At 47.7% G+C, this 144,179-nt stretch overlaps 4 protein-coding genes, 1 long non-coding RNA gene and 1 pseudogene across 8 annotated transcripts; 3 read left to right on the top strand and 3 right to left on the bottom strand.

The window, feature by feature from the left end:
* Positions 1–59,903: 59,903 nt before the first annotated feature.
* Positions 59,904–61,094, bottom strand: LOC109944079 (uncharacterized). The gene is made up of 2 exons (XM_020548585.3): positions 60,680–61,094; positions 59,904–60,534 (listed from the first exon to the last, which is right to left on the bottom strand). Exons 1-2 carry the CDS (start codon positions 60,753–60,755, stop codon positions 60,401–60,403), a joined length of 210 nt encoding a protein of 69 aa, XP_020404174.1. The 5' UTR covers positions 60,756–61,094; the 3' UTR covers positions 59,904–60,400.
* Positions 61,095–71,266: 10,172 nt separating this feature from the next.
* On the bottom strand, positions 71,267–75,001 carry LOC100279491 (primary amine oxidase). Its single transcript, NM_001152492.1, is given in 4 exon segments — positions 71,267–72,250; positions 72,357–72,470; positions 72,560–72,950; positions 74,154–75,001. Coding segments are annotated over 4 exon segments (2,127 nt in total). The 3' UTR covers positions 71,267–71,476.
* A 7,465-nt stretch (positions 75,002–82,466) lies between these two features.
* LOC103647763 (uncharacterized) lies at positions 82,467–92,528 on the top strand. The gene is made up of 3 exons (XR_563017.2): positions 82,467–82,583; positions 92,099–92,330; positions 92,434–92,528. It is a non-coding gene; the product is annotated as an uncharacterized lncRNA (long non-coding RNA).
* Positions 92,529–100,165: 7,637 nt separating this feature from the next.
* LOC103647762 (GDSL esterase/lipase) lies at positions 100,166–101,673 on the bottom strand. 2 transcript variants are annotated; one of them, XM_023301699.2, is made up of 3 exons: positions 101,520–101,673; positions 101,219–101,446; positions 100,166–101,125 (listed from the first exon to the last, which is right to left on the bottom strand). In XM_023301699.2, exons 1-3 carry the CDS (start codon positions 101,569–101,571, stop codon positions 100,359–100,361), a joined length of 1,047 nt encoding a protein of 348 aa, XP_023157467.1. In that variant the 5' UTR covers positions 101,572–101,673; the 3' UTR covers positions 100,166–100,358. The 2 variants fall into 2 exon arrangements, with proteins under 2 accessions (XP_023157467.1, XP_008670498.1); XM_008672276.4 differs by having other exon boundaries at positions 101,219–101,443.
* Positions 101,674–102,100: 427 nt separating this feature from the next.
* On the top strand, positions 102,101–104,928 carry LOC100285741 (LOC103626342-like pseudogene; annotated as a pseudogene). The gene is made up of 8 exons (NR_148420.1): positions 102,101–102,323; positions 102,460–102,590; positions 103,010–103,457; positions 103,543–103,755; positions 103,849–104,430; positions 104,534–104,626; positions 104,710–104,795; positions 104,890–104,928. The product of NR_148420.1 is annotated as a protein-like pseudogene (transcript).
* A 5,234-nt stretch (positions 104,929–110,162) lies between these two features.
* LOC100381982 (Organic cation/carnitine transporter 7) lies at positions 110,163–114,152 on the top strand. Of its 2 annotated transcripts, none has more exons than XM_008670081.1 (5): positions 110,163–110,559; positions 111,154–111,412; positions 111,573–112,098; positions 113,056–113,258; positions 113,789–114,152. In XM_008670081.1, exons 1-5 carry the CDS (start codon positions 110,282–110,284, stop codon positions 113,996–113,998), a joined length of 1,476 nt encoding a protein of 491 aa, XP_008668303.1. In that variant the 5' UTR covers positions 110,163–110,281; the 3' UTR covers positions 113,999–114,152. The 2 variants fall into 2 exon arrangements, with proteins under 2 accessions (XP_008668303.1, NP_001168223.1); NM_001174752.1 differs by having other exon boundaries at positions 110,213–110,559; positions 111,154–111,391; positions 113,789–114,150.
* The last annotated feature ends 30,027 nt before the right edge of the window (positions 114,153–144,179 follow it).

The raw sequence follows: 144,179 nt of genomic DNA, 5'->3' as shown, positions 1-144,179 counted from the left end.
TTTTGGAACCACCTTGGCACAGAAGTAGCAAAAGTCTGCTACTTCCTCACCTAAAAACAACAAAGGGATAAACCCTGAGTATGGAATACTCAGCAAGTCTTACCCGACTAAAGAAAAGACTCTCAAGGGTATGCTGGTTATGTGGGAGTCAAGGTAAGGCTTTTCAATATTCAAAGACTCTGTTTTGCAGAAATGCTTACTAAAGTGGATCCTTAAAAATCCAGTTTTAATTTGTCAAGTTAAGTAAAATTACCTGTACTAGAGTTCTTTCTACCCTAGTTCAATCACTGGTCCTGCACTAGCCAATTTCTTAACAAAAACCCATCATCTTTAGTGGAATGCTACGTGTAAGTCAGTGGCCAAGTCTCCATAACCGTGGAGGTACGGCGATCCGAATCGATTATACTCAGCTGAGGATCTCCAATCACACGACATATGTAGCACTTAACCCTTGCATATGTCAACCCGCCACCGGGGTTCTTAAGACCGGATCAGGTTCACGCAGACCGAGAGCACAGATACACCACCGTCCAGCCTCTTGCCACGGAGGGTACACGCTACTCTCGCCACCGCTCCACGCCCATCTCGTGTTGTCTTATTCCGGCCTTAGTCTGCCCGAGGCAAGGCTTACCCATGACGAGGCATGTGACCAGTTAAAGGGTCCTCGGTCAGCAGGCCTACATCGAGACGGTCCTTAATCGACTCAGACGGAGACACTACACCGAGACTCTCTTTCTCGTGCAAGTCACCCGCCCGGTCTCAGCTTAATCTTTTTAACCCAAAAACTTGGTACCTGGCAGAGGTACATCTTTTCCGATGTTGAATCCATCATGGCCATGATGGATTCACCATCAAGTTTTATTTTCGAAAAACAACCCTCCCACTTTGCCAATCATCTTTTGTAAAACAAATCCTTTTGTTTTTCTAAAGCAAAGCTAAGCAAAGTAAAATCTTTTGTAAAAACAGGATTTCAAGGGGGGTAATCCAAATCAAGGAAGGTAATGCAGGAATTGTTTAACAATCAACTCCTATAACTTAATGCAGCAAGCAAGTGAGAAAAATTTTAAAACATCAAGGGAGGTGGCAAATGCACCGGGGCTTGCCTTCGTTTGCAGGTGATTCAGGCTCGGATCCACAAATGTCGAAGTAGAAACTATTCCCGGCCTGAGTGTCCAAAGGTGGTTGCACTTGCTCTTCGGGGACTTCTACCTCTTCTTCACGTTCTACTCATAACCATACATAAGTATAAGAATGGATGCCATGGGATGCTCATGAGGATGCAAAGACAACATAAACTTATGTCTTGAATACAACTTGCCTTCACGGAGTTCCGGGAACTTAGGGTTTCCGGAGTCGGTAAAGGAGTTCAAAGGGCAGGGGGGGTGTTTTGGGGTTTGGTGATCAAACAATGTTCAAATCAAACCAAACTCTACCCATGGCTTCTAAATAATGTGAAAAGCTCACATAAAAAGTTTGGGCAATTTTGGGATTATAATCTATTTTCTAAAAATCCAGAACCACTTCTTTAAGCTATTTTAAATACCTCAAAATTCCTTATTTAACCTAAAAATCATGAAATTATTTTTATTAATTACTACAGGAAATTAGGGTTCTAAGAAAATTGGTCTCATATTTTTAGGATTTTCCTACCATTTTCTACACTTTTTCAAAGTTCTGCTGAAAAAGAAAAAGAAAAACTCTAAACAGTACTGGGCCACTTTAGCCCAGGCGGCCCAGCAACACAGGGAATAAGGAAGCGCCCGCGCCCGCGGGGGAAATTTCTCAGAAAGGCCCTTGGGGTTTTAACTAACTGGAGATGTGTTTGGTTACTGTTGTACCGTGTCGCTGACAACTTGCAGATAAGGCCCTCGATTTCTATCTCTTCTCCAAGGAGCTCCCCGACCGTGGCACGCTCAAGAACGGTGATCCTGCTGCTCGGTCCGGCTAAGATCAGTAGTGGCTGCCCGATTAAGCTACTGGGTGAGTGTTACGGGAGTGAGAAAACCCTAGAACGAGTTTCAATTACGTAGTTACGGCCCTGGGTTTAGCCTGACCACGGTGGCGGAATAATACCGACGTGAATTCCTGTGTTCCGGGGGATTGATTGTGACTAAGCAAAAAGGGTCGGGCCGATAAGCATCACTAGCGCATCCAGATACTGGAACATGAATTAAACGAGCAGGAGCAGACCTGGGACGAGCTGTCCACGGAGCGCGGAGGATCCAAGCTCGCGGGTAACAGAAAAGGGGAAAATTGAAGCCGCAACGGTCTCGGTTGGAATTGGGAGGCAAGATTAAGACTACACGTCCGTAAAGAAGTGTAGCATCACTATGCACTGTCAATTTTGGGAACGGTGGAGGGAATTTCACGAATTTGGGACTTCTACTGAGCTTTACTGGTGTAGACGAAAACATCTTGCCGAGGACCTAACGGCTATTTATAGCCGCGGAGGTACGGGATCGGTCCGCGGCCACAAGGTGGATTATTAACGCATGTCTACCACGTAAGGACGAAGCACAGTAATGGAGATTGAAGTATGGCGACAGCATGGCGAACTGCGCTGAGTCACGGCGGCCGTCGGTGAGTAACTCCGGCAGGGCTCGGGCGGTGGCGCCACGTAAGGGTTGTCCTGCCCCGACGTTATCCACCCCAATACTGTGCACGAATTCGGGCGGCGATCAACGTCGGCGAGGTGAGCTGGCATTCTAATCTGCTCAGCTACTGTTCCATGGCGATTGTTCTTCAGTCGCCAAAACCGACCATCTTCACCCATCTTGATCTCCGGATTTTTATTAAAAACAGAGCAATATCCTTTACTAAGATTTGTTCACCATGTATCAGCCTACAAACTAGCTGTAGGATTCATGGGCTAAAACCGAATGGATTCAAAAATATGGCGCCTCAAACTTGGCCTCACCACACTGAGACCATTTCTAACCTAAGGTTCAGTTTCAGTTTTCTAATCCGGTTCTGACAGAGCAACTTCGCATCACTGGTTCTTTAATTTCTGTTCAATAACCTAGAAAGATGACTGTACCAAATTTATAGCTTGATAAACCGGCTACAGGTTTGTCACAGCCGCCATGGGCAGATTCGTACTGTATCATAGTTGAATCCATGCTCAAAGTCTCAGTGGTTGCACTGTTTGTCTGAAAATTCAGAACTTAAACAGCCTGACAGTCAAGTTTAGAGCTTAATTATCTTTGGATTTTTCTTAACAAATGAGCTCACAACCTTAAGCAAAGTTGTTCTCCTATGATTGAGCTACACACTTGATGTGGTAGCCTAGGGCAAAATCTCCTTTGTTTAGAAGTTACAAGGTCACAAAGATGAGCACCATACACTGAAATTAGACTTAGTCAAAAGGGTATAAATGAGACTCTTTTGCAAATAAGTCCAAAACCTTGGGTTTTGCTTTCAAGTCCACATATTTGCGAACCAAAGGACTTAAGAAACCTATTTGGCTTGGTTTTTGCACTTTAGCCCAAAAGTGGACTAATTTTGCACATAAGCCCCTAGGGTTTGGTTTTAGGGTTTTCCAGGGTTCCAATTAGGGTTTCTGGTATCCCAGGGGTATAAAAGTGATTCAAGTTTATTCTTGGGGTCATTTTATGACTTTTACCCTAAAGCTTTTAGGTTTTCTTAACTTGGGTTAAGCTTTACCCCTTTAACCACTATTTAGGGTTAAGTCCTTAAACCAGGGTCCTATTTGTAAAACTTTAAAACAATACAACTTGTTTGAAATTTTTACCAAGTGAATGCACTCTAGGTGTGTCAAACATATGCAATGCCAATGCTATGATGCCATGCTCAAGTTTTAGTTATAGTAACACCAGGGGTGTTACAAGGCCGACCGAGCCGAGGGATTCCTACGCCTCCGGGATACGGATACCTCACTCATCACCTTCCGTGAGAAGTAACTCTAGCTCGGATAAACGATTCTGCTACCGATGAGCAAGCCCTGATACTCGAAACTGATATATCACGGCTGGGTCACCTTGGTAGTGATCAATGGAGAGTCATGATCTCCGGGCAGAAAGGAAATCACGGCTTGTGGGTAAAGTGCACAACCTCTGCAGAGTGTTTGAAAACTGATATATCAGCCGTGCTCGCGGTTATGAGCGGCCAAGGGAGCTCCAGTGATTAGTGGTACTTGATCAGAGACATTTTGGTTTACAGGTGGCAATGAGACTGATGGTTTTGGTTGTGACTATGGTGCTGGTAAGTGGTATTCTTTCCGTTTGGAAAGGGTACATCGGGCTAATAACTTGGGTTAATACTAAAACCTGGCTTTCTACTAGTAAATAATAATCTGACCAACTAAAAGCAACTGCTTGACTTATCCCCACATAAAGCTAGTCCACTACAGCCAAACAGGATACTTGCTGAGTATGTTGATGTGTACTCACCCTTGCTCTACACACCAAACCCCCCCCATCCCCAGGTTGTCAGCATTGCAACCACTGCTCAGGAGAAGATGAAGCCGTGGAAGGAGACTTCCAGAAGTTCCAAGACTACGACGAGTTCTAGGCGTGGGTTAGCGGCAACCCCCAGTCGGCTGCCTGTGAAGCCCGCGTTTATCTACGTTTCGTTTTCGCACTTTGATTTATTGTAAAGACTATGTGGATGTCTCAGACATATGATGTAATCGACTATTATTTCCCTTTTAATACTATTTGAGCACTGTGTGATGATGTCCATGTTATGTAACTGCTGTGTACGTGAATTGCTGATCCTGGCACGTACATGGTTCGCATTCGGTTTGCCTTCTAAAACCGGGTGTGACATAGGTGGTATCAAAGCCATGCTGACTGTAGGACCGCTAACCTAGAGTAGAATGGTCGTTCTAAGGATTATAGACCTCTGTCCCTGCCTTGACTTTGATATCCCTTCAAAAGTTGGTCATACCGACCAAACCTATGTTCTACTATATATTATACCTTGCTGAAAATTATGTTTTATTCTAATCCTTCATTTTATTTATGATTCATTACTTGCTGGTCATATTAATTCTGTTCTCACTCTTTTGCTTGCGGTGTCTTTTATAGATGGCTCGTCTTAGGCACACTGCACGAAAGTCCGTCATCCCCTTCTTACCCTCCCGCCTTGCTGAGCGTCCGCTTCGCCGTCCCGTGGCCGGATAGTCCAGTCACTTGGAGAGGCTGCACCACCGCCTGCATGAGGAGCAGGAGCATCAACGATAGGAGCAGTAGGGCTCTTCTTTCTCGCTCCAATAGGAGATAGAGTCCGTGAGGAGCTGCTCCCCTGTGCTTCCCCTGGAGGCGCCCCCTGCACCACCACTGGGCGCCCCAGCCTCTGGAGTAGCTGCTGGAGGAGACCCAGACGACGGAGGTGGCGACGACAGCTCGAGCCACGACACCGACTTTTCTGCTGACCAGGAGCCGGAAGGATGGGTTGCTCGACCCATCACTCGCGACGCTGCTCGCGGGTGTCACTTCCATGATGCGCTCGACACCCTGCTACGTCAGGCACTTAACCGGCGTACTTGGTCCATCGAGTATCGCTGTGTGGTCTACCAGCACAGTCGCGGGGTCTACCCGGACCGCTGGGAGGCGACCTGCTTGGTGCGTCGTCTGGAGAACAGTCTCTAGGGTGCGAAGGCCTGCTCAGAGCACTACTCTATCTCTGAGCGGGACTCAGCTGAGGCGGCCATGCAAGATGCTGCACGGCGTGCGCTTTCGCACTACTGCTCAGTGCTCGGTGAGGTAGCTGACGATCTCAACCTGAAGTATTACCCCCGCCGTCCATCTGGCAGCACAGGAGGCGTGATTGTCTCACCTGTTGGTGAGGACAATCCTAGGTTGAGCAGCACATTCAACCTAGCCACCGTGCTAAACACGGAGCTGGACCATGCACTGGACGAGCTAAGTAGGGCTCGTGCTGAGATCGCCCTGCTGCGGGCTGAGCGCGTGGAACGTCGTCACCTGGATGATGGTTCCCCCGCTCCCGTCGGGACTCAGCACCCGTACCGCTCACCTCGGCGTGGACACCAGTCTTATGGCAATCCCGACTGCAAGACCAAGATAAATCTAGAACCATAGATCGTTAGAATCGGATCTTGTAATTAATACAAAATATATACGTAGAAGCTACAGTCTTAGCGTTAGTCTCGCTCTTAGTTAGTCTTAGTTAGACAGGATAGTTTGCTATATCCTGTGCATTTATGTTTGTCATGATGAACTATGTTTGGTTTGGATCTTTGTAATGACTGTCACCAGAGTGCGGGTATCCCCTGCATTTTGATTTACCTGTTATATGTTAAAGGAGTTAGCTATTTAGTTGGGAAGCCTTTTATTCCACTTTCCTCTTTATCTGAGAAGCTGTGTTGGTCTGTGTTGGAGATCAGTGAGGATGCTCATCTGTTCAGTGTGGTGGAGAATTCTATACTCTTTTCTTATGCTGCAAGATTTGCAAGATCAGTTCTGATGTGTGGTTGCATTCTGCAGATGTCAGAGAACAAGCGCAAAGGAGGAAGGCGTGCTCAGCAGGAGCAAGCCGCTCAGCAGGAAGAGGTACCCCAGCAACAGCAACTGCTACCCCCGCCCCCGATGTCCATCGAGCAGATGTTTCTGATGCAGACTCAGGCAGTCCAAGCCATCGGTCAGACTCTGGCCGCCATCCAGCAGTAGGCCCCACCTCAGCCTCAGATGCCTCAGATGCCCAGGGACAAGCGTGCTGAATTCATGAGAGGTCATCCACCAACGTTTGCTCATTCTTCTGACCCCATGGATGCTGAAGACTGGCTGCGCACTGTGGAGCGGGAGTTGCATACCGCTCAGTGCGATGACAGGGAGAAAGTCCTGTATGGTCCCTGTCTGTTGAGAGGAGCAGCTCAGCCATGGTGGGAGTCTTATCTCGTCACCCATGCCAACCCTGACACCATCACTTGGGAAGAGTTCAGAGGTAACTTTCGTCAGTACCATGTGCCCGCAGGTCTGATGACAGTGAAGAAGGAGGAGTTCCTGGCCCTCAAGCAAGGGTCATCGTCTGTCGGCGAGTACCGAGACAGGTTTCTGCAGTTGTCTCGCTATGCTCTTGAAGATGTCAACACCGACGCCAAGCGACAATACCGTTTCTTGAGAGGCTTGGTCGACCCTCTTCAGTACCAACTGATGAATCACACCTTCCCGACATTCCAGCACCTGATTGACAGAGCAATCATGACAGAGAGGAAGCGTAAGGAGATGGAGGATCGCAAGCGCAAGATCAGTGGACCCCAGCCTGGAAGCAACAATCGTCCTCGTTTCTCAGGCAATCAACCTCAGCAGTTCAGGCAGAACCAGCGTCCACCTCAGCAGCATCAGCAGTTCCAAAGGCAGTATCCTTAGCATCAGTATTAGAATCGCCAGAACAATCAGTCAGGAGGAGGCCAGTTTCAGAGGCAGAATCAGCAGGCACCTCGTCTTCCTGCCCCAGCAGCCCAGCAGAACAGTCAGGCAGCACCAGCTCAGGTTGGAAACAGAGCATGTTTCCACTGTGGAGAGCAGGGCCATTGGGTGATGCAATGCCCGAAGAAGGCAGCCCAGCAGCAATCGGGCCCCAATGCCCCAGCGAAGCAGAACGTGTCTCAGCCTGGAGCAGGCAACCGCTCTCAGCCACGCTATAATCATGGGAGACTGAACCACTTGGAGGCTAAAGTAGTTCAGGAGACCCCGACATGATAGTAGGTATGTTCCCAGTCGACTCCCATATTGCAGAAGTGTTATTTGATACTAGAGCAATGCATTATTTCATTACTGCATCATGGGAAGAAGCACATAATCTTCCAATTACTACCATGTCAACCCCCATTCAAATTGAATCAGCCGGTGGTAGAATTCGAGCCGATAGCATTTGTTTGAATGTATGTGTGGAAATAAGGGGGATAGTGTTTCCCGCCAACCTCATAGTAATGGGTACTCAGGGAATAGATGTCATCCTAGGGATGAATTGGCTAGATAAGTATCAGGCAGTTATCAGTTGTGATAAGAGGACAATCAAGTTGGTGTCCCCACTAGGAGAGGAAGTGGTGACCAAGTTAGTCCCACCTGAGCCGAAGAAAGGAAGTTGTTATCAGATGGCTGTCGAAAACAGTGAAGCATACCCAATTGAGAGGATCAAGATTGTGTCTGAGTTTCCAGATGTGTTTCCAAAGGATTTACCAGGTATGCCACCAGAGCGGAAAGTTGAGTTTGCCATAGAGCTTCTTCCTGGAACCGCCCCCATCTTTAAGAGAGCTTACAGAATATCCGGACCAGAGTTGGTTGAACTTAAGAAGCAGATTGATGAGCTGTCAGAGAAAGGTTACATCCGGCCAAGCACCTCACCTTGGGCCGCCCCTGTCCTATTTGTGGAGAAGAAAGATGGCACCAAAAGGATCTGTATCGATTATCGAGCTCTGAATGAAGTCACAATCAAGAACAAGTACCCTTTGCCCAGAATAGAAGATCTGTTCGACCAGTTGAGAGGAGCCAGTGTGTTCTCCAAGATTGATCTAAGGTCAGGTTATCATCAGCTCAGAATCTGACCTTCAGACATTCCGAAGACAGCATTCATTACCAAGTATGGGTTGTATGAGTTCACAGTGATGTCTTTCGGTCTAACAAATGCATCGGACTTCTTCATGAACTTGATGAACAGTGTATTCATGGATTATCTTGATAAGTTTGTGGTGGTATTCATTGATGACATTCTGATTTATTCTCAAAGCGAAGAAGAGCATGCAGATCATTTGAGGATGGTATTGCAGAGATTGCGAGAGCACCAATTGTATGCAAAGTTGAGCAAGTGTGAATTCTGGATCAGTGAAGTCCTGTTCTTGGGTCACATAATCAACAAAGAAGGATTAGCTGTGGATCCGAAGAAAGTGGCAGACATTCTGAACTGGAAAGCGCCAACAGATGCTCAAGGAATCAAGAGTTTCATTGGAATGGCCGGATATTATCGGCGATTCATTGAAGGGTTTTCGAAGATTGCGAAACCAATGACAGCGTTGCTAGGCAACAAAGTTGAGTTCAAGTGGACCCAGAAATGTCAAGAGGCCTTCGAAGCGCTGAAAGAGAAGTTGACTACTGTCACACCTGGTTTTGGAAGGCAAACCGAATGCGAACTATGTACGTGCCAGGATCAGAACTCACGTACACAGCGATTACATAAATGAACATCATCACACAATGCTCGAATAATAACATAAAAGAGTACTTATTACATCATAGATTCATAGACATCCACATAGTCATTGTCTTAACAAGTAAATCAAAGTACTAGCGAAACGCAGTAAAGATAAGGCCTTCACAGGCAGCTGACTGGGGGTTTGCCGCCAACCCACACCTAGAATTCATCGTAGTCTTGGAACTCCTGGAAGTCTCCTTCCACGGCTTCGCCTTCTCCTGAGTAGTGGTTACAATGCGGACAACCTGGTGTTTGGTGGTAAAGCAAGGATGAGTACACATCAACGTACTCAGCAAATGTCCCGTTTGGCTGAAGTGGACTAGCTTTATGTGGGGTTAGGCTCAAGCAGTTGCTTTTAGTTGGTCAGGTATTTATCATTAGTAGAAGCCAGATTTTAGCATTAACCAACCCGTAAACCATTTCCTCATCGAGGAACAACATCATCATAGTCGAACCAAAACCATAACATAATCCTTGTATCTCGAACCATCTATAACTCTAATCAAAGAGGATCCCAAGGCTGCTCTTAACCGTGAGCACGGCTGATATACCAGTTTCACTACCCTCTGCAGAGGTCGCACACTTTACCCATGAGCCGTGATTCCCGTTCTGCCCGGGGAGAGCTAATCCCCATTGACCACTACCTAGGTGGTCCGGCAGGGCATCACTACGTAGCTTTTACAAAGATTCCCTAGAGATCATAGCTGCCCGTTAGGTTTCTCCAGTTTGATAAACACAGTACCCCTCCCCGCAGGAGAGTGACTAACAAAGAGCAAAACGAAAGAACCTCGGCACTCAGCCTCGGCAGAGCAAGCACTGTGCCTGGACCCCATTGACGGCACGACGGCTAAGCAACTACACCTCTAGTTCATCTAATTAATCAGCTAAGGGCATCCCATTTCACCCTCATGGTTGCACTGTTATCCCGGGTGGTCTCTCAACGAACCAGTCCTTACGGAGAGGTACTCAGGAAACAGCCTGAGCCCCCTAGAGTATCACAAGATCATCAACATCATCAGGATAACAGTATCATAAATAGTCACATCATGTTCATTGATTATGTTAAAGCAATAGCAAAGTGCTAACCATAATAGCCCATAAGGTCATCAAGGATAAAGTAAAATGTAAAGCTAGTCAATCCTTAGGTTTCAAGTAAGTAGTGCGGGGTAGTAAGTTATAAATGAATAGGACATAATGGGACAGAGGACACTTGCCTTCACCAAACTGCTGATCAGGGACTTCCTCTGCAACTTCCTTGGGACACACAGACTGCTCGTTGTCTACGTAAAGTAATCATTCACACTATGCACTTGGGAAGATAACAAACAAAAGCAACATACCAAACATATGCAGCAGAGAGATCACAAGTTCATAGTAGAAAAGGGATAGGCACTCTGGTGTTCCCTAGGTCTGGGGTAGAGGACTATACAAAGTGATTCATTATCCACTAGTCAAGTTTAAGTCAGTGGTGGGATTAAATCATTACCTGGTTTTAAGTTCCTAAACTTAGGTGTTTAAGTCCCTAATCTTAAGTACTCCAACTTTTATTAAAGTCTACCAATTTCTAATTGTCTCAAATGGGGTTCCAATAGCCTTAATCCTATCCTGGTGATTAACTATTAATTGGTACAGGGAAACAGCAGGGAAACATTGTTTGAATAGATAGACAAAAATACTATGAGCATTTTGCAATTTGAAGCACCTAATTTGGAGTTCATATGACAAAGTTATGAATTTTACAAGTTTGGGGATTAAAAATATACCCTAAATACCTATTTTGAATTAATTAAAAGGTCCAGGGACCTAACTGCGAGAAACCAGGGACGGCGGGTTCAAATTCCAGAAAACCGGGGGTCTCTTTAAGAAAATGCGCGGGCGAAGGGGTATCGGGCTACTACGGCCGCCAGATCTAAAGCGAACGGCCTGGATTAGATCCTGCGGGCGGGCGCGCGAGCGCGCGGCGGCCTGGGCGACTGACAGGCGGGACCAGGCGGGCAACGCGGGCGCGGGCGGGCTGACAGGCGGGGCCCAAACGGCAGGGAGACGGGGTGAGGGGGAAATGGGCCTGGGCCGCTGGATCTCCGGCGGACGGCCAGGGTTGGGTCCGGGCGAGTTGAATCAGAGCCGCCCGATCTGGGACGGACGGCGGGGATCGGGTGGGCAGCCTGGGTCTTTCCTACGGCTAGCTGGGGCGGCGGCGCTCGTCCCCGCGGCGGAGGGCTCGCCGGAGATGAGGGGCGCGGGCGTTTGGCGGGCCTCTGGGGCAACCTGGGTGGCCGGGAAGGTTGGGGAGGGCACGGGGAGTCCTCTGGTGGGGTCTGGGTCGGGGCAGGGGCACCGGAGGGGGGCGGTTCACGGCGGGGCGGCTCGGCGGCGGGGTTACTCTACTCCGGCGAGGAATTAAGCGCAACAGAAGGCAATACACGGGTCGATAGGGGCGGGAGAGGTTCTTTACCTCAAGGCGGGCTCCGGGGACTCCTCGGCGGCGGCAATGGCGCGACGGTGGCTCGGGGCGACGATGGCGGACCTCCGCGGCTGCACGGGGAACGGCGGGTGAGCGCGGGCAGAGAGAAATAGGGAGGGGGAGAGGGAATTGAGGCGCGTCCCGGGTTGCGGACGCCGGGGCGAAGCTCACCGTGGCAACGGACACAGCGGGGCTCCAATGGCGGCCGAGAAACGAGCTCGGGACGGCGGGGTTTACGGCGGCGGCGCTCTGCGTGCGCGCAGCGAGGGGGGAAGAGGGTCTACTGGAGCGCAAATGGGGGAGGGGGAGAGGACGAGTGGGGCTCGGGGCTCAAGTGGCCAGGGACGGGTCAGTTGCGAGCTCCACGCGCGACGTGGGCGCGGAGAAGGCGGGCGCGCGCAGCTCGGCGGCGGTTACGCGGGGACGACGGGGCTGACAGCCCGGGCCCGCGAGCAGAGAGAGAGGGGAGAGCGGAGGCGGGCGCGCGAGAGGCGGCTGCGCTGACGGGCGGGCCCGCCAGGGCAGAGAGAGCGGGGGGGGGGAGAGCGCGCGCGCGGGATGGGCCTAGCTGGGCCGAAAGGTTGAGGGGGCGGCGGGGTTGGGCTTCTTTCCTTTTCTTTTTATTCTGAAATTTGTTTTCTCTTTTCTTTTTATTTTCTCTATTTGATTCAAATCCAAATAAGCCACAAATTCAAATCAAACTTTCCAAGAATTATGCACCAAGCAAAAGTGAAATCTAGGGTTCAACATGATGCAACAATTCATACTCCCTTAGGGTTTAACGTAATAAACTATAATTACAAATAAAATAAGCACTTTTCTCCTATAGAAATGAGAAAGAAAAGAATAAGGAAGGAGGAGAAAAGGGAAGTAACACCTGAATTTGTGAATATGAGCAAAGAAATTTTATACCCCCAAATTCAGGGTGTTACAACTACAACGCCTGTCTTAGTCTTACCTAATTTGCACAAGCCCTTCTCGGTGTATTGTGATGCTTGCTACACAGGTTTGGGATGTGTGTTGATGCAAGAGGGAAGAGTTGTGGCTTACTCGTCCCGACAACTGAAGGTTCATGAGAAGAATTACCCAATCCATGACCTAGAGTTGGCAGCAGTGGTTCACGCACTGAAGACATGGAGGCACTACCTGTATGGACAGAAATGCGATGTTTACACAGACCATAAGAGTCTGAAGTACATATTCACTCAGTCAGAGTTGAATATGAGGCATTGAAGATGGTTAGAGTTGATCAAAGACTATGAGTTGGAGATTCACTACCATCCAGGTAAAGCGAACGTAGTGGCAGATGCTTTGAGCAGAAAGAGTCAAGTTAATCTGATGGTCGCTCGTCCGATGCCTTATGAGTTGGCCAAAGAGTTTGACAGGTTGAGTCTCAGATTTCTGAACAACACGCGAGGAGTCACAGTTGAGTTGGAACCTACCCTGGAGCGGGAAATCAAAGAAGCACAGAAGAATGATGAGAAGATCAGTGAGATCCGGCCACTGATTCTAGATGGCAGAGGCAAAGATTTTCGAGAAGATGCAGAAGGTGTGGTATGGTTCAAAGACCGCTTGTGCGTTCCCAATGTCCAGTCTATTCGGGAGTTGATTCTCAAGGAAGCTCATGAGACAGCCTATTCGATTCACCCTGACAGTGAGAAGATGTACCAAGATCTGAAGAAGAAATTCTGGTGGTACGGAATGAAGAGGGAAATCACAGAGCATGTGGCTATGTGTGATAGTTGTCGACAATCAAAGCAGAGCACCAGAGACCAGCTGGATTGTTGCAACCGTTGCAAATTCCCCAGTGGAAATGGGATGAAATCGGTATGGATTTCATAGTCGGATTGTCTCGCACTTGAGCCGGCTACGATTCTATTTGGGTAGTGGTGGACCGCTTTACCAAGTCAGCCCACTTCATACCTGTCAAGACCAACTATAGCAGTGCAGTATTGGCAGAGTTGTACATGTCTCGGATCGTCTGTCTTCATGGTGTGCCAAAGAAGATAGTGTCAGACAGAGGAACGTAGTTCACCTCTCATTTCTAGCAGCAGTTGCATGAAGCCTTGGGCACACATCTGAATTTCAGTTCAACGTATCATCCGTAGACAGATGGCCAGACCGAAAGGACCAATCAAGTTCTTGAAGACATGTTGAGAGCCTGTGTGTTGCAGGATCAATCTAGATGGGACAAGCGATTGCCTTATGCAGAGTTCTCCTATAACAACAGTTACCAAGCCAGTTTGAAGATGTCACCTTCTCAGGCGCTTTATGGAAGGAGTTGTAGAACTCCGTTGCAATGGGATCAGCCTGGAGAAAAGCAAGTGTTCGGGCCAGACATTTTGCTTGAAGCTGAAGAGAACATCAAGATGGTCCAAGAGAATCTGAAGATAGCGCAATCAAGGCAGCGAAGCTATGCAGACACAAGAAGAAGAGAACTGAGTTTCGAAGTTGGAGATTTTGTCTATCTGAAGGTGTCACCGATCAGAGGAGTTAGAAGGTTCGGAGTCAAAGGCAAGCTAGCACCCCGCTACATTGGTCCGTATCAAATTCTCGCAAGGCGTGGAGAAGTGGCCTATCAGCTCAGTCTGCCAGAAAATTTGTCTGCTGTGCATGATGTCTTTCATGTGTCTCAGTTGAAGAAGTGCTTGCGTGTGCCGGAAGAGCAGTTGCCAGTGGAAGGTCTTGAAGTCCAAGAGGACTTGACCTACACAGAGAAACCAGCGCAAATCCTTGAGATTGCAGATAGAGTCACCCGAAGGAAGACCATCAGAATGTGCAAAGTCAGATGGAATCATCACTCTGAGGAAGAAGCAACCTGGGAGCGCGAAGATGATCTGATGGGTAAATACCCAGAGCTCTTTGCTAGCCAACCCTGAATCTCGAGGGCGAGATTCTTTTAAGGGGGATAGGTTTGTAACACCCTGAATTTGGGGGTAGATTTTTTTTCTTCTTTTCCCTCACCAAATTCAGGCGTTACCCTTTCCTTTTCCCTTTTCTCCTCGCTAAACCTTGATCTTTTCCAAAGTTATAGCGGGATTCGGCTTGAGATCCCATGTAAAGCAAAGCCCTAAAATATTTTATTTTGCTTGATGCACCATGCTGAACCATGCATTCTTTTTGATTGTTTGAAAATGTAAATGCATTCATCTAGGACATAGATAATAAAAAAGGGGAAAATCCTTTCCTCTCTCCCCTCCCCCCTCCTTCCCCATTTTTTGGCCCAGCCGCCCCGGCTCCAGCCGGCCCACCTCGCCCCCCCCCCCCCCCCCCCGCGCGCCCCCACTTTGGGCCCAAAGCGGCCCAGCCGCGCCCTCCTCCCCCTCCCCCCAAAATTTCTCTCCACTCCCCTGTGGGCCCCGCCCATCATTCTCTCCCCTGCCCTAACCGCGCCTCCCCTCCCCCTGCGCGCCGCCGCCGCCCTCCCCTGTGCGGTAAGCCCCCCTTATGTCACACCCGGTTTTGAAGGTAAACCGAATGCGAACCATGTACGTGCCAGGATCAGTAATTCACGTACACAGCGATTACATAAATGACTCATCATAGCACAATGCTTCGAATTACAATAAAGAGTAAGTAATAATATTACAAACTAGAGTTATTTACATAATATAAATCAAAGTACGCAGAATCGAAACGTAGCCAACGTAAACAACCCACCATAGCCAGCTGACTGGGGGAGGTCGCTAGCCTAATCCTCGAACTCGTCGATGTCCTGGAACTCCTGGAGATCCGCCTCGACGCCTTGTTTACCTGAGCATAGATTGCACCAAAGGCAACCTGGTGTTTTGTGAAAGCAAGGGTGAGTACACATCAACGTACTCAGCAAATGTCCCGTTTGGCTGAGGTGGACTAGCTTTATGTGGAGTTAAGCTCAAGCAGTTGCTTTTAGTTGGTCAGGTATTTATTATTAGTGGAAGCCAAGTTTTAGTAATAGCCAACCCGTGAACAGCTTCCTCCTCGAGGAACATCATGATCATCATCGAACCAAAAAACATTAATAGAACCATTGAGTCTCGAACCAGTTGTATCTCTAATCAAAGAGGATCCCAAGGCTGCTCTTAACCGTGAGCACGGCTGATATATCAGTTTCATTACCCTCTGCAGAGGTCGCACACTTTACCCATGAGCCGTGATTCCCGTTTTGCCCGGGGATCATGACTCCCCATTGATCACTTCCTAGGTGGTCCGGCAGGGTATCACTATGTAGCTTTTACAAAGATTCCCTAGAGGTCATAGCCGCCCGTTAGGTTTCTCCAGTTTGATAAACACAGTACCTCTCCCCGCAGGAGGGTGACTAACAAAAGCAAAACGAAAGAACCTCGGCACTCAGCCTCGGCAGAGCAAGCACTGTGCCTGGACCCCATTGACGGCACGACGGCGAAGCAACTACACCTCTAGTTCCTCTAATTAATTAGCTAAGGGCATCCCATTTCACCCTCATGGTTGCACTGTTATCCCGGGTGGTCACTCCACGAACAGGTCCTTACGGAGAGGTACTCAGGGAAAAGGCCCGAGCCCCCTAGAGTATCACAATATCATCATTAGGATAACATCATCGTATCATAATATTCACATCATGTTCATTGATTAAAGTAAAGCAATAGCATAAAGCTAACCATGATAACCCAAAAGGGTAAACAAGGATAAGTAAATAGAAAGCTAGTCAATCCTTAGGTTGATCATTGTATGCGGGACAGTGAATTATAAGTAGATAGGACATAATGGGTCAGAGGACACTTGCCTTCACCAAACAGGTGCTCAGGGTCTTCAACTTCGTGGAACTCGAATAGCTAGATTACTTGGTCGCCGCAGCTTGACCGTCGATTCCTCGAAGCTCAGAAATGGATCGCAATCTATTCGCGACGTACAGCGAATACAAACAGGCACAAACAAACATATACTTGCATAAGAACATTACACCATACGAGATAAAATATTATAAAAGCGAGCAATATAAAATAGAGAGCGCTTCTACAGTTATGCGAGGAAAAGAACCACGATAGTCGAAGCTACGGTCGAGGGGTTAGCGCGTTTACGTTAAACAAGTACTAATTAGAACATCTAATTCAACATAATTATATTAATCGATATTAATCAAATGTAAATTAATTCTACTACTTAGTTTTGACTAACTTACTATTTTAATAGTTGACAGTTAAGCAAGTAACTTAATGAATATGAGCGATTCTAAGCGAGACGAATTAACGACGCACGACGTGCAAACACGATGTGCGCAACGCGCGGACCAGCACGCGACCACGAGCACATCACGCGCGACTAGCGCACAGACAGTGCGACGACGCGTGATACTCGCTAACAGATAACGTGATTATACTAAACAAGTATTAAATGAAAAAGCGTTTAAATTGGTATTCATCAAGTTAACATTTATCTATAAAGACGCGAGTTAGAAACTATAAACTAGTTTAAATTCGAAGGTCATTTTTAATATTTATCAAATGAATAACTAATTAAACAATTAAAACTTGTGACATGGTAAAATACGTGACTAATATGAAATCGACATTGTTACGAAGTTTACACGACTGGAATGAGTCGAAATAGGTTTACGACGTATTATATATTGAATAACTAATAATTCGTCACTAATAAACGACGTGACATACAAATACTACTAAATTATGTCGTTTCTATATTAAATATAGCATTTAAGTCGGCACAATCACGTTAACAGTTATCTACAAATACATAATTAAAATTATAATTTAGATTCGATTGAATCATTATTTTAATAACTGAAAACTAAATAATTAATTAATTATTTAACATTAACAATATGGCGAATTGATTTTATTATAAGGCACGCAAATAGCGAATTACGCGAACGACGACGCGCGCGACAGCATGTGAACTAGTACGCGCAAAATATCACGCGCGACTCGAGAATCAATAGCTGATACCGCGTTTATACTAGGCGAGTATTGAATCTAAATATTTGCGTTGGTATTAATCAAATTAACATGTATTTATAAAAGTGCCACTAAAACAATAAATTAGTTTAAATAAATTGCTACGTTAATAACCGTCGGATCAATTAATTAACTAAAACGTGTATCACTGTAAAATAATGTTACTAACACGTAGGCGATGATGTTACAAAGTTAACGCCACTGGAACGTGTCGAAACAAATTTATAACGCAAAAGCTATCACATGTTTACTAAATTGCCTAATAAAATGTCGTGGCGCGTTGTGATCGGCCAGATCCAAGGCACACGAAGGACCACACGGCACACGGTCACAGAAGATCTTGGGCTCCCTAGCACAAAACAGGGAAATACATATCTCTGCCACTCGAGCATCTGCCAAGGCAGTTTGCATGCATGCATGCAACTGCAAAACGAGCGTGTGTGAAGGGAACACATGGAGCCATGGAAGAATTAGTGGTGCATGAGCGTGGGGCCAGGGCAGTTCCTTTTCTCCAGTCTAATCACTCGGCACAAGCACACATGGATCGCATGGGCATGAGCCATGAGGCCGCACGGCACAACACAAGGTCGCGTCGAGGCGAAGCTCGCGACTGCGCGTTGGCGGCCAGCAGGCGGAGACGTGGGGTGGCTAGCCGATGCGCGGGTGTGCATGGACGTGCGCAGGAGGGAGCACGAGCGGCTTGGGCTTGCCGGCCGAGAAGACGAGACGAGACTGTGCAGCACAGATCCTGTGGCTCGGCAACGCGAGCGCGCATGTGCGAGGACACGACTGGGAGGTTCATCGGGGCACAGCGGCATCGCGAGCGTGGCGCGAGAAAGGCGACACATGTGAGGCTCGCAGGGAGGGGGTAGACGGAGGGGTTACTCACCTCAACGCGAAGCTCGGACGGCGAGGACAAAATGTGAGCGGCGATAAAGAACTCCATCGCGATGGACGACGGCGACTTGGCAAGGCGACATCGCGGTGAGCTTAGCGACATCACGGAGATTAGACACGGCTACGAGGCCGAGGCACCACGTGACGGCAAGAGCGTGTTGCTGCGAGGCGAGAGGAGGAACGGCTGCGGTACAAAGAAGTGGGGGTAGACAAGTGCGTTTAATAGGGGTGGCCGGTGGAAGTTGTTGCCGATCCTCATGCGTCGTGGGCGACTTAGGCAGGGGAGACGATTCAGAGAAGATAAACAGGAGAGGGGCGGCTTGGCGGGTGGGTCCCACATGCAGGCGGCGGCGGCGCTCCCACGCGCGTGCGCTAGGGCACGGCGAGTGCCGTGCGGGCGGGGCAGGCTAGCTGCGCGGAGTGGGCCGCGACGAGGGAAACGCGGGATGGGCTGTCGAAGGGAGCGCGCTGGGCCGGCCCACGCGGAATGAGGGAAGGCGGCCGAGTTGGCTGGTGATGGCTCGGGCCCTTTTTTCCTTTCTTTTTTTAATTTCCTTTTCTCACGCATGACCCAATTTAAATGAATGCACACCAATTTCACTCATCAAACAAAAATAGGTATGCTCCAGCATGATGCAACAATCATAACTCTCAAAGGGTTCTATTCCACTAAACTTGATATTTATATAAATCAAAATAACTCTTTGTTATTTAGAGAAAGAAAAGGAGAAAATGAGAGAGTAACACCTGAATTTGGTGAATATTAGAAAAGAAATTTTATACCCCAAATTCAGGGTGTTACAAATCTAACCCCCTTAACAGAATCTCGCCCTCGAGATTCAAGAAGAGGCTAGCAAGAACGACAAGGTTGGTTCATAGGTTGTTCGAAGTTTCTTCACTTCAACTTTGACTCTGCGGGTCGATTTGTGGACTGGTTGCTTTGACCTTCAGATACTTGAAACCGATTGATGCAATTCTTGAGGATCTCTTGGACCTGTGGGTTAGGACCCACACATGCTTCCGTTGTGCCACTTTGATCTTGTTGGTTGATGTTGATCGCATTGTCTTCATTGAGGTTAGCAGCTAACCCCCTTAACAGGAGCATTGATACACGCTTGGTGAGGATGCTGCCGACTCTGATCTTGACTGATTTGGAGGAGTTGGAGGTTGCCAACTGGATAGGCGCGAGAGGAAAGAATAGCGAGAAAAGGTAAGTATATACGAATTAGAGAGAGCAGGGGGAGAACCCAACTACTTAACTCTATGGCACTCACCTAGTAAATTGATGTCATTGAGGACCAAGGGCCACAACACATCAACACTCATTCCAAAGAAGCAAATCAGTCATAGCAGAAGGACAGACATCATGAGAACACAACAACAAACATCTCGTTGCTATACGTTCCTTTTAATTAAATGGTGGTCTTTTCTTACAATGTGGAAACTACTTTAAGGCCATCGAAAGACAAGGGGAGCGATAAAACATGCAGGATAGGGGCATGAGCATAGTAAAGGATGGATCTAAAGCAATGATTGTAACCGACAAGGGAGAGAATGCAACCAAGGTCAGGATAGGTAAAACACCATTCTCAAATCGAGATGGAAAAGATGATATTTCAAAAGGTAGGCATAAGATAACATCATGGAAAGATCTAGAGATTACAAAGGTAAGGGAGGTGAAAGGCAAAAACACACCAAAAGATAGAGTTAGGACAAGACTTGCAACGTGATAGAGGAAAAAGGGAACGAACAAGAGCGGGATAGGCAAGATATCACTCTTGAAATGAAATGGGAGAAGAGGCTTTTAAAGGATAAGTTCAAGGTCAGCATTTAGGTAGAAGACATAAATATCAAGGGTCAAAGGTGATAACAGACAAGGGTATCAGAGAAAAGATGAAGGCATTGAAGAGCCAATGGTATAAGTACAACAAAGAATGGAGTTAAAAACTCACAAGCGACAAGGAAGAGGATATGACCGAGGGGAAATATGTAAAATACAACTATAAAATTGAGAAGGAAGAGAGAAGGTTTTAAAGGACATGTATAATATAAGCATCAAAGTAAGATGTAGAGGCGACAAGGGTAAAGATGACAGTCGTGAGAAGCATAACCAAGGATAGAGTTAAGGCAAGACTCACAAAGTGGCGAAGTGGAGAAAATAATCAAGGGTGAGATAGGTATGATTCCAACAGAAGGGTTGAAGTAAAAATTCATTACCAAAGGAAATTACAAAAAATTTACGAGATCACCAAGGATGTGCGAAATAAAATGAATGCTCATGGATCATCGAGAAACAAGGGTGGTCAAGGGCATGTAAACTAAAATGTTTTAAATTGGCATTGGATATAAAAGTAAGCATATAAAAATATGAGAGCATGTAAGGTTTCAAGGAGATGAGCATACCCAATACCAAAACACAAGATATTGCCGAAAGATAGCGACTTAACAACAGAAGAAGAAAGGGTCTCAAAAGATAGGAAGGACATATAAACTGAAATGTCTAAGTAGGCAGTAGAAATTCAGAGGCAAGTGTTTGAAACAAGAGCATTAAAGGGATACAAGCATGTCAATACCAAAGGACTAAAGCTCGCCAGATGGTAGCAATTTAATGACGAAGAGGAAAGAATCCCAAAAAAACAAGAAGGTTATGGTGAGGGGCACCTACAAAGATGTCGCAAGCACAGGAGTGAGATCCGAGCTAATAGATTGAGATAAGTATAGACCATACTAGAATAAAATACTTTTTGGCAAGGGGGTATATAGGAGCACAACATAGAATTGGTCGAGGTGACTAATATTTTGAAGCAGAATCAAGGATGAGGTGAAGTAACAACCAATAAGTCCTTAAAACGGCCACCGCTACTCTAGGTCAGCGGTCCTACAGTCAGCACGGCTTTGATACCACTTATGTCACACCCGGTTTTGAAGGTAAACCGAATGCGAACCATGTACGTGCCAGGATCAGTAATTCACGTACACAGCGATTACATAAATGACTCATCATAGCACAATGCTTCAAATTACAATAAAGAGTAAGTAATAATATTACAAACTAGAGTCATTTACATAATATAAATCAAAGTACGCAGAATCGAAACGTAGCCAACGTAAACAACCCACCACAGGCAGCTGACTGGGGGAGGTCGCTAGCCTAATCCTCGAACTCGTCGACGTCCTGGAACTCCTGGAGATCCGCCTCGACGCCTTGTTTACCTGAGCATAGATTGCACCAAAGGCAACCTGGTGTTTTGTGAAAGCAAGGGTGAGTACACATCAACGTACTCAGCAAATGTCCCGTTTGGCTGAGGTGGACTAGCTTTATGTGGAGTTAAGCTCAAGCAGTTGCTTTTAGTTGGTCAGGTATTTATTATTAGTGGAAGCCAAGTTTTAGTAATAGCCAACCCGTGAACAGCTTCCTCCTCGAGGAACATCATGATCATCATCGAACCAAAAAACATTAATAGAACCATTGAGTCTCGAACCAGTTGTATCTCTAATCAAAGAGGATCCCAAGGCTGCTCTTAACCGTGAGCACGGCTGATATATCAGTTTCATTACCCTCTGCAGAGGTCGCACACTTTACCCATGAGCCGTGATTCCCGTTTTGCCCGGGGATCATGACTCCCCATTGATCACTTCCTAGGTGGTCCGGCAGGGTATCACTACGTAGCTTTTACTAAGATTCCCTAGAGGTCATAGCCGCCCGTTAGGTTTCTCCAGTTTGATAAACACAGTACCTCTCCCCGCAGGAGGGTGACTAACAAAAGCAAAACGAAAGAACCTCGGCACTCAGCCTCGGCAGAGCAAGCACTGTGCCTGGACCCCATTGACGGCACGACGGCGAAGCAACTACACCTCTAGTTCCTCTAATTAATTAGCTAAGGGCATCCCATTTCACCCTCATGGTTGCACTGTTATCCCGGGTGGTCACTCCACGAACAGGTCCTTACGGAGAGGTACTCAGGGAAAAGGCCTGAGCCCCCTAGAGTATCACAATATCATCATTGGGATAACATCATCGTATCATAATATTCACATCATGTTCATTGATTAAAGTAAAGCAATAGCATAAAGCTAACCATGATAACCCAAAAGGGTAAACAAGGATAAGTAAATAGAAAGCTAGTCAATCCTTAGGTTGATCATTGTATGCGGGACAGTGAATTATAAGTAGATAGGACATAATGGGTCAGAGGACACTTGCCTTCACCAAACAGGTGCTCAGGGTCTTCAACTTCGTGGAACTCGAATAGCTAGATTACTTGGTCGCCGCAGCTTGACCGTCGATTCCTCGAAGCTCGGAAATGGATCGCAGTCTATTCGCGACGCACAGCGAATACAAACAGGCACAAACAAACATATACTTGCATAAGAACATTACACCATACGAGATAAAATATTATAAAAGCGAGCAATATAAAATAGAGAGCGCTTCTACAGTTATGCGAGGAAAAGAACCACGATAGTCGAAGCTACGGTCGAGGGGTTAGCGCGTTTACGTTAAACAAGTACTAATTAGAACATCTAATTCAACATAATTATATTAATCGATATTAATCAAATGTAAATTAATACTACTACTTAGTTTTGACTAACTTACTTGTCGGCGTTTCGAGACCGGGGGGTCCCTAAGCCGACGAGTGAGTGTGCTGCGTGCCCCAGCCCAGATGGGTCGAGCGCGTGGGCGAGCGCGAAGGGGGGAAAGGAGCGAGGAGGCCGGAGTCCGGCGAGAGAGAGGTGGGAATCCCGCGGCCTTCGTGTTCGTCCCGCGCCCAGGTCGGGTGCGCTTGCAGTAGGGGGTTACAAGCGTCCACGCGGGTGAGGGAAGCGAGCGGCCCCAAGAGAGCGCCTGTCCCCGTCCTCGTCCCCGCGTGGCCAACCTTCTTTAAGAAGGCCCTGGTCCTTCCTTTTATAGGCGTAAGGAGAGGATCCAGGCGTACAATGGGGTGTAGCGGAGTGCTACGTGTCTAGCGGGGGGAGAGCTAGTGCCCTAAGTACATGCCAATGTGGCAGCCGGAGAGATCTTGGCACCCTGCTGGCGTGATGTCGTGGCTGTCGGAGGAGCAACGGAGCCTGGCGGAGGGACAGCTGTTGGAACGGTTGTGTCCTTGCTGACGTCACCCTGCTTCCGTAAGAGAGCTGAGAGCCGCCGTCGTCACGGGGCTAGCGGGGCGCCATCATTGCCTATCTGGCGGAGCTAGCCAGATGGGACACAGGTCTTGTTCTCTGCGACCCGAGTCGGCTCGGGGTAGGGTGATGATGGCGCTTCCTGTCGACGTGGCTGGCCTGTGCCCTAGGTTGGGCGACGTGGAGGCTCCTCCGAAGCCGGGGTCGAGTCTATCTTCCATGGCCGAGGCCGAGTCCGAGCCCCTGGGTCGGGCGAGGCGGAGGTCGTCAGCAGAGGTCGAGTCCGAGCCCCTGGGTCGGGCGAGGCGGAGGTCGTCAGCAGAAGCCGAGTCCGAGCCCCTGGGTCGGGCGAGGCGGATGTCGTCAGCAGAGGCCGAGTCCGAGCCCCTGGGTCGGGCGAGGCGGAGTTCGTCGTCTTCCGGGGCTTAGCCCGAGTCCGAGCCCTTGGTCGGGCGGAGCGGAGTTCGCCGTCTTCCGGGGCTTAGCCCGAGTCCGAGCCCTCGGTCGGGCGGAGTGGAGTTCACCGTCTTCCGGGGCTTAGCCCGAGTCCGAGCCCTGGGTCGGGCGGAGCGGAGTTCGCCGTCTTCCGGGGCTTAACCCGAGTCCGAGCCCTGGGTCAGGCAGAGCGGAGTTCGCCGTCTTCCGGGGTTTAGCCCGAGTCCGAGCCCTGGGTCGGGCGGAGCGGAGTTCGCCGTCTTCCGGGGCTTTGCCCGAGTCCGAGCCCTGGGTCGGGCGGAGCGGAGTTTCCTATGGTGCCTTTGGCAGGGCCTGGTTTCCTTTGCGTTAAATGCTCCTGCGACTTGGCCGGTCGGTGCGGCGATTCAGTCAGGGTTGCTTCTCAGCGAAGGCAAGGCCTCGGGCAAGCCGGAGATGTGTCCGCCGTTGAAGGGGGGCCTCGGGCGAGACGGAAACCCCTTCGGGGTCGGCTGCCCTTGCCCGAGGCTAGGCTCGGGCGAGGCGTGATCGAGTCGCTCGTATGGACTGATCCCTGACTTAATCGCACCCATCAGGCCTCTGCAGCTTTATGCTGATGGGGGTTACCAGCTGAGAATTAGGCGTCTTGAGGGTACCCCTAATTATGGTCCCCGACAGTAGCCCCCGAGCCTCGAAGGGAGTGTTAGCACTCGCTTGGAGGCTTTCGTCGCACTTTTTTGCAAGGGGACCAGCCTTTCTCGGTTGCATTTGGTTCCGGTGGGTGCGCGCGAGCGCACCCGCCGGGTGTAGCCCCCGAGGCCTCGGAGGAGTGATTTCACTCCTTCGAGGTCTTAATGCCTTGCGTAATGCTTCGGCTGGTCTGGTTGTTCCCTCATGCGAGCTGACCGTAGCCCGGGTGTACGGTCGGGGCCCAAGTTCTCGGGCTGGTATGTTGACGCTGTCAACGGTTCGGCCGGAGCCGGGTTTGCGAGAGCAGCCCCCGAGCCTCTGCACAGAGCGAGAGGGCGATCAGGGACAGACCCGGCTTTTTTACATACGCCCCTACGTCGCCTTTCCGCAAGGAGGAGGTGGGGAGTGTGCCATGTTACCCTCGATGGGCCCTGAACATGGTGTCTCCGGTGAGCTGCAAGCGGGTAATCCGAGTGGACGTCCGTGCCCCGTTCGTTAGGGGTCGGCTAGGGGCCCAGAGGCACGCCCAAGAGTACCTGCGGGTGATCTGCCGGACTCGGTCCCCTGGCGACGGGGTCCGAGGGCTCGATGCCTCCCTCTGATGGGATTCCGTTACAAGATCGCTCCCGCTGGTCTCGGAAATGTCCTAGGGTACCTCGGGAGCGCAGCCCGAGCCTCGGTTATGTATCGAACGTACCCCTGGTCATCCCTCGCTCGGCGTCTGAGGCGACTGTGAACCCTTCGGGGGCCAGCCTTCGAACCCCTGATCAGTAATGGGCACGGAGCCCGAGTAGCCTGAGGCGGTCGTGGAACCCTTCGGGGGGCCGGCCTTCGAACCTCTGACCAGTAGTGGGTGTAGGGCCCACGCGATCTGAGGCGGCTGTTGAACCCTTCGGGGGCCAGCCTTCGAACCCCTGATCAGTAAGGAGGCTCGGAGCCTGGTTCCTTCACGGGGAAGGATCCCTTTCGGGGGATCCCCCTTTCCCGGTCCCTGTTGCAAGAGATAGAGAAAGAGGAAAAAAGGGAAAAAAGGATATGAAACCGAACGACGCGGCGTACCTTTTTTGGTGCGGTTGTTTCGGCGAGGGCGAAGCGTCGCCCGTTGCTCCTGCCAGAAGCGCCACCTGTCCAGCCGCGGAGTTAATGCAACGGGGCGAGTAGTTGGCGGGGCAGCCGTTGCGCGTGCGCGAGCCGTTCGAGGAACGGCCGTTTCGCTTCGCGTTTTTGAATCCCGCGTCCGGTCCGGGCGGAACGTTGGAACCGTCGTCGCCTTGGTCTTTATATACCCCGGAGAGGGTTCGGTGACGGTTCTTTGCTCCGCTTCCTGCCTCTTCCTTTAGGCTTTCGCAACCCGAGAAACTTTAGCCAGAGAAGAGGAAAACGCCCTTTCCTGCCCCCTTGCGCCGCCACCCTTTCCGTTCTGGTGATGGCTGATCGGGTGACCATAATCTCCCCGCGCGACCCGTGGCCCTTTTCCACGGTGACGACGAGCGATTTGGAGGAGCTGGTCGGCGAGGGTTTGCTTCGCCCTCTCACCGATGAGCAGCGGCCAGAATGGATTCCTCCCACGGGCGGAGTCGCCCCATCCCCACCGCCGGGGTACGTCGTGAGCTTCGTCTCCTTTCACGAGCGGGGATTCGGCGTGCCGACGGGCCGCTTTATGCGGGCCATCCTGTTCCACTATGGGGTGGAGTTGCATAACCTCACCCCCAACTCCATCTCGCAGGCCGCTATCTTTGTAGTGGTGTGCGAAGGGTATTTGGGGATCGCCCCCCATTGGGATTTGTGGACTCATCTCTTCTTCGCCGAGCTTTTTGCCTTGCCGGCGGGGGAGAGGAAGGTCCGTGCAGCGGTGCGGGCCGGCGGCTGCACCCTCTTGTTGAGGCAGTCGCGGGCATCGCAGTACATCCCTGCCGTCCTCGCGTCCTCGAACAAGGGGTGGCAGCGCCGGTGGTTCTACCTCCGGAATGACGGTGAGCTGCTCCCACCGTTCTCCCAGCGGGTAGTCACCGCCGCCACCGACGCCTGGCGTCATGGGACCCCGCACGAGAGACAGAAGAACCTCGAACCCCTTCTCCAGGCCCTGAAAGTGTTGCGGGAGGGGGGACTCACCGCTGCGGGAGTGGTTGCCGCCATCCATAGTCGGAGGGTGCTTCCCTTGGCAGAGCGGCGGCTGCCGCTTTGGGAGATGACCCCGGAGGCTGACTGGGAGGGGTCACAGATGTCCCCTGATCCTCTTCCCTTCGACGCCCTCCAATGGCGGGTGTCGGCCGCAATGGGGAAGCCGGACTCCCACGCCTTCTCCCAGCTCCAGATGCGCCCCGACCAGGGGTGCGTAACTCTGGTGAGTGTTCGCTCCCTCCTTCTTCATACACCGGGTTGCTCCTGGTTCTTATGATTGGGTTTCTTTCCCCCTTTCTTTAGGAGGTGGGGTGGCACAAGCCCTCCTTGCCACGGGTCCCGGAGGACGCGGTGGACCGGGCAGCGCGGCGGGTCGCCGCGGAGGAGAAGAAAAAGAAGAAGGACGCGGAGAAGGCCCGGGCCCGCGAGCGGAGGCGGGCTCGGGACGCCTTGAAGAAGCACCGTCGCCAGCAGGAGAGGGAAGGACTCCCAAGGGAGCCGTCGCCGGAGACACCCGACGACGATGATGACGACGATGATGAGGAGGAGGACGACATGGCTGCCCGTCTCGGCCTCAGCCCTGGCTTGGGGTGTGGCCAGGAGCCGTCGAGCCAGCCCCCGAGCGGGCCGACTCCGTCAGTCCCCAGAGTTGGGGCGTCGGGGTCCCGGACCGAGGCACGGGGGCGACCCGATAGGTCACCTGACCCCTCGGCTGGAGGAGCCGAGGTGGCTGCGGAGGGCCAGGTCAGGGCGTTCGCTCCCCAGGGGCCGCCGCTCGTACCGGCAGCGCATGGGGGTGACCCTCAAGTCATCGCGACCGTGCCCGGGCCATCTGCTCCCCGGGCGTCCAAAGCAAAGGTGGCGCCGAAGTTGCCGGCGAAGCGGACCTCGGCGGCTGCTTCGGGAGCCGGGATCCAAGAAACCTCCCCCCAGGCGCGGTGGATCGTGCCCCGAAGTGGGTAAGTGCCTCGGAATGTCTTCATCTTGGCTTCCCATTCATAGGTCTCGGCCGTGATTTTCCCTTTCTTTCTTTTTTTTCTTTTTTATTCAGCAAGCGGAGCCATGGCCAGACCGACCTGGCGCCCCGGAAGGCCCTCAAGGCGTCAGTCTATGTGGCCAGCGCCGCCCCGGGCCTTGTCGTCCAGCCGACCCTTTCGCAGGGCGCTTCACCTCAGGGGGCTCGGGCGTCGCCTGTCTCTGGGGGGCAGGTTCCCGAGGCGGGCTCTTCTGCCGAGGCGGCCATCGTGATTGGGGAGGCGGCTAGCGCCGGCGTGGTCCCGAGCCCGCCTGTCGTGCCGGCCATGCTGGCGCCTGCCGCCGCCGAAGTCGCCGACGTTTCGGTCGGAGAACGACCGGTTGCTGCCAGCGTCGGGGTGGCTGATGCGTCGGCACCCAGTGCCTCGGAAGAGGTGGGCGTGGACGCGAAATCCGTCCAACCGGGCGACAGCGTTGTCGCTGCGCGGCGGAGCCCCGAGGCCCGGCGCCAGTTGCTCCGATTCCGGACCCGCGAGGCCTCGGACCCTGTCTTCGTTCTCGACGATGAACAGGAGGACCAGTCCTGGGATGAGCTCCGCGAGCGTGCTGAAGCAACGGTGGGGTCGCTCCGGTCGTCGTTGGAGGTTCTCTGCAGGGACGTCCCCAAAATCCTCCAGGTAACGGTTTCAGGCATACCTTTTCCTTTCTGCGAGCGAGGCGTTTGCCGTGACGCCCTGTTTCCCTCCCCCAGGATCTGACGGATCGGAGCGCCGCCAAGTCGTCGTTCATCCGTCGCGAGGTCGATGTCTGGGGCTCGCTGCGATCCCTGAGGACCTCGCTCGCCGGGGCTACCACGCGCCTTTCTCAGCAGGATGCCAAGATAGCGGACCTCCAGTTGCTCTGCGCTGACCTAAGGGCCGAGGCGGCAGCAGCGCGCGCGGAGACGCAACGGCGGCGGTCGGTGTTCGTCCAGGTCATCGAGGAGCGGGACCAATCTCGGGCCCGGGCTGCCGAGGCCGAAAGCCGGGCTGAGACCCTCGCGGCCGACCTAGCCGCAGCCCAAGTCGCGGCCTCGGAGCAGCGTGCCCGAGCCAGAGGTACGTCTTGGTCGTCCCTGGCTCTTGTTCTTGTCTGTTTCTCCTGCTTGTGCTTGTGGTCTTTTCTTCTGGTTGTTCGTAGAGCTCGAGTCCGCCCTTGACGAGTCCGCCAAGGCGCTCGCCCAGGCGCTTGCCGGAGCTGCCGAGCAGAAGGAGGCTGACCTCACGGCCATGTCCGAGGCCGTCTCGGATGTTTATCGGGCCCTTAGCCCCGGCGACGTCCCTTCAGGAAGCTCCCCTCAAAGCCGCCTTCAAGCCTTGGGTGATCACGCGCGCGGCAAAGTCCGCGAGGCGCTACACCACGGCGTCAGGCGGGCCTTCGCCGTGCTCGCTTCCCATTATGTCGTAGGCCTGGAACGGGTCAGTGAGGGGTATTGTCTTCCCGACGAAGACGAAGCTGCCCTGGCAGAAGTTCAGCGGCTCGACGCGGTCGCCGCGGGTCCGAGCGCGGCGCTGGCGACCACCTTCGAGGCGGAGATCCTTCCCCCTGCGCCGTCGCCGGAAGCTGAGATGGACCTTACCGACAGCGGGGACGGAACTGAGGGCACGACTCCTTCCCAAGGCGGCGCCTAACTCTTTGTTGGGATAGTTTCTGTTGGATGTGCGTCTTACCACGGCCGCCGAGGCCTGAACTCTTTGTTTTTCTTGCATGAAGTCGTACTCTCCTTTCTTTTAATTTGCGTGTCCGGCCTAGCTTGTCAATAATAGGGTGGCTTCCCGAGTTGGGTCATTTTTCGTGGCAGGTGATGAGTGAGGTGTCCCTAACCCGGAGGCATAGGAGTTCCTCGGCTCAGTCGGCCTCGCCACTTACCTGTACCCACGTTCGTTCCTCGGGACCCTGCTTCCGACATAGCCGGGAGAACGCAAAAGCCCTTTTCGGATCGAAAATTTTTGATGCGGAAAAGTACACCCAATTTCGACGTGGAGGGGTTTCCCCTTTTTAGCCCCCGAGGGAGGGTCGGGCTCTGCCGAGGCGAGGCCGACCCTTCCTTGACGACTGATACTTGTGTATGAGCGAGGTATACGAACATCTTGAGAGCATCTTAAGGGTAGAAGCGACGTAGCTGTCGGACGTTCCAAGTGTCGTCGTAGACCTCGCCTCGACCGCCGGCCAGCTTGTACGTTCCAGGCTCCAGAACGTTGGTGATGACAGGCGGCCTTTCCCGGGGGGGGCGCAGCCCCCGGGTGTCATCCGCGCAGAGGCTATTTGATAGGTTGGGCTCCTGCCCGAATATCCGGCGAGTGCTCGGCGACATCCCTCGGCGTGCCAGGCATGCCCGAGGGACTCCCCGCGAAAACGTCGGCGTTCGCGCGGAGAAAGTCGACGAGCACTGCTGCTTGTCTGGGGTCGAGCTCAGAACCGATCCGGGTCTGCCTAGAGGCGTCGCCACTGGGGTCAAGAGGGACGGCCTTAACTGTCCCCGCTGGCTCGAAGTTGCCAGCATGTCGCTTCACGTCTGGCACCTCTTCGGAGAGGTTCTCCATGTCGGCGATGAGGGCCTCGGACTCGGCGAGGGCCTCGGCGTACTCCACGCACTCCACGTCGCATTCGAACGCGTGTTTGTACGTGGGGCCGACGGTGATGACCCCGTTGGGGCCCGACATTTTGATCTTCAGGTAGGTGTAGTTGGGGACGGCCATGAACTTCGCGTAGCATGGCCTCCCCAATATCGCGTGGTAGGTTCCTCGGAACCCGACCACCTCGAACGTCAGAGTCTCTCTTCGGAAATTGGAGGGCGTTCCGAAGTAGATGGGTAGGTCGAGCTATCCGAGGGGCTGGACGCGCTTCCCAGGAATGATCCCGTGGAAAGGCGCAGCGCCTGCTCGGACGAAGGACAGATCGACGCGCAGGAGCCTGAGGGTCTCGGCGTAGATGATGTTGAGGCAGCTGCCCCCATCCATCAGGACCTTGGTGAGCCTGACGTCGCCGATGATGGGGTCGACGACGAGCGGGTATTTCCCCGGGCTCGGCACGTGGTCGGGGTGGTCGGCTTGGTCGAAGGTGATGGGCTTGTCGGACCAGTCTAGGTAGACTGGCGCCGCCACCTTCACCGAGCAGACCTCCCGGCGCTCTTGCTTGCGATGCCGAGCCGAGGCATTCGCCGCATGCCCTCCGTAGATCATGAAGCAGTCGCGAACCTCGGGGAACTCTCCTGTTTGGTGATCTTCCTTTTTGTCGTCGTCGCGGGCCCTGCCACCCTCCGCGGGTGGCCCGGCCTTGTGGAAGTGGCGCCGAAGCATGACGCACTCCTCGAGGGTGTGCTTGACGGGCCCCTGATGATAGGGGCACGACTCCTTGAGCATCTTGTCGAAGAGGTTGGTACCTCCGGGGGGCTTCCGAGGGTTCTTGTACTCGGCGGCGGCGACAAGGTCTGCATCGGCAGCGTCGCGTTTCGCTTGCGACTTCTTCTTGCCTTTCTTCTTGGCGCCGCGCGGGGTAGACGCCTCGGGATCCTCTTCCGACGGGCAGCCCTGGGGCTGCTTGTCCTTTCGGAAGATGGCCTCGACCGCCTCCTGGCCAGAGGCGAACTTGGTGGCGATGTCCATCAGCTCGCTCGCCCTGGTGGGGGTCTTGCGACCCAACTTGCTCACCAGGTCGCAGCAGGTGGTGCCGGCAAGGAACGCGCCGATGACATCTGAATCGGTGGTGTTGGGTAGCTCGGTGCGCTGCTTCGAGAATCGTCGGATGTAGTCCCGAAGAGACTCTCCCGGCTGTTGCCGGCAGCTTCGGAGGTCCCAGGAATTCCCGGGGCGCACGTACGTGCCCTGGAAATTGCCGGCAAAGGCTTGGACCAAATCATCCCAGTTGGAGATCTGCCCCGGAGGCAGGTGCTCCAACCAGGCGCGAGCAGTGTCGGAGAGGAACAGGGGGAGGTTGCGGATGATGAGGTTGTCGTCGTCCGTTCCACCCAGTTGGCAGGCCAGGCGGTAGTCCGCAAGCCACAGTTCCGGCCTCGTTTCCCCCGAGTACTTTGTGATAGTAGCCGGGGGTCGGAAACGGGTCGGGAACGGTGCCCGCCGGATGGCCCGGCTGAAGGCCTGCGGACCGGGTGGTTCGGGCGAGGGACTCCGATCCTCCCCGCTGTCGTAGCGTCCCCCACGCCTGGGGTGGTAGCCTCGGCGCACCCTTTCGTCGAGGTGGGCTCGACGGTCGCGACGATGGTGCTCGTTGCCGAGGTGGCCCGGGGCCGCAGGCGCGGTGTTGTGCGTGCGCCCGGTGTAGACCGAGGCTTCCCGCATGAATCGGGAAGTCGCGGCATGTGGTTCCGAGGGGTATCCCTGCCTCCGGGAGGCAGAGCTTTCGGCCCGTCGGGCCGCAGCGCCTTCCAGGAGATTTTTGAGCTCTCCCTGGATTCGCCGTCCCTCGGTGGTCGATGGCTCCGGCATCGCGCGGATAAGCATTGCTGCGGCTGCCAGGTTCTGACCGACCCCGCTGGACGCGGGTAGCGGCCTGACCCTGACGTCGTTGGCGACGCGGTGCTGGAAACCCTGGGGCAGGTGACGTATTTCTGCGGCCGGGGGCTGGCCCGCCCATACCTGCCCGACGTCCCGGCGGATCGACTCAAGTGCTCCTGCTCCCTCGTCGAGCCTGGCCTGCGCCCCGCGGACTTGCTCGAGCTGTGGGTCGTGACCCCCCCACCGGAACGGGGACCACAGCTAGCTCCCGCGGGATGTCGGCGCGAGGCGCCGGCCTAGGGAGATCACCATCCTCCGGCATGCCGAGGTGGTTGCCTTCGGCGGGATCCCCTAGCTCGACGTGGAAACATTCGCGGCTTGGGCCGCAGTCCTTGTCGTCAAGGCTGCAGCTACCATCGGAACAGTCGGAGAGGCAGTAGTCACATGCGGTCATAAAGTCCCGCATGGCACTGGGGTTGCCAAATCCAGAGAAATCCCAACAGATGCTGGGATCGTCATCTTCCTCAGACCCAGAGGGCCCGTAGGTCGAGACGTCCGTCAACCGGTCCCAAGGCGACCATGTACGAAACCCCAGAGGGGTTGCACTCGCCTCAATGAGAGCGCCCGCCAAAGCGAGGTCGCTAGGCGGGTTGAGGCGAGTCGACATAATGCAGGATGGGAGTCAGTCAGTACCTTTTGGTCGACGAGGGGCGATGTAGTCACGTCGGGGGCTGATCGCGCCATCGTCCTAGGTACGAGGGCGACGTCCTGCAGGCCCTCCGCGAGCTCGCTGGCGTCGTCCACTTGCTCGGGATTGGCGTGTCGCGGGGGGACGACGCTCGCATTCGTCTCGAATGCGAGGTCGACGCCCGACGCGCCCTCCGTTGGGGCGCTGGGGACGTCAATTCGCTCGACAGCCGACGAAGCGCGGCCTCCCGCCCGGCCTTGGTTGCCCCGCCTCCTCCTCCGTTGGCGGGGGAGAGGACGGGGCGAGCTCGAATGTCGTTCTTCCACCGCGTGGGGAAGACGTCGTCGATTCCGCCACCGGAGGGCGGGTTGTCGGCCGCCATTGTCGTTGTCGCGCGGCGGTGGAAGGAGTATCATGTCGTAGCTGCCGTCGAGGGACATGAACTCAAGACTCCCGAAACGGAGCACCGTCCCAGGTTGGAGAGGTTGTTGGAGACTACCCATCTGGAGCTTGACGGGAAGCTGCTCGTCAACACGCAGCGGGCCCCTACCTGGCGCGCCAACTGTCGGCGTTTCGAGACCGGGGGGTCCCTAAGCCGACGAGTGAGTGTGCTGCGTGCCCCAGCCCAGATGGGTCGAGCGCGTGGGCGAGCGCGAAGGGGGGAAAGGAGCAAGGAGGCCGGAGTCCGGCGAGAGAGAGGTGGGAATCCCGCGGCCTTCGTGTTCGTCCCGCGCCCAGGTCGGGTGCGCTTGCAGTAGGGGGTTACAAGCGTCCACGCGGGTGAGGGAAGCGAGCGGCCCCAAGAGAGCGCCTGTCCTCGTCCCCGCGCGGCCAACCTTCTTTAAGAAGGCCCTGGTCCTTCCTTTTATAGGCGTAAGGAGAGGATCCAGGCGTACAATGGGGTGTAGCGGAGTGCTACGTGTCTAGCGGGGGGAGAGCTAGTGCCCTAAGTACATGCCAATGTGGCAGCCGGAGAGATCTTGGCACCCTGCTGGCGTGATGTCGTGGCTGTCGGAGGAGCAACGGAACCTCTAGTTCCTCTAATTAATTAGCTAAGGGCATCCCATTTCACCCTCATGGTTGCACTGTTATCCCGGGTGGTCACTCCACGAATAGGTCCTTACGGAGAGGTACTCAGGGAAAAGGCCCGAGCCCCCTAGAGTATCACAATATCATCATTGGGATAACATCATCGTATCATAATATTCACATCATGTTCATTGATTAAAGTAAAGCAATAGCATAAAGCTAACCATGATAACCCAAAAGGGTAAACAAGGATAAGTAAATAGAAAGCTAGTCAATCCTTAGGTTGATCATTGTATGAGGGACAGTGAATTATAAGTAGATATGACATAATGGGTCAGAGGACACTTGCCTTCACCAAACAGGTGCTCAGGGTCTTCAACTTCGTGGAACTCGAATAGCTAGATTACTTGGTCGCCGCAACTTGACCGTCGATTCCTCGAAGCTCGGAAATGGATCACAGTCTATTCGCGACGCACAGCGAATACAAACAGGCACAAACAAACATATACTTGCATAAGAACATTACACCATACGAGATAAAATATTATAAAAGCGAGCAATATAAAATAGAGAGCGCTTCTACAGTTATGCGAGGAAAAGAACCACGATAGTCGAAGCTACGGTCGAGGGGTTAGCGCGTTTACGTTAAACAAGTACTAATTAGAACATCTAATTCAACATAATTATATTAATCGATATTAATCAAATGTAAATTAATACTACTACTTAGTTTTGACTAACTTACTTGTCGGCGTTTCGAGACCGGGGGGTCCCTAAGCCGACGAGTGAGTGTGCTGCGTGCCCCAGCCCAGATGGGTCGAGCGCGTGGGCGAGCGCGAAGGGGGGAAAGGAGCGAGGAGGCCGGAGTCCGGCGAGAGAGAGGTGGGAATCCCGCGGCCTTCGTGTTCGTCCCGCGCCCAGGTCGGGTGCGCTTGCAGTAGGGGGTTACAAGCATCCACGCGGGTGAGGGAAGCGAGCGGCCCCAAGAGAGCGCCTGTCCCCGTCCTCGTCCCCGCGCGGCCAACCTTCTTTAAGAAGGCCCTGGTCCTTCCTTTTATAGGCGTAAGGAGAGGATCCAGGCGTACAATGGGGTGTAGCAGAGTGCTACGTGTCTAGCGGGGGGAGAGCTAGTGCCCTAAGTACATGCCAATGTGGCAGCCGGAGAGATCTTGGCACCCTGCTGGCGTGATGTCGTGGCTGTCGGAGGAGCAACGGAGCCTGGCGGAGGGACAGCTGTTGGAACGGTTGTGTCCTTGCTGACGTTGCCCTGCTTCCGTAAGAGAGCTGAGAGCCGCCGTCGTCACGGGGCTAGCGGGGCGCCATCATTGCCTATCTGGCGGAGCTAGCCAGATGGGACACAGGTCTTGTTCTCTGCGACCCGAGTCGGCTCGGGGTAGGGTGATGATGGCGCTTCCTGTCGACGTGGCTGGCCTGTGCCCTAGGTTGGGCGACGTGGAGGCTCCTCCGAAGCCGGGGTCGAGTCTGTCTTCCATGGCCGAGGCCGAGTCCGAGCCCCTGGGTCGGGCGAGGCGGAGGTCGTCAGCAGAGGTCGAGTCCGAGCCCCTGGGTCGGGCGAGGCGGAGGTCGTCAGCAGAAGCCGAGTCCGAGCCCCTGGGTCGGGCGAGGCGGAGGTCGTCAGCAGAGGCCGAGTCCGAGCCCCTGGGTCGGGCGAGGCAGAGTTCGTCGTCTTCCGGGGCTTAGCCCGAGTCCGAGCCCTTGGTCGGGCGGAGCGGAGTTCGCCGTCTTCCGGGGCTTAGCCCGAGTCCGAGCCCTGGGTCGGGCGGAGTGGAGTTCGCCGTCTTCCGGGGCTTAGCCCGAGTCCGAGCCCTGGGTCGGGCGGAGTTCGCCGTCTTCCGAGGCTTAACCCGAGTCCGAGCCCTGGGTCGGACGGAGCGGAGTTCGCCGTCTTCCGGGGCTTAGCCCGAGTCCGAGCCCTGGGTCGGGCGGAGTGGAGTTCGCCGTCTTCCGGGGCTTTGCCCGAGTCCGAGCCCTGGGTCGGGCGGAGCGGAGTTTCCTATGGTGCCTTTGGCAGGGCCTGGTTTCCTTTGCGTTAAATGCTCCTGCGACTTGGCCGGTCGGTGCGGCGATTCAGTCAGGGTTGCTTCTCAGCGAAGGCAAGGCCTCGGGCAAGCCGGAGATGTGTCCGCCGTTGAAGGGGGGCCTCGGGCGAGACGGAAACCCCTTCGGGGTCGGCTGCCCTTGCCCGAGGCTAGGCTCGGGCGAGGCGTGATCGAGTCGCTCGTATGGACTGATCCCTGACTTAATCGCACCCATCAGGCCTCTGCAGCTTTATGCTGATGGGGGTTACCAGCTGAGAATTAGGTGTCTTGAGGGTACCCCTAATTATGGTCCCCGACATTACTATTTTAATAGTTGACAGTTAAGCAAGTAACTTAATGAATATGAGCGATTCTAAGCGAGACGAATTAACGACGCACGACGTGCAAACACGATGTGCGCAACGCGTGGACCAGCACGCGACCACGAGCACATCACGCGTGACTAGCGCACAGACAGTGCGACGACGCGTGATACTCGCTAACAGATAACGTGATTATACTAAACAAGTATTAAATGAAAAAGCGTTCAAATTGGTATTCATCAAGTTAACATTTATCTATAAAGACGCGAGTTAGAAACTATAAACTAGTTTAAATTCGAAGGTCATTTTTAATATTTATCAAATGAATAACTAATTAAACAATTAAAACTTGTGACATGGTAAAATACGTGACTAATATGAAATCGACATTGTTACGAAGTTTACACGACTGGAATGAGTCGAAATAGGTTTACGACGTATTATATATTGAATAACTAATAATTCGTCGCTAATAAACGACGTGACATACAAATACTACTAAATTATGTCGTTTCTATATTAAATATAGCATTTAAGTCGGCACAATCACGTTAACAGTTATCTACAAATACATAATTAAAATTATAATTTAGATTCGATTGAATCGTTATTTTAATAACTAAAAACTAAATAATTAATTAATTATTTAACATTAACAATATGGCGAATTGATTTTATTATAAGGCACGCAAATAGCGAATTACGCGAACGACGACGCGCGCGACAGCATGTGAACTAGTACGCGCAAAATATCACGCGCGACTCGAGAATCAATAGCTGATACCGCGTTTATACTAGGCAAGTATTGAATCTAAATATTTGCGTTGGTATTAATCAAATTAACATGTATTTATAAAAGTGCCACTAAAACAATAAATTAGTTTAAATAAATTGCTACGTTAATAACCGTCGGATCAATTAATTAACTAAAATGTGTATCACTGTAAAATAATGTTACTAACACGTAGGCGATGATGTTACAAAGTTAACGCCACTGGAACGTGTCGAAACAAATTTATAACGCAAAAGCTATCACATGTTTACTAAATTGCCTAATAAAATGTCGTGGCGCGTTGTGATCGGCCAGATCCAAGGCACACGAAGGACCACACGGCACACGGTCACAGAAGATCTTGGGCTCCCTAGCACAAAACAGGGAAATACATATCTCTGCCACTCGAGCATCTGCCAAGGCAGTTTGCATGCATGCATGCAACTGCAAAACGAGCGTGTGTGAAGGGAACACATGGAGCCATGGAAGAATTAGTGGTGCATGAGCGTGGGGCCAGGGCAGTTCCTTTTCTCCAGTCTAATCACTCGGCACAAGCACACATGGATCGCATGGGCATGAGCCATGAGGCCGCACGGCACAACACAAGGTCGCGTCGAGGCGAAGCTCGCGACTGCGCGTTGGCGGCCAGCAGGCGGAGACGTGGGGTGGCTAGCCGATGCGCGGGTGTGCATGGACGTGCGCAGGAGGGAGCACGAGCGGCTTGGGCTTGCCGGCCGAGAAGACGAGACGAGACTGTGCAGCACAGATCCTGTGGCTCGGCAACGCGAGCGCGCATGTGCGAGGACACGACTGGGAGGTTCATCGGGGCACAGCGGTATCGCGAGCGTGGCGCGAGAAAGGCGACACATGTGAGGCTCGCAGGGAGGGGGTAGACGGAGGGGTTACTCACCTCAACGCGAAGCTCGGACGGCGAGGACAAAATGTGAGCGGCGATAAAGAACTCCATCGCGATGGACGACAGCGACTTGGCAAGGCGACATCGCGGCGAGCTTAGCGCTGGTTCCCTGCTCGACGGAGATTAGACACGGCTATGAGGCCGAGGCACCATGTGACGGCAAGAGCGTGTTGCTGCGAGGCGAGAGGAGGAACGGTTGCGGTACAAAGAAGTGGGGGTAGACAAGTGCGTTTGAATAGGGGTGGCCGGTGGAAGTTGTTGCCGATCCTCATGCGTCGTGGGCGACTTAGGCAGGGGAGACGATTCAGAGAAGATAAAAAGGAGAGGGGCGGCATGGCGGGTGGGTCCCACATGCAGGCGGCGGCAGCGCTCCCACGCGCGTGCGCTAGGGCACGGCGAGTGCCGCGCGGGCGGGGCAGGCTAGCTGCGCGGAGTGGGCCGCGACGAGGGAAACGCGGGATGGGCTGTCGAAGGGAGCGCGCTGGGCCGGCGCACGCGGAATGAGGGAAGGCGGCCGAGTTGGTTGGTGATGGCTCGGGCCCTTTTTTCCTTTCTTTTTTTAATTTTCTTTTCTCACGCATGACCAATTTAAATGAATGCACACCAATTTCACTCATCAAACAAAAATAGGTATGCTCCAGCATGATGCAACAATCATAACTCTCATAGGGTTCTATTCCACTAAACTTGATATTTATATAAATCAAAATAACTCTTCGTTATTTAGAGAAATAAAAGGAGAAAAGGAGAGAGTAACACCTGAATTTGGTGAATATTAGAAAAGAAATTTTATGCCCCAAATTCAGGGTGTTACAAATCTAACCCCCTTAACAGAATCTCGCCCTCGAGATTCAAGAAGAGGCTAGCAAGAACGACAAGGTTGGTTCATAGGTTGTTTGAAGTTTCTTCACTTCAACTTTGACTCTGCGGGTCGATTTGTGGACTGGTTGCTTTGACCTTCAGATACTTGAAACCGATTGATGCAGTTCTTGAGGATCTCTTGGACCTGTGGGTTAGGACCCACACATGCTTCCGCTGTGCCACTTTGATCTTGTTGGTTGATGTTGATCGCATTGTCTTCATTGAGGTTAGCAGCTAACCCCCTTAACAGGAGCATTGATACACGCTTGGTGAGGATGCTGCCGACTCTGATCTTGACTGATTTGGAGGAGTTGGAGGTTGCCAACTGGATAGGCGCGAGAGGAAAGAATAGCGAGAAAAGGTAAGTATAGACGAATTAGAGAGAGCAGGGGGAGAACCCAACTACTTAACTCTATGGCACTCACCTAGTAAATTGATGTCATTGAGGACCAAGGGCCACAACACATCAACACTCATTCCAAAGAAGCAAATCAGTCATAGCAGAAGGACAGACATCATGAGAACACAACAACAAACATCTCGTTGCTATATGTTCCTTTTAATTAAATGGTGGTCTTTTCTTACAATGTGGAAACTACTTTAAGGCCATCGAAAGACAAGGGGAGCGATAAAACATGCAGGATAGGGGCATGAGCATAGTAAAGGATGGATCTAAAGCAATGATTGTAACCGACAAGGGAGAGAATGCAACCAAGGTCAGGATAGGTAAAACACCATTCTCAAATCGAGATGGAAAAGATGATATTTCAAAAGGTAGGCATAAGATAACATCATGGAAAGATCTAGAGATTACAAAGGTAAGGGAGGTGAAAGGCAAAAACACACCAAAAGATAGAGTTAGGACAAGACTTGCAACGTGATAGAGGAAAAAGGGAACGAACAAGAGCGGGATAGGCAAGATATCACTCTTGAAATGAAATGGGAGAGGAGGCTTTTAAAGGATAAGTTCAAGGTCAGCATTTAGGTAGAAGACATAAATATCAAGGGTCAAAGGTGATAACAGACAAGGGTATCAGAGAAAAGATGAAGGCATTGAAGAGCCAATGGTATAAGTACAACAAAGAATGGAGTTAAAAACTCGCAAGCGACAAGGAAGAGGATATGACCGAGGGGAAATATGTAAAATACAACTATAAAATTGAGAAGGAAGAGAGAAGGTTTTAAAGGACATGTATAATATAAGCATCAAAGTAAGATGTAGAGGCGACAAGGGTAAAGATGACAGTCGTGAGAAGCATAACCAAGGATAGAGTTAAGGCAAGACTCACGAAGTGGCGAAGTGGAGAAAATAATCAAGGGTGAGATAGGTATGATTCCAACAGAAGGGTTGAAGTAAAAATTCATTACCAAAGGAAATTACAAAAGAATTTACGAGATCACCAAGGATGTGCGAAATAAAATGAATGCTCATGGATCATCGAGAAACAAGGGTGGTCAAGGGCATGTAAACTAAAATGTTTTAAATTGGCATTGGATATAAAAGTAAGCATATAAAAATATGAGAGCATGTAAGGTTTCAAGGAGATGAGCATACCAATACCAAAACACAAGATATTGCCGAAAGATAGCGACTTAACAACAGAAGAAGAAAGGGTCTCAAAAGATAGGAAGGACATATAAACTGAAATGTCTAAGTAGGCAGTAGAAATTCAGAGGCAAGTGTTTGAAACAAGAGCATTAAAGGGATACAAGCATGTCAATACCAAAGGACTAGAGCTCGCCAGATGGTAGCAATTTAATGACGAAGAGGAAAGAATCCCAAAAAAACAAGAAGGTTATGGTGAGGGGCACCTACAAAGATGTCGCAAGCACAAGAGTGAGATCAGAGCTAATAGATTGAGATAAGTATAGACCATACTAGAATAAAATACTTTTTAGCAAGGGGGTATATAGGAGCACAACATAGAATTGGTCGAGGTGACTAATATTTTGAAGCAGAATCAAGGATGAGGTGAAGTAACAACCAATAAGTCCTTAAAACGGCCACCGCTACTCTAGGTCAGCGGTCCTACAGTCAGCACGGCTTTGATACCACTTATGTCACACCCGGTTTTGAAGGTAAACCGAATGCGAACCATGTACGTGCCAGGATCAGTAATTCACGTACACAGCGATTACATAAATGACTCATCATAGCACAATGCTTCGAATTACAATAAAGAGTAAGTAATAATATTACAAACTAGAGTCATTTACATAATATAAATCAAAGTACGCAGAATCGAAACGTAGCCAACGTAAACAACCCACCACAAGCAGCTGACTGGGGGAGGTCGCTAGCCTAATCCTCGAACTCGTCGACGTCCTGGAACTCCTGGAGATCCGCCTCGACGCCTTGTTTACCTGAGCATAGATTGCACCAAAGGCAACCTGGTGTTTTGTGAAAGCAAGGGTGAGTACACATCAACGTACTCAGCAAATGTCCCGTTTGGCTGAGGTGGACTAGCTTTATGTGGAGTTAAGCTCAAGCAGTTGCTTTTAGTTGGTCAGGTATTTATTATTAGTGGAAGCCAAGTTTTAGTAATAGCCAACCCGTGAACAGCTTCCTCCTCGAGGAACATCATGATCATCATCGAACCAAAAAACATTAATAGAACCATTGAGTCTCGAACCAGTTGTATCTCTAATCAAAGAGGATCCCAAGGCTGCTCTTAACCGTGAGCACGGCTGATATATCAGTTTTATTACCCTCTGCAGAGGTTGCACACTTTACCCATGAGCCGTGATTCCCGTTTTGCCCGGGGATCATGACTCCCCATTGATCACTTCCTAGGTGGTCCGGCAGGTATCACTACGTAGCTTTTACAAAGATTCCCTAGAGGTCATAGCCGCCCGTTAGGTTTCTCCAGTTTGATAAACACAGTACCTCTCCCCGCAGGAGGGTGACTAACAAAAGCAAAACAAAAGAACCTCGGCACTCAGCCTCGGCAGAGCAAGCACTGTGCCTGGACCCCATTGACGGCACGACGGCGAAGCAACTACACCTCTAGTTCCTCTAATTAATTAGCTAAGGGCATCACATTTCACCCTCATGGTTGCACTGTTATCCCGGGTGGTCACTCCACGAACAGGTCCTTACGGAGAGGTACTCAGGGAAAAGGCCCGAGCCCCCTAGAGTATCACAATATCATCATTGGGATAACATCATCGTATCATAATATTCACATCATGTTCATTGATTAAAGTAAAGCAATAGCATAAAGCTAACCATGATAACCCAAAAGGGTAAACAAGGATAAGTAAATAGAAAGCTAGTCAATCCTTAGGTTGATCATTGTATGCGGGACAGTGAATTATAAGTAGATAAGACATAATGGGTCAGAGGACACTTGCCTTCACCAAACAGGTGCTCAGGGTCTTCAACTTCGTGGAACTCGAATAGCTAGATTACTTGGTCGCCGCAGCTTGACCGTCGATTCCTCGAAGCTCGGAAATGGATCGCAGTCTATTCGCGACGCACAGCGAATACAAACAGGCACAAACAAACATATACTTGCATAAGAACATTACACCATACGAGATAAAATATTATAAAAGCGAGCAATATAAAATAGAGAGCGCTTCTACAGTTATGCGAGGAAAAGAACCACGATAGTCGGAGCTACGGTCGAGGGGTTAGCGCGTTTACGTTAAACAAGTACTAATTAGAACATCTAATTCAACATAATTATATTAATCGATATTAATCAAATGTAAATTAATACTACTACTTAGTTTTGACTAACTTACTATTTTAATAGTTGACAGTTAAGCAAGTAACATAATGAATATGAGCGATTCTAAGCGAGACGAATTAACGACGCATGACGTGCAAACACGATGTGCGCAACGCGCGGACCAGCACGCGACCACGAGCACATCACGCGCGACTAGCGCACAGACAGTGCGACGACGCGTGATACTCGCTAACAGATAACGTGATTATACTAAACAAGTATTAAATGAAAAAGCGTTTAAATTGGTATTCATCAAGTTAACATTTATCTATAAAGACGCGAGTTAGAAACTATAAACTAGTTTAAATTCGAAGGTCATTTTTAATATTTATCAAATGAATAACTAATTAAACAATTAAAACTTGTGACATGGTAAAATACGTGACTAATATGAAATCGACATTGTTACGAAGTTTACACGACTGGAATGAGTCGAAATAGGTTTACGACGTATTATATATTGAATAACTAATAATTCGTCACTAATAAACGACGTGACATACAAATACTACTAAATTATGTCGTTTCTATATTAAATATAGCATTTAAGTCGGCACAATCACGTTAACAGTTATCTACAAATACATAATTAAAATTATAATTTAGATTCGATTGAATCGTTATTTTAATAACTGAAAACTAAATAATTAATTAATTATTTAACATTAACAATATGGCGAATTGATTTTATTATAAGGCACGCAAATAGCGAATTACGCGAACGACGACGCGCGCGACAGCATGTGAACTAGTACGCGCAAAATATCACGCGCGACTCGAGAATCAATAGCTGATACCGCGTTTATACTAGGCGAGTATTGAATCTAAATATTTGGGTTGGTATTAATCAAATTAACATGTATTTATAAAAGTGCCACTAAAACAATAAATTAGTTTAAATAAATTGCTACGTTAATAACCGTCGGATCAATTAATTAACTAAAACGTGTATCACTGTAAAATAATGTTACTAACACGTAGGCGATGATGTTACAAAGTTAACGCCACTGGAACGTGTCGAAACAAATTTATAACGCAAAAGCTATCACATGTTTACTAAATTGCCTAATAAAATGTCGTGGCGCGTTGTGATCGGCCAGATCCAAGGCACACGAAGGACCACACGGCACACGGTCACAGAAGATCTTGGGCTCCCTAGCACAAAACAGGGAAATACATATCTCTGCCACTCGAGCATCTGCCAAGGCAGTTTGCATGCATGCATGCAACTGCAAAACGAGCGTGTGTGAAGGGAACACATGGAGCCATGGAAGAATTAGTGGTGCATGAGCGTGGGGCCAGGGCAGTTCCTTTTCTCCAGTCTAATCACTCGGCACAACGCGCCACGAGCGCGCATGTGCGAGGACACGACTGGGAGGTTCATCGGGGCACAGCGGCATCGCGAGCGTGGCGCGAGAAAGGCGACACATGTGAGGCTCGCAGGGAGGGGGTAGACGGAGGGGTTACTCACCTCAACGCGAAGCTCGGACGGCGAGGACAAAATGTGAGCGGCGATAAAGAACTCCATCGCGATGGACGACGGCGACTTGGCAAGGCGACATCACGGAGATTAGACACGGCTACGAGGCCGAGGCACCACGTGACGGCAAGAGCGTGTTGCTGCGAGGCGAGAGGAGGAACGGCTGCGGTACAAAGAAGTGGGGGTAGACAAGTGCGTTTAATAGGGGTGGCCGGTGGAAGTTGTTGCCGATCCTCATGCGTCGTGGGCGACTTAGGCAGGGGAGACGATTCAGAGAAGATAAACAGGAGAGGGGCGGCTTGGCGGGTGGGTCCCACATGCAGGCGGCGGCGGCGCTCCCACGCGCGTGCGCTAGGGCACGGCGAGTGCCGCGCGGGCGGGGCAGGCTAGCTGCGCGGAGTGGGCCGCGACGAGGGAAACGCGGGATGGGCTGTCGAAGGGAGCGCGCTGGGCCGGCCCACGCGGAATGAGGGAAGGCGGCCGAGTTGGCTGGTGATGGCTCGGGCCCTTTTTTCCTTTCTTTTTTTAATTTTCTTTTCTCACGCATGACCCAATTTAAATGAATGCACACCAATTTCACTCATCAAACAAAAATAGGTATGCTCCAGCATGATGCAACAATCATAACTCTCATAGGGTTCTATTCCACTAAACTTGATATTTATATAAATCAAAATAACTCTTCGTTATTTAGAGAAAGAAAAGGAGAAAAGGAGAGAGTAACACCTGAATTTGGTAAATATTAGAAAAGAAATTTTATACCCCAAATTCAGGGTGTTACACCCTCCTCCCTCTCCTCTCCCCCTCCCTCCCTCTCCCCGGCCATGGCGCCCCCGCCCCGGCCCCGGCCGCCCTCGCCCCGGCCATGGCACGCCGCCCCAGCCCCGGCCGCCCCCGCCCCGGCCATGGCGCCCCCGTCCCGGCCCCGCGCCGTCCCGGCCCCGACCGCGCCCGCCCCGCCTGTGCTCCGTGCTCGCCCGCCCGCCCCGGCGTGCCTTGCTCGCGTCGTGACGGCCCCGGCGCGGCCTCGAGCTCGGCCCAGCGTGCTTGTGGCGCGCGGCCTTGAGCTCGGCCAGCGCGCGGCCCCGACATGCGCACGACTAGTTCGCGGCGCGTGCGTGCGGCCTTGCGCGCGTGCTCGCGTAATGCGCAGTGCCTTGGCAGGACTCGTCGTGCCCTCGTCTACCCATGGACGTGCCCGTCTACCCCCCCTTATATTTTATGCGCACTAATCACATTGTTCATGTTAATAAAATAGGAAACTCAATTTAGAAATTGGTTACGTTAATTAATTTATATAGCTAATGTTAATCGTCTATCTCATTTAATGTTAATCTACTAAAAGTGGTCACGTTTCTATTAGTGCATGTAGCTAATCCTTATTATTGGAGCTAAGTAGAACTAGAGCACGTAACGTTTAGTTATTCGTCTACCCGTAGTGCGCCTCGAGCATAAGCTTTAACCCCTGCGAGACCTTTCCTCGTTTCTTTCTAACCATGGTAAATGCAATATCGCATGTCATATGCTATGCATGTTTAATCTACTTGTTTTCTTGTATGGTGTACTATTGGTTTCCTAATTTCAATGGATGGATGTATGTATGTTTGCAATCGCATAGAGAATGATCTGGTTGAAGAGCCCGAAGAACTCGCAGGAGAAGCCCCTGAGCAGCAGTCGGTTGGTGGAGGCAAGTGTCCGTTGACCTATCTCTGTCCTATTCATTCTTTAATTCACCTCCCGCATTACACATTTATGCCTAAGGATTTACTAGCTTTGTTATCCATGTCCTTGTTTACCTATTTGGGTTGGATTATTATTGTTTAGCTTTATGCTATTGCTCAACCATAATCAATGAACATGATGAGATTATCTATGATACGCTGTTTTCCCTCTTCTTATTATGATGTTCTACTTGTGGCCTTTAAGGGGGCTCGAGCGGTTTCTCGAGTGCCTCTCCGTAAGGACCTGTTCTTTGGATGACCGCCCGGGAAAACAGTGCAACCATGAGGGTGGAATGGGGTGCCCTTAGCTGAATATTTAGAGGATCTGGGGTGTAGTTCGCTTAGCCGTCGTGTCGTCAATGGGGCTCGGTGTATGCGGCTCGCTCTGCCAAGCTCGGGTTCGCCCCTTGGGGAGGAGTGCGGTGCATTTAGGAAACCTAACGGGCGGCTACAGCCCCGGGGAATCTTTGTAAAGGCTACGTAGTGATGCCCCGCTGGGTCACCTTGGTAGTGATCAATGGAGAGTCATGATCTCCGGGCAGAAAGGGAATCACGGCTTGTGGGTAAAGTGCACAACCTCTGCAGAGTGTTTGAAAACTGATATATCAGCCGTGCTCGCGGTTATGAGCGGCCAAGGGAGCTCCAGTGATTAGTGGTACTTGATCAGAGACATTTTGGTTTACAGGTGGCAATGAGACTGATGGTTTTGGTTATGACTATGGTGCTGGTAAGTGGTATTCTTTCCGTTTGGAAAGGGTACATCGGGCTAATAACTTGGGTTAATACTAAAACCTGGCTTTCTACTAGTAAATAATAATCTGACCAACTAAAAGCAACTGCTTGACTTATCCCCACATAAAGCTAGTCCACTACAGCCAAACAAGATACTTGCTGAGTATGTTGATGTGTACTCACCCTTGCTCTACACACCAAACCCCCCCATCCCCAGGTTGTCAGCATTGCAACCACTGCTCAGGAGAAGATGAAGCTGTGGAAGGAGACTTCCAGGAGTTCCAAGACTACGACGAGTTCTAGGCGTGGGTTAGCGGCAACCCCCAGTCGGCTGCCTGTGAAGGCCGCGTTTATCTACGTTTCGTTTTCGCACTTTGATTTATTGTAAAGACTATGTGGATGTCTCAGACATATGATGTAATCGACTATTATTTCCCTTTTAATACTATTTGATCACTGTGTGATGATGTCCATGTTATGTAACTGCTGTGTACGTGAATTGCTGATCCTGGCACGTACATGGTTCGCATTCGGTTTGCCTTCTAAAACCGGATGTGACAGGAGTGAGACCTCTCGGTGCGGCTGGCCACCGTCGCCCGGACAAAGGGCGGAATGTTGCACCCTGGTTGGGCAGCAACAGTCCGCCTTCCCCGGCATGGCTGGGGGGCGCCTCCTCCGCAGAGCTGGAGGATGGTTTCCACCCCCAGAAGCTAGAAGAGGCGGGACGCCAGCCCACGCGAAGGCAGGCCCCGGCTCGCCTCGCTCTCCGCCCCAGCAAGGATGATGAAGATCCTTGAAGCTGAGGGCGGGACTGAGGTTGCAGCCCTGCTCGCTTCTCCCCACCATCGAACTGGTGGTCACCGTCTAGGGTGACCACCGGCGAGGGGATGCAGTCGGGCCGCCTGATGAAAATCCTTGAAGCCGAGCGATGGCTGAGAGGTACCAACTTCTGCGAAGTTGCGTCCCTCCAACGACAGCAAGACAAAAGCGACGCGAGTGCTCCCCATCCGGGGGCTCGGAAGGTGGAAGGACGCGATACATGGAGTGTGAAGACATGGTTGCCATCCAAGGGGGTCACCCTCCTTTTAAAGGCGACTCTCCCCACTTGTGTCCTCAGCCGGCGCGGACTGAGTCTTCTCCAACATGCTCCAAGGTCCTCCCCCTATGACACGGGGGCTGGGTCCCACGCGTCATGCAAGCTGGCCCAGGACAGAAGAAGCCAAACCGCCGCACGCGGAGCGCGTAACTGCCTAGCGGTTACAAGCATTCCTCCACTTTTGCCCGGACCAGCGGGTGAAAAGTCGGACCGCCAAGCAGGCAGCATGCCACTGCACCAAGGGGACGCACCATTTCGACTTCGACGCATCCAGCTTGGAGGTCCAGGCCCACACGTCATGTAACCGGCGCGCTGGTTACTACGTGCAAGAAACTGCACCGCCACTCGCGCCAGTACCGCGCCTTCTCGACTGCGGAACCGGTGCCGCGACTCGAGGCGACCTTGCGCATGACCCAACAGTGCCAACCGAGCACACCGATCACGGGTCAGTCAGCCGCGGGAGAAAGCGCGACGGTCGATACGGCCAGAAATGGGCCGACAGTAATGGCAGTGGCAGGCGGGCGGAAGCAGCAGTCAAGTCGTCAGCAAGCTCACGCCCCCTCCTGGGACAGCGAGAGAACCCTCTCCCACGGCGTGAAGACGACGCGCCCGTGTTCCGTTCCTCGAATGGCTCGCGCACGCACAACGGCTGCCCCGCGAACCACTCGTCCCATCGCATTAACTCTGCGGCGGGACAGGCGACACCTTTGGCAGGCAAAGCAGGCGACGCTTCACCTCCGCCATAATGACCGCGTCAAAAAAAGGTGCGCCACGTCATTCGATTTCGTATCCTTTTCCACTTCCTCTTTCTCTCTCTTGCCACAGGGACCGGGAAAGGGGATACTCCGAAAGGGATCCTTCTCCGTGAAGGAAGCGGGCCCCGAGCCCCCCTACTGATCAGATGTTCGAAGGCTGGCCCCTCGGAAGGGTTCAACAGCCGCCTCAGAGTACTCGGGCTCCGCGCCCACTACTGGTCAGAGGTTCGAAGGCTGGCCCCTCGGAAGGGTTCAACGGCTGCCTAAGGCCACTCGGGCTCCGCGCCCACTACTGATCAGGGGTTCGTAGGCTAGCCCCCGAAGGGTTCGACAGCCGCCTCAGAGCACGCAGAGCGAGGGATGACCCTGGGTACGTTCGATACATAACCAAGGCTCGGGCTACGCTCCCGAGGTACCCTAGGACATTTCCGAGACCGACGGGAACGATTTTGTAACGGAATCCCACTAGAGGGAGGCATCGAGCCCTCGGACCCCGTTAAAAGGGGACCGGGTCCGGCGAATCACCCGCAGGTACTTTTGGAGCGCGCCTCCGGGCCACTAGCCGACCCCTAACGAATGGGGCACGGGCGCCCACTCGGATTACCCGTTAGCAACTCACTGGAGACACCATGTTCGGCGCCCTCCAAGGGCAACATGGCGCTTTCCCCCCTCCTCCTTGCGGAAAGGAGACGCAGGGGCGTATGAAAAAAGTTGAGTCTATCCTTGACCGTCCTCTCGCTCTGTGCGGGGGCTCGGGGCTGCTCTCGCAAACCCGGCTCCGGCCAAACCGTTGACAGCGTCAACATACCAGCCCGAGAACTTGGGACCTGACTAAGCACCCGGGCAATGACCAGTTCGCATGAGGGAACAACCAAACTGGACGAGCCATCACGAAAGGCACTAAGACCTCGAAGGAGTCAAAACACTCCTCCGAGGCCTCGGGGGCTACACCCGGCGGGTGCGCTCGCGCGCACCCACCGGAACGAAATGCAACCGAAAAAGGTCGGTCCCCTTGCAAAAAAGTGCGACAAAAGCCTCCAAGCGAGTGCCAACACTCCCTTTGAGGCTCGGGGGCTACTGTCGGGGACCATAATTAGGGGTACCCCCAAGACTCCTAATCTCAGCTGGTAAACCCTATCAGCACAAAGTTGCGAAGGCCTGATGGGCACGATTCAGGCCAAGGCTCCGCTCAAGGGACACGATCATGCCTCGCCCGAGCCCGACCTCGGGCAAAGACAGCCGACCCTGGAAGATTCACGCCTCGCCCGAGGGTCCCCTCAAGCAACGGACGCACCGTCGACTCGCCCGAGGCTCAGCTCGGGTAGGCTTCGCAGAGAAGCAACCTTGGCCAAATCGCCACACCAACCGACCATATCGCAGGAGCATTTAATGCAAGGATCGCCTGACATCTTATCCTGACGCGCGCTCTTCAGTCGACAGGGCCGAAGTGACCGCAGTCACTTCGCCGCTCCACTGACCGACCTGACAGGAATACAGCGTCGCCTGCCCTGCTCCGACTGTCGTGCCACTCGCCAGAGTGAGGTCGACAGCAGCTAAGTCCAGCCTCGGGCGACATAGGAAGCTCCGCCTCGCCCGACCCTAGGGTTCGGCCCCCGTCTCGGCCTCAGAAGATGGACTTCACCTCGCCCGACCCCAGGGCTCGGACTCAGCCTCGGCTTCGTAAGACGATGGACTCTGCCTCGCCCGACCCCAGGCTCGGACTCAGCCTCGGCTCCGGAAGACGATGGACTCTGCCTCGCCCGACCCCAGGGCTTGGACTCAACCTCGACCTCGGAGGAATCGCCACCTCGCCCAAACTCGGGTCCGGACCGGCCACGTCGCCAGGGGGCCATCATTACCCTGCCCCTAGCTAGCTCAGGCTACGGGGAACAAGACCGGCGTCCCATCTGGCTCGCCCCAGTAAACAAGTAATGATGACACCCCGCACGCTCCATGACGACGGCAGCTCCCAGCCCCTTACGTCAGCAAGGAGACGTCAGCCCCGACAGCTGTACTTCCGAAGGGCTCCAGATCTCCTCCGACGGCCACGACATCACATGAACAGGGTGCTAAAACCTCTCCGACTGCCACGACGGCATGTACTTAGGGCTCTAGCTCCTCTCTACTAGACACGTTAGCACACTGCTACACCCCCCATTGTACACCTGGACCCTCTCCTTATGCCTATAAAAGGAAGGTCCAGGGCTCTCGTACGAGAAGGTTGGCCGCGCGGGAGAACGGGCTGACGCATAAGGCTCTCGCTCTCTCTCTCTCTCCCACGTGAACGCTTGTAACCCCCTACTGCAAGCGCATCCATCCGCCCTGGGCGTAGGACAACACGAAGGCCGCTGTTTCCCCTTACTGTTCTCCCCCTTTGTGTCCCATCTCGCGCCGACCCATCTGGGCTGGGACACGCAGCGACAATTTACTCGTCGGTCCAGGGACCCCCCAGGGTCGAAACGCCGACAGCAGGGCTCTAGCACCTCTCCGACAACCACGTTGGCATGTACACAGCGCTCAGGCACCTCTCTGCCAGACACATTAGCGGATAGCTACACCCGCATTGTACACATAGACCCTCTCCTTGCATCTATAAAAGGAAGGTCCAGGGCCTTCACGCGAGAGGGTCGCGCGGGAGAACGGGCTGACGAACAGGCTCACCCTCTCTCTCGCGCGAACGCTTGTAACCCCTACTACGAGCGCATCCCCTGGCGCAGGATAACACGAGCCGTGTTTTCCCCCTTGTGTTCCATCTCGCGCCAACCCATCTGGGCTGGGACATGCAGTGACAATTTTACTCGTCGGTCCAGGGACCCCCCGGGGTCGAAACGCCGACAGTGAGATTTTCGCAGACGGATTGGATCGAAGATAGCTATCTATTCGCGGACTCGGTCCTATAAAAGGCGCCTGACAACCAGCATCCAGATCATCCCAGTTTTCGCTTTCGCCTCTGTTCACAGCTGAGCCGCCTTCAGTTCTCTCCATCCCGACCGCAGACGTGCATCTGCGATCAGGAGAGCAGGTCTCCGGAACCCTTCGCCTTCGAGATCATGCACCGGGAGAGGGCGAATAAGGTTTTTGGGAAGCGTCCTCACGCGACTGCTCATGATCTTCTGATGTCGTCGACCCCGCTGATTCCCCTGATTATCAACCCCGCTGCTTCGACATCGTCGACTCTGCTGATTCCGTCCCGCGCCATCTATCAGTATGTCTGATCAGTACGCATCATCTGATTTGACTTTTTACTTCAGTTCTTCTGATTTGGTCATGATGAATTTAATCTGAAAATTGTCTAATTATTCAACAATCCAAAAACCTTATTGTAGACAATTTCCTAGTTTTTCTATGGCTGCTTTTGCCGACGCGCTGAAGCCAGAAAAGTTCAATGGTATGCACTTTAAGAGGTGGCAAGTCAAGGCCACGCTCTGGCTTACTGCTATGAATGTGTTCCATGTTAGTAAAGGCAAACCTGAGGGCGCACTGACTCCTGAACAGGAGAAAGAGTACGACCATGCCAATACTATCTTTACGGGAGCAGTTCTTAGCGCCCTTGTTGACCGTCTGGTTGATGCCAATATTCAGCACACAGACGAGAAAGAGTTGTGGAATGCACTTACTACTAAGTATGGTGCATCAGATGCTGGCAGTGACCTGTATATCATGGAGAGCTTTCATGATTATAAGATGGCTGATAATCACTCTATTGTAGAGCAAGCTCATGAAATACAGTGTATAGCCAAGGAGCTCGACCACCTTAAGATAGTCCTTCCTGACCGATTTGTGGCTGGATGCATTATTGCAAAGTTGCCTTCTATATGGAGGAACTTCGCCACATCTCTGAAACATAAGAGACACGAGATATCAGTTGAAAATCTGATAGCGTCTCTGGATGTTGAGGAGAAAGCTCGGGCTAAGGACACGAGATCTAAAGGAGACGAGGGCCACTCCAGCGCCAACATGGTTCAAAGGAACCACAACAAGGGCAAAGGAAAGATAAAATCTAACAAGCCCAATAAAACTACCAACTTTAAGAAGAACAAGAACAAGGCTGAACTGACATGTTTCGCATGTGGTGAGACGGGTCATTTTGCCAAGGATTGTCTTGATCGAGCGGATCGCCGTGGCAAAAAGGCCAGTGTCAACACATTGATCGCTAGCAATGAGGAAGACAAAGGTATGGTAATTTACCTTTCATCTTCTTAGTATTTCAATCACCTAGTTGGTGGCTTGATACTGGTGCTAATGTTCATGTGTTCTGACATTAATTTGTTCTCTTCTTATCAGGGTGTCCGGGATTCTTCCGTCCTAATGGAAAATGGGTCACATGCTTCTGTTCATGGCACTGGCACGGTGGATCTGAAGTTTACTTCGGGAAAGATCGTGCAGCTGAAGAACGTGCAGCATGTCCCTTCTATACATAAGAATCTCGTTAGCGGAACCCTTCTATGTAGAGATGGGTTCAAGGTAGTTTTGGAGTCCAATAAATTAGTTGTGTCTAAGTCTGGACAATTTATTGGTAAAGGCTATGATTGCGGAGGCTTGTTCCGTTTTTCTCTATTAGATTTCAATAATAAGTCTATGAACCATATTTGCGCTAATGTTGATGATCTTGCGAGTATTTGGCATTCTCGTTTGTGTCATATTAATTTTGGCTTTATGTCTCGGCTTTCAACCATGAGTTTAATTCCAAATATCACCATAGTCAAAGATTCTAAGTGTCATAGTTGTGTGCAGTCGAAGCAACCTCGAAAGCCTCACAAGGCCGCTGAGGAGAGACACCTGGCACCTCTAGAACTCATACATTCTGATCTTTGTGAGATAAATGGTGTGTTGACAAAAGGTGGCAAGAGATACTTCATGACATTGATTGATGATGCGTCTAGATTTTGTTATGTATACTTGATAAAAACTAAAGATGAGGCTTTAGACTACTTTAAAATCTATAAGGCTGAAGTTGAAAACCAACTAGAGGTAAAGATCAAACGTCTTAGATCAGATCATGGTGGCAAATTCTTTCCCGAAGTCTTTGATGATTTCTGTGCAGAACATGGCATTATTCATGAGAGGACGCCTCCCTATTCACCCGAATCAAACGAGATTGCTGAAAGGAAAAACCGTACGTTGACTGATCTAGTGAATGCCATGTTAGACACTTGTGGTTTATCTAAGGCATGGTGGGGGGAGGCAGTCCTGACTTCATGTCATGTTCTGAATAGAATTCCTATGGGCAAAGAAGAGAAAACCCCTTATGAGAAGTGGGTTGGAAGAAAACCATCACTTTCATACTTGCGCACTTGGGGGTGCATGGCGAAAGTCAATGTACCAATTAATAAAAAGTGCAAGCTTGGTCCAAGGACAGTGGATTGTGTCTTTCTTGGATATGCTTCATGTAGCATACCATATAGATTTTTAGTAGTCAAATCTGAAGTTCCTGATGTGTATGTTGATACTATTATGGAATCACGTGATGCTACTTTCTTTGAACACATATTTCCAATGAAAGTCATTCATAGCAATTCTAGATAGTCTTCTGAGATAACTCCTGATAGTACACCTGTTGAGAGTTCTAAACAGCCACATGAAATTGTCCTAGAGGAGGATGACAATGATGCTCCTAAAAGGAGCAAGAAACAAAGGGTTGAAAAATCCTTTGGTGATGATTTCATTGTGTACCTTGTGGATGATACTCCTACTACCATTGCAGAAGCATTTGCATCTCCAGATGCAGATGATTGGAAAGAAGCAGTTCATAATGAGATAGACTCCATTCTTTCAAATGGTACGTGGGAAGTCACTGATCGACCCTATGGATGTAAACCTGTGGGTTGTAAGTGGGTGTTTAAAAAGAAGCTCAAGCCTGATGGTACAATTGAGAAGTACAAGGCTAGTCTTGTGGCTAAAGGCTATACTCAGAAAGAAGGAGAAGACTTCTTTGATACTTACTCACCTGTTGCTAGAATGACTACTATTCAAGTACTACTTTCCTTGGCTGCCTCGTATGGTCTCTTTGTTCATCAGATGGATGTAAAGACAACTTTTCTTAATTGAGAGTTGGACGAGGAAATCTATATGGAACAACCTGATGGATTTTTAGTAAAGGGTCAAGAAAGCAAGGTGTGCAAGTTATTGAAATCTTTGTATGGTCTGAAGCAAGCACCAAAGCAGTGGCATGAGAAATTTGGCACGACTCTAACGTCTGCAGGCTTTGCCATTAATGAGGCAGACAAGTGTGTATATTATCGCTGTGGTGGGGGCGAAGGAGTTATATTGTGCTTATATGTTGATGATATATTGATATTGACACAAACATTGATGTGATCAATGAGGTCAAGTCTTTTCTATCAAAGAGTTTTGATAATATGAAAGATCTGGGGGAAGTTGATGTGATTCTAAATATCAAGCTGATTAAGGCAGATGGTGGGATTACTCTCTCGCAATCTCACTATGTTGAAAAGGTTTTGAAGCGATCTGGCTTCTCTGAGTGCAAACCTTCTCCAACACCTTATGATCCCAGTGTGACACTGCGAAAGAACAAGAGAATTGGTTTAGACCAATTGAGATACTCTCAGATCGTCGGTTCACTCATGTATCTTACTGGTGCAACAAGGTCCGATATTTCTTTTGCTGTGAGCAAATTGAGTAGGTCCATGTCAAACCCCGGGACTGATCATTGGCATGCACTTGAGCGGGTTATGCGTTACTTGCAAGGTACAATGAGTTATGGAATTCACTATTCTGGTCAGCATGCAGTACTTGAATGATATAGTGATTCGAACTGGATATCTGATGTAGATGAGCTTTATGTCACCAGTGGTTATGTCTTTACTATTGGTGGAGGTGCGGTATCATGGAGGTCATGCAAGCAGACCATCTTGACGAGGTTAACCATGGAAGCCGAGCTAGCTGCACTTGACACAGCAACCGTTGAGGCAAAATGGTTGCGTGAACTCTTGATGGACTTGCCAGTGGTTGAGAAACCAATACTAGCTATCCTTATGAACTGTGACAATCAGACAGTGATTGCTAAAGTGACAAGTTCTAAGGATAATGAGAAGTCATCAAAACATGTCAAAAGACGATTGAAGTCTGTCAGAAAGTTGAGAAACTCCGGAGTTATAAGTGTGACTTATATTTCAACAGATAAAAATATGGCAGATCCTTTTACCAAGGGACTACCACGTAATGTGATAGAAATCACATCGAGAGAGATGGGTATGAGACCCGTATAAGTTGCCATGGTGGAAACCCAGTCTATGTGATCGGAGATCCCGTGAATTAGGTCCTGAGAAGAACAAGCCATTGGTTAACTGAAGAGAGTAACCTTTGACCCTCTCTAAGTAAAGATGCAATAATCTCAAATGATGTAAGGCAGGTTAGCTTTGTGCCTTAATGTGTTTTGTTGGCTTGTATTAGCAAAGATGTTGTCTTGCAGAACGTTCTTGAAAAAACACACATATATGAGTTAGGTTGTCTAACGTCACAGTCTATGAGATCTGGGTGATCTCTAGTAAACTCATGAAGAGACCTTGGAGTACGACGTATATGCTCCACCCGAGAAGGGGACTACTGGTAGCCAAGTACTGGTCATGGCTTTAAGTGAAATCCATTCACACAAAACTTGCAATTCAAGGCATAGTCCATTGTCCAAGTTGTGGGTTGGTGTAGCTTGGAGTTCTAGGCGAAAGTTCAACTTAACAGTCTCTGCTGAAACACTAGTATATTAAACAGTAGTGAACAGTGGCGAAAACTGTAGATGGGCATTTGAGATCTGGTGGGGGATTGTTAGGATTTATGAACTAGGCCCAATTGAGAAATTCAATTAAGTCCCAGAAAAATCTCAAAAGCCCATATATGTGTATGACTAGGGAATGGTGGAACCAATAGTACCATATTGCTAGTCCAAGTGGAGTGGAACTAATTTAAATATGGAGGCCACACTCACTCACCAAGTCATGGATGAGAGGAGAGTGTGGAGAACCACACGCGCGCGCGCTCGCTCGCCTGGCCTGGCCTGGCCTGGGCAGGGCGAAGGGCGCGGGCGCGGGCGCACGACATGCGCGTGAATGGTCCACCGAAATTCGGCCCGTCGCCTTGCGGGGGCGCGACTTCCTTTTGCCGTTTTAATTTCTTGGTTGCTTGGCTGTTAAGTTCAGAATCCTAACCGATCGCTATAAAATCTAAACTGAACGCGAGATTTTCGCGGGCGGATCGGATCGAAGATAGCTATCTGTTCGCGGACTCGGTCCCATAAAAGGCGTCTGGCAGCTAGCATCCAGATCATCCCAGTTTTCGCTTTCGCCTCTGTTCACAGCTGAGCCGCCTTCAGTTCTCTTCATCCCGACCGCAGACGTGCATCTGCGATCCGAAGAGCAGGTCTTCGGAACCCTTCGCCTTCGAGATCCTGCACCGGGAGAGGGTGAATAAGGTTTTTGGGAAGCGTCCTCACGTGACTGCTCGTGATCTTCTGACGTCGTGACCCCGCTGATTATTAACCCCGCTGCTTCGACATCGTCGACTCTGCTGATTCTCTCCCGCGCCATCTATCAGTATGTCTGATCAGTACACATCATCTGATTTGACTTTTTACTTCAGTTCTTCTGATTTGGTCATGATTTATATTCGGAATTTAATCTGGAAATTGTCTAATTATTCAACATGGTCGACGTGAATGATGTCCTTCGCCTCATTGAACATTACTCCTTTAGGCTTTTCTCTCTTTTATTAAATACATTGCTACGCTAAAAAAATTATATATGGTCCTTCCTCCTTTCTTTTTTATTTGTCGCGTTCTAGTTCAAAAATAAACTAGCGAACAACAAATATTTGAGAACGGAGATAGTATCTCATTAATAAGTATGATACAAGCTATTGAAAATATTGTGAAACATAATCATCTCTAGATCAAAGACCAGAAAATGAATTTAATTCTCTCTACTATTATGACATATATGACATATATATCCCACGTAAATGACACGTATCTTAAGAGAAATCTAAGGGGTACAAAAACACAATAGACGTATCTTGGTAAAAGAACGTCTCTAGCATGGTTCTCTAAGTCTAAGATATAGTTCTACTCATACAACCCGTATAAACGAGTCGTGTCTTTAGTTCTAATGAATAAGATACATGACTTTGATACATTAAGCTGTATGAACGAGTTTTTTGTTATATACATGGTACTTAGGTTGTACATGCCTTTACATCGATGTATGCATGTCTAAAGAGAGTACACCTTATATTATGTGACTAAAATAAAAGTGGTTACACCTTGTATTGTAGGACGGGAGTGAGTAATTTAATAATTGCTTTCAAAACTCAAACTTTCATGGTCATTGCACAATTAAAATGGTTCATGCACTAGAGCTCAATATTCTTGTCTAACCTAATATCATTTTAAGTCTTTCAATTAAGAAGATAGAGATTAGAGATAGAGATAGGTATAGCAAGAGCAAGTATATAGCGAACAATGATGTAAAAACTGGAAAACTTGAAAATAAAGATAGAATAAAATATATGATAAGATAAAATTGATGTGTTGTACTTCACCGTAGGAATGATCTTTAACTAAGTCAAAGGATTATCTATGGTATATAGCGAACGATGATGTAAGAAACCGAAAAACTTGAAAATAAAGATAGAATAGAATATACGATAAGATAAAATTGATGTGTTGTACTTCACCGTAGGAATGATCTTTAACTAAGTCAAAGGGGTATCTAAGGTATAGAGCTCTCCCTCTATGTATTCTTTACGAAGTCTTTGCTTTGGTAATATATCTTAACATAGTATATGTTCTCCCCTACTGTTCATCTTCAAAAACCCTAAGGTATAGAGCGTCGCTCAAGCACTAAGGTATGTGTGTTGTTAGAGTGACATTGGACCGTTCATGAACATGTATTGGACTACCTGGAGTTATCTTGCATAGATATAACTCTATGCATAAAGGTCTTGTACCATTTGGCATAGGATGCTACCGGAGTTAGGTCTTATACCATTTGCCATATGATGTTACCGAACCATCTGATGGAGACTTGGGCTCTTGAATTGGCTCATTGTTCAAATATGTGTCTTGTACTAACTTATATGTGCTATCAGACCATCTATGAAGATAGAATTTTGCAAATACTCTATACATATGGAAGGGCTCATCGAGGCCACCTTATCGCTCACCATCGGGTTCATCCACCTAGCACTGTGTGGTACAACACCATCACCCTTGCTCACCCTTGACTTGGGAAGGACAATTAAAAGTCGTCTAGAGGGGTGAATAGATGAAACCTGAAATTTATAACTTAAAACACAAACTTCAACCCCGGTTAGCCGTTGGAACGAAAATTATATTAATCAGAGTGCGGGGGAGTATTTCTTCTTGCTAGTGTTGCTCTTACGATTGCATAATTACTTTGGGAACAACACAATGGATTTAGAATCAATGCCCAAGCAAGACAACTAAGAGAAGAGGAAGGAACAAACCACAAACAAGGATCAACATAAAGAATTCGTCGCCAAAGCATCGTGGGCTGTCAATCTGCCAATGGAGCTTCGTTTTGCAATGACTTGCGCTTGAACGTAAGGCTGCTTTCACAACGTACCCTAATTTTCAACCCCTAGACTGTCTCCCGTCGGTATTGTAAAATGGGAAACGCGGCCTGTAGATGACACTATTTTGCAAAGTGGAATTTGAAATAGAGAATGAGATAGGGGATTTATCGGATATAACCTTAGGGCTAGTTTGAGAACTCTATTTTTCCGAGTGATTACCATTTTACAAAAGGGAAATAAACTATTTTTCCCTTGTGAGAATGAAAATCCTTTGAAAAAAATGGGATTACCAAACTAGCTCTTAAGAAATGTTTCTTGTCCTTTATAACATTCTCTAAAAGATTATTTTCTCTATATCTTTCCATCTCTACCAACGTCCTCTAAATACAATACTCTACGTGACAGAATTAGGATTACAGGCGAGGTAAAGGACACTGACACTAACGTTTTCGTACATGCACCGACAAATATATATAAAAAAAATCAACAGCAGCACCGCTCGACGTATAGCTGGTGCGTGTCGTCCGTCGTATTTACAAGACAAAACACGAGCGCCAAATTTTACAGAAGCCTTTACCATGTGCACCAACTGATCATATCCACCGGATATATGTTGGCACTTGGCAGGCATGAAACGAGGCGAGGATTCCCCTGTCCCATGTCGGCCGGATCGGCTGGGCTCCACGCGGCGGGCACGACGCGCCCGTCAGGGTCAGGCGACGGCAACTAACCTAGCAAACGACGTGAACAAGAAGCGAGATGCGATGCGATGGCGCGGCGCAGGCGATCGAAAGCCGCCCGCCACCGGCCGTCGGCCGTCGTCACGCGCGCTTGTGACAACCACCAGCGATCCCGGCCCACACGTGCGCCCACAGGGTCAACCGCCATCCATGGCTGTGTGTGAGGCAGCTGTGCACGCGAAGCACGCTTGTGACGACGGATCCTTTTAAAAAGCTTGCATCACACGTCGCTGTACTACAGTATTAGTAGTGGAGTACTCTCCGTATATACACACACCTCTCTGTTTTTTTTGCCCCCTCTTCACCTTTCTGTATTTACATGGTAGCTAGAGGCACACGCGGCATGTCCCGGATCACCAACCGCGCCGTTCCTTTTCCAAAAACAAAAGCAAAGGAAAGAAGAAAAAAAAAATCCCTTGGCGGTGTCGGTGAGGGAAGCCTGCTCTGCTCTGCTCTGCTATGCACCTGCATGGCTGCATCTACCGGAGGACGCGCGGGGCAGGGTGAACGAAGGAGCTCATCAATCTCCTACTCATCAAACAAAAGGAACTTCTTCCCGCGCGTGGAAGCGATATGGTATCGCGGCGGCTGAAGAAGAAGGTGAGCTGCCGCCACTCGTCGTCATCTTCATGTACACCGACGGTCTCGTTCGTCGGAGGCAGGGAGGGAGGGACGAGTCAGTCAGTGCTTGAGGCGCAGAGACAGCGGCGGCGGGTGGGAGTGGGACGAGTCGACGAGGATGGACCAGAGGATGTGCACGTCCTCGCAGGGGCACGACTTGACGTCCTCGTACAGGATGTAGATGCCCCGCCCCTCTGCTCGTCACCACACAGACAGAGAACGAACATGTCAGCTAGGATACATGGATGATGGATGGGTTTCATGCAGTAAGCGATCGAAGCATGCATGCACGCGCCGCGAGAAAGAGGACGGACGACGTGTGGGACCGACGTTACGTACTCTTGTTCTGCGCCGAATGCATTCGGATCCAGAGCTTCCTGAGCGGCGACAAGAGCGACCGCATCCACGCCGCCATGCCGCCGGCCCGGCCGGTTCCGTTCCGTCGTTGGTAGTGGTAGGTAACCCAAGCCGTGGAACGCCGCCGATCAGCCGCCCGCTCAGCAGCTGAAATAGGCGATCGTTCGCCGCGCGCCCGGCCACCAAGGAGTTCTACGACGACGAGCCACCCAGCCGGCCGGGTTGCTTGGACGCCTGGTGGAACAGGTCACTCTGAATTCCTTCCTCCTACTCAGCTTTAATTAACTTGCGCTATATACTCCTTGCTCAATAGGAGAGTAGTCACGCGGGGAGCGGGGGAGGGCGCTTTTAAAACTCCCGTTGCCGCGTCGCTGTCCGTCCATATCACGACGGCTCCACCACCCACTGCCACTACTACTAGGAATGAAAACAAGCGGACGTACGCGCGGGAGCCTTTCGTTTTCAAGTCGAGACAATACACAACATTTTCTTTCATTCTTTGTCATAGTTAATGGGGTGTTTGGTTTCTAGGAACTAATGTTTAGTCCCTATAATTTATTCCATTTTAGTTCCAAAATTACTAAATATAGAAAATAAAACTTTATTTTAGTTTCTATATTTAGCAATTTATAGACTAAAAAGGAATAAATTGAAAGGACTAAACATTAGTCCCTAAAAACCAAACACCCGCTAAATCTCCATGGTGCGGCGTGCGGGTGCCCCCCTGGTCTACCGCGTCAGCGTCTCACCGCCATCAACAAAAAGGCACGTTGTTCATCCGCCGACAGACCCATGGCCGCCTGCTTCTACAGTATCCAGCTGCTGCCTATTTCCTCTTCAGGAATCAGGGTACTAGCTCAGCTGTCTTATTTCACCCGTCAGAGATGAGCTTTCTCAGTCTTTTGTCACACACCACAAGAAAGAAGCAAAAGAGAGGAGACGTACGAAATGGTGCTTGCCGGCTTGCGTGCGTGGGGACTAGGACTAGTAGGCACTGCAACAGCGATGGTTAATTTTCAGTATCTGATCGATGAGGCGATGGCGACAGCGAAGATAACCGGCGGTCGTTGCCTCCTCGCTTTCCTTCATTCCCTGAGGGCCAGCCGACGGTCTGCAATATGGAGGAGATGGAATGCCGAGAGTCAATCTCTGGCCGCGCCCTACCTACCCCTGCTCGCCTCGCCTCACCTCGCGTGGGATATTCTTTGCTTCATCCCCAGACGATCTCCTCACCTCATCCGTGCTCCACAAGCTTATCTGATACTAATGGCCAAACACATTGGTAGGTGTTTGAACCATAATTGAGCCTGCGGACGGTCCGGCCCTGAGGCCGGACGGTCCGCGGTCCGGACAGTCCGCGCCTGCGGGCCGGACGGTCCGCGCGTGCGCAGAACAGATTAGGGTTCCGAGTTTTGTGTTACGGTTGTTAGCTAAAATCACGGAAAAAGCTCGTAAATTAGTTTGTAAAGGGTCCAGCCCCTCTCCTCTATAAATAGAGAGGTATACGGCCGATTTGTAATCATCAATCGAATCAATACAACTTCTATTCGCATTTATTTTCAGTACAATTAAGAGTAGTTCTAGTCTAGTTCTAGTTTAGCCTCTCGATCCCCAAATTCTCCGCCTCTCCTCGACTCTACGTCGATTAGAGGAGTCTAGGTCGGCCGGCCCGAGCCTAGACAACCCCTAGGATCTCTCCTCCCCGACGGGGTCCCTCCCGGGAGCGAGATCCAGGCGCCGCCGGCGATCTTCCGCCGCCCCTGCGCACACGCGGACCGTCCGGCCCCAGGGCGCGGACCGTCCGGACGTCAGGCAGGAAAACCTAGCCCCTGCGCCAGGTCGCGGACCGTCCGGCCCCAGGCCGCGGACCGTCCGCGCCTGACCAGAGAGCACCGCCGCCGGTTCTTCTTGAGTATTTGGCGCTCCGAAAAGGCGTCAACATACTTTTTGGCGACTCCGCTGGGGAAAAACATCTAGGCTCATCAAATCGGCCCTCAATGGCCGGTTCAAAAGATAGCTCTGATATTTCTCTAAGCAACATCATAGAGCCGACTTGGGAAACCTTGCCGGCTGACGAGCAGCTCCAGTTTGAGGAGCACAAGGAGCGGATGATCCAGGAGGCGAAAGCAAAATTCTTGGCCAACTTCAAAGTGGACAGGAACAACAAGGTCGTCCGACATCGGGCAACGGATCCGGCTTCGCTCCAACCCACGCCAGATATCCCCAATGTAAGTAATACCAACGATCTCCAATCTCTTAGAAATTATGTAGAAGATCAGCGTGAACAAATGCAGAACATCATAGGGGGTATGCAAAGCGATTTTAAGAGACTAGTACGTGCATTTGATAAATCTAGTACCGCCAACTTTCCTTCGCACGAGGTTGAGTTAGGAGATAACACGCGTAACACATCGGCTACATGTTGTCACGACCAGTCACAACCCCTTTATGGGATGCCGATGGACACATACCCTAAGCAACCGCAAATCGGCAGCAAACCAGCCGATCTGCACATGCCCGGACCGTCCGCACGTGAGCGCGGACCGTCCGGGCCAACAGCAGTCGGGCCTATTTTTAATGAGTTACCTAGATATGCGCCCGAGCCACCACATATGACACAGAACCCAAACTACCCAGTCGGACGGTCCGCATACAATGACGGACGGTCCGCATATGACCACGGACGGTCCGGGTACATATCCGGACAGTCCGCGCATGAGTCTTTTGAGGAGGATTATTACCTGAATCCTCGCCCGTCCCAGCAACACTTCCCATCACATTATGCAATGCACCAGCCCATTAATTCAGGATCCAGAGCCCAGGAAAGCTTTCCGGCCCCACCTAAAAGGCCGGAAAGAAACGATCAAACCTATGAGCCATATAGGGCAAATGGAAATGCACCACGTAGCTCAAACCAATGGGGGGAACGACAACATACAAATATGCAACCAACCCCACCTATGTTTGACCAGATAGCCGGTGGTCTTGCACCGGCTGCCATTGATATAGTGAGGGAAGAAATAGCCGGAGCGTTCCGAGATAAGCTCGGAGTAAGCATGGTCCCTGGGGGGCAATCATATCGGAAGCCTTATGACAGCCGATTTGATCACCACCCATACCCACAGGGAACTAGAATACCCGAATTCGCAAAATTTTCGGGTGATCAAGGGAAAAACACACGCGAATATATAGGCCAATTCTTAGCACAATTGGGAGAATTGGCCGACACAGAGGCATTTCGCGTACGTTTATTTTCATTATCGTTAACAGGAACCGCGTTTGCATGGTATGCCACTTTACCTCCTAATTCCATTTCATCATGGGGGGATCTAGAACAAAAATTTCATGATCATTTTTTCTCCGGTGACTATGAGTTGGATTTGGTAGATTTAGTGTCGTTGCGACAGACAAAAGATGAATCGGTTAATGATTACATCCGGAGATTCCGAGATACAAGAAACCGATGCTTTCAAATTCATTTAGCAGAGAAACAGCTAGTAGGATTAGCCTTTAATGGTCTGCGATATTATTTAAAAGAAAGATTAGAAGGCATCCAATTTTTTACACTAGCACAGTTACACCAGAGAGCTTTGGCTTGCGAAAGCCGAAGCAAAGAAACTGCTAAAACAATGCGTCACAACGTACACATAGTAGAATGCGACTAAAGTAGCTCAGATGACGAATCAGCAGAAGTGTACGCTGCCGAAATGGTTTGGCCAAAGCAGGGCCAAATCTTCGGCTTGTGCTTCCTTACAGCCGGTTCAAAAGAAACGGCAAGAGGAGGTTAAGTTTACGTTTAATGTTGGTAAGTGCGATAAAATATTTGACGAATTACTCAAAAATGGCAATATTAAAATAAATCACACTGTTCCATCCGCCGACGAGCTAAAACGTCGTGCATACTGTAAGTGGCATAACTCATTTTCTCATGCCACTAATGATTGTAATGTATTCCGACGACAGATTCAATCGGCCATTAATGAGGGACGATTGAAATTTCAGGAAATGCAGGTGGATACAGAGCCATTTCCAATGAATGTGATCGACTTCGAGGGCAAGAAAGTCCTGGTTCGGCCAAACACGGCCGATAAAGGCAAAGGCCAAGAGGCAATCATCGGCAATTCTAAAAGGGCCGATGAGGATCATAAAGTTTCTTGCAGGAAAGTGGTAGCCGAGAAGACTCCCGATGGAGGGGAGACACTAAAGGTGACCATCACAACCTCCAGTACTGGGGGGCAAGCGCAGACAGGGAGACAGATACAGGAACCCGTGCTGCGTATCCCGGACGGTCCGGCACGTAGGCGCGGACGGTCCGGGACCCCACCGGACGGTCCAGAGAGCTCCGGCGGACGGTCCGGCCATGCTCAGGACCCGCAGCGACCACGTACCTTCAAACCACGACGACCAGAGATAGGTACGTGGAAAACAAATACATTTAAAGCAGCTGGTCGGCTGATCAAGCCTGGCCCGACTTTCGATCAATTGTTGTCTAAATATGTGAAAAAGAAGGCCGGCCCCAGTGACCGGCCACCGAAGCGACCCCGCTCACCCATTCATGAGCAACGTCAGGTCAGGCCGATTGGACCACCTCACCAATCGGAAGAAATGAAAGGTCCTATTGTACAATTGAGACCTAACATGCCGACATGGACCCCTCCACCTCCTTATCCATCTATGCCATATCCATACACATACTTACCTCCACCATATGTCCCAAATCAAATGTGGGGCATGCCACCATATCCATTTGGGATGCCACAGTACCCCGCTTGGGGGGCACCCCAAACATCCGTTTTTGATAGGTTGGCACCGCCAGTGCAAGACCGATTGAGCACTGCTGAATCCGGTCACCAGGCACAGGCCCCACAAGGTTGCCGGACTACTCGGCCTCCTAGGCCGACCAATCCGGCAGGGGGGCATATGCCTGTAGCAACTCAAAGAACAACAAAAAAGGACATCATCAAAATAGGCACTGCAGATGTTGTCATACAGGGAGACAATAAAGGGTCGATGATTTTTGGCGAATCGGCCAACACAACCGAAAAGGATACGGCTACCATCAAAACAGTCGATCCAAAATACTCCATGCCTCGATGGTGCCCAGCGGGATTGACACGATCCCAAAAGAGAAAATTACAGCGCCTAAGAGCAAAGGAGAGCCAGGAGAAGGAGGCGGAAAAGACATTTAATGACACACATCCACTATACCCGCCACCGCAAAAGAAATGGAAACCGAAGGCCGCTGAGAAAAAACAAACAGCCACAGAAATAGAAAGTCAACCTGCACCAGGTGCGGACCGTCCGGCCCCCGCACACGGACCGTCCGCCGTTCACCAGGAAGGCTCTGAACAACCTGCACCAGGCGCGGACCGTCCGGCCCCTGCGTGCGGACCGTCCGCCGTTCATCAGGAAGCCTCCAACGACACGACAACATCAATGGAAGAGGACGACCTGCTAGGAGAAGACCTAGTCGACTACGAAGCTTCTCCAGAACGCACAGGTATGGATGTAAATATTATTACATTTTCTTCCGATTGTACTATCATCGGCGACGACGAACCTGTTGCTGCCCAGTTTGATTTTGGTCCTAAAGAAGCCGCCTTTACTAAACCAAAGGAATCGGTAAATCATTTAAAGCCGCTCTTCGTGCGCGGTCACATTGATGGAATATCGATTGCTAAGATGTTGGTGGATGGAGAGGCGGCTGTAAATCTAATGCCTTATTCATTATACAGAAAATTAGGTAAACAAGATGACGAACTTGTCAAAACCAACATGACCCTCAGCGGTGTTGGGGATAGTTCGATTAAAGCCAGGGGAGTCACGTCCGTTGAATTAACCATCGGGACTAAGACCCTTGCTGCTGCATTCTTCGTCGCTGATGTAGAAGGGAATTACAGTTTAATTCTAGGCAGAGATTGGATTCATGCCAATCAATGTATACCTTCTACATTACATCAGATGCTAATACAATGGGTAGGCGATGAGGTAGAACAAGTACATGCTGATGTATCGGCCTGCATCGTTGTGGCCGATGCCCCTGTACTCTGGACTTATGAGACTGCTACATGTCTCACAGGAGTAGATTTTTCTGATTATCAGTTCATAAGTATAGATAAGAAAGGTTTCATTCCTGTAATGCTAGAGCCGATGGAGAATTGGCTAAATCCTAAATAGAGTTTAAATGATGAATACACACAAAGTTCATGAGTCTTTGATCACGGATAATTCGGCTCTCAAAGCCGGATGGTCTGGTCTTTCACAGAACAGTTCGGACTTTAAGACCGAACATCTACCACAGCGAAAAGATGGTATTACGGATGATCCGGTCCCCGAGACCGGAAAGTCCGCCATCACACAAAGATCATCTGATTCCTCTGTGGGGGACATGATAGAGGAATTCAGAGACCTTGATAAACTAGGATAGGGGTTTACATCGGCTGATCCTTTGGAGGAGATTGACATAGGAAATGGTAAAACTCCAAGGCCGACTTTTGTAAACAAGACCCTGGAGACCAATTCTAGAAATGAGATGATCGGTCTATTGAAGGAATATTCAGATTGTTTTGCTTGGAATTACACTGAAATGCCTGGACTAAGCCGAGAGATTGTCGAACATCGGCTGCCTATTAAGTCTGGTTTCAGACCTTTCAAGCAGAAAGCTAGAACATTTCGTCCAGATCTTCTCCCACGAATCAAGGACGAAATCCACCGGCTGCTAGAAGGTAATTTTATTAGACCTTGCAGATACGCAGAGTGGGTCTCCAATATTGTGCCGGTAGAGAAGAAGGAGTCAGGTAAGCTTAGAGTATGCATTGATTTTCGTAATTTAAATAAAGCAACTCCTAAAGATGAATATCCCATGCCCATAGCCGACACATTAATCAATAATGCATCAGGAAATAGAATTATTAGCTTCCTTGATGGTAATGCCGGATATAATCAGATTTTCATGGCCGAAGAAGATGCGTCTAAAACGGCCTTTATATGTCCAGGCTTCATTGGTTTATTTGAGTGGGTTGTCATGACATTCGGTCTTAAAAATGCTGGTGCTACTTATCAGAGGGCTATGAATCTGATCTTCCATGAGTTGTTAGGAAACACTGTGGAAGTCTACATTGATGATATTGTAGTCAAATCGGCTGAGTTTAGTTCTCATATAGCTGATTTGCGCAAAGCCTTTGATAAAATGCGTCGGTATGGTTTGAAAATGAACCCACGTAAGTGTGCTTTTGGAGTGTCGGCTGGTAAGTTTTTAGGATTTGTCATCCATGAACATGGTATAGAAATAGATCCTGACCGAATCAAGTCTATTCGGAATGTGGGGCCTCCGACTTGTAAGGTCGAAGTGCAGAGGTTTCTCGGCAAGGTGAATTATTTACGAAGGTTTATTTCTAACCTAGCCGGGAAGATTGATGCCTTCACCCCTATCCTTCGGCTTAAGAATGATGCTGAATTCACTTGGGGGCAGAGCAGCAGGAAGCATTTGATCTCATTAAAAATACTTGTCTTCGGCTCCCGTGTTAAAAGCACCACAAGTAGGAGCGCCATTCAGATTATACATTGCAGCTGAAGACAAGGTTATTGGGGCTGTTCTGACACAAGAAACTGAGGGGAAGGAGCATGTGGTGACATATCTAAGCCGAAGGTTGGTGGATGCTGAAACAAGGTACACTTTTATTGAAAAGTTATGCTTATGCTTGTTTTATGCATGCACCAAATGTAGATGTTATTTACTGTCTAGTCATTGCACTGTTTCTGGTCAAGCCGATGTAATCAAATACATGTTGCATCACCCAATTATGAGTGGTAGAATTGGTAAGTGGGCTTATGCACTCATAGAATATGACTTGGCCTATGAACCATTGAAATCTATGAAAGGCCAAGTCGTAGCGGATTTTATTGTAGAACATCGGGTTAATGATATTCATGAACTAGACATGTCATACCTCATTATTACTCCTTGGACTTTATATTTTGATGGATCGGTTTGCAATGAAGGGCAAGGAATTGGCATTGTGCTTGTTTCACCAAGTAATGTCTCCTTTGACTTCTCTAGCCGATTGAAAACTTATTGCACTAATAATCAAGCCGAATATGAGGTCCTCCTATTCGGCTTAGAACTTTTAAATGGTATGGGAGTAAAACATGTGAAGGTATTTGGTGATTCTCAGCTGGTTGTCCAACAAGTGTTAGAAGAATATCAATGTTTTGATAGTACTCTAAATAGTTACCTTGAGAAATGTTGGAGCATAATCCATTCTTTTGACGAATTCAGTATTCGACATATCTCTAGAGTTGAGAATCATAGAGCTAATGATTTGGCACAAGATGCATCAGGTTATCGGATAAAGAGAGGGAAATTTCACAAAACTGAAATTCTGATAACCAGTGCAGAGCCAAATTCCCAGGTCGCGGACCGTCCGCGTGACGACGCCGGACCGTCCGGGGTTTCTAGAAATGTTCTCTTAATCGATTCGGCTGACAATGAAGCCGATGTAAGTGATTGGAGGACACCTATACTTAATTATTTACGAAATCCCAATATTAGGACAGATAAGAACATTCGGCGAACAGCTTTCAAGTATGTTTTGATGAGTGATGAACTTTACCGCCGAACAGTCAGTGACGTCCTGCTGAAGTGCTTGGGCCCAGATGATGCTATATTAGCCATGGCCGAAGTACATGAAGGAATTTGTGGTACTCATCAATCGGCTCCAAAGATGAAATGGTTGTTGCGAAGGTCTGGTTTTTATTGGCCTAGTATGATAGCTGATTGTTTCAAGTACTACAAGGGATGCCAAGTGTGTCAAAAATTCGGCGACCTACAGTTGGTCCCTGCAGCCGAATTGCATCCTATCATCAAGCCTTGGCCGTTCAGAGGATGGGGATTAGACTTTATTGGAGAAATTCATCCTTCATCATCAAAGGGGCATCGGTTTGTGTTAGTTGCCACTGACTATTTCACCAAATGGACTGAAGCCGTTGCTCTGAAAAACATGACGCACAAGGAGGTAATTGAGTTCATAACTGAGCATATTATTCATAGATTCGGCATTCCCCAGACCTTGACTACAGATCAAGGGACTTCTTTTATGTCAAAGGAGGTACGTGAATTTGCTGAATTATACAGAATTAAGCTGCTTAATTCATCTCCATATTATGCTCAGGCCAATGGACAGGCCGAGTCTAGTAATAGGACATTGATTAATTTGATAAAAAAGAAGATATCTGATAATCCTAAATATTGGCATAAGATTTTGTCCGAAGCTTTATGGGCTCATAGAATATCTAAACATAGTGCTACTAAAGTGTCTCCTTTTGAGCTTGTCTATGGGCAGGAAGCAGTATTGCCTGTGGAAATAAGTTTGAATGCTGTCAGGTTCGCCAGACAAAATGATTTAACTGTCACTGATTATTATAATTCAATGATGGATAATATTGATGAGGTGACCGACAAGAGGGTGATAGCTTTGGGAGCAATAGAAAAGGACAAGATTATGGTAGCCAGGGCCTACAACAAGAAGGTCAAAGCAAAGTCATTTCAAGTAGAAGATCTGGTGTGGAAGACCATCTTACCTCTAAGGAATAAAGACCGGAAGTTTGGAAAATGGTCGCCAAGCTGGGAGGGTCCTTATAAAGTAAAACAGGTGATGTCTGGCAACGCCTATTTGTTACAAACATTACAAGGCAAGGATTTGCCTAAGGCTTTGAATGGGCGTTTCCTCAAACAGTACCATCCTAGTATGTGGCAAGATGCCTAAGAGAACCGATGTGAGCACATCGAGTTAGTTGCTTTTGGTTCGCCCAGCTCCACCAAAAGGCAGGGGGGCATATGTTTGAACCATAATTGAGCCTGCGGACGGTCCGGCCCTGAGGCCGGACGGTCCGCGGTCCGGACAGTCCGCGCCTGGGGGCCGGACGGTCCGCGCATGCGTAGAACAGATTAGGGTTCCGAGTTTTGTGTTACGGTTGTTAGCTAAAATCACGGGAAAAGCTCGTAAATTAGTTTGTAAAGGGTCCAGCCCCCCTCCTCTATAAATAGAGAGGTATACGGCCGATTTGTAATCATCAATCGAATCAATACAACTTCTATTCGCATTTATTTCCAGTACAATTAGGAGTAGTTCTAGTCTAGTTCTAGTTTAGCCTCTCGATCCCCAAATTCTCCGCCTCTCCTCGACTCTACGTCGATTAGAGGAGTCTAGGTCGGCCGGCCCGAGCCTAGACAACCCCTAGGATCTCTCCTCCCCGACGGGGTCCCTCCCGGGAGCGAGATCCAGGCGCCGCCGGCGATCTTCCGCCGCCCCTGCGCACACGCGGACCGTCCGGCCCCAGGGCGCAGACCGTCCGGACGTCAGGCAGAAAAACCTAGCCCCTGCGCCAGGTCGCGGACCGTCCGGCCCCAGGCCGCGGACCGTCCGCGCCTGACCATAGAGCACCGCCGCCGGTTCTTCTTGAGTATTTGGCGCTCCGAAAAAGCGTCAACAGTAGGGAACGAAACAACTGATCACCCCCCATAATGCTACCTAAAATGGCCCCACAAGATCTGCACATCCCAGGCGAAGAGAACACGAGATTCTGCAGTCTGACGTTTCACTTCTCCAATTTGTGTACAGCATGCAGTTTCTCAGGAGTGTAGTAGTACTTCCTCCGAGTGATTCATTGAGCTCTCTCTTTCCTCGCAAAAAAAAAAAAATCAAGTTCTCAACCAATTCATCAATGTCCTGATACAGATTCGTGACCTGAGCAGAGCTAGCTGTACTGTACGTGCACACGTCATCTGGCATCGCACGAACAGTTCCCGGATGCGCTGGACCGGATGGGTGGCCTACCAATCTTGAGGATCGGATTTCTCTCGAAGAAATTGGATGGCCGGAGCTCGAAGCCGCCGCTGAGCGTTGGCATCACCGGGAAGTCCTCCTGGTAGGGTATGTGGTGCAGGCCCAGCGTGTACCACAGCACGATGTCCTGGTCCCTGATCCCCCGGTTCCTCCTGCTCCACGCCGTCAGGCTGTCGGCCCCGGTGCTCTGGTCGGCGAACAGCCCCGACGCCCACTTCTCGGACTTGCTGTACGGCGTCACCCACACCTGCTTCTTGGTGTAGCTCGCCCGGCGCTGCGGGTAGTCGTCGTCGGCCAGCACGGACGCCGCCGTCGCCCCCGACGGGATGAGGCGGTACCCGACCTCGTTCCCCATCCGGGTCTTCTTGCCCGGGTTCACCAACAGCAGGTCGGCGGGCGCGGCGTTCACGTCCGCCTGCCCGTCGGCCTCCGTCTCGGCCACCTCGCGCCGCACCGTCCAGTAGCTCCGCCTCGGCGTGCCGGCGCCGCCCGTGGCCGGGTCCCCCGTGTTGCGCTTGGCGGTGATGATGTTCTTCACGAAGGAGTTGTTGGTGCCGTCGATGTCCAGGTCCAGGTGGTACGTCACGTAGTGGTCGTGGTAGACGGCGATCGTGTTCTCGGAGACCAGCGAGCCGTGCGCGTCCACCGTGATCTCGTCGGCGTGCGTGTACGACGTCCCTTTCACCTCCAGGAGGCCGGTGAGAGACACCTGCATGCGCCAACGGCGCCCCGTACAACTTCAGCTCATGCGTGCGTGCGTGCGGTCACTGCGGAACTGCGTTCTCGCTTCAGAATTCAGATACACGTTACGTTACCACGAATTTGATGGAGCCGCTGGTCTTGAACTCCCAGTCCAAGATGTAGTCGTAGTTGCCGGGCGACACCACCATCCTCACTACCAAGGTCACGTCAGGCCGGACCTCCGTGATCTGCACCGGGAACAATCTCGTCGTCAAAACAACGTGTTCGCGCTCTTCAGAGTTCAGAGTTGTTCGCTGCATGCTGCCGGCTTGCTCACCAATCGGTCCGGGAACCCGGCCTCCGTGTGGCGCCACGCGACGTCGCCGGCGTACCGCTCGAACACGCAGATCCTGTTCTCGCCGCCGACGGGCTTGCCGTCCTGCCCGGCGTAGGAGCCGTCCAAGTAGGCGGCGTTGGCGGGGCAGTCAGCGCCTGGCTGCAGCGGGAACGCCCAGAGGCCCAGGCCGTACTCGCCGGCGTCCAGGAACGTGCGGTAGTACCACTCCTCCACCGGGTCCATGTACGGCACGAAGATCTCCGAGACGAAGCCGCGGTACAGCACCCGTCGCCGCGTGCCGGCGTCGGCGTCGTGGTCGTGGACCGAGGCCAGCGAGATAACCGTGCCCGCGCGCATGTCGAAGCCCACGTGGAACTCCCAGTTGGCCCACCTGCAGTGGCAGAAGAATTGGCCCCACGCACGAGAAGGTTCAGCAAAAATAAATGCCAACGTTTGCATTACCAATTTATTTTTGAACTTCTTGAAAATCCTGTGAAAGATAGCCACAATTTCTTTTTTTTCCCAAAAAAAACAAACAAACATAATTACATAAACACACACGATCACTCTTGATTCTCTTACATATAGGTACTCCTACCACTTTAAAAACTCAGTCGCAATGATCTTCGTAGAGTTTAATTATATAAAAAGAGTAGTTCAATAAGATAACGACGTTGATGGACTCTCAAACCAGCCAAAAAAATATTGCCTGATTTTTTTTTCTCTGTCGCATTCGAGTGTATAATGTATTGGCCCTCCTTGTCATCAACGTGGACATCATGCAACCACCTAGCCCATTTGAAATTCAGTGCTGCATCGTGTTCGTGCGGTTGACATTTCAGAGACCGGAAGCAAACCATATTTGGACAATCGGTTGCTATCCACGTGAAGCATGTATCAGCCTATACAAAACATGAGACCAACCCACGTGGTGTGCATCCACTTCCAGACGCCAATATTACATTGCGAGCTGGTTCTTGTGAAAAATGTTCTAGTATAAGCAAGTTGAAAAGTTGGACCAATTACATGGCGCAACTGCATGTGCAGCCCTCGATCTACTTCAAACCTCAAACGGACAAAAGGCAAGCGGACTGTTTTAAAAGCTGTTTGTTTCATATTAAAACCAGCTGTTTAGACTAATATCATCTATAGAGACAAAACAATATAGAAGCAGTAGAAGCCGGTATAAATTAAAACCAAGTGAACATGCTGTTAGACTGCAAATAAACGGAACCCACAACGCATTTACTACACTATCAGCAGAGAGTAGAGTGCAGAGTTTGAGGGCTGTGATGTTTAAGTTGAGACTGTCAAGCAAGTGCCAAATTCTTGAGAAACGACGAAGCTGAAATAAACAAGCATCTAAACAATCGCGATCGTGGGGTGGTCATATAATGGAGACTAGATGATTTGTCAGTTTCTTAATTGTAATAATCGACTTGTATTGGCTGTACGCATTATCATGCTAAAGCCGGAACTCTTGTTTCCATTATCAAAAAAAGATGATTTGTCAGTGATCGATGACAAGAAAACAGAAATAATGAGTAACGTTGGTACTGAGTACTGACCAATGTTTTTTTTCTCTTTGAATTACCTGACGACGTGGCCGTCAATGTGGAAGCCCCTGCCCTCTGGTTGCACGGCGACGCCCGGCGCCAGCGGCGGCCCGGTCTTGCCGGCCCGGTAGTCCGTGCCCTCGGCCTTGGGCACGGGGTACGTCACCCGGTCTCTGTACCCGACGATGGCCATGGCGTCGAGGTCCACCACCATGGTGATGCCCTCGATCGGCCGCGCGTAGAAGTTGGCCGTGGGGCCGGCCACGAAGCACAGCATCTTCGCCACCCGCTTGGCCGTCGTCCCGGCGCGTCCACCGAACCAGCCGACGGGGAACACCGCGCAGAGCACGTCGTCCATGTCCACCCCGCGGCGCCGCACTGACTCGACGAACGGCGGGTACGCCTGCGGCAGCGCCACCGCCGCGAACTGCTCCTCGAGCGTGAGGACGGGGAAGCCCGCGCCGCTGTGGACGGCGTGGGAGAGGACGGCGGCGGAGGTGCCGTTGCTGGCAACGCTCACGCGGAGCTCGTGGGACTGCCCGCCCGCGCGGGCGATCACAAGTGCGCGCCGCGGCAGGAGCGGGCGGGAGGACGAGCCAGAGCCGCCGTAGGCGTAGGCGAGGACGTCGGGCTTGTCTGGCTCGTCGAGGCCGACGTAGTGGAAGGTGAGCGGGCGGGCGGGGACGCGCGGGGAGGCGAGCACCGCGGCGCGGACCGCCGTAATCTCGTCGGGGGTGAGGGGGTCGAGCGGGTGGGGGTGGGAATGGGAGGAGGCCGCCGACGCTGCGGCGGTGATGGACAGCACGGCGGCGACGAGGACAGGAAGCATGTGGTGTGACATTTGGGCCATCTGTTTGAATGGTGAGTGTTGAGAACGCACCAACATTGGAATCGCTGTACGACTATCTCGTTGCTCCCAATGCTGTACCTAGAGATGGCCAAACGGGCCGCCCGGCCCGGCTCGGGCCCGGTGAAGCCCGGCCAAAAACCGGACCGGGCCTGCTGAGCCAGCGGGCTTAATTTTCTGTCCAAACCCGGTCCGCAGCGGGCCTAAACGGGCCGAGCACGAAAAAACGGGCTAAACGGACCGGTAAGCACGTTTTAGTATAAAAAAACGGGCTTAACGGGCTTAGAGGTAAACGGGCCGTGCCGGGCTAGCCCGCCGTGCCTAGTTTTCTGTCCAAGCCCGCCCGCTTATTCTACCGTGCCGGGTTCGGACCGGGCCCAAAAAGTAGGCTTCGTGCCGGACTCACGGGCCTCATGCTTTTTGGCCATCTATAGCTATACCGGCGTACCGCGCGTTTTCCTCACTCCAGCTGCCCAGGTCGCCCCTACTTCGCTCTGGCCCTGTTTGTTTACTTACAGATTATATAATGCAGCTTATGTATTATATAAGCACCTATTAACTTGATTATATATTATTATAATTTAGATATCTAAATTATATAATCCATCTAATAATTTGTTTTTGTTTGTTTAACTCTCAACTTATTTAAGCTATATCATATAATCTAAAGGGTAAGTAAACATGGCATCTGTCAGCTGTAAAAAAAAACTAGACATGACAGAGGTAAAAACACGAAAACACTGATTGCAAAAAAAAAATCCCTTTTGTTTTACAAGTACATACGAACTATTTTATCAATTCCATTTTAATTATATTATTTTGGTTAATGTTAAAACACGAATAATTTTTTTCTTGTTTTCTTCTAGGACATTGTTGTTATGTGTTTATAAGGCATTCACAGTTTCGCACTTCATTGCCGCATAATGTTTTTGAGACATTCACGTTTCTTTACATGTGTTAACACTCAAAAATGTCCTTTTGCCTATAACTAGGTTACACTATTGGTTATAAAATAAACATAAGGAGAATATGGTGTGAAACCTAAGAAATACAGCCTGCACCGTTAGCTAAACCTAGCCAGGCCACGTACCGCAGTGACAAAACCGGCTAGTTCAACCATCATATCTGGCAAGGCCAGGCCCCAAAAGTGGGTTAGGCGTTCAGAAGCTCGCCACGACGATGATATCCTGATATCCTCTTGCTAGACCGGCTAAAGTTTCTGCCCTATGAAACTTGGCCTGGCCGAGTTGCAAAGTCGGCTATACTCACTTTTTATACACTTCAAAACGATTAGTTTTCAAATAATTTTTTAGAGTTAAAAACTTATCCAATGTATTCTGAAATTTTTATCATGGTTGAATGAGGATCTAACATCGAATCGATAAAAAATACATCTATTACCTCTTTTATTCTTTTTCCCTCCGTCATATTGTTCGTCACTTCTCTCAGCAAGATTTGACAACATTCTAGGTGACTATATCCACACGTTTCTTTTTGAGGGGTCTTTCCAAGATATGTTTGGGAGTTTACCATGAAAGATAAATGTGCTATATAGTCATTTCTACATGTTTTGGTGATCAAGTGTCCAATACACCGACATGGACTAACTAGTTCGATATGAGTATGAGTACATGTTCATTTGAAGGCAATTTGAAAGTTCTAAGTCCTAAAGAGATGAAATGGAGGGTAGATAGTGCAACTTTGGGTAAATGGGTAAACCCACAAAGTTTAAGTACTTAGATAAGCTGCATATGCCTAACACTATGTTGCTAGCATTTTTGTTTGAGTTCTAACTCTATTTTGTGTCAAAAGTGCTTTCATGACTTAGTTTGAGCAAAAAATGCAAATCGTGGTGAAACTTTAGTGACGAGATGAGTTTCCCACACCCAGTCAATTTAATTATGTGCTAACTATATTTGTCTAAGTCGTAGGACTTTTCTGCCTAGGTCTGGGACTCACAGGATCGTTCCGGTGGCGCACCGAACCGCGTCTGCAGTGAGCCCGAACTTAGGCTTTGCGCGACCTGGTGCACCGGACCTTTCCGGTGGTGCACCAACCGTTCGTACGAACTCTACAATAGGAATTATTTTTATAATTCACAAAATCATCTATAGGAACCGGTCCGGTGGTGCACCGGACCCTATCCAACAACTTTCTTCGGCGGGCGCGCGCTGGCCAACGACTAGCTGATGTGACACCCGGTCCGAATACTGTAAATATTTCTTGGTGCTTCCCACTGCAAATTTCTTGGTGCTTCACACTGACAATTGACCTAAATATTGATTATGTTTATTCCATTTACTACAAATGTCATTACAGCCTTTTCATCAAGTTTCTTGGTGCTTCGCATTGATTCTGATGTCAACTACCGTTGGATAGGTTCTTCCTGATGACATCCGTCAAGCATTGCTTGTTACCGTTGAGTGTTGCATGAAGCGCGATTATTTAGCAGCAATGGACCAGTACATCAAGCTGGCGATCGGGAATGCACCATGGCCCATTGGAGTCACTATGGTTGGTATCTACGGGCGTTCTGCCCGAGAGAAGATCTACACGAACAGTGTTGCCCACATCATGAATGATGAGACCGCTAGCAAGTACCTTCAGTCGATCAAGTGGCTCATGACACTTTGCCAGCGGCGTTACCCTGCACTGTCATCAAAATCAATGGAGTTCAACAGCTTGGCAAACGGGTAAAGGATAGGCTCCGGTTGATGGCATCATGGCAGCATCGAAAGAGTGATGCCTTCATAGACTTGAGATGGTGTAATATCAACAGTCCGCCCCTGCCTGTTTCTTTTCCTTTTTTTCTGTTTGTGCTGAATAGAAAAGCAACGGAATTATGCATGCTAATCAAATCGCATTACTGCTAGATCTGGTTGGGCACAGTTTTATTAGTATACCAGCCAAGTCCAGAGAACCATTTATTGACTATTTATTATCAAGCAGCAGTGATGTTTACTGTATTGATCAGCCCCAATGGAATCGTTCTGGCAGTACTGCAACTGATAAGATCTGGAAACCATGCTGCATTTATCATCTGATTGTAAGTTCAGGCAGCACGTGGCAGGGGTTTATGTACAACATCTAAAGCTACATTGTGGATCATAATTGCTTTTTGTGAACCTGGCCTACACAACTGTCTTGTTCAGGTCTCAATTAATCTTTTTCCCTCTCTGTGCAGCTTGCAAATCTGGAAACTGCGTGCAACAGCAGATCCATCAGCCTCCAACGATATGAGGTTTTGATGGATAGTGATATTTGATGAACAAATAATCCAGAAACTAGCTAGTTGAGGCAGATCGGAACAGTTTGGAGCTTGCAGTCCTCCGAAGGATGCTTATATCAATTTTTATTTTTTACATTATAGACTACACTGTTTATAAACTGAATTTTATACGGTACTGTTTATAAAGTGAAGTTTGAATATATGAGTATAAGAACATGTAAACCAGGCGGAAGATAGACTTGGAAGCACTAGTACAGAGAAGTTCTATAGTGGCGGTTGTAAACCTATTTATAGTGGCGTTTTTCGTAACCGCCAGTGCAAGGGGCCAGTAGAAATCATCATTTTTACAGGCGGGTAACTGAGGTCGGCGTAATAAAACCGCCAGTAAAAATCGATTTTCACTGGCGGTCGACGTAATAAAACCGCCAGTGCAAATCGTTTTCAGGAAACATAAAACATATTTTAAAAATAGTTAAAAAATTTATTTTTATTAGGGGGCCTCAGCCCACCCCACCCGCCAGTCGCAAGTCGCGGCATTTTTCGCGCACTACGCGGTTGTTATTATTCGAACCGTCGACCTCACCCTCGCGCGTACCCTCCCCTACCACTTCGTCTATGACATGTCTTGTGTCTAGTTTGTAGTTGTTTTCTCCACATATTACAACCATTTGAGTGTAAATTGCTTATTTGAGACCCTAAACGAATTCAAATAAAAAAGTTGTCAACTACAAAGATAAATAACTTTTGAAGTTCTACAACTTTTATTTTGACACTTTTTTCATCCAAGGTAGTTTGCAAAATTTGAATTTTAAATTTGACATACTTAGATTCAATTTTTGAGAACCGAAATGAGTTCAAATAAAAAAGTTGTCAACTACAAAGTTTCATAACTTTTAGAGATCTACAACTTTTATTTTGGTGGTTTTGTCATACGAGGCCGTTTGAAAAACTCGAAAAATTAAGGATAAAAATGATTTCTAGTGGCGGTTCCTTAAGAAAACTGCCACTAAAAATCGTATTTCTACTGGCGGTTCCTTAAGAAAACCGCCACTACAAATCATGGATTTGTAAAACCGCCACTACAAATCATGGATTTGTAGTGGCGGTTTTCTTAAGGAACCGCCAGTAGAAATACGATTTCTAGTGGCGGTTTTCTTAAGAAACCGCCAGTAGAAATAACACAGTCGGTGGATAACCGAATCCGTCTGTAAAAATATATCGTTCCCGCAGGCTTTGAGCCTTTTTCTACTAGTGAAGCAGCGCTCAAGGCCTACTTGTGGCTTGTGGGTGATGTTCGGACCTCTGAAATAACAAGACCGCCGCTGGCGAGACGGAGAGGTTGCCGCAGCGGCTGCCGGTCTGTCGCACTGCACCTGCACGGCCACGGGCCACCGTCTTTCAGCAGCTGCAGGCTGCCGCCGCCCGCCGCACGGCACGCCCACCTGCATGTGTAGGCAGGCAATCGTGCACACCGTACGTGAGACCGTGTGGCCATTGGCGGTTTCCGAGCATGCAGTGGAGTGGAGGGGACGGACAGGTCGTTGTTAGCTAGTAGCAGCAGGATGCATGGTGGCGCAGAATTTGCACTGCATCTGCGTGGTAATGTATCTTAATCTAAATGTTTCTTTATGATTTGTTTAAGATCTTAATTATTTTAAGTTCAAAATTAAATAGAAATAGACTTCGATTCTAATCTGATCTTTTCTTAAATTTTATAATATAAAATTTAGAGTCTATTATTACATCTAACTGTACCTAGGAATGGATCATAAACTTTCGAATTATATGATAAATTTAATATTTTAACACATGTGTGTATAAAATTTGGTGTAAATCTTTTATATTGTTAACTATATTATTATAAACAAGAATATAATGTATATTTTTTGCATTATTTTCACCCTACAAGGAGGTGAAAAAATATTCTAACCTGAATTTTAAATATTTTTCTTATCTTAAAAAGATATAGAACAGATTTTAGATTTACCTTTTTATGGATCGCTATTTTTTATGAATCTTCAAAAGCTCAACATTAAAATAAAAATACAAATTTATATAACAAATTTTATATCTTATTTATTCGCAACGAAGAAAAAAAAGACCAAAATACAAATCTTAACTGCACATAGCCGAGGCGAGGACATGGCCGTTGTAAAGCATGACGTAAACTAATTCAACACGCATGCACGTGCAGTAAGCATCGATGTATCCAAACAGCTCTAAAGCATGGTGCTCGGGACCTCGGGTAGTCGGGTTGGCGTGGAACTACCCATGAAGGCATGAAGCCATGGTTGTACATTATCCTGCCATGTCGGTATGCATGTCTCGCTTGTCTACAAGTTATGGCCAAATCTCTACTACTTATTAAGGCTGCAATAGTAGCCTGCCTTTTTGTGTTCTGCCGGTTCGGTCTCTGACAGGTAGGGCCCACATAACCCGTCTCTGCGTATGATCTCGGTCTCTGACAGGTTCCTCGTGCATGCTCCTGGTCTCTGACAGGTTCCTCGTGCATGCTCTTGGTTCAGCCAAAAAATATATCCCACAACGCTTCCGGTGACCACAACAGTACTACTACACGCACAGGTAGGCATATAAGCAAATTTAAACACCAACCGGTGGGCAATGTGGTACTAATTTTAACTTGCAAACCATGAAGACAAAGACACATGCGCCATATGAGGCCCATCTGCCAATTTGTACGAGGCCCATCTCCCACGACAAATGAAAACCCTAATCTCCAGCACCCCGGCGGCCTCCAGCGCTCCCGCTCCTTGCTCGCCTCCACCCGCGGCCACCACCGCCCTGCGGCCCCTACCGCTTGCCAGCCTCCATCGCCCTGCGCCCCCGCTGGTGGACCGCCCATCGCCCACCGACGAGGAGCTCGTCTCCTACTACCTCCGCCGCCGCGTCCTCGGCCATCGCCTCCGCGTCGATGCCATCGCCGAGATCGACCTCTACCGCCTCGAGCCCTGGGACCTCCCCTCCCTCTCCCGCATCCACAGCCGCGACGCCCAGTGGTACTTCTTCGCCCGTCTCGACCGCAAGGTCGCCGGCGCTGGCGCTGGGGGCCGGGGCGGTCCCGGCAACATGACCAACCGCGCTACGCCGAGGGGGTACTAGAAGACCACGGGCAAGGACCGTGAGGTGCACCACCGCGGCAAGCCCGTAAGACAGCTGGGGAACATGCTGCTTCCTTGGACGAGGAGCAGTAAGACAAGGGATCTGGAGCCGGAGCCCCGATGGCGGTGACAGGAACCTCGGTGGCAGCGGCGGCGACGATGCTGGCGGCGGCGGCGACCATCTTCATCACCTTCGTCATCTGCTTCTACCTCTTCCTGTGCGCGAAGCGGTACCGCGGGGCCGCCCTGACCATCAGCGGCGACAGGGCCCGGCCTCGCTACGTGTTCGCGGACGGCGCGGGGTGCCACGGCGGGCTGGATGAGGCCGCCATCGCGGCGCTGCCGAGGGATTACCATCTGCTGAGCCAAAAAAGGAGTCCTGCAAAGCTATGGCTATCCCAGTATCACCCCGTCAGCAGCAGCTAGAGACGAGGCATTACCATCTGCTGAGCCAAAAATGGTGACTGTTGTCAAGCTATGAAAAATCAACTGCAACGCCCTCTATATAATATTTGTATTGGTAGCCTCTCTGCAAAATATATATAGGGATAAGACTTGCCTCGGTTATTTCTTTTCTAGACCCTACTCACATGGAAGCCATCCAATATTTTTCCGTAGCTCACCTATTGCTAACCCTGTTAGTTCAATCTGCTAATTTTATGATTTTTAGTGTTTGAGCATAATGAAGGAAAGCACCATTGTAAAACTGAACTACATGAAAAGTTGAACATAGATTTTTTTCCTGGAGATGAGTTTAACAGCGAGTTACCCTTTGGAATCATTGAACTTGTTTTGGTATTCTTCCTCATGTGACTTGTAATGCTTTGGATTATCTCCGTTTCAGTAATCAGAATGTGCGAGGAAGCTGCCAACGTCTTTACTCCATAACCATAAAATGTACATCCTATTAAGGGAGTGTTTGGTTAATAGAGACTAATTTTTAGTCCCTCAATTTTATTCCATTTTAGTCTATAAATTGCCAAATACGGAAACTATAACTCTATTTTAGTTTCCATATTTGACAATTTAGGGACTAAAGTTGAATAAAATGGAGGAACTAAAAATTAGTCCCTAAAACCAAACACCCCCTAAGTAAGAGTAGAGAAGACAATACATGCTCAATATGGGCAGTTTATATGGAAGTCCATCTTTTTTTCCTTATATATTAATATTGATATTGAAGTGGAGCAGACAGCAATCTAGAAGTTCTTCTGGTGGTCTGGCACCTTTTCTGTTCATGTTTTTGTTGATCAGAACAGAAAAAAAACACACTGTAAAAAATTGAAACACTGACATTATCCTTTGGTTAGCAAATGCAATACTTTGCCTGATATTTTGATCCATGCAATACTGAAAGGGAATTAGGCTTACACCTGGTTCCCAAATGATTTTGGTGGTTGAATTGCCCAACACAAATAATTTGACTAACTAGTTTGCCCAAGTGTATAGATTATACAGGTGTAAAAGGTTCACACTCAGTCAATAAAAAGACCAAGTTTTGGATTCAACAAAGGAGCAAAGGGGCAACCGAAGGCACCCCTGGTCTGGTGCACCGGACTGTCCGGTGCGCCACCGGACATGTCCGGTGCACCAGGGGGACTCAGACTCCAACTTGTCACCTTCGGGAATTCACAGAGGCGACTCGGCTATAATTCACCGGACTGTCCGGTGTACACCGGACAGTGTCCGGTGCGCCAAGGGAGGTCGGCCTCAGGAACTCGCCAGCTTCGGGAAACGCCAACGGCTAGTCCGCTAAAATTCACCGGACTGTCCGGTGTGCACCGGACTGTCCGGTGCGACTCCGGAGCAACGGTCATCTCCGCGCCAACGGCTCTCTGCCGCGCATTTAATGCGCGCTCTGCGCGCGCAGGAGTCAGAATCGCCCATGCTGGCACACCGGACAGCAAACAGTACCTGTCCGGTGTGCACCGGACACCCAGGCGGGCCCACAAGTCAGAAGCTCCAACGGTCAGAATCCAACGGCAGTGATGACGTGGCAGGGGGCACCGGACTGTCCGGTGCGCCATCGAACAGGCAGCCTCCCAACGGCCACATTTGGTGGTTGGGGCTATAAATACCCCAACCACCCCACCATTCATTGCATCCAAGTTTTCCACTTCTCAACCACTACAAGAGCTCTAGCATTCAATTCTTGACACACCAAAAGAGATCAAATCCTCTCCAATTCCACAAAAGGCTTTAGTGATTAGAGAGAGAGATTTGCCGTGTTTCTTTTGAGCTCTTGCGCTTGGATTGCTTCTTTTCTTTCTCACTTGTTCTTGTGATCAATACTCATTGTAATCAAGGCAAGAGGCACCAATTGTGTGGTGGCCCTTGCGGGGAAGTTTTTGTTCCCGGCTTTGATTTGAGAAGAGAAGCTCACTCGGTCCGAGGGACCGTTTGAGAGAGGGAAGGGTTGAAAGAGACCCGGCCTTTGTGGCCTCCTCAACGGGGAGTAGGTTTGAGAGAACCAAACCTCGGTAAAACAAATCCGTGTGTCACACTTCATTATTTGCTCACGATTTGTTTTGCGCCCTCTCTCGCGGACTCGTTTATATTTCTAACGCTAACCCGGCTTGTAGTTGTGTTTATATTTGTAAATTTCAGTTTCGCCCTATTCACCCCCCTCTAGGCGACTATCAATTGGTATCAGAGCCCGGTGCTTCATTAGAGCCTAACCGCTCGAAGTGATGTCGGGAGATCACGCCAAGAAGGAGATGGAGACCGGCGAAAAGCCCACTACAAGCCACGGGAGCACTTCATCGGAAGAGTCCCGCACAAAGAGGAAGGATAAGAAGAAGGACTCCTCCAAACGGAAGGAGAAAAAGTCTTCCTCTTCTCACCACAAAGAGAAGAAGGAAAAATCTTCTTCTCACAAGCCGCATCGGAAAGGCGACAAGCACAAGAGGATGAGGAAAGTGGTCTACTACGAGACCGACACTTCATCAACATCGACCTCCGACTCCGATGCGCCCTCCGTCACTTCTAAGCGCCAAGAGCGCAAGAAGTATAGTAAGATCCCCCTACGCTACCCTCGCATTTCCAAACATACACCTTTACTTTCCGTCCCATTAGGCAAACCACCAACTTTTGATGGTGAAGATTACGCTAGGTGGAGCGATTTAATGCGATTTCATCTAACCTCGCTCCACAAAAGCATATGGGATGTTGTTGAGTTTGGCGCGCAGGTACCATCCGTAGGGGATGAGAACTATGATGAGGATGAGGTGGCCCAAATCGAGCACTTCAACTCTCAAGCAACAACAATACTCCTAGCCTCTTTAAGTAGAGAGGAGTATAACAAAGTTCAAGGGTTGAAGAACGCAAAGGAGATTTGGGATTTACTCAAGACCGCGCATGAAGGTGATGAGCTCACCAAGATCACCAAGCGGGAAACGATTGAGGGGGAGCTCGGTCGGTTCCGGCTTCGCAAAGGGGAGGAGCCACAACACATGTACAATCGGCTCAAGACCTTGGTGAACCAAGCGCGCAACCTCGGGAGCGTAAAGTGGGATGACCACGAGGTGGTTAAGGTTATTCTAAGATCACTTATTTTCCTTAACCCTACTCAAGTTCAATTAATTCGTGGTAATCCTAGATATACTAAAATGACCCCCGAGGAAGTTATCGGGAATTTTGTAAGTTTTGAGTGCATGATCGAAGGCTCGAGGAAGATCAACGAGCTTGATGATGCCACCACATCCGAAGCTCAACCCGTTGCATTCAAGGCAACGGAGGAGAAGAAGGAGGAGTCTACACCAAGTCGACAACCCATAGACGCCTCCAAGCTCGACAATGAGGAAATGGCGCTCGTCATCAAGAGCTTCCGCCAAATCCTCAAGCAAAGGAGGGGGAAGGATTACAAGTCCCGCTCCAAGAAGGTTTGCTACAAGTGTGGTAAGCCCGGTCATTTTATTGCTAAATGTCCTATATCTAGTGACAGTGACCGAGGCGACGACAAGAAGGGGAGAAGAAAGGAGAAGAAGAGGTACTACAAGAAGAAAGGCGGCGATGCCCATGTTTGTCGCGAGTGGGACTCCGACGAGAGCTCAAGCGACTCCTCCGACGACGAGGACGCCGCCAACATCGCCGTCACCAAGGGACTCCTCTTCCCCAACGTCGGCCACAAGTGCCTCATGGCAAAAGACGACAAAAAGAAGGTTAAATCTAAATCCTCCACTAAATATGAATCCTCTAGTGATGACAATGCTAGTGATGAGGAAGATAATTTGCGTTCCCTTTTTGCCAACCTTAACATAGCTCAAAAGGAAAAATTGAATGAATTAGTTAGTGCTATTCATGAAAAGGATGACCTTTTGGATTCCCAAGAGGACCTCCTTATTAAGGAAAACAAGAAACATGTTAAGGTTAAAAATGCTTACGCTCTTCAAATTGAAAAATGTGAAAAATTGTCTAGTGAGCTAAGCACTTGTCGTGAGATTATTGACAACCTTAGAAATGAAAATGCTAGTTTAAATGCTAAGGTTGATTCACATGTTTGTAATGTTTCAATTCCCAATCTTAGAAATGATAATGTTGATTTGCTCGCTAAGATTGATGAATTGAATGCATCTCTTGCTAGCCATAGATTAGAGAATGAAAATTTAACTGCTAAGGCTAAAGATTTTGATGTTTGCAAAATTACAATTTCCGATCTTAGAGATAAGAATGATATACTTCGTGCTAAGATTGTTGAACTTAATTCTTGCAAACCATCTACATCTACCATTGAACATGTCACTATTTGCACTAGATGTAGAGATGTTGATATTAATGCTATTCATGATCATATGGCTTTAATTAAACAACAAAATGATCATATAGCAAAACTAGATGCTAAAATTGCCGAGCACAACCTAGAGAATGAGAAATTTAAATTTGCTCGTAGCATGCTTTATAATGGGAGACGCCCCGGCATTAAGGATGGCATTGGCTACCAAAGGGGAGACAATGTCAAAATTAATGCCCCTCCTAAGAACTTGTCTAACTTTGTTAAGGGCAAGGCTCCCATGCCTCAGGATAACGAGGGTTACATTTTGTACCCTGTCGGCTATCCTAAGAACAAAATTAGGAAAATTCATTCTAGGAAGTCTCACTCTGGCCCTAATCATGCTTTTATGTATAAGGGTGAGACATCTAGTTCTAGGCAACCAACCCATGCCAAGTTGCCTAAGAAGAAGATTCCTAATGCATCAAATGAACATAGCATTTCATTTAAGACTTTTGATGCATCATATGTTTTGACTAACAGATCCGGCAAGGTCGTTGCCAAGTTTGTTGGGGGCAAACACAAGGGGTCAAAGACTTGTGTTTGGGTACCCAAAGTTCTTGTTTCTAATGCCAAAGGACCCAAAACGGTTTGGGTACCTAAAGTCAAGAACTAAATTTGTTTTGTAGGTTTATGCATCCGGGGGCTCAAGTTGGATACTCGACAGCGGGTGCACAAACCACATGACAGGGGAGAAAAGAATGTTCTCCTCATATGAGAAAAACCAAGATCCCCAACGAGCTATCACATTCGGGGATGGAAATCAAGGTTTGGTCAAAGGACTTGGTAAAATTGCTATATCTCCTGACCATTCTATTTCCAATTTTTTTCTTGTTGATTCCTTAGATTACAACTTGCTTTCTGTTTCCCAATTATGTCAAATGGGCTACAACTGTCTTTTTACTGATATAGGTGTCACTGTCTTTAGAAGTGATGATTCAATAGCATTTAAGGGTGTGTTAGAGGGTCAGCTATACTTAGTTGATTTTTATAGAGCTGAACTCGACACATGCTTAATTGCTAAGACTAACATGGGTTGGCTCTGGCACCGCCGACTAGCCCATGTTGGGATGAAGAATCTTCATAAGCTTCTAAAGGGAGAACACATTTTAGGATTAACAAATGTTCATTTTGAGAAAGATAGGATTTGTAGCGCATGTCAGGCAGGGAAGCAAGTTGGAGTCCATCATCCACACAAGAACATCATGACGACCGACAGGCCGCTTGAGCTACTCCACATGGATCTATTCGGCCCGATTGCTTACATAAGCATCGGCAGGAGTAAGTATTGTCTTGTAATAGTGGATTATTATTCTCGCTTCACTTGGGTATTCTTTTTACAGGAAAAATCTCAAACCCAAGAGACCTTAAAGGGATTTTTGAGACGGGCTCAAAATGAGTTCGGCTTAAGGATCAAGAAAATAAGAAGCGACAACGGGACGGAGTTCAAGAACTCTCAAATTGAAAGCTTTCTTGAGGAACAGGGCATCAAGCATGAGTTCTCTTCTCCCTACACCCCTCAACAAAATGGTGTAGTGGAGAGGAAGAATAGAACTCTATTGGACATGGCGAGAACCATGCTTGATGAATACAAGACACCGGACCGGTTTTGGGCCGAGGCGGTCAACACCGCCTGCTACGCCATCAACCGGTTATATCTTCATCGAATCCTCAAGAAGACATCCTATGAACTCCTAACCGGTAAAAAGCCCAACATTTCATACTTTAGAGTTTTTGGTAGCAAATGCTTTATTCTTGTTAAAAGAGGTAGAAAATCTAAATTTGCTCCTAAAACTGTAGAAGGCTTTTTACTTGGTTATGACTCAAACACAAGGGCATATAGGGTCTTTAACAAGTCCACTGGACTAGTTGAAGTCTCATGTGACGTTGTGTTTGACGAAACTAACGGCTCTCAAGTAGAGCAAGTTGATCTTGATGAGATAGGTGAAGAACAGGCTCCATGCATAGCGCTAAGGAACATGTCCATTGGGGATGTGTGTCCTAAGGAATCCGACGAGCCTCCACATGCACAAGATCAACCATCCTCCTCCACGAAAGCATCTCCACCAACTCAAGTTGAGGATGAGGCTCAAGATGTCGAACAAGAGGATCAAGAAGATGAGCCACCTCAAAATGACGACAATGATCAAGGGGGAGATGCAAATGATGAAGACAAGGAGGATGAAGAGCAAAGGCCGCCACACCCAAGAGTCCATCAAGCAATTCAACGAGATCACCCCGTCGACACTATCCTCGGCGACATTCATAAGGGGGTAACCACTCGATCTCGTGTTGCACATTTTTGTGAACATTACTCTTTTGTTTCCTCTATTGAGCCTCACAGGGTAGAGGAAGCACTACAAGATTCGGATTGGGTGGTGGCGATGCAAGAGGAGCTCAACAATTTCACAAGGAACGAGGTATGGCACTTGGTTCCACGTCCTAACCAAAATGTTGTAGGAACCAAATGGGTCTTCCGCAACAAGCAAGATGAGCATGGTGTGGTGACAAGGAACAAAGCTCGACTCGTGGCCAAAGGGTATTCACAAGTCGAAGGTTTGGATTTCGGTGAAACCTATGCACCCGTAGCTAGGCTTGAGTCAATTCGCATATTATTGGCCTATGCTACTTACCATGGCTTTAAGCTTTATCAAATGGACGTGAAAAGTGCCTTCCTCAACGGACCAATCAAGGAAGAGGTCTATGTTGAGCAACCTCCCGGCTTTGAAGACAGTGAGTATCCTGACCATGTTTATAGGCTCTCTAAGGCGCTTTATGGGCTTAAACAAGCCCCAAGAGCATGGTATGAATGCCTTAGAGATTTCCTTATTGCAAATGGCTTCAAAGTCGGCAAAGCCGATCCTACTTTGTTCACTAAAACTCTTGACAATGATTTGTTTGTATGCCAAATTTATGTTGATGATATCATATTTGGGTCTACTAACGAATCTACTTGTGAGGAATTTAGTAGGATCATGACACAGAAATTCGAGATGTCTATGATGGGGGAGTTGAAGTATTTTCTAGGATTCCAAGTCAAGCAACTCCAAGAGGGCACCTTCATTAGCCAAACAAAGTATACTCAAGATATTCTAAGCAAGTTTGGAATGAAGGATGCCAAGCCCATCAAGACACCCATGGGAACAAATGGGCATCTCGACCTCGACACGGGAGGTAAGTCCGTGGATCAAAAGGTATACCGGTCGATGATTGGTTCATTGCTTTATTTGTGTGCTTCTCGACCGGACATTATGCTTTCCGTTTGCATGTGTGCAAGATTCCAATCCGACCCTAAGGAATCACACCTTACGGCCGTAAAACGAATCTTGAGATATTTGGCTTATACTCCTAAGTTTGGGCTTTGGTACCCTCGGGGATCCACATTTGATTTGATTGGTTATTCGGATGCCGATTGGGCGGGGTGTAAAATTAATAGGAAGAGCACATCGGGGACTTGCCAATTCTTGGGAAGATCCTTGGTGTCTTGGGCTTCAAAGAAGCAAAATTCGGTCGCTCTTTCCACCGCCGAAGCCGAGTACATTGCCGCAGGTCATTGTTGCGCGCAATTGCTTTGGATGAGGCAAACCCTGCGGGACTACGGTTACAAATTAACCAAAGTCCCTTTGCTATGTGATAATGAGAGTGCAATCAAAATGGCCGACAATCCCGTCGAGCATAGCCGCACTAAGCACATAGCCATTCGGTATCATTTTCTTAGGGATCACCAACAAAAGGGGGATATCGAGATTTCTTACATTAATACTAAAGATCAATTAGCCGATATCTTTACCAAGCCACTTGATGAACAATCTTTTACCAGACTTAGGCATGAGCTCAATATTCTTGATTCTAGAAATTTCTTTTGCTAGCTTGCACACATAGCTCATAAATGTACCTTTGATCATGTCTCTTTCATATGCTATGACTAATGTGTTTTTCAAGTCTATTTCAAACCAAGTCATAGGTGTATTGAAAGGAAATTGGAGTCTTCGGCGAAGACAAGGCTTCCACTCCACTCTACTACTTATCCTTCGCCAGCGCTACAAGAAAAGGACCTTGTCTTTGGGGGAGAGAGTAAAAGCCCCAAGCAAAAGGACCGGACTTCGTCTTTGGTATAATCTTAACTCATTCATTTATGACCAAAGGAGGAGAAAGGGATTCAAGGGCTCTAATGATTCCGTTTTTGGCGATTCATGCCAAAAAGGGGGAGAAATGAGCCCAAAGCAAAAGGACCGCACCACCACCAATTTCAAGAAAATAGTGTTTTCCAAGAGTATTTTTCAATTGGTATCTTTTTGAGTTCAAAAGGGGAGAAAATAGTATTTCAATTTGAATCATCAAAACCCTCTTGAACACTAAGAGGAGTATCTCATTTAGGGGGAGTTTTTGTTAAGTCAAAGGAAAAGCATTTGAAACGAGGGGAGAAAATTTCAAATCTTGAAAATGCTTTGCAAACTCTTATTCATTTACCTTTGACTATTTGCAAAAGATCTTTGAAATGGAGTTACAAAAGAATTTGCAAAAACAAAACATGTGGTGCAAACGTGGGCCAAAATGTTAAATAAGAAAGAAATATTCCATGCATATCTTGTAAGTAGTTTTATTGGCTCAATTCCAAGCAACCTTTACACTTACATTATGCAAACTAGTTCAATTATGCACTTCTATATTTGCTTTGGTTTGTGTTGGCATCAATCACCAAAAAGGGGGAGATTGAAAGGGAATTAGGCTTACACCTGGTTCCCAAATGATTTTGGTGGTTGAATTGCCCAACACAAATAATTTGACTAACTAGTTTGCCCAAGTGTATAGATTATACAGGTGTAAAAGGTTCACACTCAGTCAATAAAAAGACCAAGTTTTGGATTCAACAAAGGAGCAAAGGGGCAACCGAAGGCACCCCTGGTCTGGTGCACCGGACTGTCCGGTGCGCCACCGGACATGTCCGGTGCACCAGGGGGACTCAGACTCCAACTCGCCACCTTCGGGAATTCACAGAGGCGACTCGGCTATAATTCACCGGACTGTCCGGTGTACACCGGACAGTGTCCGGTGCGCCAAGGGAGGTCGGCCTCAGGAACTCGCCAGCTTCGGGAAACGCCAACGGCTAGTCCGCTAAAATTCACCGGACTGTCCGGTGTGCACCGGACTGTCCGGTGCGACTCCGGAGCAACGGTCATCTCCGCGCCAACGGCTCTCTGTCGCGCATTTAATGCGCGCTCTGCGCGCGCAGGAGTCAGAATCGCCCATGCTGGCACACCGGACAGCAAACAGTACCTGTCCGGTGTGCACCGGACACCCAGGCGGGCCCACAAGTCAGAAGCTCCAACGGTCAGAATCCAACGGCAGTGATGACGTGGCAGGGGGCACCGGACTGTCCGGTGCGCCATCGAACAGGCAGCCTCCCAACGGCCACATTTGGTGGTTGGGGCTATAAATACCCCAACCACCCCACCATTCATTGCATCCAAGTTTTCCACTTCTCAACCACTACAAGAGCTCTAGCATTCAATTCTTGACACACCAAAAGAGATCAAATCCTCTCCAATTCCACAAAAGGCTTTAGTGATTAGAGAGAGAGATTTGCCGTGTTTCTTTTGAGCTCTTGCGCTTGGATTGCTTCTTTTCTTTCTCACTTGTTCTTGTGATCAATACTCATTGTAATCAAGGCAAGAGGCACCAATTGTGTGGTGGCCCTTGCGGGGAAGTTTTTGTTCCCGGCTTTGATTTGAGAAGAGAAGCTCACTCGGTCCGAGGGACCGTTTGAGAGAGGGAAGGGTTGAAAGAGACCCGGCCTTTGTGGCCTCCTCAACGGGGAGTAGGTTTGAGAGAACCGAACCTCGGTAAAACAAATCCGTGTGTCACACTTCATTATTTGCTCACGATTTGTTTTGCGCCCTCTCTCGCGGACTCGTTTATATTTCTAACGCTAACCCGGCTTGTAGTTGTGTTTATATTTGTAAATTTCAGTTTCGCCCTATTCACCCCCCCTCTAGGCGACTATCAAATACCTTCTGCAGGTAAAGTTTAGGCAAGGGCGAGATGGCTTTATGAGGAAGTTTGAGGGTTGCTGGATGATAGAACCCCTTTTTGTTGACAAGGAATTATGCCTTCCTCTGAATCCACATTCATTGGAGGAATATGAATCTTGTACTGGTGGCAGGGGGAGCGCACCGTCGCCTCCTTCCGGGACCGCCTCGCCGCGCACGGCCTCCTCCCCGACAAGCACGGTGACTACCACATGATGCTCAGGTCACATTAAAGCCCACCCCTCTGTTTCCTTGCCTGCGCTGCATTTGGACGCGGTTCATTGAATGCCACTATGCCAGTGCTTGAAACTCGCGGTTTGGTTCAGGTTCCTCAAGGCCAGGAAGTTCAAAGCCGATAAGGCGATGCTGATGTGGTCGGAGATGCTGAAATGGAGGAAGGAGTTCGGAACTGACACCATCCTCGAGGTGGTCACTGCCAGCCAATTCTGGACCGCAAGCAAAACTTGGGAGATACTAATCTCTGTTTGGTATATACTAATAACCTTCTGTTGCTCCATGCGTTCAGGATTTTGTTTTCGAGGAGCTGGATGATGTAGAAGATTGATAGGCCATCTCCATCGAGACCACTTGATACCGCCGCGCTCCCTACGACAGGAGGTGCCCAGGCCGAGGTCCTTCACCGGTGACGAGCACCAACCATGTACGCCCCTGCACCCATTCTCTGCCCTGCTTTATGTGTTCGGATCTGATTTCTGATTTCTTAACATGTAAATACACTTAATGACCACTGGAGCTACACATTTGAAGAATTTTACTGCTCAATCAATTGCTTTTCTTGACTATTTATCATTTTAGTTTATGAGATGTCTTGCATAATCACCAGCATCTTCTATGTATTTACCCATGCCCTTTCTAAGGTTTTGCCATTCTGCCCTGTTGCAGTTGCTCATGGTTGATGGAAATGGATTGCTCCATGCGCGAGGTAAAACACAAGTCGCTCGCTTGCTGATACTGGCAGTCTCATTTTCAAAGTAATGGTTTCAAGTAGCTAACTTGTTGCATATAGATACTTTAATGTTGCAGTTGATCCATATTTTTTTGCTTGCAGGTATGTGTACTCAAATTAGCAAACTGAGCTCAAACAAGGAATACAAATTTTAAATGACATACATGTTGCTCAAAACTTATGTATTTTGGGTTCTACTTGGCGAGTCTTTTAAATGACAAGGCATTACTCCAATCTTCACTGAAGTACATAGCTACAACAAGCAAAAAGAACATGACTGTTACCTACTCTCTAATGAAGGCAAATAAATACTGCAGGTACTTTCATTTGTCCACCTGTTAAAACATGTATTATGTACAAGATTCCTTAATATAGTGGTTTTGAGGTGTAAAAGCAGAAGAATCATGCATTTGTTAATTAAAAACCCGCAATTTGAAAATGATCAACTTTCAATTTTCCTGACTCCACATCTCACATGCATTTGGCAAATTTGGCCATGTCTTCACCAGCAAGCTTTAGTTTCAAACTCAATGCAGGAAAATAAAGTTCACCACAAGTCTCAGCTTTGTTCTGGAGAATATGTTCAGAACATGAGACTTTAATGTTTAATAAATTATCAACAGAAGCTGGCAAAAGATGTATGCCATTTAATTAGTTAACTTCTAGCAGATAGAAGCAATTTAGACGAGAGATCTACGGAACTGATCCACAGGGGCAGAGGCTCATGGAGGGGAAACTGCCACCACCCCTCCTCTGGAACAACAGTAACTCTAATAGCATACAATCCTCATGGATGCTTTATAGGATGCACCTATAGTCATGCTTTATAAGAACATGAGCATGATGCATCAACTGGAAATGTATCGATTGAAAATGCTCAGAGCTTAGATGGTCAGTTTAGTAATATATCTACTGATCCAATAAATGGTGCTAAATTGGAGGCTGAAGCTGCAACCAAGACAGTTGAAACGTCTAAAGTACACAGGCTGCAAGATGGGTTTGAGCAACCATTGGCTGATGCTAGCTGTGATGGGCAAGAAAACTCTGACAGCCCTGTTTCTCATCCAGCATTAGATACAAAGGTTAGTCATGTTATTTTCTTAGTCTGCTTTTCCCAACAGCATTTATTATCTTATCATGCATGTATGCAGCAGGATTTTTTATTATTTTTGTTTTGCTTAATTATTCTTGCTACCATGTCTTGGTCCACGAGAACAATAATGTTCAATTCTTTAGTATTTTACTGTTTCTTTTAGTTGCTTTCATTTTTTAACCTGCTTACGTTACTTGTTTCTCATTTCTTTATTACTCTTTCCCCACATAACCGACGCAATCTCGGCAAGAAGCAAGATTTGTCTTGATTTTTTTTTGTTTTAGAGAAAGCAGTATTCTAACATGGCATGTTCCCATCAATTATTTTTTGGAAGCATGTGAGATCTTGCCGTGTAGACACTTCGCATGCCTTAAGATCTTCACCCTGGTTCAGATTTCCTTATCCATTGCAGTGGGGAACTCCAGTTTTTTCCTGGAAAATGGGCCTTGTGATGTGTGTTGTATCAGTTATTGCTTCTGTTGATTCCGTAAGTTGATGACTCCTTTGAAGTTTGATCCTAACTACAATATTTTGCATGGTGTCTTTAAGTTTCATAATAACTTTGCACTGCATTATGTGGATTGGATCTGCCCCAGTAGCACATTACCTTCATTTGTAAACTCGTTTATCAACTTGGCATAGGCCTTCTTCTTGGGCACATGTTTTGCTCTGCTAATGGTTCCTGGAAATTAGCTAGCTTAGTAACAACAATGTCTTCTTATAATTAAAAGTCCAGAAGCAACCAGTAGCACATTACCTTCATCTGTGCTGCATGCTGGTTGATATGAGAGGCTAATTTCTGAACTACTGATGCTGCCTCTTTAGGTTCCTCTTGGATTAGGAATCACATGGGTTGTTGCTTTCATTCTCACAGCAACTTTGTGTTAGCCTTTACTGCTTTCTGCCTTATGGCACAGGTTTCCAGTCCCACGTCTTCGGCGAGTCACTGCCTTCGTCTTCCGAGGTTTGTTAGTGGTTCACGCCATCGATGGAAGGCCTGTGGTGGTGTCGCTGAGCTTGCCCTCCTACGGGCTCACCGGCGCGCTGTCTCGGCCTTCGGGAACCTCACGTTCCTGCAGATGCTGAACCTGAGCTACGATTGGTTTTGTTCCTGTAGAATACAACCTATTGTCTGGAACTCTCCCTATCAATAAGACGTGTTTCGGGTTACAGACTAAACACAAATTTCCCAATGCGCTTAGCGCTACTGAATAAATTATGATCTAGCTTTGAATAATAATATCGAACTACTGAAAACATATTGGGTTACACCTGCAAAGTGAACTCACCTAGACGTAACACTAAGGCCATTGTATGGTTATTTTTGTTTCTACTTATGAAAATAAGCACTTAAGTTCTATTATATTATCCTCTTTCTAAAACATTTTAGACCACGAGAAAATCTACATGAAAATAAGCACTCCCCTGATTGATTTTCCCCTAAAACGATTTATTATTTTCATTGCAAAAACTAAACTCATAGAAGATAATTGTTACTATTTATACATAAACTTTAATTACCATTTACAGGAAAATAGTCTGGATCTGTCATCACTTGAATCAGCACCCAAAAGTTTGCTCTTTTAATTATATCCTTACACAATATATTTATTGTGTGCAGAAAAAAAAATAAAGAAACAAGAAACTCACGTTTACAAATAGTCTTAAAGGTAGTATATCCCAAGCAAGAACAACCAAGGTTTAGTAAAAGGAAGGATTATGTGTTGATCTACCTGGGGCGAGCCATTAACTATGCACTGCTCAGACTGGTGTTGATGGTGGAGTGGTTTGTATGGATGAATTTGATAAGATGCGACCTAAAGACATGGCGCCAGTTTATATGTTTGGTGAAACTAGAATAGACATAGTAAATCTTCTTTCTTGCTATGCCCTGTCGAAACCTTGTTAACCCAGTCTCTGTTTTCTTATGCAATTCCAGAGTTGCGATTCCCGAGGCCATGGAGCAGCAGACAATATCTATTGCCAAAGCTGCCATTACAATAATACTCATTTTAGGGACTTCATTTCTTGCAGCTGCCAATCCAATTGCAAGATGCTATGACGCTCTTAAGGTTGGTAAACATGTATTTATTGATGCAATAATTATCCACTATATAAAGTATAAACTGTTCTAGCTATACAGGCAAGCCAATTAATTTGACAAATTTTCTTTTGTTGTTTGCAAGCCAAACTAACTTGTATAGCCTTTCTTATAAATTCCATTTCAAGCATATGTTGCTTTCTAATAAGTCATATGCTTCAATTCACGTGGTTGGCTATACAATTATTGGTGGTGATTATTGAAATTGTATTTAACCATTTTACAATATTTAGAAAGCCTATTTGGTTTCAACAGAGTTCATGTATCTTTTCATTCTTGATGAAATTCTGGTATGGGCTTTGATGTTTGAAGCACCCAGATGCAAATAATTTGCAAAAGTTGCAGAAGAGATTCAAATAAACCAGTTATCATTCACATAGTTTAAATCACTATTGTGACTGAGATTCCCATAAGCGCTAAGTTGCCTAATAATTCAGTAGAAGATGACACACTAAAGTTATTTAAAAGATAACACACTACAGTTAACGACCCTTGAGTGTACCTGACTGAGGAAGAGCCTTGCCATAAACCTTGTCTATAGTTTGAGCAGAGCCGGCCCTACAAGGTTGATAAACATCCTTGTAGGTTGCAGATGGAGCCATCCTTCTTCTCAGCAATCAACACTGGAACAAAACCATTAACAGCATAGGAGTCACGAAAAAATATCTTGCAAGCTTGGCTGTTAGGCTCTCGCGCAGTGGGCGTTGTGCAAATACTGTCTCATTCTTGTCCACGATTGAAGAAGCATCGACACTGTCCTTGTCCATGGTAGGCGTTGCCACAGGTTCAGCGCAGGCACCTCTATGGTGGTCGCTAGGGCTAGGTCGATAGGCTGGCCATCGTCCACAGGTGACATGGTTGGAGGGACATAGGTTGTGCATAGCTTGTCCAGGGTGGGTGTGGTAGAGCTATCACCAAGGATCACCAGTCAGCTCACGTGGTGGCTCATGCTCCTTGTCCGAAGTGTATGGAACCTCACTACCATCTTTCTTATCTACAATGAGTGCTTTGCCACAACTGTTAGCGATCCTGACCATTCCCTGCCAACAATGGATCCAGGATTTTATAACAGAGTATGCCAAATAAAAAATATTCAGATTTTTTAATAGAATACGCCACATAAAAAATATTCAGATTTTTAATAGAATACGCCACATAAAAAATATTCAGATGTTTTAAATATTCAAATTTAAATATATTGAGTCCCTTGATAATTGGAATGACATTGTTAGTTACATTTGTCGGCAGGGTGTTTGGGGTTTCTGCTATAGCTGCCATTCGTGTTGGCCTCTTGCTTGCACCTGGTGGTGAGTTTGCTTTTGTTGCCTTTGGAGAAGCTGTCAACCAGATAACATACGTTGTTTTCTTTTCTTTTCTTCGAATGACGCAGGAGAGCTGCATGTCATTTCATTAAGAAGGGAATAAAACAACGTAGGAGCAACAAAGCTTGCTCCCACCAATTAACCAAGTACAGGACTCCTAGCTCCACACACCAGTAAAATTAACACGGCCAGCGCCTAAGAGCTATTGCAGAGCCTTAGTTCCAGCCCAACACCACAATATACATTCTTCAGAAACAACAACTAGAACTCTTTTTATGTCTCTAGACCTACTTCTCATGTACACAATAGTTGATCATAGGAACATCTATAATTGTTGTATGTCACGAATCATATGATTGTTGTGCTATGGATAAATGCTATAGAGCAGAGGGGAAACTAATGAACACACTATTTTACAGGGTCTTCTATCACCTCAATTAACATCATTGCTATTTTTAGTCGTTGGCATTTCAATGGCTATGACACCATGGTTAGCTGCTGGAGGGCAGTTTCTGGCATCGAAATTTGAGCAGCATGATGTGAGGAGTTTATTGCCCATGGAAAGTGAGGTATTTGTTTGTTCCCACTTTTGCTTCTTGCTTCGATTAAGATGTTACATTGTATGGAATTTTGGCGACATGCATCCAAAAGCACTATTAGTTTGCCATATCTCACTTTGTCTAACCTTCCATGTAGAATACAAGTTTCAATTGAATGTCTGTTTGTGTAGCCAAGTGTGTTCCCTGTGTGAAATGTAGCTAGACTTATTTGCCATTTGATATTTGTGTGATTGAGTGGTCTGACAATTAAGAAATCAAACAATTCAGTAGCCTTGTTTACTTCTTTTGAGTGTGCCTCTCCTTCTCTTTCGGTGGCCTAGAACTTCAGAAGAGAAGAAGTTAGATTGTTTACTTCTTTTGAGTGTGCCTCTCCTTCTCTTTCGGTGGCCTAGAACTTCAGAAGAGAAGAAGTTACTTCTTTAGATTGTGGTGCTAAGCTCTAGGCTTTAGTGAGTGGGGTGGGTGGTTTTTGGTCGTGAAGGAGGGATGGTTTAACTCTCTCCTTTCTAGAGGTCGATCATGTTTGTCTCAGGCGCGGATTCGTCTTTGTTTTCTCAACTCCTTTCTCCCAAGGTTGGGGATTGAAGTGGGTTTCTTGTAAGGGATTCTTTTCCCCTGTTTTTTCCTCTTTTATAAAATGATGTGCAGCTCTCCTACGTGTTCGAGAAAAAAGTACTTTGTATGATACATGATAGTAGTTTCTTGTGGCTAACCCTAAGCCCTAAAATTATTTCCGTATGTGCTGATTGGCCAGCCCTAAGCTGCTGAGAGTTTCACTTGAGTGTTCACATGAGTTGAGCACGGTTTACAATCAGTCATCCCGACACGCTCAAGTACGTCAAGCGTTTTGTTGGAGAATGGTATATAAACAATGTTGAGCAATGCCATCAAGTAGGCATATTTAATTGTTTTACTAAGTCATTTTCTGGAACCACTTTAAGCAGGCGCTTGCAGAGCACCACCATGGAAGGTTGCTTGATGTGATAATATTTTGCTATTCATTTCTGTTTCAGTGCTCACTTTGCTACAGTGCTTTGCATATGCTCAAGGTCACTAGAATACTGTTTGCTTCAATACAGAAACTGGACATGTGAGTCCACTTCTCTAACCCCCTGTTTATGCAGGGATAACTTTATTCAGACGGTCCGAACTTGAAGCTGCATGCATGTGAACTTGTGAAGGTTTCAGCAACATAATTGGCACACTACCTAGATTTGAAATGTATAAAGGAACTCTCCCATGCAGAACGGAAATAGCTGTGGTGGTTTCTACAACGGTAGCTTTATGCAGGAGGTTAGTACGCTAGAGCTGAAGCACACTTCATGAATAAGGTATAAATTTGGTCATTCTATTCCATTCTATTTCCAAAATTGTAAGGTATTGGGTTTTTTGCTTGCTTTCTAGGTTGAAGCCTTACGAACCTTGGGCGGACGGGATGTGGCCTGCGCGGAAGCCAGATGCACCTGAGGTTCCAGAAGCTCCACGCGTGACCGATCGGAGGACGCGGATGGTACGTCGAGGGGGAAGCTAAGCTCACGGTATAACTTTCCAGCCTCAGCACGGGAATCTGATGCAGAGGCGGGAGGGAAGCTAGGAACAAGCACGCTCGACAGAGGAAGCGGAAGGTCATATCGCGGATGGCGTCGAGGGCCAGAACGCGACATCGGGGCTTCTTTCGTGTTTGAGCGGCAGGAGCGAGGCCCATGAGATGGAGCAGGGGCGGGGCCACGAACAATGTGGACGCCCTCGTTCCACTCTTATGCTATTTTATATCTCAGAATGTGAATACTTATGTTTTCTATAATAATCATGGGCCATTTTCACTATCCTGGGAAATTCGGATCTGTGTTCGCCTCAATTCCTGGACCCATCTTTGCAGCTCTATATATGTTTCAGACCAAAATATTTGTTTCAGACTACGTTAGGTTATTATGTGTTTCCGTTGCAACGCACGGGCACTCACCTAGTCAAATCTTATGGACATTAATTAAAAAAACGGCTGGACATCCACAGACTTCACTAACAACCAATTAAAATCTAAGCATTATATAGATTATAGAACGGTAACACTCCCATGACCTAAAACTAAACCTATTGAACAGACTCGACTGAAACTAATCAATTAATTAAGAACCTATAACGATTAACAGTCACTGCTAATAAAGCACCCGCATGTTTAACGACCGATGGATGTCACTGCTAATAAACCTATAGAAAGTTTTTGATGGACTCCTCGAGCTCATTCACGACGGCCTTCCAGCCGGCATGCGTCGGGTTGATTTCGTCCCAGTAGAAGTACTTGTCCGGCGCGGAGCACAGGCTGTACGCGGCGGCGCCGTCGTCCATCCGGCCGCAGTAGTCAGTCCGGTCGAAGACCTCGCAGCACGGCTCCAGCCTGTGCTTGTTGAACCTCTTCGACGACTGGGACGAGCCGGAACCGGAGGTGAGGCGCCTGAACATCGTGTTGAGGTCGAGGTTGAGGACGGCCGCGTCCTTGAACACCTTCTCTTCGAGGTACGCGTTGTGGACGCTCGCGACCATCTGGCCGTCGCAGGAGCTGTAGTCGCTGGACCTCGACAGCCACGGCGTGCAGCCGATCGGGGGCAGCGTGGTCACCAGCACCTTCTCCACGCCCAGGCCCGTCAGGTGCTCCACGGCGTCGGCGATCGCGTCCGTCACGTCTTGCGCCATGGCGTTGATCATCTCGGCGCTGGTCATGTCGTCGTTGACGCGCGCGTAGTCGCGTCGGCCGGAGAAGGCGACGAGCGCGACGGAGTCCGTGAGGTCCTTGTCGATGATGCCGTGCCGGACCAGCCTCTTGAACTTGTCGACCTGGGTGCCGAGCTTGGGCGCCTCGCGCGTCCCCACCACGACGCCGGCGCCGCCCACGGCGAAGTTCATGCCGAACGGGTCCACCCCGTCCTGGTCCCTCTTGCTTTCCGCCGGAGGAGACTCCTCCCGCCCTAGAATCCTCGCTGCAAAGATCAAAGGACCATGAGATTGAGATCCACAACGATCATCTATCCCTACTCTACTTGGGCCGTTCGGCTAACTACGTACGTACGTACCGATGAAATCAGGTAGTACCAAGCCGTTGGAGAAGCGGCCGCTTGCGCTCATGCCGTGGTCCTTGTCATTGCTGCCGTACGGGTAGTACCAGGCACGCGTCGTCTTGGACAAATCTGCTAGCGGGTAGTTTCCGGTGTCGGCGTAGTCGTCGCCGAACACGAACAGCTTGTACTGCCGGGCGGAGTCGCCGCTGTCGCCATGGCGCCGGCACTCCACACGACCAGCTGCTAGAGGCGCGGAACAGATCAATATGTAATGCAAGAGACGTACGTAGAACAAGGAGTTGGAGAAGATACACACCGTTGAACAGGACGAGGAGGGCGCAGACGGCGGCGAAAAGAAGCCTTTTCATGTTGGCAGGCGGCACCCCGAGTTGCCGCGTTTACGCGGCGCGCGAGTGCGGAAGAATAGAGGTCTGCGTGGATTGCTGGTTGCTGCTGCCGTGCTGCGGCGTGGGTTTCAGAAGACCATATGCGCCTCGCAATTTATAGACCCGCTACGCTACATCGATGGGAAGGACGAGTCCGATTCCGGCTGGGAGGCGTGTAAATTAGATTGGATAAGTCTCATTGCAATGCAACGTTCACGTTATCCTTGTAACAAACTTGCAAGATATTGCTTGCCGTAGAATTAGTTACCACATATTAGGGTTTTTACGGATAGTTAGCTCCGGGCAGGAAAAAAAATCTCGGCGAAAAAAAACGAGAAAACCGAAATTTCGTGTTTTTTGGTGGGCCCCGGTTTTTTCCATTACCGCCCAAATTTTTCAGCGCTTTTGAATTTTGCTGGCCCAATTCTAAAGTTATTTGTTTGGGCTGTAAAAAAGAGGCCCAAAACATCACCCACATATAAAATTAAAACCCTAACTTTTTACTTAGCTCACATTTTCAAAACGCGTCACCCGGCCACCGCCACAGCTGCTGCCCAGCCGCTCGAGCAGGCAGCCGCACGGCCAGTGCACAGCAGACAGCACCGGCAAGCAGCCAAGTAGCTGCTTCTCATCCGGCGCCAGGTCCAGTGCGCGCGCCTTATCTGCTGCAGCTGCTTGTCGTCCTCGTTCGTCGTCCCTCGGCACCGGCAGGTCCAGACCGACGCTGCGCTCAGGTATGTCGCATCTCCTCCTTCAATCTTGCAACCACTGTTGGTGCTGAGCTGGCATCGATGACTTCTCAACCGTGTTGCTTGCTGTTACTAGTGCCACCCCGTCCCGACTAAGTGTGGACTGCTGATTTCACTCTAGTTTGAAGCTCCTCCATGGCGTCGGACTGGGACTGGGACAGCGACAGCGACTGTGAAGTACGCATGATTAACCATCCTTGCGAGCGTCGTGCTGGTGCTGCTACTCAAGCAGAGAAAGGAAAGGCTATGGGCGTATGTTCTTCCACAAGTCAGTAAATGCAATTGGTCTAATTCAAAATTCTGATTATATCTATGGAATTATATCTGATGTGGTTACTGATATTGGGATCAAGCATGTTGTTCAGATCATCACTGATAATGGCTCAAACTATAAAAAGGCATGTCAAGACTTCACAACAAAATATCCACATATTACTTGGCAGCCATGTGCTGCACATACCATAAATTTAATGTTAAAGGATATAGGACGATTTCCTGATGTTGCAGAAGTAGTGGATAGTGCAAAGAGAATTTGTAGATTCTTCTATAATCATAACAGGTTATAGTTCAATTCTGTTTTTTTGTCATAAATATAATCACATTTCGTTGTTATTTTGTCATAATTCATATCAATTGTTGTTTTCATAATTTATTGTTGTTTTTTATTGTAGGTTACATGCTATGATGTGAGAGAAATTGGTGGTGAGCTAGTTCGGTGGAACGCAACTAGGTTTGGTACTGTTTTTATTTTTCTGCAGAGTTTTTTGGATAGAAAAGATAAATTTAAGTTGTGGATGGCATCAGCTGATTGGGAGAACTGTAAGTGGGCTGGTGAAGAAGATCATGAATTCGCATATGATTGTTTGACAAAAAATAAATGGTGGAGTGACATGGAAAAGGTTTTGAAAGCGGTGTCCCCAATCTACCCTGTACTTCGTTTAGCTTATCAACAGAAGAGTGTGTCTATATCGTCTTTTCTTCCAAAAATGATGAGTGCTATGGCTAAAATACGATCCAATTTGGGTGATGATCCTATCAACAAAAATCTGTGTGATAGATTAATGTAAGTAATCAATAGAAGACTTGACTATATGCTCAATGATACTCTTATGCTTGCAGGTATGTGCTGCCCTTAACCCTTAAATTTTTCTAGCCGATTAAACATTATAGTTATTGATTTGTTGCTGCCCTTTTATTTTCATAGTTGCTGCCCTTAACCCTGAAGCGCTATATACTTCCAAAATGGCAAGAAAACCGAAGTTCCAACATGCTGTGACAATGGCCATAAAGAAACTTTCAAGCTCATCTTCAAAGGCTTCAGCTGCAATTGATCAATATTCTTTCTTCAGAAAGCAAGCTCGGTTATTTGGAGGAGAAGAGGCTAAAGATTCAGCACTTAATGGCCGCGCAAGTGCAGGTAAGTCATTGTTGTCTAGATTTATTCTTGTTTTGTCCTTGAGAGTTGCCTCTTTATTTGTGGTGATTGTTCTATTTTTTCATATTTTCCTAGCTGATTGGTGGGATCAATATGGTGGAGACTATCCAGAATTACAAGAGTTTACACGTCATATTGTTTCTCAATGCATGTCCTCTAGTGGTTGTGAACGTAATTGGAGTACCTTCGCTTTGGTTCATACCAAATTGAGGAATCGGTTGAGTTATGATAAGTTGCATAAACTGGTTTATGTTCACTACAACTTGAAGTTGCGCATTCAACATTTTGAAACTGATATAGAAAGTTTTGAACAAATGAAAAACTCTAAAGATAGAAACATAGATCCATGTAGCATCATGATAGATGTTGCTATGTATGATGAAGGCAACCCGATTATGGAATGGTTGTGCAGTTCTAGGAGTGAATCAGTGCCGACACTTGATGAAAATGATGAGCCTGAATCCCCTAACAGACCAAGTGGATTCGTTTTAGAGGAGTTAGGAGGATTGAATGAAGAAGAGATGGTTCTTTTAAATTCTAGGATTGGTTCTGGTAGGAAAAATGGTAGGAAAAGGAATGTTGTAGAAGAAGATATTGGAGATGATTTCTTATCAGATAGTAGTGAGGGAGGAGGTAGCCCAACCTACAACGAATCAGGTGATAGTGACTCTAATGATGGTGAGTTCAATTTTGAGTTAATTATGCACTATTTGTCATGTCCTTTTTATGATTCAAATTATCTTCAATATCATTGTGAAAGGTGGTGGTGATGACGAAGATGGTGAACCTAGTGGTCCATGTTTTGCAGCTAGGACACAACCTAAATTAGCTACAGACCAATATAATGGTCCTGGTAAGCAAGGGAAATCAACAATGTATTTGCAAATAATTGATTCAACAATGTATTTTGTTTTCATATTTATACATGTTTTGTAGGTCAAGATGAACAAGCAGCGCCTCTCCGTCCAAGATCAAAAAGGCAGAAGAAGCTCTCCATCAAGGGCCTGTACATGCTTCAGAAGGTTAAGTACATCTAAGATTATAGATGTGTTGTCTCACTGTTTCAAAAAGTTCATTTAACTAATTAATTTGTTGTCTTACTGTTGGAAAATATAGTGATCTAATCTTCAAGCACAAGCACAAGAATATGGCGTATACATGGACTGATTCAATGGCAAGATTTTGAACATGTGGCTCTATTGTATCAATTGTGTGCTTTGTTTCAGTTTCAACACAATATTGCTGCCATATTTGGTTCATGTGGCCTAACAATATTTATAACTGTGATTGATTTCTATGCATTATTTGAACTATGGACTACCAAATATTTGTGACACACCACTAGTGTTATATTCACCGGTGCATGGATGTTGCCAAAGAACTTTATTTATGTAATATTTGGTTTATTTGGATCGTCTTGTTATTCTATGTTCTCTAATTATTCTATGTTCTAAGGATATATATCCGCAGTCAATTTGTGATTCATTTTTCCATTTATAGAATGATTATATGTATATAGTGACATTAGGTGGTTTAGAAAAGATCTATATGTTTTTTGATTAAATTGAGCTGTTCTTTTTAAATTTTGGCCGAATTTTTTTTGAGAAAACGAAAAAAACGAGAAATCCGAGAAACGCGTTTCTCGGTGAGCTTCGTTTTTTTTCTACCGGTAAGGTAAACCCTGGCTCTGGCAAAGCATATCTGATGGTTTGTGGATGTAACCTGTTATGCGCGTTTTGTCGCTATATAAACACAAAGGCAGCGCTGTTTGCACTCTTCTGATAAAGAAAAAGGTGTGACTGTTTTCACCCAAATGATCTTTTTGAGGCGTGCTGTTTGCACTCTTCTGATAAAGAACACCACTCGCAACCTCTCTGTCTTGGTATATATACTGTTGGTAGAGGTGGTAATGGATCACCATCTAAATATTTCTTTACAATTTATTCGAGCACTTATTTAATTTTAAGTATTTCGATCTACCCAACAGATTTCAGTTTGGCCAAACAAGTTGCTTGAGTAGCTTCAGCCTTTTACTTGCTTATTGCCCTTCGTTTTCTTATGAACTTTATATGTGAGAGCAATGTCTTTGTTTGATGAAGTGGCTTCCTCTCGACCAATCTTCTATGACATTTCAAATGCTACCAACTTGTCCATGAGAAGCCTCAGTTCGTTGTGCTCAAGTCCTCCATGTCCTGAAAGATGGTGTTGATGCTTGCATATTTGTTATGTGCAAGCATGAAGATGATCTTTCCCATTATGTCTGCATCACCTAGTTTACTTATACCAATAGAGTTTAGCGTATTGATGATTAGATTCAAAAGAGAGTATATATCTATAACAAGCTCAGTTTCTTCCATTTGAAAACAATCATAACCATGCACAACTAGGCAATAGTCACTCGATCTAACTAGTTCGATGGCCACCATCATACTATAACCGAGGGTCTAATGTCTTCCTATCTTTCATACTAACTAGTGTGTCATCCAATGAACCATATCTCCATCTGGTTTGACACTATTTAGGCCATTGGTCTGACGATTCATGTCCTATGCCTTGTCCTTAATCGGTATGGTTTAATGTACAGTTTGACACTCTCTGGTCAACATTATGGGTCTGACGCTTTTGCGAGGAAAACAGTACTAGGGTTTGGTCTAACTAGGGATGGCAACGAACACATTTTACCTATGTGTTCGCGGGTAAAAACCCTATAGGATGCGGGTTTGGGTGTAAATTTATACCTGCGGGTACGTACGGGTGCAGGTTTGATTTTCAGCCCGACATTTTTTTTCTTTGCGACTATATGAAAGTGTTGTACTCGTGCTCACAGACCCGCGTACCCGCAAAGGATATATATGTGTGAGTATATATATATATATTATGTCCATATTTGTATATGTATATTTGTATGTGTGTATAAATATATGTATATATAGATGATATATATAAATATATGTGTATAATTATGTCCCCGCGGGTATAAAGTATGGGTAGCATATTGTATCCGTCGTGGGTAACGGGTACGGGTGTGGGTTTAGTATTAAACCCATTGACACTTGAGTGCAATGCCCTATAAGGTCTTCTATTCTTTGTTTCTTACCTTACTGATCTTTGAGTTCAGCTAGGTTCCATATTGTCTTGGACACTTGTATATTGTTGTAGATCCTCAATGAGTTTTCTAATGTCTTTCTTAAGGTTTTGATCATCTTGATTCACCACTTTGCTTTGTCTCAAGTCCACGTTACATCTATAAACTATATCTACATATACTAGCAAATAATGATAGTTCAAATGATTATGTTGATCTATCACACCAAAACTTTATAATCAAATAAGCCTTGATCAATTTTCCTTACACACATGGTCCGACATATACTTGTCAAACTGTTCGATGGTACGCACGAATGATTGTTGAAGTTGTAGCAACTATATCTCCCTTTGAAGGCTATAAATAGGACCCTAACATGCCATTTAAGAGGCGTGGAAGCTAAAACATATATAGTGAGTTGAGACTAATCAGTATTTAGTCTAGAAACCTGAATGCACAAAGAATCAATCGGTAATTAATATAAGTGCTTTGTAAAATGATTAGCTTAATTAGACCACCACTTATAGCGTCTACTCTAGGTTTAGCTCTAGTGTTCAAGTGAGATTAGAATATCTCTTATGACATAGTGATTGCATGCACCGTTGCACTTGGAGGGTTCCTAGCATTGCGAGCTAGGTCACATGAGCTACATTTATGATGTGACTACCACTGTGTAATAAAAAGAACGAGGCTCTATGCTACGGTGGTTTCATCTCACGATAGTGAAGATGACGTGTGAGCAATACGAGAGAGGTTATTAGGCTATTTGCAGTAGATTACCCATCCTCGTACTTATATTCAAACTACACTCTGCGAACAGTGCAGTCTATAGTGTATAATGGTACAAAACAGTGTTTTCGGGTAAACTTTAAATAAACTGTTGTAGACGGCCTTACGAAGATTATATGGGTGTGATTTCTTCTACCGTGTCATAGGATGGCGTGTCATAGAAGTTTGGTCACATAAGTGGATTAACAGGGTCAAACACGTTATAAATACTTTTAGTATTACTTTTTAAAAAACAATAGTACTATTTTTAAAAGTTATTTAAGAAAAAGTAAAAAATCTGAAAGGGAAATGTGAGCACCACTTTGAACTAATAGTATTATTTCTAAGTGTTTTGATGATTAACTGTCTAGCACACCACTTTGAACTAACTCTCTTCATGTAAGCATAAGGCATAGATATATAAAGAGTAAATTGAAGATGTCAAGTCCAAAAGAGCACAAACATGAACCTAAATATGCAACTTTGTAGAAAATGCTATAAGTATGAGGTTTGTACATTTGAATATGTTGCATAGGTCCATTACAATATTTTTAGTACTTGTGTTTGGGCTCTAACATATATATTATAGAGAAAATCACTTTTTGGACTTGAGTTTGCACATATTGCAAACCCCAGTGAAAAGATGAGAAAAAGATATGATTCTATCACTTAGTCAATTGTTTTAGTTGCTAACTATATTTGTTTAAGTTCTAGGGATCACCTCAAGTCAAGCTAAAAGAAGCCAAAGAAGTTTTGACACAAAAGAGAAGAAGATGGGCTGGTATGGGCAGCACCGGGCAGTTCAGTGCCACCCATCGAACAATTTGGTGTGCACCAGATAGTATGACGATTGTACAACCCAAGTACAGGCTCTCGGGCTCAGCCAGGCCTCGCTGGCTATAATTCACCGAACAGTCCGGGCAGAGCGCCGGACAGTCCGGTGTAATGGACAGCTAACGATTATCATTCACGTCAGCATGCTCCAATGGTCAGATAGCGCACCGAACAGTCTGGTACCCTAGAAAAGAAAGGTAGCCAATCAACGATCTGGCGACCGTTATACTGTGCACTGTCCGGTGCGCCACCATACAGTCCGCGTGTACGCGTAGACAAGGAAGGCCGAGAGCATCCAAATGAAGCTTCAACGGCTTCTAGGACTCTTGGGGCTATAAAAGCTCCCCTAAGCGCTATGGAGGAGTACACCAAACATTCTAAGAGCATACTATAACTCTAAGACCATGCTGTTTGAAATGTCTGAGAGATTTGAGCGTGTTTTTGAGATGTAACTCTTTTGTTCTTGTTTTTGCGTTGTTTTCTTCACTTATAGGCTTATAATTATTAATAATAAAATGAGTTGATCCATCACCATTTCATTCCTTAAAGGCTAATAATTAGTAATAATATGAGCAATGAGTTTATTCCACCAAATTCGTGGAATAAACTCATGTTGCACCACCTCATCTAAAACAAACGCCCTTTAGAGCAACTCCAATAGTTCTTCAAACAACTCACCAAATGTAAAATTTAGAAGTGAATAGAAAAGCACTTCTCCAATACTTAGGGCATGTTTGGTTCCTTTAGTACAGGAACTAAAGTTTAGTCAAGTGACTAAAGTTTAGTCTGTACCCTTTTTGGTTGCAAGGATTGAAAATATTTATAACGCATTAAATGACTTGTAAGAAAACTAAAATATCCCTTAACATTCTTTCGCTATTAGTGCAACTAAAATAAATGAGGGGCAAAATGTGAAATTAATATGGTTTAGTCCCTTTTAGTCACCCCTTGAGAGACTTGAGACTAAAGTAGTTTAGTCCCTATTTTAGTCCTACTGTTTGGCTATTTAGAGACTAAATGAGACTAAAACGACGCCTTATTCAAATGAATTTGTTAAATTTAGTTACTTGCTATCCAACACATTTACTTTCTAGATTTGGCAACTCGACAGCATGTCTCTAAACACGGTTGTCGTCGGTTCCTTCATACATACATGTTCATTTTTTCTCTTTTCCGTACAGCGAGGTAGTCAGGTTTGACGTGCTATTTTTTTCATTTCCCGTGCAGCGAGTCGACCAGGGCCGACACACGTGACACAAACTTCTCATTTACCATAGGATCACCACTCACCATAGGTCACGCCCCCAAACTGTCGCTTTACAATAGGTCGCGTCGACTGATCTTCTCTTCTGCCCCTCGATGTCCACCACCCTCAACCCTACCGTCACAATATCTGATGGGAGCATGCCAACAAAATTAGATTCAAAATTAAACTATTGTCTAAATATAAGAAACTATTAGAGACCCGATTATTTTTTACTTCCAATAATTATTTAGCAACTTGCTAAGCATAAATTTAAAGAGTTTTTTCGAAGTGAAATTTAAATCTGTAACATTAAAAGATTACCACTTTAGATATATATACCAGATATATATACCATTGTTATCTTATTTATATATGAATTCACATGAGTAAATAATATATATCTAAAGTTATAATCTTTTAAAGGTATAACAATTATTCCTTTTTCGAACCATTGGAGTCACTCTTAGTCAACGGCTTCCTTTCGTTCTCAGTTCCCTATCGGCACTCTTTGGTGCGCCCGGCGCTTCTCCGTCCGTTCGCCGGCGTTCGTGGCTTCGCGACCTCCGTCTGCACCCATGGCCGCTGAAGGCGAGGTGTCAATGCACTACACGACGGACGACGCGCTCTCGCTCGTCGGCTTCGGCCGTTTCCAGACCCTCGTGCTAGCTTACTCCGGCCTGGGCTGGATCGCGGAGGCGTTCGAGATCATGCTGCTCTCCTTCGTTGGGCCTGCCGTGGAGGCGGATTGGGGGATATCAGGAGCGGAGCAGGGCCTCATCAGCAGCGCCGTCTTCGCCGGGATGCTCATCGGGTCCATCGCCGGAGGCCTCATCGCGGACAGATACGGCAGGAGGTAGCACAAAAATCTGAACCTGCGTTGTTTCTCAGGCGTCCCCGTCTGCAGGATTGCTCTTTCCTCTTTTCCTTGTATAGTTTTCCTTTTCCGCGTTCCAACACAATTCCTTCCGAGCGTTTAAGAAATTTGGTGCAGGCATGATTTTCCATTTCCGGTTGCTGTTCTCTTCTGTTGAAATTGTACCAATTCATTTAGTTTGAATCCTTCTTTTGGTGAGCGTGTATATTTACTACACCCAGTAACAAGGACTTTTAACTGAACCCTTCCAATGAGTAATTTGGACTCTGGAGCCATTTAATAAAGGGTAGAACCTTTGGACTGGACCCTCATAATTAGTAGTATTTTGGAACCATTTGATAAATTTCGTGCAGATTATCGCAGAAATGAACATGACATTTTAACTGAATTCAACCTAGCTACTTAGTTACCTGAACAATAATGTATCTTATTTGTTACTAGCTGCGTTCTCGAATATTTGTCACCTCCTAGTTTATTTTTAAACTAAAACGCGACAAATAAAAAAAAAAGGACAGAGTATTTGTTTACCCAAGACGACGCTACAACTTATAATTCGATGTGTGCTATTTCCAGGACCGGTTTCCTTTTCACTGCAGTGGTCACTGCCGTATTTGGTTTGCTTAGCGCCTTCTCGCCCAACTACGCATCCTTACTCACCCTTCGCTTTGTTGTTGGTCTGGGATTGGGTGCTGGCCATGTGCTATCTACTTGGTTCATAGAGTTTGTCCCTGCTGCCAAAAGAGGTACCTGGATGGTTGTTTTCCATGCTTGTTGGACTGTGGGAACAATATTGGAGGCTCTTCTTGCGTGGGTATTTTTCCTTTCATCAATTGTATGTTAATTATCTTAATTTTTTTGGGAAGTGCATGTTAATTATCTTAGCTGCACGTCCTTAGAAAAGATTCATCAAAGATTGAATATCACTCATGTGCTTGCAGGATTCGCAGTAGTTAACTTAATCTTTACCTTGGCATTGTATATTCTTAATGCAGGCTATCATGCCAGTACTTGGATGGAGGTGGTTGCTTGCATTGTCCTCAGCGCCATGCTTTGTTCTTCTCATTTTCTTCCCTCTAACACCTGAATCACCAAGGTATCTTTGCTCGAGAGGTAGGACTATGGATGCTACAGTTATCTTGGAAAGAATAGCAAGGATGAACAAAGGGACTCTCCCTCCTGGCGTACTAATTTTCAGACCAGAAAAGCATGTTGACAACAACCTTGGGACTTCTGAGACAGCACTGCTAATTGCAGAAGATAATACTGGCATTGAAGAGGACACAAGTTCCAAGTCCAGTGGCATTGTCGCATTTCAGGCACTCTGGTCATATGATTTGATAAGATCAACCTTTCTTCTATGGTTCATCTATCTTGCAAATTATTTTACTTATTATGGGGTAATATTGCTAACTTCTGAACTAAGCAATGGGAAGAGGAGGTGTGCATCTGTAAGAACACATTTGATGCAACCAAACAGTGGTAATCTTTATAGAGATGTGCTGGTGACCAGTTTGGCAGGTATAATTGCTCTACGATTTTTTTTTACTTCACTCTTCTGCTGTTTATTCACCTAATCACCTGAGTGAAGTACATGATTACCCGTCTATAGGAAGGTACTTATTGTCTTTTTACTTTTTTGAAGAAAATATCTGCATGCTACTTAAGATATTTTTTATTCATACATGTTTGTGCCCAAGAAAACGGGTATGTGAGTTGTTTGGTAGAGAAAAGGAATGGTAGCAGGCAAATAAAATGGTAACCCAAATATTTCTGGCTTCTGCTTTTGGAGTATAGGGATAGGGTGTATTCTGTGAACCTGCTGTTACTAAAATCATGTCAAACGGGCAGGCTATCTAACTGGTTAGGTGGACTCAAGTAGCATCCCGGGTCCTAGGTTCAACTCTCCGCGGGAGCAAATTTAAACTGGTCTAAGTCAGAAGACAACCTCGTCACTGATTTGAGTCATGCGCTCATGCGTGTAATCACCTGAGTCGCTTTCAACATGATGCACATGGTCGCAACTCGCAAGCATGTGTCCTGGGACCTGAGCACTCGGTGGCATGCCTAGGGAAGATAGCCTTTGTGGTGTTTCTCGGTCTGCGCGTGAGAAACTTCTTAAGTGCAATGCTATGGAGGCATTCTTTCCCCCTCAAGGCGAGCTTTAGTAAAATCATTGGCTCACATATTAGTGTCGCCATGTGTATAAAATGTAGAATTGTTCAGCACGTGAAACATGAAATATATTGATCTGATATCAAGAATTTGCATAGTGGCGAGCTTTCCATTTCTGTTCACGATCACAATGTATACTTTCATTCCATTTTTTTCCAAAGTAAATTGTAAAATAATTGATCTCAAATAATAATCTTATTTTGTTCAAGATCGCTTAAGGCTAAGGACTTCAATTTTTAATAGGAAACTAACTGGAGGCCTTCAATCCTGTAACATAAAAAAACTTGTTTTACTTGATGTCAGAGTTCCCAGGCCTGCTCTTGGCTGCTCTTCTAGTCGACAGGATTGGTCGAAAAAGATCTATGGGAGGCATGCTTTTGCTGTGCGGTGTTTTCCTGGCGCCTCTTTCTCTACAACTAGGGGAAGGCTTAGTAACTACTCTTCTATTCTGCGCCCGGACTTGTATCATGGGCAGCTTTGCAGTTCTATATGTTTATACACCTGAGGTCAGTACCCAGTACCAATTCTATGTGATATGCCACTATATGTTTACTTCTGCTGTTACTTGAGTGAATCCAACCATGGGGAGAAGACATCCCCTGACTTGGTCTTGAGAGAGGGGAGCACTGAACTATCTAGAAAGGTACCCACACAACCTAAGAGCACCTTGGTTCCAGCCTAGGTGGACAGCCTCTCAACTTCTCTGCAGTTAGATGGAAATAATCAAAATCTAAATACTATTGAGCATATTACATAATTTAGGACTAGACTATTTATCAGAGAACAAATTCAACATTTTGTCACAAGAAACAATTAGTTACATGAACAATTATACCTCATAAATTACTGAGGTGTATGTGTATCAATTCATAATAGAGTTTGCAGAGCATCTGCTGCACCTTAAATTTCAGTACCATGACAAGATATGAGTAACTCACATCATTCAAATAAATATGCTGTGCTGTATAGAATGGCGGTTGCAATTTTGAAAGGTAACAAACAATTTTTCACGCCTTTTTGTATCACTACTCTGCAGCTCTACCCTGCACCGTCTCGGAACACCGGTGTTGGGATCACTTCTTCCCTTGGTCGGATTGGCAGCATAGTTTCACCTCTTGTTATTGTTGGCTTGTTAGAGAGCTGCCGTCGAAAAGAAGCTGTGTTCGTGGTTGACCTGGTGCTCTTCCTTGCTGGAGTCGCATGCGCCCTCTTGCCTCGAGAGACCAAGGGATGCCAAATCCAGTGAGAGTTTGGACTCCATAATTCCATGTATGTATGCTTGCAAATTACAGTACAGCTACCATTGCATTTTATCATGAGCCCTTTTGTGGCCTAATTTAAGATTGATGTACTGGTACTTGTAAAATATAGAAAATACAAATTCCTTCTCCATGGATCAATTGGTGCGTAGTTTAGTTCTCACATGCATGGGCGCAGTTGATGGGGCCAGTTGGGCTAGGTCTATTGGACTGAGCAGATCCATTAGGATCGAGTTAGTTAGATAAAAGATTAGGATATAGTTTAGACATAAGATAGATTCAATTAGGATATTTGCATAGGGGTCGAGTTGTCTCTATAAGAGGGTCACCCTTGTATCAGTTGAGATTAATCAGAAATAAATCAAAGTGCAACTCAGAGCCTCCAAGGGAGGATGAGTCACATATCTATATGCTATCCCATATCAATCAATAAACTACATTATTTGGTATCAAGAGCTTTCAATCCTCCGACCACAATACCCACCCAAAACCACACCCCTAATCCAGTCCAGTTCAAATCTCACCCAAATTCACGCCTCTAATCCAATCTAGATCTAAGATCTCATCTCCTCCCATTCCTAAATCCTAACCCAAAAACAACCACCCATGACTACTATTCATATGTGAACAGTATTGCAGCCATCATGATCCCTACCGCCACTTCTGCCCTAACTAGCACCACCTCTGTTGAGGGGTGCAAGTAGCTTCTCGAGTTGTGTGTCTAGCACCAACGTCTACCACCGTGATTAATATGAAGACCTCAACAGTACCCTAAGCTATCGTAAAGCAGGAACAAGGGATTGAGGACAACGCTATCGCGAGCTTTAGCGTGCATCCCTCTCCCTCACACAGGCCTTCATCACACCCTCCCCGTACATGGTGAGGCTCGCCTTTGTCAATCATGGAATAGAAGGTGAGGCTCGCCTTTGTCAATCATGGAATAGGAGGTGTTGCATCTCAAGAACGAGCTGCTCGAAAAGGGGTGGTAGTGTTATGAGCAGTTGATGGGGCCAACTAGGTTAGGTCTATTGGACTGATCAGGTCCATTAGGACAAAGTTAGATAGGAGTTGAGATTAAACAGAAAATAGATCAAAAAGTGCAGCTCAAAGCCTCCACAACAGGGCGAGTCAAAGATCTATCTGCTACCCATCTACCAATCAATAAACTACATCAATGGGTTTTGCCACTTGAATACTAGGATTTTTTTAGGAGCACAATTAGGACCTAGAGTTGTATACAAGTGACAATCTCTACTACTCTATAAGACACTAACGAGGGCGTCCACCACCAGCTTCACCGTGGCTCCGCTCCCGTCATTCGCGTGCCCCCGCCTGCTCCCGCACCCGTCATCGCGATGCCCGCCCGTGCTCCCGCTCTGTCCCCGTGACGCACGCCGCGGTGCCCCCGCCCGCTCGTGATGCCCAGCATCACTGGACATGGGCGTCTGCATCCCGTGCTATCGCCTGCCCCCATCCATGCGTGATGCTTGCGGTCGTCACCTCCGCTTCCACGCGACCCGCGGTGAAATCCTGGAGCCGCACCTCGGCTTCGGTGGCGGAGGAGGACGGGCCTGCGAAGGACAGCATGGTCGGGTGAAAGGGAAATAGGCTTACACCTTTTCCTAATTGATTTTGGTGGTTGAATTGCCCAACGCAAATAATTGGACTAACTAGTTTGCTCTAAATTATAAGTTTTACAGGTGCCAAAGGTTCACAACAAACCAATAAAAAGACCAAGAAAGGGTTCAAATAAAGAGAGCAAAAGACAACTGAAGTGTGTCCTGGTCTGGCGCACCGGACTGTCCGGTGCACCACCGGACAGTGTCCGGTGCACCAAGGAACTCGACTCTGAACTTGCCACCTTCGGGAATTCTGGGAGCCACTCCGCTATAATTCATCGGACTGTCCGGTGTAGCACCGGACTGTCCGGTGCGCCAGCGAAGTAACGGCTACACAGCGCCAACGGTCGTCTGCAACGAGCAGCTAATGCGCTACAGTGCGCGCCTGCGCGCGCAGGAGTCAGAGCAGCGCTAGAAGGCCCACCGGACAGTGAATAGTGCATGTCCGGTGCACCACCGGACTGTCTGATGGCCCAGAAGTCAGAAGCTCGAACGGTCAGAATCCAACGACCGGGTGATATGGCTGGCGCGCCGGACAGTGTCCGGTGCGCCATGGGACAGCAGCCTCCACCAACGGCTCCTTTGGTGGTTGGGGCTATAAATACCCCAACCACCCACCATTCATGGCATCCAAGTTTTCAGCCTTCACACCTCATACAAGAGCTATAGCATTCAATACAAGACACAAACAAGAGATCAAATCCTCTCCCAAGTCCAAAGACAATTCCAATCAAATAGTGACTGGTGAGAGAGATACTTGTGTTCATTTGAGCTCTTGCGCTTGGATTGCTTTTCTTCTTCATTCTTTCTTGTGTTCTACTCACTTGTAATCAAGGCAAGAGACACCAATTGTGTGGTGGTCCTTGTGGGGACTTAGTGTCCCGTTTGATTGAGAAGAGAAGCTCACTTGGTCTAAGTGACCGTTTGAGAGAGAGAAAGGGTTGAAAGAGACCCGGTCTTTGTGACCACCTCAACGGGGAGTAGGTTTGCAAGAACTGAACCTCGGTAAAACAAATCAACGTGTCATCCGCCTTATTTGCTTGTGATTTGTTTTCGCCCTCTCTTTCGGACTCGTTTATATTTCTAACGCTAACCCCGGCTTGTAGTTGTGCTTAAAGTTTATAAATTTCAGTTTCGCCCTATTCACCCCCCTCTAGGCGACTTTCAATTGGTATCGGAGCCCGGTTCTTCATTAGAGCCTAACCGCTCGAAGTGATGTCGGGAGCATCCGCCAAGAGGGAGATCGGGACCGGCGACAAGTCCGCAAGCTCGGGGAGAACGCACTCAAGGGAGTCCGCCCACAAGCACAAGGAGGAATCCTCTTCCTCCATCAAGTCCTAACGCAAGGGTGACAAGAAGAAGAAGATGAAGAAGGTGGTCTACTACGAGACCGATTCTTCGTCACCCTCCACCTCCGGCTCGGAATCGGCATCCTCCACTTCTAAGCGCCATGAGTGCAAGAAGTATAGTAAGATGCCCCTTCGCTATCCTCGCATTTCAAAACGCACTCCATTACTTTCCGTCCCATTAGGCAAACCACCTATGTTTGATGGTGAAGATTATTCTATATGGAGTGATAAAATGAGGCATCACCTAACCTCACTCCACAAAAGTATATGGGATATTGTTGAGTATGGAGCGCAGGTACCAAAGGAAGGGGACAAGGATTATGATTCGGAGGAGGTCAAACAAATCCAACACTTCAACTCCCAAGCCACTACTATACTCCTCGCCTCTCTAAGTCGAGAGGAGTATAATAAAGTGCAAGGGTTGAAGAGTGCAAAGGAGATTTGGGACGTGCTCAAGACAGCGCACGAAGGAGACGAGGTGACCAAGATCACCAAGCGGAAAACGATCGAAGGGGAGCTCGGTCGATTCATGCTTCACCAAGGGGAGGAGCCACAAGCGATGTACAACTGGCTCAAGACCTTGGTGAACCAAGTGCGCAACCTCGAGAGCTCCAAGTGGGATGACCATGAAATGGTCAAGGTTATTCTAAGATCACTTGTATTTCTTAACCCTACTCAAGTACAATTAATTCGTGGTGATCCTAGATATAAGCTAATGTCTCCCGAGGAAGTTATAGGAAATTTTGTGAGCTTTGAATTGATGATCAAAGGCTCCAAGAAAATCATCGAGCAAGGCGCCTCCTCCACACCCGATGTGCAACCCGTTGCATTCAAGGCAACGGAGGAGAAGAAAGAAGACTCTACACCAAGTAGGGTCTCCATCGACGCCTCCAAACTCGACAATGAGGAGATGGCGCTCATCATCAAGAGCTTTCGCCAAATCCTCAAGCAAAGGAGGGGGAAGGATTACAAACCCCGCTCCAAGAAGTTTTGCTATAAGTGTGGTAAGCCCGGTCATTTTATAGCAAAATGTCCATTATCAAGTGATAGTGATAGGGGCGACGACAAGAAGGGAAAAAGAAGAGAAAAGAAGAAGTACTACAAGAAGAAGGGCGGCGATGCCCATGTTTGCCAGGAGTGGGACTCCGACGAGAGCTCCACCGACTCCTCCTCCAACGAGGACGCCGCAAACATCGCTGTCACCAAAGGGCTTCTCTTCCCCAACATCGGCCACAAGTGCCTCATGGCAAAGGACGGCAAAAGGAAGAAGGTAAAATCAAAATCCTCCACTAAGTATGCAACTTCTAGTGATGAGGATAATTCTAATGATGATGAGGATAATTTGCTCACCCTTTTTGCCAACTTAAACATGCAACAAAAGGAAAAATTAAATGGATTGATTAGTGCTATTCATGAGAAGGATGAACTCTTGGATAACCAAGAGGACTTCCTAATTAAAGAAAACAAAAAACATGTTAAAGTTAAAAATGCTTATGCTCTAGAGGTAGAAAAATGTGAAAAATTATCTAGTGAGCTAAGCACTTGCCATGATGTTATTTCCAACCTTAGAAATGAAAATGCCAAATTAATTGCTAAGGTTGAGAAATCAAATATTTATGATGATTCAATTGACAATCTTAGAAATGATAATGATAGTTCAATTGCTAAGATTGAAAAATTAAATGCCTCTCTTGCTAGCCTTAGAAATAAGAATGAAAAATTAATTGCTAAGGCTAAGGAATTAGATGTTTGCAATGTTTCTATTTCCAATCTTAGAGATGAGAATGACATTTTACATGCTAAGATTGTTGAACTAAATTCTTGCAAACCCTCTACATCTACCGTTGAGCATGTTACTATTTGCACTAGATGTATAGATGTTAACATTGATGCTATTCATGATCACATTGCTATGATTAAACAACAAAATGATCATATAGCAAAATTAGATGCTAAAATTGTCGAGCATGAACTAGAAAATGAGAAATTTAAATTTGCTCGTAGCATGCTCTATAGTGGGAGACGCCCTGGCATTAAGGATGGCATTGGCTTCCAACAGGGAGACAATGTCAAGCTTAATGCCTCTCCTAAAAGATTGTCTAACTTTGTTAAGGGCAAAGCTTCCATGCCTCAGGATAACGAGGGTTACATTTTATACTCTGCCGGTTATCCCGAGCATAAAATTAGGAGAATTCACTCTAGTAAGTCTCACTCTGGCCCTAATCATGCTTTTATGTATAAGAGTGAGACATCTAGTTCTAGGCAATCTACTCATGCTAAATTGCCTAAGAAGAAAACTCCTATTGCATCAAATGATCATAACATTTCATTCAAAACTTTTGATGCATCTTATGTGCTTACTAACAAATCAGGCAAAATAGTTGCCAAATATGTTGGGGGCAAACACAAGGGGTCAAAGACTTGTGTTTGGGTACCCAAGGTGCTTGTTTCTAATGTCAAAGGACCCAAGACCGTTTGGGTACCTAAGAACAAGGCCTAAAATTGTTTTTTAGGTTTATGCATTCGGGGGCTCAAGTTGGATCATCGATAGCGGGTGCACAAACCACATGACTGGAGAGAAAAAGATGTTCTCCTCCTACGAGAAAAACCAAGATCCCCAACGAGCTATCACATTCGGGGATGAAAATCAAGGTTTGGTCAAAGGATTGGGTAAAATTGCTATATCTCCTGACCATTCTATTTCCAATGTTTTTCTTATAGATTCCTTAGATTACAATTTGCTTTCCGTTTCTCAATTATATAAAATGGGCTACAACTGTCTTTTTACGGATATAGGTGTTACTGTCTTTAGCAAAAGTGATGATTCAGTAGCATTTAAGGGAGTGTTAGAGGGTCAGCTATACTTAGTAGATTTTAATAGAGCTAAACTCGACACTTACTTAATTGCTAAGACTAACATGAGTTGACTTTGGCACCGTTGACTAGCCCATGTTGGGATGAAGAATCTTCATAAGCTTCTAAAGGGAGAGCACATTTTGGGACTAACCAATGTTCATTTTGAGAAAGACAGGGTTTGTAGCTACTCCACATGGATCTATTCGGCCCGATCGCTTACATAAGCATCGGCGGGAGTAGGTATTGTCTTGTAATTGTGGATGATTGTTCTCGCTTCACTTGGGTATTCTTTTTGCAGGATAAATCCCAAACCCAAGAGACTTTAAAAGGATTCTTGAGACGAGCTCAAAATGAGTTTGGCTTAATGATCAAAAAGATTAGAAGCGACAACGGGACGGAGTTCAAGAACTCACAAATAGAAGACTTTCTTGAGGGAGAAGTGAAAGGGAAATGTGTCCTTGGGCCATTTCTAGTATATTTTGGTGATTAAGTGCCCAACACATATTGAGTGAGTAAATATATGCCAAATGATGGATGAAGTGCAAATCGACAAGAAGGTATGGTTCTAGACTTAGTACATTGGTTTTTGTGTACTAATATATTTGTCTAAGTGCTAGAATCAGGAAAAGAAAAGGATTGGAAACGAGTTGGCTGTGTACAGCCAACAGCTGCTCAATCTGGGTGCACCGGACTGTCCGGTGCGCCAGGCTGGCTCTGGCAAACTAGCCACTCTCGGGAATTCATCGGCGGCGTACGGCTATAATTCACCGGACTGTCCGGTGGTGCACCAGACTGTCTGGTGAGCCAACGGCCGCCAGCGCAACGGTCGGCCGCGCAATCCACGCACGACGCGTGGCCCTAGCCAACGGTCGGCTGGGGGCACCGAACTATCCGGTGTGTACCGGACAGTGTCCGGTGCGCCAATGGCTACAATTCTGCAACGGTCGGCTGTGCCATTTTAGGAAGGAGATCCGCATCGGACAATGAACAGTGGATGTCCGGTGGTGCACCGGACTGTCCGGTGCGCCACCCGACAGAAGGCAAGAATTGCCTTCCAAGAATGCCTCCAACGGCTCCTAGCTGCCTTGGGGCTATAAAAGGGACCCCTAGGCGCATGGAGGAGTCACCCAAGCATACTTTCAGCATTCTAAATCTTCCACACTCCGCCTCCGCGCACTTGATTGACTTTCTTAGTGATTTGAGCTCCGTTCTAGTGGTGAACTTGTTGCGATTCATTTGAGCTCAAGTCTTGGCTGTGTGTGTGCGTATTGCTGCGGATTTGTGTGTGTTGCTTCCCTCCCTTACTCTAGTGCTTTCACCTTGATCTTTGTTGTAAGGGCGAGAGACTCCAAGTTGTGGAGATTCCTCGCAAACGGGAAAGAGTATAAGAAAGAAAACAACTGTGGTATTCAAGTGGATCATTGGATCACATGAAAGGAGTTGAGTGCAACCCTCGTCCATTGGGGCCACGTGGAGTAGGCAAGTGTTATACTTGGCCGAACCACGGGATAAATCATCATGACTCTTGTGCTTGTTTTCTTTGTGACCATTGTGTTTCACAAGAGCTCGGTCCTTAGCCACTTAATTCCATTGTGCTAACACTTAACCAAGTTTTGTGGCTATAAGTTTAAGTTTTTACAGGATCACCTATTCGCCCCCCCTCTAGGTGCTCTCAATTGGTATCAGAGCTGTTCTCTTCACGAAAGGGACTAATCGCCCAAAGAGATGGATCCTAAGGGAAAGGGGATGGTGGTCAACAATAAGGAGGAGTCCATCTTCAACGAGCCAAGAGACGATAAGCCCACTGACTCTGGCTCGAGTCACAAGAATAAGGACGGGAAGAAGAAGAGGCGCATCAAGAAGATAGTCTACTACGACAGTGATGAGTCTTCTTCTTCCCAAAGAGACGACGACGACGAGAAAAAGAAATCGGTTAACTCAAACTTTTCTTTTGATTATTCTCGTATTCCGTTAAACTCCAATGCTCATTTACTTTTAATTCCACTTGGGAAACCTCCGCACTTTGATGGAGAAGACTACTCATTTTGGAGTCACAAATTGCGTAGTCACCTATTCTCTCTCCATCCAAGTATTTGGGAGATCGTTGAAAACAGAATGCTTTTTGATAGTACTGACAACCCCATTTTCATCAATGAGCAAATCTATAAAAATGCACAAGCTACCACTGTTTTGCTAGCATCCTTGTGCAGGGACGAGTATCATAAGGTGAGCGGCTTGGATAACGCCAAGAAAATTTGGGACACCCTCAAGATTTCTCATGAGGGGAACGATCCCACCATACTCACCAAGATGGAGTTGGTGGAAGGCGAACTAGGAAGGTTCGCAATGATCAGGGGAGAGGAGCCAACCCAAACGTACAACAGGCTCAAGACCCTGGTCAACAAGATCAGGAGCTATGGAAGCACGAGATGGACGGACCACGATGTCGTCCGACTTATGCTCAGGTCCTTCACTGTACTTGATCATCATCTTGTGAACTCTATCCGTGAAAATCCTAGGTACACCAAGATGACGCCTGAGGAAATACTCGGAAAGTTCGTAAGTGGGCGTATGATGATCAAGGAAGCAAGATACGTTGATGAGGCATTGAATGGTCCAATGCCCATCTATGAGCCTCAAACAGTTGCTCTCAAAGCAACAAGTAGCAGGGAGGCACTACCTAGCAAGGTGGCACAAGTTGAGGCGGCCGGGCTAAACGAGGATGAAATGGCCCTCATTATCAAGCGCTTCAAGACCGCATTGAAGGGACGCAAGGAGTACTCAAACAAGAACAAGGCAAAAGGAAAGCGTTCCTGCTTCAAGTGCGGTAAGACAGGTCATTTTATTGCTCAATGTCCCGATAATGAAAATGACCAGGGAGACGAAAGACATGGGAAGAGGGAGAAAAAGAAGGTCTACAAGAAGGCGAAGGGCGAGGCACACCTTGGCAAAGAGTGGGACTCGGATTGTTCTTCGTCCAACTCCGACGACGAAGGACTCGCCGCCTCGGCCTTCAACAAATCGTCGCTCTTCCCCAACGAACGCCACACTTGCCTAATGGCAAAGGAGATGAAGGTAAATGCTCGAGAAACTCCTAAGTACTCTACTTCTAGTGATGAGGACTCTAGTGATGATGAAGTAGATTACACTAGCTTGTTCAAAGGATTAGATAGATCTAAAGTAGAAAAGATAAATGAGTTGATTGATGCATTGAATGAAAAAGATAGACTGCTAGAGAGGCAAGAGGACATTTTATATGAGGAACATGATAAATATATTAGTGTTCAAAAGTCTCTTGCCTTAGAGATTAAAAGGAATGAATTACTATCTTCTGAGTTATCTATTTGCAATGAATCTATTTCTAGCTTGAAGATCTTGAATGATGAATTAAATGCTAAGCTAGAAGTAGTAAATAAATCTGATTCTTGTGTAGAGCACGTTGTGATTTGTAATAGGTGTAAGGACTTCAATGTTGATGCATGTGTTGAGCACCTTACTTGTATTACAAAACTTAATGATGAAGTAGCAAGTCTTAATGCCCAACTTAAGACTTGCAAAGATGACTTTGACAAATTAAAATTTGCTAGGGATGCCTACACCATTGGTAGACATCCCTCAATTAAGGATGGGCTTGGTTTTCGAAGGGAAGCCAAGAACTTAACAAGTCAAAGGGCTCCCGTTCTCAACAAGGAGAAAGGGAAGGCTCCTATGGCTAGTAGTAGTCAAAAGAATCATGCATTTATTTATGATAGAAAATTTTCTAAGAATGCTCATTATAATAGGAGTTATAATGCTTATGATTCACATGCCATGATTGGTTCAAGTTCTTCCTTTGTGCATGGTAGAAGTAGGCATAGGAAGGGAAATGTTATTCATCATGTGCCTAAGAAAATGCTTAATGAATCTGCTACTGTTTTTCATGCCTCCAACACTAATTTTGTACTTTCATGTAAAAATAAGAAAGTGGTTGCTAGGAAGTTGGGGGCCAAATGCAAAGGAGATAAAACTTGCATTTGGGTCCCAAAGGATATTGTAACTAACCTTGTAGGACCCAACAAGAGTTGGGTACCTAAGACCCAAGCCTAATTTGCCTTGCAGGTTTATGCATCCGGGGGCTCAAGCTGGATTATCGACAGCGGATGCACAAACCACATGACGGGGGAGAAGAGAATATTCACATCCTATGTCAAGAGCAAAGATTCCCAGGATTCGATCATCTTTGGAGATGGGAACCAAGGCAAGGTTAAAGGTCTAGAAAAGATAGCTATTTCTTCCGAGCATTCCATATCTAATGTGTTCTTAGTTGAATCGTGTCACACCCGGTTTTAGAAGGTAAACCGAATGCGAACCATGTACGTGCCAGGATCAGTAATTCATGTACACATCGATTACATAAATGACTCATCATAGCACAATGCTTCGAATTACAATAAAGAATAAGTAATAATATTATAGACTAGAGCCATTTACATATATAAATCAAAGTACACAAAATCGAAAACGTAGCCAACGTAAACAACCCACCACAGGCAGCTGACTGGGGGAGGTCGCTAGCCTAATCCTCGAACTCATCGAAGTCCTGGAACTCCTGGAGATCCGCCTCGACACCTTCTTTACCTGAGCATAGATTGCACCAAAGGCAACCTGGTGTTTTGTGAAAGCAAGGGTGAGTACACATCAACGTACTCAGCAAATGTCCCGTTTGGCTGAAGTAGACTACCTTTATGTGGGGTTAAGTCGAGCAGTTGCTTTTAGTTGGTCAGGTTATTATTACTAGTAGAAAGCCAGGTTTTAGCATTAACCCAAGTTATTAATCCAAAGTACCCTTTCCAAACGGAAAGAATAACACTTACCATTATCATAAGCATAATCATAACCATCCTCCTCATCATCATCTGTAAACCAAACATCTCTGATCCAGTATCTCTAATCAATGGAGCTCCCTTGGCCGCTCATAACCGCGAGCACGGCTGATATATCAGTTTCATAACACTCTGCAGAGGTTGCGCACTTTACCCACAAGTCGTGATTCCCTCTTGCCTCGGGCTGATCAAACCCTTAAACACTACCAAGGTGAATAGGTAGGGTCTCACTATGTAGCCTTTACAAAGATTCCCTAGGGCTGTAGCCGCCCGTTAGGTTTCCTAAATGCACCGCACTCCTCCCCAAGGGGCGAACCAACCTTGGCAGAGCGAGCCGCATACACCGAGACCCATTAACGGCATGACGGCGAAGCGAACTACACCCCAATTCCTCTAATTACTCAGCTAAGGGCGTCCCATTCCACCCTCATGGTTGCACTGTTTTCCTGGGCGGTCATCCAACGAACAGGTCCTTACGGAGAGGCACTCGAGAAACCGCTCAAGCCCACTAAAGTATCACCAGTCCAACATCATAATCATAATGACAACATCGTATCATAAGTGTTCACATCATGTTCATTGATTAAAGTAAAGCAGCAGCATAATACTAATCATAGTAACTAATTCCCAAAGGGTAAACAAGGACAGGAAAACAGAATTCTAGTCAATCCTTAAGTTGATCATGGTATGCGGGTTGATGAATTATAAATTAAGTGGGACATAATAGGTCAGAGGACACTTGCCTTCACCAAACAGATGCTCAGGATCTTCAGCCTCATAGAACTCGAAGAGCTTGATCTCGGAACTAGTGGTTCACCAAATCTTGATCGCCGATTCCTCGAAGCTCAGGGACAGATCGCAATCTATTTGCGACGCGCAACGAATACAAACCGGCACAAGCAAACATATACTTGCATAAGAACATTACACCATACAAGATAAAATATTATCAAAACGGGCAATATAAAATATAGAGCGCTTCTATGGTTACGCGGGGATAAGGAGCGCGACGGTCGAAGCTACGGTCGAGAAGTTATAACGTTTACACTGAACGAGTATTAATTATAATATTAGTCAAGTGAACTTTAAGTTAATTATCTAGCATATATGACTTGATGAACTAATGTCACTAACACGAGTGTTTATGAGTGAAAACAATTTATTATCACGTGCAGATGTTGCGCTACACACGTGGTCGACGCGCGAGATTCGTGCGACATGCGCGAGCAACACGCGCAACAGCGAGAACGGCGCGCGACAACGTGTGCAAATAGCACGCATGACGCTCGCGAACGACACGTGACGACCCGTGCGACACAGCACGAGGCAGACGCACGAACAACTTGACGACGATGAGCTCTACGCGTGCGAACAACACGTAGACAGCACACGACATGCGACTATCACCAGATTATAATTAGATATACAAAACTATATTTCTAAGTTGATATTTAGTTAATATAAATTATTTACGTAGAACATTTTAGATAAATTGAATTTAACAATCAGTCAACGATTAACAAGATCTCATTACTAATTATGAACGATTAAAGCAAAAAGATTAACTAATGTGTGCGGATCGTGTGCGCGACGTAGCGCGAACGGACGGTGACGATGCGCACAGACCGCGCACGCGAAAGGCAACAACGACACGTGCGAACGGCACGCGCGACTTCAACGCGCTACAAGCGGACATCGGTGAGGATAGACTACTACGTCTAGCGGTAGACAAGGGGTAGAAGCACGCTGTCGTCGAGCAAGGGCACTGGCGCGACTCGACGAACGACACGCACGGGAGCTGTACCGGGGCCGCGCGAAGCATGCCGGGACACCGGGCCATGCACGGACATGCTAGAGACACGCGAGGGTCGCGAACGACCGTGCAGGGACGCCGGCAGAGCACGGGTGAGCCACGCAGGGCATGGGGTTGAGTCGCACAGGGCACGGGCGAGCCGCTGGCTTGTTGGTCGTGCCAGGCCACGGGGCTCGCCGGGCTGGCCGTGCAGGCCGCGAGCCGCGCCAGGACGCTGCGCTCACCGCGCAAACCGCGTCGGGGGCACTGCGCGTGCGCCAGGCCGCGCAGTGGGCACCGCGTGCCGCGCCGGGGCGCCAGGGCATGGCGAGCCGCGGGCACCACGTGCCGCGCCGAGGGCACCACGTGCCACGCCAGGCCGCGCTGCGGGCGCCGTGGCCGCGGGCCGCGCTGGCCGAGCACGCCATGCCCGCGCACAGCGAGCATGCTGGGCGAGCTCCGACCATGGCGGGCGAGTGTCACGCCGGGTGCCACGAGAAACGGGGAGGAGAGGAAGATGGAGGGGGAGAGGTGCGAGCTCACCACGGGGACGGAGACGGCGCGGACAGCTTTGAGGGGCGGGGGCGGCTCCGTGCGGCTGAGGGCAATGTGGAGGAGGGAAGGGGCGCTGGGCGACATGGGCGTCAGGCACGAGGGGCGGTTGGGGAAGACCGCGCTGCCAAGCGGGCCCCACGGGTGAGGGTGGCGCTGGTTGGGGCGCTTCTGCGCTAGGGTTTGGGGGGGGAGGTGGGCCGCGTGCGCGCTGGGAGCGGGCGCATGCAGCCGCGGGGTGGGTCGGGGGGGAGGAAAGGCACGTGGGCCGCGCGGGAGAAGCTGGCCGCAAGGAGGGGCGCTGGCCGAGTGGGCCGCGGCGAGCTGCGCTAGGCCGACCCACGCGGACTAAGGGAAAGGAGGCCGGATTGGTGATGGCTTTGGGCCTTTTCCTTTTTATTTTGAATTTAGCTCTAGCTCTTAAATTCAAAATCAACATGCTTCGTGAGTTTAAATAGAGGCACGACAACCCAAAACATCATGCAAAATTAGGTGCTCCAGCATGTGATGCAACCACAATAATTCCCCTAGGGTTTTGAACATACTACGATTAATACTTATATAGTACAAAATAACTCCTCAATATTCAGAAAAAGAGAAGTCAACCAAAGAAAGGAGAGGGTAATACCTGAATTTGGTGGATGTTATAAAAGAAATTTTATACCCCCAAATTCAGGGTGTTACAAATCGCTCGGGTATAACTTGTTATCCGTTAGTCAACTATGTAATATGGGTTACAACTGCTTATTTACCAATGTAGATGTGTCTGTCTTTAGAAGGAGTGATGGTTCATTAGCTTTTAAGGTTGTACTAGACGACAAACTCTATTTTGTTGATTTTTCGAAGGAGGAGGCCGATCTAGATGCATGCTTGATCGCTAAGACTAGCATGGGCTGGTTGTGGCATCGCCGTCTAGCACATGTTGGGATGAAGAACCTTCATAAACTTCTAAAGGGAGAACATGTGTTAGGACTAACCAATGTAACTTTCGAAAAAGATAGCCCTTGTGCAGCTTGTCAAACAGGTAAACAGGTGGGAAGTACTCATCACAGCAAGAATGTGATGACCACATCAAGACCCCTGGAGCTACTTCACATGGACCTCTTCGGACCCGTCGCCTACCTCAGCATCGGGGGAAGTAAGTATGGTCTTGTTATTGTTGATGATTTTTCCCGCTTCACTTGGGTATTCTTTTTGCAGGATAAAACAGAAACCCAAGGGACCCTTTAGCGCTTCCTAAGGAGAGCTCAAAATGAGTTTGAGCTCAAAGTGAAAAAGATAAGAAGCGACAACGGGTCCGAGTTCAAGAACCTTCAAGTGGAGGAGTATCTTGAGGAGAAAGGAATCAAGCACGAGTTCTCCGCTCCCTACACACCTCAGCAAAATGGTGTGGTAGAAAGGAAGAACAGGACACTCATAGACATGGCGAGGACGATGCTTGGAGAATTCAAGACGCCCGAGCGGTTTTGGTCGGAAGCCGTGAACACGGCTTGCCACGCCATAAACCGGGTCTACCTTCATCGCCTCCTCAAGAAGACGTCATACGAACTTCTAACCGGTAACAAACCCAACGTGTCATACTTTCGTGTATTTGGGAGTAAATGTTATATTCTAGTGAAGAAAGGTAGAAATTCTAAGTTTTCTCCCAAAGCTTTAGAAGGGTTTTTGCTAGGTTATGACTCAAATACAAAGGCCTATAGAGTCTTCAACAAATCATCGGGTTTGGTTGAAGTCTCTAGCGACGTATTTGATGAAACTAATGACTCTCCAAGAGAGCAAATTGATCTTGATGATGTAGATGAAGATGATGTTCCAACGGCCGCAATACGCACCATGGCAATTGGAGATGTGCGACCATAGGAACAAAAAGAGCAAGATCAACCTTCTTCCTCAACAATAGTGCACCCCCAACTCAAGATGATGAATAGGTTCATCAAGAAGAGGCGTGTGATCAAGGGGGAGCACAAGATGATCAAGTTATGGAGGAAGAAGTACCACAGGCCCCTCCAACTCAAGTCCGAGCGACGATTCAAAGGAATCATCCCGTCGACCAGATTTTGGGTGATATAAGCAAGGGAGTAACTACTCGCTCTAGATTAGCTAATTTTTGTGAGCATTACTCGTTTGCCTCTTCTATTGAGCCTTTCAGGGTAGAAGAGGCCTTGCTAGATCCGGACTGGGTGTTGGCCATGCAGGAAGAGCTCAATAACTTCAAGCGAAATGAAGCTTGGACCCTGGTGCCACGTCCCAAGCAAAACGTTGTGGGAACCAAGTGGGTGTTCCGCAACAAACAAGACGAGCACGGGGTGGTGACAAGGAACAAGGCTCGACTTGTGGCAAAAGGTTATGCCCAAGTCGCAGGTTTGGACTTTGAGGAGACTTTTGCTCCTGTGGCTAGGCTAGAGTCTATTCGCATTTTGTTAGCCTGTGCTGCTCACCATTCTTTCAGGTTGTTCCAAATGGATGTGAAGAGCACTTTCCTCAACGGGCCAATCAAGGAGGAGGTGTACGTGGAGCAACCCCCTGGCTTTGAGGATGAATGGTACCCTGACCACGTGTGTAAGCTCTCTAAGGCGCTCTATAAACTTAAGCAAGCCCCAAGAGCATGGTATGAATGTCTTAGAGACTTTCTAATTGCCAATGCTTTCAAGGTTGGGAAAGCTGATCCAACTCTTTTCACTAAGACTTGTGATGGTGATCTATTTGTATGCCAAATTTATGTCGATGACATAATATTTGGTTCTACTAATCAAAAGTCTTGTGAAGAGTTTAGCAGGGTGATGACTCAGAAATTTGAGATGTCAATGATGGGCGAGTTAAACTACTTCCTTGGGTTCCAAGTGAAGCAACTCAACGATGGCACCTTCATCTCACAAATGAAGTATACGCAAGACTTGCTCAAACGGTTCGGGATGAAGGATGCCAAACCCGCAAAGACACCCATGGGAACCGACGGACATGTCGACCACAACAAAGGAGGTAAGTCCGTTGATTAAAAGGCATACCGGTCTATGATAGGATCCTTGCTTTACTTATGTGCTAGTAGACCAGATATTATGCTAAGCGTATGCATGTGTGCTAGATTTAAATCCGACCCAAGGGAGTGTCACCTTGTGGCCGTTAAGCGAATTCTTAGATATTTAGTTGCTACGCCTTGCTTCGGGATCTAGTATCCAAAGGGGTCAACCTTTGACTTGATTGGATATTCAGACTCCGATTATGCTGGATACAAGGTTGATATGAAGAGTACATCAGGGACGTGCCAATTTCTAGGAAGGTCCCTGGTGTCGTGGAGTTCTAAGAAACAAACTTCCGTTGCCCTATCCACCGCTGAGGCCGAGTACGTTGCCACAGGACAGTGTTGCGCGCAACTACTTTGGATGAGGCAAACCCTCCGGGACTTTGGCTACAATCTGAGCAAAGTCCCACTGCTATGTGATAATGAGAGTGCAATCATTTGTGAAATTTTTTAAAGAGAAGGGTAGAACTTTTGATTTGTCAAAATAACTCTTACTTTCAAAATTTGGTCTCTTTGGGGAGAATGTTTGATTATGGGAAAAGGGGGAGTTTTTGGCTCGGCTCTTGATCAATTTTCTCTTGGAATATCTCTCCTTGTGTCTAAACATGTGTGTTTAACTTAGAGATAGAAAAATGAATTTGATTTGCAAATACAAACCAAGTGGTGGCAAAGAACGATCCAAATATGTCAAAGACTATTTTTGTTCTCAATTGTATTGATGTTGCACTTCTATTTGTTGCTTTTTGATGTGTTGGCATAAATCACCAAAAAGGGGGACATTGAAAGGGAAATGTGCCCTTGGGCCATTTCTAGTATATTTTGGTGATTAAGTGCCCAACACATATTGAGTAATTATATGCCAAATGATGGATGAAGTGCAAATCGACAAGAATGTATGGTTCGAGACTTAGTACATTGGTTTTTGTGTACTAATATATTTGTCTAAGTGCTAGAATCAGGAAAAGAAAAGGATTGGAAAAGAGTTGGCTATGTACAGCCAACAGCTGCTCAGTCTGGGTGCACCGGACTGTTCGGTGGTACACCAGACAGTGTCCGGTGCGCCAGGCTGGCTCTAGCGAACTAGCCACTCTCGGGAATTCATCGGCGGCGTACGGTTATAATTCACCAGACTATCCGGTGGTGCACCGGACTGTCCGGTGAGCCAACAGCTGCCAGCGCAACGGTCGCCCACGCAATCCGCGCGTGACGCGTGGCCCCAGCCAACGGTCGGCTGGGGGCACCGGACTGTCCGGTGTGCACCGGACAGTGTCTGGTGCGCCAACGGCTACAATTCTGCAATGGTCGGTTGTGCCATTTTGGGAAGGAGATCTGCACCGAACAATGAACAGTGGATGTCCGGTGGTGCATCGGATTGTCCGGTGCGCCACCCGACAGAAGGCAAGAATTGCCTTCCAAGAATGCCTCCAACGGCTCCTAGCTGCCTTGGGGCTATAAAAGGGACCCCTAGGCGCATGGAGGAGTCACCCAAGCATACTTTCAGCATTCTAAATCTTCCACACTCCGCCTCCGCGCACTTGATTGACTTTCTTAGTGATTTGAGCTCCGTTCTAGTGGTGAACTTGTTGCGATTCATTTGAGCTCAAGTCTTGGCTGTGTGTGTGTGTGTGCGTATTGCTACGGATTTGTGTGTGTTGCTTCCCTCCCTTACTCTAGTGCTTTCACCTTGATCTTTGTTGTAAGGGCGAGAGACTCCAAGTTATGGAGATTCCTCGCAAACGGGAAAGAGTATAAGAAAGAAAACAAACGTGGTACTCAAGTGGATCATTGGATCACTTGAAAGGGGTTGAGTGCAACCCTCGTCCATTGGGACACCACAACGTGGAGTAGGCAAGTGTTATACTTGGCCGAACCACGGGATAAATCATCGTGTCTCTTGTGCTTGTTTTCTTTGTGACCATTGTGTTTCACAAGAGCTCGGTCCTTAGCCACTTAATTCCATTGTGCTAACACTTAACCAAGTTTTGTGGCTATAAGTTTAAGTTTTTACAGGATCACCTATTCACCCCCCCTTTAGGTGCTCTCAAGAAGGCATCAAGCATGAGTTCTCTTCTCCCTACACACCACAACAAAATGGTGTAGTGGAGAGGAAGAATAGAACTCTATTGGACACAGCAAGGACCATGCTTGATGAGTACAAGACTTCGGATCGGTTTTGGGCCGAGGCGGTTAACACCGCTTGCTACGCCATCAACCGGTTATATCTTCACCGAATCCTCAAGAAGACATCATATGAACTCCTCACCGGTAAAAAGCCCAATGTTTCATAATTTAGAGTCTTTGGTAGCAAATATTTTATTCTTGTTAAAAGAGGTAGAAAATCCAAATTTGCTCCTAAGGCTGTAGAAGGCTTTTTACTTGGTTATGACTCAAACACAAGGGCATATAGAGTCTTTAACAAGTCCACTGGACTAGTTGAAGTTTCTTGTGACATTGTGTTTGATGAGACTAATGGCTCTCAAGTAGAGCAAGTTGATCTTGATGAATTAGATGATGAAGAGGCTCCGTGCATCGCGCTAAGGAACATGTCCATTGGGGATGTGTGTCCTAAGGAATCCGAAGAGCCTCCACATGCACAAGATCAACCATCTTCCTCCATGCAAGCATCTCCACCAACTCAGGATAAGGATCAAGCTCAAGAAGATGATGAAGATCAAGAGGAGCCACCTCATGAGGAGAACAATGATAAAGGGGGAGATGCTAATGATCAAAACAAGGAAGATGATGAGGGTCCAAAGCCGCCACACTCAAGAGTCCACCAAGCAATCCAACGAGTTCACCCCGTGAACACCATCCTCGGCGATATACATAAAGGGGTAACCACTAGATATTGTGTTGCTCATTTTTGTGAACATTACTCTTTTGTTTCCTCTATTGAGCCACACAGGGTAGAAGAAGCTCTTCAAGATTCGGATTGGGTGGTGGCGATGCAAGAGGAGCTCAACAACTTCACGAGGAATGAGGTATTACATTTAGTTCCACGTCCTAACCAAAATGTTGTAGGAACTAAGTGGGTCTTCCGCAACAAACAAGATGAGCATGGTGTGGTGACAAGGAACAAAGCCCGACTTATGGCCAAGGGATATTCACAAGTCGAAGGTTTGGATTTCGGTGAAACCTATGCACCCGTAGCTAGGCTAGAATCAATTCGTATATTACTTGTCTATGCTACTTACCATGGCTTCAAGCTTTATCAAATGGACGTGAAGAGTGCCTTCCTCAATGGACCAATCAAGGAGGAGGTCTATGTTGAGCAACCTCCCAGCTTTGAAGATAGTAAGTATCCTAACCATGTCTACAAACTCTCTAAGGCGCTTTATGGGCTCAAGCAAGCCCCGAGAGCATGGTATGAATGCCTAAGAGATTTCCTTATCACTAATAGCTTCAAAGTCGGCAAGGCCGATCCTACTCTCATTACTAAAACTATTGAAAATGATTTGTTTGTATGCCAAATTTATGTTGATGATATCATATTTGGGTCTACTAACAAATCCATTTGTGAAGAGTTTAGTAGGATCATGACTCAAAAATTCGAGATGTCTATGATGGGGGAGTTGAAGTATTTCTTAGGATTTCAAGTCAAGCAACTCCAAGAAGGGACCTTCATTAGCCAAACGAAGTACATTCAAGATATTCTTATCAAGTTTGGGATGAAAGATGCCAAGCCTATCAAGACACCCATGGGAACTAATGGGCATCTCGACCTCGACACGGGTGGTAAATCCGTAGATCAAAAGGTATACCGGTCGATGATAGGTTCTTTACTCTATTTATGTGCTTCACGACCGGATATTATGCTTTCCGTATGCATGTGTGCAAGATTCCAAGCCGATCCTAAGGAAGTTCACCTTAGGGCCGTAAAACGAATATTGAGATATTTAGTTTATACTCCTAAGTTTGGCCTTTGGTACCCCAGGGGATCCACATTTGATTTAATTGGTTATTCCGATGCTGATTGGGCAGGGTGTAAAATTAATAGAAAGAGCACATGAGGGACTTGCCAGTTCTTGGGAAGATCTCTGGTGTCTTGGGCTTCAAAGAAGCAAAATTCTGTTGCTCTTTCTACCGCCGAAGCCGAGTATATTGCCGCAGGCCATTGTTGCGCGCAATTGCTTTGGATGAGGCAAACCCTTAGGGACTATGGTTACAAATTAACCAAAGTTCCTCTTTTATGTGATAATGAGAGTGCAATACGCATCGCGGATAATCCCGTTGAGCATAGCCGCACTAAACACATAGCCATTCGGTATCACTTTTTAAAGGATCACCAACAAAAGAGGATATCGAGATTGCATATGTTAACACCAAAGAACAATTAGCCGATATCTTTACCAAGCCATTAGATGAGCAAATATTTACCAAACTTAGGCATGAGCTAAATATTCTTGATTCTAGGAATTTTGATTGATATTTTCCACATATGGTTCATTTATATACCTTTGATCATATCTCTTTCTTTGCTATGACTAATGTAGTTTTCAAGTGTATTTCAAGCCAAGTCATAGATTGAAAGGGAAATGGAGTCTTCGGTGAAGACAAGGCTTCCACTCCACTCCATCGATTATTCATCCTTCGCCGTCACTCCGCAACACTCTCCAATTTGGTATAATCTTCACTCATATATTATTTGCCAAAGGGAGAGAAAGTAAAAAGGGCTTATATTTCACTCACAAGTATCCGTTTTTGGCGATTCATGCCAAAGAGGGAGAAAGTATAGCCCAAAGCAAAAGGACCGCACCACCACCAATTTCAAAAATGAAATCTTTGAAATTTGTGTTAAGAAAAGATTTTTCAATTTGGTTATTTTCCAATTGGTATCTTATTTTTGATATAACGTCAGATTGGTATACCCTCTTTCAAAATTAATATCTAAAACCCTCTTGCACACTAAGAGGAGGATTTCATTAAGGGGGAGTTTTGATTAGTCAAAGGAAAAGCATTTGAAACAGGGTGAGAAAATTTCAAATCTTGAAAATGCTTCTCAAAATCTTACTCATTTACCTTTGACTATTTGCAAAAGACTTTGAAAAGAATTTATAAAACATTGCAAAACAAAACAAGTGGTGCAAATGTGGTCCAAAATTTTAAATTAGAAGAAAGCCATCCATGCATATCTAGTAGAAATAATTATTGGTTTCATTTCAAGCAACCTTTGCACTTACATTATGCAAACTAGTTCAATTCTGCATTTTCATATTTGCTTTGGTTTGTGTTGGCATCAATCACCAAAAAGGGGGAGATTGAAAGGGAAATAAGCTTACACCTTTTCCTAATTGATTTTGGTGGTTGAATTGCCCAACACAAATAATTAGACTAACTATTTTGCTCTAGATTATAAGTTTTACAGGTGCCAAAGGTTCACAACAAACCAATAAAAAGACCAAGAAAGGGTTCAAATAAAGAGAGCAAAAGACAACCGAAGTGTGCCCTGGTCTGGCGCACCGGACTGTCCGGTGCGCCAGTGGAGTAACGACTACACAGCGCAACGGTCGTCTGCAACGAGCAGTTAATGCGCTACAGTGCGCGCCTGCGCGCGCAGGAGTCAGAGCAGCGCTAGAAGGCGCATCGGACAGTGAATAGTGCATGTCCGGTGCACCACCGGACTGTCCGGTGGCCCAGAAGTCAAAAGCTCCAACAGTTAGAATTCAACGACCGGGTGACGTGGCTGGCGCACCGAACAGTGTCCGGTGGCGCACCAGACTGTCCGGTGCGCCATGCGACAGCAGCCACCACCAACGGCTCCTTTGGTGGTTGGGGCTATAAATACCCCCAACCACCCACCATTCATGGCATCCAAGTTTTCAGCCTTCACACCTCATACAAGAGCTATAACATTCAATACAAGACACAAACAAGAGATCAAATCCTCTCCCAAGTCCAAGGACAATTCCAATCAAATAGTGACTAGTCAGAGAGAGATACTTGTGTTCATTTGGGCTCTTGCGCTTGGATTGCTTTTCTTCTTCATTTTTTCTTGTGTTCTACTCACTTGTAATCAAGGCAAGAGACACCAATTGTGTGGTAGTCCTTGTGGGGACTTAGTGTCCCGTTTGATTGAGAAGAGAAGCTCACTCGGTCTAAGTGACCGTTTGAGAGAGGGAAAGGGTTGAAAGAGACCCGGTCTTTGTGACCACCTCAACGGGGAGTAGGTTTGCAAGAACCGAACCTCGGTAAAACAAATCACCGTGTCATCCGCCTTATTTGCTTGTGATTTGTTTTCGCCCTCTCTTTCGGACTCGTTTATATTTCTAACGCTAACCCTGGCTTGTAGTTGTGCTTAAAGTCTGTAAATTTTAGTTTCGCCCTATTCACCCCCCTCTAGGCGACTTTCATCGGGCCAGGGTCCGTCGCCGTCGCGCCCCACGATGGAGACCCGGAAGCCGCTGCCCAGTCCATGCCATCACCGACCAAGAAGGAAAGGAGCACCTCCGCCCTCCAAGCCCCAGATCTGGCCATCGAGCGCGGGCTCCGGTGCCCCCGCGCGCCCAGCCTCCTCCTCCGAAGAGGAGGCGGCGCCTGTCGGTGGCAACCCCAGCTCATCGTCCGAGGCCTCGAGTAGGAAGCCCAACTCTGGCTGCTGCCCCGGTGCCGGTGCCAGCGCCTCCGTGGCCTCGTCGAAGCTGGCTATCTCCTCCTATAGGCTCCGCATGACCGACGCTAGGTCGTCGACCGCGGCCATGTCGGTGTCGTCCTCCAGCATGTCGAGCAGGTCCTGCGGCCGCAACCTCTTGGCGTCGGCCTGCGAGCCCTTCTCTCCGCAACCTCCTGCGCCCGCTTGTGAGAAGAGTTCTCCATGGAACGAGCTCAGAGGAAAGGGGGATGACTTGATTTTCTCTCTCTCTCTATTTCCTTGCTCCTCCCTCTCGCTGCGTTCGCGTACGCCGAGCAAGGCAAGGCACGAGCCAGCTATGCGAGCGAGACGAGGCGATAACGCGAGGACAAAGACGGAAGAGTACAAAAAGTGAGGTGTTCTGCGGACGATGTTTCTCGCAGGGGGTTTCACGCAAAAATCGCTCGTGCGCGCCGCTGCCCAATCCATGCCGCCGTCGGCCAAGAAGGAAAGGAGCGCCTCCACCCTGCTCCCAAACAAGAAACCTTCAAGACGGCGGGGACAAGTTCAGGAAAAAATTCCTCTGCAAGAAACAAACAACTAGCCAAGAGAGGACCATCCACGCAAGAAGGCCCGCAGGATGTGCAATAAAAGTCACCGCAAGAGAAGATATACGCATGGCGCGAAAGACAAGGTGGCTATTCAAGTGCAAGCAAAACATAAGGGGGTCATGAGGCAGACTGTAGGCAGGAGGAGCTCGGCACATACGATCGGAGAAAGATGCCTCGACAGCAGCACTGTGGAGAGCGGCGGGTGTGGAGGTGGGGAGCGAGCGAACAGTGCGGGCGCGTGCTCGTGTCTGTGCAGCTCGGGAAACCGATCAGTCGCGACATCCTGTGCTGGGTATATATCGGCAAAATGGGCAGTCTACAGCAGGGTGGAAAGAGGCAGTGAGAGTGATTGACGTCGTGTGCAGTTTTTTTTTTGTTTTTTTGTTCTTTCTTTTGTTTTGACCTGTACACTGTTCACGGATTCCTAGATTTTTTTAAGCGGATATGGCTTTAGGTTTTGCATGCCTGTCCCTGTAAAACTCTTCGTTAAGCCCTTCAAAGATAATTTTTTACATGAGCATTACCTTGTAGACTTGTAGTTGTAGAGAGTGAAGTAAATGATCTGAAGGTGAAGTCTTTACTACTCTATAAGAGAGCAAAGTAGGCGTCCATAATATAACATACATTTGTACATAAGTTATCATGATATTATTGGTGTGATTGGTTGCCCGAATGGGCACGGCCAGACCCGGCGGCGCGTGCGTTGACCACGCTTGAAACCGTGATTGGTTACCTGTACGTCATCGGCGTAGCCTGCACGCACGGACGCAACCTAGGCAGGAAACCACCCGTAAGCCTGCATGGACGGAGACGCGAGCGTGCAGCCTTCTCTACCGGACCAGGCCGAGGCGAGCCGGGCGCCCTCTAGCCCACAAACCAATCCCGCGGAATATGTTTCCGTTGCAACGCACGTGCACTACCTAGTAGATGCATAATCCCCGTTGATTGGTAATTATAGATGACATTGTTGCAATATGTGCACTGTTGCCATGCATATGAGGCATTGTTGCTCGTTTAGCGATAGCACAAAAGGCTATAGTTTGCGTGCCCTGATTTTGTGTTGTTTGTTTAGGCAAATTGTTTAGTTTCGGTTGATTGTTGTATTACCATGTATACTATATCTTGTACGTACATGGTACGCTATATATGGTTGACTAGATTTTTCTAATTACAACCTTTCATGGTATCACTCACCTACCCCCTCCCCTAAAAAAACCTTCCTCCTGTGGTCCTACCACGCCCACACACCACCATAGACAATCCAATATATAGTCAACCATATATAGCGTACCATGTACGTACAAGATATAGTATACATGGTAATAAAACGATCAACCGAAACTAAACAATTTGCCTAAACAAACAACACAAAATCAGGGCACACAAACTATAGCCTTTTGTGCTATCGCTAGACGAGAAACAATGCCTCATATGCATGGCAACAGTGCACATATTGCAACAATGTCATCTATAATTACCAATCAATGGGGATTATGCATCTACTAGGTGAGTGCCCGTGCGTTGCAACGGAAACATATTCCGCGTAATTGGTTTGTGGGCTAGAGGGCGCCCGACTCGCCTTGGCCTAGTCCGGTAGAGAAGGCTGCACGCTCGCGTCTCCGTCCATGCAGGCTTACGGGTGGTTTCCTGCCTAGGTTGCGTCCGCGCGTGCAGGCTACGCCGATGACGTACATGTAACCAATCACGGTTTCAAGTGTGGTCAACGCACGCGCCGCCGGGTCTGGCCATGCCCATTCGGGCAACCAATCACACCAATAATATCATGATAACTTATGTACAAATGTATCTCCACTACTCTATAAGACACTAACGAGGGCGTCCACCACCAGCTTCACCGTGGCTCCGCTCCCGTGATTCGCGTGCCCCCGCCTGCTCCCGCACCGTGGCTCCGCTCCCGTGATTCGCGTGCCCCCGCCTGCTCCCGCACCCGTCATCACGATGTGCGCCCGCCCCGTCCCCGTGACGCACGTCGCGGTGCCCCTGCCCGCTCGTGATGCCCAACATCACTGGATGTGGGTGTCTGCATCCCGTGCTATCGCCTGCCCCCATCCGTGTGTGAAGCTCGCGGTCGTCGCCTCCGCTTCCACGCGACCCACGGTGAAATCCTGGAGCCGCACCTCGGCCTCAGTGGCGGAGGAGGACGGGCCTGCGAAGGACAGCATGGTCGGGCTAGGGTCCGTCACCGTCGTGCCCCACGATGGAGACTCGGAAGCCGCTTCCCAGTCCATGTCGCCGTCGGCCAAGAAGGAAAGGAGCACCTCGCCTTCCAAGCCCTAGATCTGGCCGTCGAGCGTGGGCTCCGGTGCCCCCGCGCGCCTAGCCTCCTCCTCCGAAGAGGAGGCGGCGCCTGTTGGCGGCAACCCCAGCTCATCGTCCGAGTCCTCGAGTAGGAAACCCAGCTCTGGCTGCTGCCCCGGTGCTGGTGCTGGCGCCTCCACGGCCTCGTCGAAGCTGGCTATCTCCTCCTACAGGCTCCGCATGATCGACGCTAGGTCACCGACCGCGGCCGTGTCGGTGTCGTCCTCCAGCATGTCGAGCAGGTCCTGCGGCCGCAGCCTCTTGGCGTCGGCCCGCGGTGAGCCCTCCTCTCCGCAGCCTCCCGCGTCCGCTTGTGAGAAGAGTTCTCCATGGAACGAGCTCAGAGGAAAGGGGGATGACTTGATTTTCTCTCTCTCTCTCTCTCTATTTCCTTGCTCCTCCCTCTCGCGGCGTTCGCATACGCCGAGCAAGGCAAGGCACGAGCTAGCCAGGCGAGCGAGATGAGGCATAACGCGAGGGCAGAGACGGAAGAGTACAAAAAGTGAGGTGTTCTGCAGACAATGTTTCTCGCAGGGGGTTTGACGCAAAAATCGCTCGTGCGCGCCGCTGCCCAATCCATGCCGTTGTCAGCCAAGAAGGAAAGGAGCGCCTCCGCCCTGCTCCCAAACAAGAAACCTTCAAGACGGCGGGGACAAGTTCAGGAAAAAATTCCTCTGCAAGAAACAAACAACTAGCCAAGAGAGGAGCATCCACGCAAGAAGGCCCGCATGATGTGCAATAAAAGCCACTGCAAGAGAAGATATACGCATGGCGCGAAGAACAAGGTGGCTATTCAAGTGCAAGCAAAACAGAAGGGGGTCATGAGGCAGACTGCAGGCAGGAGGAGCTCGGCACATACGATCGGAGAAAGATGCCTTGACAGCAGCACTGTGGAGAGCGGCAGGTGTGGAGGTGGGGAGCGAGCGAACAGTGCGAGCGCGTGCTCGCGTCTGTGCAGCTCGGGAAACCGATCAGTCGCGGCATCCTGTGCTGGGTATATATCGGCAGAAAGGGCAGTCTACAGCAGGGTGGAAAGAGGCAGTGAGAGTGATTGACGTCGTGTGCAGTTTTTTTTTGTTTTTTTTGTTCTTTCTTTTGTTTTGACCTATACACTGTTCACGGATTCCTAGATTTTTTTAAGCGGATATGGCTTTAGGTTTTGCATGTCTGTCCCTGTAAAACTCTTCGTTAAGCCCTTCAAAGATATTTTTTTACATGAGCATTACCTTGTAGACTTGTAGTTGTAGAGAGTGAGGTAAATGATCTAAAGGTGAAGTCTTTACTACTCTATAAGAGAGCAAAGTAGGCTTCCATAATATGACATACATTTGTATATAAGTTATCATGATATTATTGGTGTGATTGGTTGCCCGAATGGGCACGGCCAAACCCGGCGGCGCGTGCGTTGACCACGCTTGAAACCGTGATTGGTTACTTGTACATCATCGGCGTAGCCTACACGCGCGGATGCAACCTAGGCAGGAAACCACCCGTAAGCCAGCATGGACGAAGACGCGAGCATGCAGCCTTCTCTACCGGACCAGGCCGAGGCGAGCCGGGCGCCCTCTAGCCCACAAACCAATCACGCGGAATATGTTTCCGTTGCAACGCACGGGCACTCACCTAGTAGATGCATAATCCCCATTGATTGGTAATTATAGATGACATTGTTGCAATATGTGCACTGTTGCCATGCATATGAGGCATTGTTGCTCGTCTAGCGATAACACAAAAGGCTATAGTTTGCGTGCCCTGATTTCATGTTGTTTGTTTAGGCAAATTGTTTAGTTTCGGTTGATCGTTGTATTACCATGTATACTATATCTTGTACGTACATGGTACGCTATATATGATTGACTAGATTTTTCTAATTACAACCTTTCATGGTATCACTCACCTACCCCCTCCCCTAAAAAAACCTTCCTCCTGTGGTCCTACCACGCCCACACACCACCATAGACAATCCAATTTCTTCCGCCATAGCTATCTGTGTCATAAAAATCAAATCAGTCATCCCCTTCACCTTGAAATGACAGACCAAGGGCATATTGTGGCCACGAGATGTTTTCGTTGACATTAATAGGTGATCTAGCCCCTCCATAGGACCTTTGATCATCATCGTATATTATCCAATAAATTTCTACTTCCTTTAGATGATCATCCAATGGCCACTAAGCAATTAGTTGCTTCATTCCAGCATGGATCCAATGTCCGCTAGTTGGTTGACATATTGTTAGTTCTTATGCATTGTTGTTTAGCATCCATAGCACCTATGTAAATTTGTTTACACATCTTAGCACATATGTTTGATTGATATTGCCATAAAGATATCAGAGTACTAGAGCAACAATAACTAACGGAGTAGGGAGCAAATTCTAGCACCATAGAGTATGTCTATGAGGTCATGACATCAAAAGCATAATATTTTTATAGAGGTATGTGCCATAATGTGTAGTACTATATGTCCTCTTGTTGATAACACACGGGATGATAAACCCTGACACCATAGGACTCCAAGACCACCTATAGAAAAAGTGTGTCGTGGAGAACTAGACCAACTTCAAATGTAGTTGTATTCGATGACACTTGGATGGTGTTTATTAGAAACTAGAGCCTAAATGGAAACTGAGTGAAACCAAAATGGGATCAAATGAGATGCCCTTAAATACTGCTCCACATCTAATATTGCTCCACCTCTCTCTTTGTCACACCCGGCTTTAAGGAACAAAGCCAGGTGCATCTCATACATGCGCCAAGAAGACAACATATATAATAACAGAGTGTATAGAGATAAATGTCACAATAATCAGAGTATTTATTACATAGCGGAAGACTTATTACAAAATAAAATAATAAATATAAAACGAACTAAGGATCGTCGGCGCCAATGTCAACTGAGAAACGCCACCTAGATCAGATCATACTCCTCGCCTTGTGGCTCCTCCTGAACCACCTGTTCTTCTCCTGTGGGGGGTGTGAGACAGCAAGGGTGAGCTCACACATGATCATAGCTCAACAAGTTGTGGGGAACCAGTGGACATAAACTCACAAAGGTGTGAGTTCATGTGATGTGTAAGGCTAATCAATGATAGGGGTTAAAGCTGAGCATTGCTTTTAAGTAGTTGGTCAAAAATTTATTAGCAGTTACTAAGTGTAAGTAAATACCAAACCATAAGTAAAGTAATAGAACAAATTAATAATAAATCCATGCAATGCAAATGACAAAATTGAATTTAAGTTCCATAATTTAAACATCAGAGAGTCCTGAGTTGCTCATGACCGCGAGCACGGCTAGTATACCAGTTTTACACTCTGCAGAGGTTGTACCCTTTACCCACAAGTCATGTTACTCATCTGCCAAGGGATCGCGACTTCCCATACACCTCTACCTAGGAAGCGCGGCAGGGCAACACTACGAGGCCTTTACAAAGTTCCACTAGCTTCCGAAAACCCGCTACAGTTTATAGGAAGTTCCAATACAGGGTTCTTGGCTGACCGCCATCGCAGCAAAATCAACCAAGGACCTCCCTACACTGACCACTCCCCTACTGCCCTTGCCCCTTTCGGGTAAGGTAGTCTTCCACTAGCTTTCCTAATTAGTCAACCAAGGGCGTCCCATTAAACCCTTGTGGTGGCACGTGTTACTCAAGTTAAGCTCTATGTTCCAATTAACATTAATGATCTCAACATGAACATAAATAGAATAACCAAAAGAATTGGAACATAGAGGTAATAAATGATTATCCCAAAACCAGGTAAAGCAATAGCAAACTACCCAAGTGAATCAGGGGTAAACAAGGTAATGAGATAAACAATCTAGGGTGACCTATTGGGTCCCATCAAAATTAACCTATGCATGAGTGAATGATAATTAGAGAACATTATTGGGTAAAAAGTGGTCAAGGGCACAACTTGCCTTCAATGAGCTCCTGCTCAGCTACTTCAACCTGCTGCTCACCAGGATCCTCGGTCACGGGCTCTTCTACTCGCCACAATACAAACAAGCACAGTGCATATAGAGAAATTAACATTACACCAAACATATAAATAAAATACACAGTAATAATCTACACATTAAAATAAAATTCTAGGAACAGGAATCATAATTTTTGGAGTTATAGAATTTAAGTTATGGATTTTTAAAGGTTTTATGTGTTTAAAATAGATTAAGTGAGGAATTAAATTTCTTACTGTTTTCATGACCAAATAGAGGCTCTAAGTGATAAAGAATAAAATTACAAAAATTTAGAAAGTGGAATGGATTATTTTGGAGCCCATATGAATATTCTATGAATTATACAAGTTCTAGGGTTTATTTTTATATTAAAAATCTAATTTCTAATTCATTTAATCACTTTAAAACAGCACTGGACTGGGCCTTCATTTCTGAGAACAGCAGGGGCCCAGGCGCAAAAGATCCTACGACTCAGAATACTATGCAGTAGGACGGCGGGTTGATTCAAACATTTTCCAGGGTCTCTTTTGCAATTATGGCTCGGTGAAGGGGTACGGTGCGCGGACGGACGTCCGATCAAGTGTTGACGGCCCAGATTAGATCCGTAGGGGTACGAGACAGTGACCGTGAGATCACAGATCGACGGCCACGATCAACTCACGTGAA

The sequence above is a fragment of the Zea mays genome, chromosome 2 (genome assembly GCF_902167145.1).
Source record: "Zea mays cultivar B73 chromosome 2, Zm-B73-REFERENCE-NAM-5.0, whole genome shotgun sequence".
NCBI classification, from domain to species: Eukaryota; Viridiplantae; Streptophyta; class Magnoliopsida; order Poales; family Poaceae; genus Zea; species Zea mays.
Note: the sequence above shows the minus strand (reverse complement) of the source record. Positions and strands in the feature narration are given on the sequence as shown.

Excerpts from the sequence above, each read along its gene's own strand:
- LOC103647762 (XM_023301699.2), bottom strand. The coding sequence starts at position 101,571 with ATGAAAAGGCTTCTTTTCGCCGCCGTCTGCGCCCTCCTCGTCCTGTTC. Across the intron at positions 101,447-101,519 it reads CCTCCTCGTCCTGTTCAACG|CAGCTGGTCGTGTGGAGTGC; the intron begins GTGTGTATCTTC and ends CCGCGCCTCTAG. Across the intron at positions 101,126-101,218 it reads GGTACTACCTGATTTCATCG|CGAGGATTCTAGGGCGGGAG; the intron begins GTACGTACGTAC and ends TGATCTTTGCAG.
- LOC109944079 (XM_020548585.3), bottom strand. The coding sequence starts at position 60,755 with ATGGCGGCGTGGATGCGGTCGCTCTTGTCGCCGCTCAGGAAGCTCTGG. Across the intron at positions 60,535-60,679 it reads GCATTCGGCGCAGAACAAGA|AGGGGCGGGGCATCTACATC; the intron begins GTACGTAACGTC and ends GGTGACGAGCAG.
- LOC100381982 (XM_008670081.1), top strand. The coding sequence starts at position 110,282 with ATGGCCGCTGAAGGCGAGGTGTCAATGCACTACACGACGGACGACGCG. Across the intron at positions 111,413-111,572 it reads TATTTTTCCTTTCATCAATT|GCTATCATGCCAGTACTTGG; the intron begins GTATGTTAATTA and ends TTCTTAATGCAG. Across the intron at positions 112,099-113,055 it reads GCTGGTGACCAGTTTGGCAG|AGTTCCCAGGCCTGCTCTTG; the intron begins GTATAATTGCTC and ends ACTTGATGTCAG.